The 127,401-nt window shown below is 50.1% G+C and overlaps 8 protein-coding genes and 1 long non-coding RNA gene across 22 annotated transcripts in view; 3 read left to right on the top strand and 6 right to left on the bottom strand.

Annotated features, from left to right (window-relative positions):
• Positions 1 to 8,771: 8,771 nt before the first annotated feature.
• LOC101173033 (small integral membrane protein 11A) lies at positions 8,772 to 9,622 on the bottom strand. Its single transcript, XM_011493151.2, has 2 exons — positions 9,499 to 9,622; positions 8,772 to 9,145 (listed from the first exon to the last, which is right to left on the bottom strand). Exons 1-2 carry the CDS (start codon positions 9,592 to 9,594, stop codon positions 8,969 to 8,971), a joined length of 273 nt encoding a protein of 90 aa, XP_011491453.1. The 5' UTR covers positions 9,595 to 9,622; the 3' UTR covers positions 8,772 to 8,968.
• Positions 9,623 to 11,361: 1,739 nt separating this feature from the next.
• On the bottom strand, positions 11,362 to 14,957 carry gpr180 (G protein-coupled receptor 180). 5 transcript variants are annotated; one of them, XR_002288883.2, is made up of 10 exons: positions 14,746 to 14,957; positions 14,237 to 14,380; positions 14,078 to 14,172; positions 13,896 to 14,001; positions 12,812 to 12,992; positions 12,608 to 12,661; positions 12,359 to 12,530; positions 12,085 to 12,282; positions 11,775 to 11,979; positions 11,362 to 11,693 (listed from the first exon to the last, which is right to left on the bottom strand). XR_002288883.2 is itself a non-coding variant. In XM_020700246.2 (10 exons), the coding sequence occupies exons 1-10, from the start codon at positions 14,882 to 14,884 to the stop codon at positions 11,538 to 11,540; spliced, it is 1,260 nt and encodes a 419-aa protein (XP_020555905.1). In that variant the 5' UTR covers positions 14,885 to 14,956; the 3' UTR covers positions 11,362 to 11,537. The 5 variants fall into 5 exon arrangements, 4 of the variants coding, with proteins under 4 accessions (XP_020555905.1, XP_020555904.1, XP_004084862.1 ...); XM_020700246.2 differs by having other exon boundaries at positions 11,775 to 11,852; positions 12,812 to 12,929; positions 14,746 to 14,956; XM_020700245.2 differs by having other exon boundaries at positions 11,775 to 11,852; positions 14,746 to 14,955.
• A 12,401-nt stretch (positions 14,958 to 27,358) lies between these two features.
• Positions 27,359 to 30,320, top strand: tgds (TDP-glucose 4,6-dehydratase). The gene is made up of 12 exons (XM_023949278.1): positions 27,359 to 27,538; positions 27,847 to 27,913; positions 27,996 to 28,064; positions 28,127 to 28,217; positions 28,292 to 28,440; positions 28,524 to 28,622; positions 28,697 to 28,756; positions 28,909 to 28,952; positions 29,023 to 29,188; positions 29,253 to 29,308; positions 29,884 to 29,981; positions 30,044 to 30,320. Exons 1-12 carry the CDS (start codon positions 27,489 to 27,491, stop codon positions 30,106 to 30,108), a joined length of 1,014 nt encoding a protein of 337 aa, XP_023805046.1. The 5' UTR covers positions 27,359 to 27,488; the 3' UTR covers positions 30,109 to 30,320.
• A 1,942-nt stretch (positions 30,321 to 32,262) lies between these two features.
• LOC101161371 (ATP-dependent RNA helicase DDX3X) lies at positions 32,263 to 43,091 on the bottom strand. Of its 2 annotated transcripts, XM_023949165.1 has the most exons (20): positions 42,866 to 43,091; positions 41,530 to 41,581; positions 40,935 to 40,982; positions 40,661 to 40,714; positions 40,401 to 40,580; positions 37,067 to 37,187; positions 36,886 to 36,999; positions 36,631 to 36,730; positions 36,430 to 36,565; positions 36,268 to 36,365; positions 36,097 to 36,195; positions 35,865 to 36,025; positions 35,655 to 35,799; positions 35,441 to 35,585; positions 34,559 to 34,609; positions 34,169 to 34,350; positions 33,985 to 34,102; positions 33,752 to 33,905; positions 33,549 to 33,673; positions 32,263 to 33,469 (listed from the first exon to the last, which is right to left on the bottom strand). In XM_023949165.1, exons 1-20 carry the CDS (start codon positions 42,908 to 42,910, stop codon positions 33,390 to 33,392), a joined length of 2,208 nt encoding a protein of 735 aa, XP_023804933.1. In that variant the 5' UTR covers positions 42,911 to 43,091; the 3' UTR covers positions 32,263 to 33,389. The 2 variants fall into 2 exon arrangements, with proteins under 2 accessions (XP_023804933.1, XP_023804938.1); XM_023949170.1 differs by lacking the exon at positions 34,559 to 34,609.
• Positions 41,588 to 46,146, top strand: LOC110014175. The gene is made up of 2 exons (XR_002289294.1): positions 41,588 to 42,791; positions 45,232 to 46,146. It is a non-coding gene; the product is annotated as an uncharacterized LOC110014175 (long non-coding RNA).
• A 4,868-nt stretch (positions 46,147 to 51,014) lies between these two features.
• ptgfrn (prostaglandin F2 receptor inhibitor) lies at positions 51,015 to 75,719 on the bottom strand. The gene is made up of 15 exons (XM_023949153.1): positions 75,467 to 75,719; positions 73,706 to 73,818; positions 73,217 to 73,472; positions 69,792 to 70,196; positions 67,989 to 68,369; positions 63,845 to 63,985; positions 63,603 to 63,763; positions 63,384 to 63,504; positions 62,954 to 63,173; positions 62,657 to 62,844; positions 62,232 to 62,339; positions 52,762 to 52,948; positions 52,572 to 52,690; positions 52,447 to 52,497; positions 51,015 to 52,178 (listed from the first exon to the last, which is right to left on the bottom strand). The coding sequence occupies exons 1-15, from the start codon at positions 75,516 to 75,518 to the stop codon at positions 52,063 to 52,065; spliced, it is 2,619 nt and encodes an 872-aa protein (XP_023804921.1). The 5' UTR covers positions 75,519 to 75,719; the 3' UTR covers positions 51,015 to 52,062.
• Positions 75,720 to 85,528: 9,809 nt separating this feature from the next.
• LOC105358711 (hepatocyte cell adhesion molecule) lies at positions 85,529 to 94,317 on the bottom strand. Of its 3 annotated transcripts, none has more exons than XM_023949240.1 (8): positions 94,029 to 94,317; positions 92,110 to 92,391; positions 91,950 to 92,023; positions 91,630 to 91,798; positions 91,452 to 91,514; positions 91,297 to 91,374; positions 87,930 to 88,147; positions 85,529 to 87,855 (listed from the first exon to the last, which is right to left on the bottom strand). In XM_023949240.1, exons 1-8 carry the CDS (start codon positions 94,282 to 94,284, stop codon positions 87,766 to 87,768), a joined length of 1,230 nt encoding a protein of 409 aa, XP_023805008.1. In that variant the 5' UTR covers positions 94,285 to 94,317; the 3' UTR covers positions 85,529 to 87,765. The 3 variants fall into 3 exon arrangements, with proteins under 3 accessions (XP_023805008.1, XP_023804997.1, XP_023805011.1); XM_023949229.1 differs by having other exon boundaries at positions 91,452 to 91,508; positions 91,606 to 91,798; positions 94,029 to 94,316; XM_023949243.1 differs by having other exon boundaries at positions 91,452 to 91,508; positions 94,029 to 94,314.
• Positions 94,318 to 104,681: 10,364 nt separating this feature from the next.
• pln (phospholamban) lies at positions 104,682 to 109,888 on the top strand. The gene is made up of 2 exons (XM_023949383.1): positions 104,682 to 104,794; positions 109,150 to 109,888. The coding sequence occupies exon 2, from the start codon at positions 109,218 to 109,220 to the stop codon at positions 109,377 to 109,379; it is 162 nt and encodes a 53-aa protein (XP_023805151.1). The 5' UTR covers positions 104,682 to 104,794; positions 109,150 to 109,217; the 3' UTR covers positions 109,380 to 109,888.
• Positions 109,889 to 113,275: 3,387 nt separating this feature from the next.
• LOC105357787 (protein FAM184A) overlaps positions 113,276 to 127,401 on the bottom strand; it is a 20,212-nt gene continuing 6,086 nt past the window's right edge. For 3 of the 7 annotated variants that reach the window (XM_023949105.1, XM_023949115.1, XM_023949126.1), the window contains 14 exons: positions 127,327 to 127,401; positions 127,093 to 127,254; positions 126,688 to 126,809; positions 124,940 to 125,090; positions 118,588 to 118,702; positions 118,403 to 118,500; positions 117,819 to 117,972; positions 116,125 to 116,264; positions 115,856 to 116,040; positions 115,621 to 115,767; positions 115,414 to 115,531; positions 115,206 to 115,310; positions 114,270 to 114,456; positions 113,276 to 113,620 (listed from right to left, as the gene is read on the bottom strand). The exon at positions 127,327 to 127,401 is cut by the window's right edge and continues 48 nt beyond it. In XM_023949105.1, coding sequence (XP_023804873.1) covers positions 113,583 to 113,620; positions 114,270 to 114,456; positions 115,206 to 115,310; positions 115,414 to 115,531; positions 115,621 to 115,767; positions 115,856 to 116,040; positions 116,125 to 116,264; positions 117,819 to 117,972; positions 118,403 to 118,500; positions 118,588 to 118,702; positions 124,940 to 125,090; positions 126,688 to 126,809; positions 127,093 to 127,254; positions 127,327 to 127,401 — 1,797 coding nt within the window. In that variant the 3' untranslated portion in view covers positions 113,276 to 113,582. The remainder of the gene's footprint in view (positions 113,621 to 114,269; positions 114,457 to 115,205; positions 115,311 to 115,413; positions 115,532 to 115,620; positions 115,768 to 115,855; positions 116,041 to 116,124; positions 116,265 to 117,818; positions 117,973 to 118,402; positions 118,501 to 118,587; positions 118,703 to 124,939; positions 125,091 to 126,687; positions 126,810 to 127,092; positions 127,255 to 127,326) is intronic. The other 4 variants (XM_023949114.1, XM_023949116.1, XM_023949118.1 and 1 more) reach the window with 3 other exon arrangements.

The following is a 127,401-nucleotide window of genomic DNA, read 5'->3' as shown; positions in this document are numbered from 1 at the left end:
GGAGTTGCATGTGGTGAGGCCTAAGGAGTGTGCACGTGGTGAGGCCTGTAGGAGTGTGCGTGGTGAGGCCTAAAGAGTGTGCACGTGGTGAGGTAGGAGTGTGCACGTGGTGAGGCCTGTAGGAGTGTGCACGTGGTGAGGCCTACAGAGTGTGCACGTGGTAGGCCTGTAGGAATGTGCACTGGTGAGCCTGTAGGAGTGTGCACTGTGTGAGGCCTGTAGGAGTGTGCATTGGTGAGGCCTAAGGAGTGTGCACGTGGTGAGGCCTAGGAGTGTGCATGTGGTGAGGCCTAAGGAGTGTGCACGTGGTGAGGCCTAAAGGAGTGTGCACTGGTAGGCCTGTAGGGTGGCAGTGGTGAGGCCCTAAGGAGTGTGCACGTGGGAGGCCTGTAGGAGTGTGCACGTGGTGAGCCTAGGAGTGTGCAGTGGTAGGCCTAGGAGTGTGCAGTGGTGAGGCCTGTAGGAGTGTGCACGTGGTGAGGCCTGTAGGAGTGTGCATGTGGTGAGGCCTAAGGAGTGTGCATGTGGTGAGGCCTACAGGAGTGTGCACGTGGTGAGGCCTGTAGGAGTGTGCATGTGGTGAGGCCTAAGGAGTGTGCACGTGGTGAGCCAGGAGTGTGCAGTGTGAGGCCTGTGAGTGGCAGTGGTGAGGCCTACAGGAGTGTGCACGTGGTAAGGCCTGTAGGAGTGTGGCACGTGGTGAGGCCTGTAGGAGTGTGCACGTGGTGAGGCCTGTAGGAGTGTGCACGTGGTGAGGCCTGTAGGAGTGTGCACGTGGTGTGTGGCCCTGTAGGAGTGTGCACGTGGTGAGGCCTACAGGAGTGTGCACGTGGTGAGGCCTGTAGGAGTGTGCACGTGGTGAGGCCTGTAGGAGTGTGCACGTGGTGAGGCCTGTAGGAGTGTCATGTGGTGAGGCCTAAGGAGTGTGCACGTGGTGAGGCCTGTAGGAGTGTGCATGTGGTGAGGCCTAAAGGGAGTGTGCACGTGGTGAGGCCTACAGGAGTTGTGCACGTGGGTGAGGCCTGTAGGAGTGTGCACGTGGTGAGCCTACAGGAGTGTGCACGTGGTAGGCCTGTAGGAGTGTGCACGTGGTGAGGCCTGTAGGAGTGTGCACGTGGTGAGGCCTGTAGGAGTGTGCACGTGGTGGGCCAGGAGTGTGCACGTGGTGAGGCCTGTAGGAGTGTGCACGTGGTGAGGCCTGTAGGAGTGTGCACGTGGTAGGCCTGTAGGAGTGTGCACGTGGTGAGGCCTACAGGAGTGTGCACGTGGTGAGGCCTGTAGGAGTGTGCACGTGGTGAGGCCTGTAGGATGTGCACGTGGTGAGGCCTGTAGAGTGTGCACAGTGGTGAGGCCTGTAGGAGTGTGCACGTGGTGAGGCCTACAGGATGTGTGCACGTGGTGAGGCCTGTAGGAGTGTGCAGTGGTGAGGCCTGTAGGAGTGTGCACGTGGTGAGGCCTAGGAGTTGTGCACGTGGTGAGGCCTACAGGATTGTGCACGTGGTGAGGCCTGTAGGAGTGTGCACGTGTGAGGCCTGTAGGAGTGTGCAGTGGTGAGGCCTGAGGGAGTGGTGGCAATGTGGTGAGGCCTAAAGGAGTGTGCACGTGGTGAGGCCTAAAGGAGTGTGCACGTGGTGAGGCCTGTAGGAGTGTGCATGTGGTGAGGCCTTGTGCACGTGGTGAGGCCTACAGGAGTGTGCACGTGGTGAGGCCTGTAGGAGTGTGCATGTGGTGAGGGCCTGTAGGAGTGTGCAGTGGTGAGGCCTACAGGAGTGTGCATGTGGTGAGGCCTAGGAGTGTGCACGTGGTGAGGCCTAAGGAGTGTGCACGTGGTGAGGCCTGTAGGAGTGTGCATGTGGTGAGGCCTAAAGGAGTGTGCACGTGGTGAGGCCTACAGGAGTGTGCACGTGGTGAGGCCTGTAAGGAGTGTGCACGTGGTGAGGCCTACAGGAGTGTGCACGTGGTAAGGCCTGTAGGAGTGTGCACGTGGTGAGGCCTGTAGGAGTGTGCACGTGGTGAGGCCTGTAGGAGTGTGCACGTGGTGAGGCCTGTAGGAGTGTGCACGTGGTGTGGCCTGTAGGAGTGTGCACGTGGTGAGGCCTACAGGAGTGTGCACGTGGTGAGGCCTGTAGGAGTGTGCACGTGGTGAGGCCTGTAGGAGTGTGCACGTGGTGAGGCCTGTAGGAGTGTGCACGTGGTGAGGCCTGTAGGAGTGTGCACGTGGTGAGGCCTGTAGGAGTGTGCACGGAGTGTGAGTGTGAGGCCTGTAGGAGTGTGCACGTGGTGAGGCCTGTAGGAGTGTGCACGTGGTGAGGCCTGTAGGAGTGTGCACGTGGTGAGGCCTGTAGGAGTGTGCATGTGGTGAGGCCTGTAGGAGTGTGCACGTGGTGAGGCCTGTAGGAGTGTGCACGTGGTGAGGCCTGTAGGAGTGTGCACGTGGTGAGGCCTGTAGGAGTGTGCACGTGGTGAGGCCTGTAGGAGTGTGCACGTGGTGAGGCCTGTAGGAGTGTGCACGTGGTGAGGCCTGTAGGAGTGTGCACGTGGTGAGGCCTGTAGGAGTGTGCACGTGGTGAGGCCTTAGGAGTGTGCACGTGGTGAGGCCTGTAGGAGTGTGCACGTGGTGAGGCCTGTAGGAGTGTGCACGTGGTGAGGCCTGTAGGAGTGTGCACGTGGTGAGGCCTGTAGGAGTGTGCACGTGGTGAGGCTAGGAGTGTGCACGTGGTGAGGCCTGTAGGAGTGTGCACGTGGTGAGGCCTGTAGGAGTGTGCACGTGGTGAGGCCTGTAGGAGTGTGCATGTGGTGAGGCCTACAGGAGTGTGCATGTGGTGAGGCCTAAAGGAGTGTGCACGTGGTGAGGCCTGTAGGAGTGTGCATGTGGTGAGGCCTAAAGGAGTGTGCACGTGGTGAAGCCTACAGGAGTGTGCACGTGGTGAGGCCTGTAGGAGTGTGCATGTGGTGAGGCCTGTAGGAGTGTGCACGTGGTGAGGCCTGTAGGAGTGTGCACGTGGTGAGGCCTGTAGGAGTGTGCATGTGGTGAGGCCTAAGGAGTGTGCACGTGGTGAGGCCTGTAGGAGTGTGCATGTGGTGAGGCCTAAAGGAGTGTGCACGTGGTGAAGCCTACAGGAGTGTGCACGTGGTGAGGCCTGTAGGAGTGTGCATGTGGTGAGGCCTGTAGGAGTGTGCATGTGGTGAGGCCTACAGGAGTGTGCACGTGGTGAGGCCTGTAGGAGTGTGCATGTGGTGAGGCCTAAGGAGTGTGCACGTGGTGAGGCCTGTAAGGAGTGTGCACGTGGTGAGGCCTGTAGGAGTGTGCACGTGGTGAGGCCTACAGGAGTGTGCACGTGGTAAGGCCTGTAGGAGTGTGCACGTGGTGAGGCCTGTAGGAGTGTGCACGTGGTGAGGCCTGTAGGAGTGTGCACGTGGTGAGGCCTGTAGGAGTGTGCACGTGGTGAGGCCTACAGGATTGTGCACGTGGTGAGGCCTGTAGGAGTGTGCACGTGGTGAGGCCTGTAGGAGTGTGCACGTGGTGAGGCCTGTAGGAGTGTGCACGTGGTGAGGCCTACAGGAGTGTGCATGTGGTGAGGCCTAAGGAGTGTGCACGTGGTGAGGCCTGTAGGAGTGTGCACGTGGTGAGGCCTGTAGGAGTGTGCACGTGGTGAGGCCTGTAGGAGTGTGCACGTGGTGAGGCCTACAGGATTGTGCACGTGGTGAGGCCTGTAGGAGTGTGCACGTGGTGAGGCCTGTAGGAGTGTGCACGTGGTGAGGCCTGTAGGAGTGTGCATGTGGTGAGGCCTAAAGGAGTGTGCACGTGGTGAGGCCTGTAGGAGTGTGCACGTGGTGAGGCCTGTAGGAGTGTGCACGTGGTGAGGCCTACAGGAGTGTGCACGTGGTGAGGCCTGTAGGAGTGTGCACGTGGTGAGGCCTACAGGAGTGTGCACGTGGTGAGGCCTGTAGGAGTGTGCACGTGGTGAGGCCTGTAGGAGTGTGCACGTGGTGAGGCCTGTAGGAGTGTGCACGTGGTGAGGCCTGTAGGAGTGTGCATGTGGTGAGGCCTACAGGAGTGTGCATGTGGTGAGGCCTACAGGAGTGTGCATGTGGTGAGGCCTAAAGGAGTGTGCACGTGGTGAGGCCTGTAGGAGTGTGCATGTGGTGAGGCCTAAAGGAGTGTGCACGTGGTGAGGCCTGTAGGAGTGTGCACGTGGTGAGGCCTGTAGGAGTGTGCATGTGGTGAGGCCTACAGGAGTGTGCATGTGGTGAGGCCTGTAGGAGTGTGCATGTGGTGAGGCCTAAAGGAGTGTGCACGTGGTGAGGCCTACAGGAGTGTGCACGTGGTGAGGCCTGTAGGAGTGTGCACGTGGTGAGGCCTACAGGAGTGTGCACGTGGTAAGGCCTGTAGGAGTGTGCACGTGGTGAGGCCTGTAGGAGTGTGCACGTGGTGAGGCCTGTAGGAGTGTGCACGTGGTGAGGCCTGTAGGAGTGTGCACGTGGTGTGGCCTGTAGGAGTGTGCACGTGGTGAGGCCTACAGGAGTGTGCACGTGGTGAGGCCTGTAGGAGTGTGCACGTGGTGAGGCCTGTAGGAGTGTGCACGTGGTGAGGCCTGTAGGAGTGTGCATGTGGTGAGGCCTAAAGGAGTGTGCACGTGGTGAGGCCTGTAGGAGTGTGCATGTGGTGAGGCCTAAAGGAGTGTGCACGTGGTGAGGCCTACAGGAGTGTGCACGTGGTGAGGCCTGTAGGAGTGTGCACGTGGTGAGGCCTACAGGAGTGTGCACGTGGTAAGGCCTGTAGGAGTGTGCACGTGGTGAGGCCTGTAGGAGTGTGCACGTGGTGAGGCCTGTAGGAGTGTGCACGTGGTGAGGCCTGTAGGAGTGTGCACGTGGTGTGGCCTGTAGGAGTGTGCACGTGGTGAGGCCTACAGGAGTGTGCACGTGGTGAGGCCTGTAGGAGTGTGCACGTGGTGAGGCCTGTAGGAGTGTGCACGTGGTGAGGCCTGTAGGAGTGTGCACGTGGTGAGGCCTGTAGGAGTGTGCACGTGGTGAGGCCTACAGGATTGTGCACGTGGTGAGGCCTGTAGGAGTGTGCACGTGGTGAGGCCTGTAGGAGTGTGCACGTGGTGAGGCCTGTAGGAGTGTGCACGTGGTGAGGCCTACAGGATTGTGCACGTGGTGAGGCCTGTAGGAGTGTGCACGTGGTGAGGCCTGTAGGAGTGTGCACGTGGTGAGGCCTGTAGGAGTGTGCATGTGGTGAGGCCTACAGGAGTGTGCACGTGGTGAGGCCTGTAGGAGTGTGCATGTGGTGAGGCCTAAAGGAGTGTGCACGTGGTGAGGCCTACAGGAGTGTGCACGTGGTGAGGCCTGTAGGAGTGTGCATGTGGTGAGGCCTGTAGGAGTGTGCATGTGGTGAGGCCTACAGGAGTGTGCATGTGGTGAGGCCTAAAGGAGTGTGCACGTGGTGAGGCCTACAGGAGTGTGCACGTGGTGAGGCCTGTAGGAGTGTGCATGTGGTGAGGCCTAAAGGAGTGTGCACGTGGTGAGGCCTACAGGAGTGTGCACGTGGTGAGGCCTGTAGGAGTGTGCACGTGGTGAGGCCTACAGGAGTGTGCACGTGGTAAGGCCTGTAGGAGTGTGCACGTGGTGAGGCCTGTAGGAGTGTGCACGTGGTGAGGCCTGTAGGAGTGTGCACGTGGTGAGGCCTGTAGGAGTGTGCACGTGGTGTGGCCTGTAGGAGTGTGCACGTGGTGAGGCCTACAGGAGTGTGCACGTGGTGAGGCCTGTAGGAGTGTGCACGTGGTGAGGCCTGTAGGAGTGTGCACGTGGTGAGGCCTGTAGGAGTGTGCACGTGGTGAGGCCTGTAGGAGTGTGCACGTGGTGAGGCCTGTAGGAGTGTGCACGTGGTGAGGCCTGTAGGAGTGTGCACGTGGTGAGGCCTACAGGAGTGTGCACGTGGTGAGGCCTGTAGGAGTGTGCACGTGGTGAGGCCTGTAGGAGTGTGCACGTGGTGAGGCCTGTAGGAGTGTGCACGTGGTGAGGCCTGTAGGAGTGTGCATGTGGTGAGGCCTGTAGGAGTGTGCACGTGGTGAGGCCTGTAGGAGTGTGCACGTGGTGAGGCCTGTAGGAGTGTGCACGTGGTGAGGCCTGTAGGAGTGTGCATGTGGTGAGGCCTGTAGGAGTGTGCACGTGGTGAGGCCTGTAGAAGTGTGCACGTGGTGAGGCCTGTAGGAGTGTGCACGTGGTGAGGCCTGTAGGAGTGTGCACGTGGTGAGGCCTGTAGGAGTGTGCACGTGGTGAGGCCTGTAGGAGTGTGCATGTGGTGAGGCCTGTAGGAGTGTGCACGTGGTGAGGCCTGTAGGAGTGTGCACGTGGTGAGGCCTGTAGGAGTGTGCACGTGGTGAGGCCTGTAGGAGTGTGCACGTGGTGAGGCCTACAGGAGTGTGCACGTGGTGAGGCCTGTAGGAGTGTGCACGTGGTGAGGCCTGTAGGAGTGTGCACGTGGTGAGGCCTGTAGGAGTGTGCACGTGGTGAGGCCTGTAGGAGTGTGCACGTGGTGAGGCCTGTAGGAGTGTGCATGTGGTGAGGCCTGTAGGAGTGTGCACGTGGTGAGGCCTGTAGGAGTGTGCACGTGGTGAGGCCTGTAGGAGTGTGCATGTGGTGAGGCCTGTAGGAGTGTGCACGTGGTGAGGCCTGTAGAAGTGTGCACGTGGTGAGGCCTACAGGAGTGTGCACGTGGTGAGGCCTAAAGGAGTGTGCACGTGGTAAGGCCTGTAGGAGTGTGCCCGTGGTGAGGCCTGTAGGAGTGTGCACGTGGTGAGGCCTGTAGGAGTGTGCACGTGGTGAGGCCTGTAGGAGTGTGCATGTGGTGAGGCCTAAAGGAGTGTGCACGTGGTGAGGCCTGTAGGAGTGTGCACGTGGTGAGGCCTGTAGGAGTGTGCACGTGGTAAGGCCTGTAGGAGTGTGCATGTGGTGAGGCCTGTAGGAGTGTGCACGTGGTGAGGCCTGTAGAAGTGTGCACGTGGTGAGGCCTGTAGGAGTGTGCACGTGGTGAGGCCTGTAGGAGTGTGCACGTGGTGAGGCCTGTAGGAGTGTGCACGTGGTGAGGCCTGTAGGAGTGTGCATGTGGTGAGGCCTGTAGGAGTGTGCACGTGGTGAGGCCTGTAGAAGTGTGCACGTGGTGAGGCCTGTAGGAGTGTGCACGTGGTGAGGCCTGTAGGAGTGTGCACGTGGTGAGGCCTACAGGAGTGTGCACGTGGTGAGGCCTGTAGGAGTGTGCACGTGGTGAGGCCTGTAGGAGTGTGCATGTGGTGAGGCCTGTAGGAGTGTGCACGTGGTGAGGCCTGTAGGAGTGTGCACGTGGTGAGGCCTGTAGGAGTGTGCATGTGGTGAGGCCTGTAGGAGTGTGCACGTGGTGAGGCCTGTAGGAGTGTGCACGTGGTGAGGCCTGTAGGAGTGTGCATGTGGTGAGGCCTGTAGGAGTGTGCACGTGGTGAGGCCTGTAGAAGTGTGCACGTGGTGAGGCCTACAGGAGTGTGCACGTGGTGAGGCCTAAAGGAGTGTGCACGTGGTAAGGCCTGTAGGAGTGTGCCCGTGGTGAGGCCTGTAGGAGTGTGCACGTGGTGAGGCCTGTAGGAGTGTGCATGTGGTGAGGCCTGTAGGAGTGTGCACGTGGTGAGGCCTGTAGAAGTGTGCACGTGGTGAGGCCTACAGGAGTGTGCACGTGGTGAGGCCTAAAGGAGTGTGCACGTGGTAAGGCCTGTAGGAGTGTGCCCGTGGTGAGGCCTGTAGGAGTGTGCACGTGGTGAGGCCTGTAGGAGTGTGCACGTGGTGAGGCCTGTAGGAGTGTGCATGTGGTGAGGCCTAAAGGAGTGTGCACGTGGTGAGGCCTGTAGGAGTGTGCACGTGGTGAGGCCTGTAGGAGTGTGCACGTGGTAAGGCCTGTAGGAGTGTGCACGTGGTGAGGCCTGTAGGAGTGTGCACGTGGTGAGGCCTGTAGGAGTGTGCACGTGGTAAGGCCTGTAGGAGTGTGCACGTGGTGAGGCCTGTAGGAGTGTGCACGTGGTGAGGCCTACAGTATTGTGCACGTGGTGAGGCCTGTAGGAGTGTGCACGTGGTGAGGCCTGTAGGAGTGTGCATGTGGTGAGGCCTAAAGGAGTGTGCATGTGGTGAGGCCTACAGGAGTGTGCACGTGGTGAGGCCTACAGGAGTGTGCACGTGGTGAGGCCTGTAGGAGTGTGCACGTGGTGAGGCCTACAGGAGTGTGCACGTGGTAAGGCCTGTAGGAGTGTGCACGTGGTGAGGCCTGTAGGAGTGTGCACGTGGTGATAAAGTTTTTTCAAACGGCTAACATGCTAACATGCTAACATGCTAACATGCTAACGTGTTCCTTCCAGCAGGAACGTTTCCTCAAACATGAAACCAGAACAAAGAACGTTCCTCTGTACCTTTGAGCCAAGCAGGAAACTCTTCCAACCTCCATCCAGAGCAGAGTCCTTCAGAACCACAGCGCCCCCATGTGAGCGGAGGCTAGAACCACATCTGTCCAGGAACCTGAAGCTGCTGTTGGATCCTGGTCCAGACCTGGAGTTCTGCAGAACTGCTGCAGGTTCACCTGTTCAGAAGGTTCTGCAGATGTTCTGGTGTTCTGCAGATGTTTGCTCAGGTGTTCCAGGTTCTAACCTCTGAAAGGTTCTGCAGATGAACTGAGGTTCTCACAGAACTGGAGCTGCACCGGGACAGGATCCGTGTTCCGTGTTGGTGCTTGGAGATCAATCATGACACAGAGAACCGGTCCAGAACCATTTATTGACACAGATGTTCCACCTCTACAACGGCCCGTCCTGATCCGTCAGGAACGTTCTCCGTCAGAACCCAGCGGTGGGGCTGAGTGTGTTCTCCGTCCAGCAGGACGTTCTCCTGGCTGTGGGAACCCAGACGTTCTGTCAGGAGGTTCTGCTCCTCCTCCCTGACTCCTGCGGGAGCCTCAGTCCTCCTTCAGGCGGCCCGGCGCCTCCTGCAGCCGGCGCTCCTCCGCCCGCTGCCTCCTCAGCGCCTCCTCCGCCCTCCTGCTCTGGTAGATCTTCACCCCGGCGAACCCCAGACACAGCAGGAAGGTCTTCAGGGCCAGGATGTAGAGCAGGAGCGGGACGTTGTCCAGAACCTGCACACAGAACCGGAGAACCCGCAAGGAAAGATCTGGAAGGTCAGGACCCCCTCACCCCCCCACCATGTGTGCCAGCTGTCTGCTGGGGGAGGGGGGAGTGTGTGTGGGGGGGTATTTAGGCTCCAACGTAAAGCTGTTTAAATCTGCTGCTTATGAGGTTCTACTAGAACCAGAACCAGCCTTCAGGTTTGTTTGGGTCTGAGTCAGAACTTAGTCCGTTTAAAGACCAACTAACTGTTCCTGCGTGACGTCACCGTGTCAGCCGACAGCGAGCAGCTAAAGTTCGGTATGAAACAGAAGAACCAGAACACTAGAGGTTCGGTTCTGACCCGAACAGAACCGCCGTTTACCTTCCAGTTGATCATTTTCCTGCTGTCCTGTTCTCCGTCCGTGAACACAACAACGCTCACGTGGAGGCGGGGCCTAACCTGACCGACCAACAGCATGACAGAACGTCACGTGTGCTGCGTTCACGGTCTGCGGGAAACCTGGGTTCTGTTTAGAAAAGAAACGAAAGTTTTGAGAAAATCTGTCAAAGCTTCAATAATTTAGGAAAATTCAGTTAGAATTCAAACTTTAGGAAAAGATCACAAAGAAAGAAAGTTTATTTAATTATTACACTTGACCCTGAATGCATCATTAAACTATAGAAGGAAGATGCGTTCATGGCGTTGCTGGGAGATTTCAACAATTTAAGCAGATAAAGAAAAGCAGGAATAAATAAAAGTAGATAAACAGAAACATCTAGATATGATTTCATGAACAGAAACATTTGAACTCCACACTTTAAGTGAGTTTTTTAATACTTTATTGTTCAAAACATTTAGAACCAGATCACGACAAGAACAACAGTCATAGTGACAATATCGGGGGGGGGGGGGGCATTTCTGTCTCAAAAGACATATAACACATTTCTATACGTAGAAAATGTTCAGAGACAGTTTCATAAATACGTAGGTCTGTTTTGTTTAAACTATTAGAAATGGGACGTAAATATAATTCTAATTCTTTATGAAAATGAAACTTACCAAATATTATAATTAGATTAAAGCCAATTTTATGATAGATTTTATGTTATTTTTTGTTGGCTAAATATGATCTATTTAAATATGATCTATTCAAATGAGTGATTTCTAAACGTCATTCTATCCAAACCTTTTCTAACAGTGATGTCATCATTCCAGCAGGTCACTGACTCCTCAGACAGTTGGTCTCAATCATCGTCTTCTATCTCAGCGTATTGATCAGTGGAATAGATTCTTTGCAGACGATTAGCAGATATTTTTGGTTCAGAATTTCTGATCCAGAGTCAGATCTGCTTCCAATTCATTTTTAAAGACAGAAATCTTCCAGGGATGTTAGAAAACATAAATGTTTCTGAGAGTTCAAAGGTTAATCAAAGTTACGGTGAGTAGAGACGGTTCCTGAAGGTTTTTCTGTTTTCTGATGGGATTTCTTCCAGAATGTTTCATGCAGAACATTACAGCTGCTGATTGACAGAAGGTTCTGCTTCAGTGAGGAACATCAGAAACACGACTTTTCAGTCTGGAACCTTCAAATCCCTTCATCAGTTTACAGGAGGCAACAGAACCAGAACCAGAACCGGGTTGGAGACTGAACCGGACTGTTCCACAGGTTCCCTCAGGTCAGCCTGTCATCATCACCTGGACATCAGTGCACTCAAACTCTCTTCAGGGAGGGTCGGACGCTGCACTCATGGTCCAGAGGGTTTCCTGCAGAGTTCTGATCCTGAGAATCAACAGAATACGTTCTGTTCTGATGGAACTGTTCTGACTGGTTCTGATGGAGGGTCAGGCAGGTTCTGATGGAAGTCAGGGTTCAGTTGGGACCCAGCACTCCTCTGAAGTGGGCGGAGCCTGTTCTGCAGACTCAGCAGAGGCAGAAGGTCTGACATGTTCTGGTCCAAATGTTCCTTCAGCCTGATGAGGTTCTGACACCGAAGCAGTCTGAACCCAAGAACCGGTCTGAAGACACGTCTGCTGTGATGCTCCTCAGAAGATCCTCCCCAGGATGGAGTAAAGGATCTTTCAAGAACCTTAAGGTCGTCGTTCAGGTGAAGGTCGTCTGACCTCCAGGTGAAGGTCGTCTGACCTCCAGGTGAGGCTCAGACACGTCAGTCTGCAGCTTCAACCATAAAGATCTGAAGATCAAAGAGGAAAAGACGCTTTCACAATAAGAGTCTGAACATGACCTCATTTTTCCACTTCTTTTATTTTGAAGGGTTCCTGAAATGAGACATTTCCTGTCTGCGTGTTCAGAGACATGCGTGGAGAAATGACCCCCCCACACGGTCTGCAGATCCGTCTGACCTGCAGACGTCCTCTCACATGGATGGGGGCGTGTCCATGGTCTGGTGACTCCACCCCCGTCACTGGCGCCCCCTGCTGCTGGCTGTGGACATGGTGAGGGGCAGAGACACGGAGGACAGCGAGGACACCTCCCAGTACAGAGAGCGGGACAGGAAGAGCTGGTAGAGGATCACCATGGAGATGGAGCGACAGAGGACCACGCCCACAGTCACCACCTGCACAGACAGGTGAAGGGAGGGGCTGAAAGCTCACAATCAGAGGGGGAGGAGGAGCCACAGCTGCTGGGGGGGTCTGACCTTCTGCCTCTGGTGGCGGTTGAAGACCCCCGACAGGAAGACCAGGACGGGCTGGCAGAGGAACCACAGGAAGCAGGCCTGTGGTGGTTTCCATGACGACACATGCAACACAGACAGGTGTGTGAGGGGCGGAGCTTAGAGGGAAGTGATGACATCATCCAATGTTCCCACACTCTGATGTTGAACGCTGCTGCAGGTCAGTTTTCTGTGAGGGAGGGGCCATGTGTCAGAGGGGATGCGGTCAGAAGCTGCTCGCCACACATGCAGGCGGGGTTAGCTCCGCCCTCAGGGGAGTGTGGGGGGGGGTTACCCTGGAGAAGCTCAGGTAGAAGTCCCTCTTCAGCGCGCTCCTCTCTGTGGAGATGATCCAGAACAGGACGGACGCCAGCAGGACGGCCAGCCCCACCCTCAGCACCACCAGCAGGACAGACGCCCAGCTCTGCTGGGCGTGGCTACCGTGGTGCTCCGGCTCCGCCTCCGAGAGCTGCTCCCACAGCAGCAGAACTCCCTTCAGAACAGAGAGGAACCTCGTCTCAACGTCCTGCAGCTCCCAGGTCGGGTCAAAGGTCAGAACTCCTGCTCACCTGGGCAATGACTCCACCCACAGAGAAAGCCGCAGAAGCTGGAGACCACTCCCACTGCAGCGGTCTGGACTGGGCCTTCCTGACCCGGGTCAGAGTCCAGCCCCCACAAAGACTGAGCAGGAGGAAGAGGACGGCCCCCTGAGACAGCATGTCCCAGACTGCAGAGGAGACGCTACACACCTGAGTCACCTGTTGACCCTCACAGGTAAATCCGTTCATGAATGTGACATCATAGTTCTGGACCTTCACCTACAGTCAGCCAGGTGGCCCATCAGAGGGAAACCCGACCCGTCTGTAGAGAACCTGAACAGAACCAGAGGAACCAGACTTACTGTGAGGTTCTGCAACGGTTCTAACATGAAACCTCAGATCCTGGAGGAACGTTCTCAGGTTTCATGGTGGAATCCAATGGAAGCTTTGACTCCTCCCCCTCTAAGGGGCTCAGCTTCTTACCTGCACAGGTGGATGTACTTCCAGAGGGCGGAGCCTCCCTGTAGGGCCAGTGCGGCGGTCAGCAGCTTGAGGGCGGTGTGCATGGGGCCCCTCTTCCTCAGAGCCCGCTGCAGGGGCCCTGTGTAGATGCAGCAGGACAGGAAGTAGGCCAGCAGCAGGAAGGAGAAGAAGGAGTGAAGACCTGAGGGGGCGGAGACACGGGGAGAGGGAAGAGACACGGGGAGAGGGAGGAGACACGGGGAGGGGGAGGAGACACGGGGAGAGGGAGGAGACACGGGGAGAGGGATGAGACACGGGGAGGGGGCGGAGACACGGGGAGGAGACACGGGGAGGGGGAGGAGACACGGGGAGAGGGAGGAGACACGGGGAGGGGGAGGAGACACGGGGAGAGGGAGGAGACACGGGGAGGGCGAGGAGACACGGTGAGGGGGCGGAGACATGGGGAGGGGGCGGAGACACGGAGAGGGGGCGGAGACACGGGGAGGGGGCGGAGACACGGGGAGGGGGAGGAGACACGGGGAGGGGGAGGAGACACGGGGAGAGGGAGGAGACACGGGGAGGGGGAGGAGACACGGGGAGAAGGAGGAGACACGGGGAGGGGGAGGAGACACGGGGAGGGGGAGGAGACACGGGGAGGGCGAGGAGACACGGTGAGGGGGCGGAGACATGGGGAGGGGGCGGAGACACGGAGAGAGGGCGGAGACACGGGGAGGGGGAGGAGACACGGGGAGGGCGAGGAGACACGGTGAGGGGGCGGAGACATGGGGAGGGGGCGGAGACACGGAGAGGGGGCGGAGACACGGAGAGGGGGATGAGACACGGGGAGGGGGCGGAGACACGGGGAGGGGGAGGAGACACGGACAGGGGAGGAGACACGGGGAGGGGGCGGAGACACGGGGAGGGGTAGGAGACACGGGGAGGGGTAGGAGACACGGGGAGGGGTAGGAGACACGGAGAGGGGGCGGAGACATGGGGAAGGGGAGGAGACACGGGGAGGGGGAGGAGACACGGGGAGGGGGAGGAGACACGGCCAGGTGAAGGAGCGCCTCCTGCTGCTGGGACTAAAGCAGAGAGAGGTTCTGACCCGACTCCTCGGCGCTGAAGTGGTCCAGAGGGTTCCCTGCAGAGTCCGGGTTCAGGAGCAGGACGGTGAAGGTGAGGTCAGGGTCCCCAGAACCATCAGGGTCCTCCTGGTGGGACATCAGAGACACAAAGCTGGCTCAGGTCCGGAGCAGCAGGACTCGGTTCAGGTGTTGTCCAGCCCACCTGACAGGTGTGTCTGTCAGCATACAGGAGCGTCCAGGATGTGGGCGGGGCCTGACGGGGGATGCTCTGGTTGTGTTCCGCTCGGCTGAGAGAGACTGTGGACAGAAACTAAGATGAAGTCGTTTGGACCCGGCGGTCCGGACCGGCACTCAGACTCACCTGTCATCTGGGCTTTTCTGAGCTTGTCGGTGCAGCTCAGGCTGTGCAGGTCCAAACCCGGGTCCTGGAACAGGAGCAGCCGGGCCTGCCTCTGTGCCGCCAGGGCGGGGTCATCCAGCCGGCACACCAACAGACCGCCGTCTCCTAGGAGACCAGAAGGTCCGAGAAGGTATAAAGTCTAGACCAGAACCAGGCCTGCAGGACCTGCAGGACCCTCGATCAGAACCCTCGTCCAGCTCGAAGGTCTACTACTGGAACAGGCCCCCTTCAGATTATGACTACAATACCCACAATGCCTAGAACCGTCCAGCAAAGGTGTCCCTGTTTTGGAGGCGGAGTCCCCCATGTGGTCACCAGGCGGACATCGTTTTAGTTTCTCATCAAATGTTTTATTTGTATTTATCAATAGAATCATTTCTAATGTTTACATTTTGGGTTAAAACCCTCTGAGCAGCGGAAGAGCCGATCTGCGCATGCTCCGGGGCTCCGCTACAAGCAGCATCACTCACCCCGGAACACGAACGCCGTGATGAACTGGCCGTTTTCCCGCCACGCCGCTTCGCTCCGGAAAGTTCCCGCCACGGTTTTCCCGGAAGTCCCCAGACAGAACAGCAGCGGCGCGAGGAACCCCGCGAGGAGCCGCGACATTCCCGCCGCTGCAGATGAAAGCCGTTACCGCATCGGTTCAATGAGCCACGCAGGCGGACTCCGAAGGCTGCGTCGATGTGACGTCACAAGCTGGGATCAAACAGGAAGTTTTCAAAGTAAAAGCACAAAGGGGAAGATAAAAATCTGCGTTCTTCAGTTTTTTCCTAGATTGTCTGAAAAAAGAAATGTTTTCAATCCCAGTAAACATGAAGTGAAATATTTAGGAATTTAATTAATTAAAGACGAAAAAGAAAGAGAAAGAAAAAACAAGATGGAAAAAATGACCAACTGGAGAATTCATTAAATCAATGGTTAATCAGAGATTTAACCATTTTTGGAGGAAACTTGTTTCCAAATCAGAAGGAATTTCAAAATTAATACATCAATGCCAGTCTCTCTACATTAACCCAGAGAATGTCAAAAAAATGACGCATTAAAAAATTACAGCTTTTTCTAAAAAGCAGTAATTTGATCTCAGGTTCTGCTTTGGTTCTAGACTCCACTGGTTCTACTGAGCGCTGAAGCTCCACTGTCTTCCAGCTGCTCCCTCTAGGGGGCGCCACACTGATCCATCCGCATGTTTGCATGGTCTCCTACAGGTGTGGGCTTCTTCAGCTTCACAGGCTGATTGGTTTTTGGGATGTGACTGTGAGGTTTTGGTTCTGTGATGGACAGCTGAGCCGCCTTCAACCAGCAGTGTGTGGGATAGGCTCCAGCAACTCTGTGACTCCAAACAACACGGTTACAGAATAATACATTACAATTATGATGGCATATTATTACTGTCATGTTTTCTTTAACTAATCCTAGAGTTTCCATGTGTGAATTATTCTTCACTGACTGTAATGTTGCCACATCCTTGTGTTAACTGTACATAACTCCTTCTCTATATGTTGTTACATTTATTTATGTTCTTGGTTTGCTGAACTATTGCATTATTTAACCTGTGTACATCAATATCTTCTGCATTACATCACTATAATCCTCTTTATTTACAGTGTTATTTAGTCACAAACCTTTATTTATGCAATTATTAACTTTTTTATCCAACAAATAAAGTTTAAGCTAATCTGGTAGAAACTTATTTAACAAAAGCTAATTCATTTGAATTAAAGTTGTCAACTTTCGCTGATGCTTTTATTATGAAAGAACAGCCGGATACAGAACTTTATTTTTATTTTTATTGAACTTCAAACAAACATAGACACATAGCTACAGCACAAATAAATAAAAAAGTATAAAATACAATAATAAAAAATAAAAATATAACATTAAGATTGTAGTTACAATACTAGGGATTTTCATACAACATGTAATCTTCAATGAAAATACACAGTTTTATTGCATTTTATGTTTTTATTCATTTCAGAGATTTAAAATCTAAACTGATCTCAAATGTATTGAATAATGGTTTGATTTTTAAAATCTGCTCTTATGAATGAAAAATGTCCCAGATATTAATAAAGTATTGAATGTCACATCACATACATTATAACCAGAAACTCTCCAAATAATATGATGTGTTTTTGTGATTGAATACAAACTTTGAGGATCACCAAGAAATAAAATCCTCCCAAAAACTGTAAACATATATAAACACAAAGAACAGATGATCAAGTGTTTCTATATTTATGTCACAGACAGAACAGTCATAGTTCATTGCATTGATAGACTGTATTTATTATTTTAAATGGATTTCTTTGGACAGAATTTCAAATGTTTGCCCGGCAAGACGGCGATGAAAGCAAACGTCCGGTAAGCGTCCTGCGCAACATAACCTTGAAAATGTTACTTTAAGACGGACTATTCATAAAACCGACTCTCCGCTGGATGTCAAGATAAAATAAAGAAACTTTATGAACCAGCTGGAGATGGCCTTATGACTATACGAGCATGGCTAAACCCAATGCTAAAGCTACAGCTAATGCCAGAGCTAAAATGCTTTTTCCACATGACTACTGCACACCTGAGGACATGGAAACAAATGCAAAGGGGACAAAAAACAGCGTGGCATCACCTTTGAAGCCAGCTGTGCCACAAAAAGGCTAAGACCAGATGAAAGCTGCTCTCTCAGACCAGGAGAAGCCTCAAACGCCGCAATCTTGGCTGCAATTGAAAGCCTCAAAGGCATGATGATGGACTTTAAGTCGGAGCTGCAGCAAAACACTCTGACTATATCCGCTATCGCCAAAGCCGTGGAGTTTAACTCTGCTGAAATCAAAGAATGTAAAGACAGAAATAAAAAGTTGGAAGAAGAAGTGAAACGTCTGAAAGAGAAAAATGTGGAGTTGGAGCAGAGAACATCAGAGATGGAAAAGAAAACGTTGGAATCGGAAAGATACAAGAGAAGATGGAACTTGAGACTAAATGGTGTTAAAGAAGAGAAAGGGGAAGACACTCGAGGAATTGTGGCAGATCTCATCACAAAGATCGCACCACCCTGGACAGAGAAAGTGGACCACATTCTGGACACGGTACACCGGCTGGGCCCAACTGATGTCAACCGCCCTCGTCAAATCATCATTCAGTTCACAGGAAGGAGATACAGAGACGAGCTGTGGCGAATGACTAAACACCATCCAGTCTGTCGAGACCTCAACATCCGCTTTGCAGGAGACCTCATCAAAGAAGACAGAGAGGCAAGGAAAGCTGTGTGGCCCAAAGTTGAGCAGGCGAGAAGGAATGGTTGTAAGACAATGTTTGGTGGTCCTTATGCTTTCATTAATGGTCAGAGAGTCACACCATGACTTTAGTAATTTATTTAGTTAAGATGGTTATTGTAAATTCAAGGTTTTGTTGCTTAAAAGTTTTTGTTCAGTAATACTTTCAGCCTTATTTAGGTCTGTTAAGTTTGCCTTTTTGTTACATGTTGCACCTTAAAACAGGTATTTCTTTACTTTCTTTAAATGCCAGAGGTCTAAGAGATCTAACAAAGAGAAAAAGCTTTTTTTTATTTTGTAAAGGGAAACATGTTTATTTTGTTTTTTTTACAAGAAACCCACTCTACAAATGAAGATAAATCATTTTGGTCTCAGCAATGGGGGGGGGGCCAGGTTTTTCTCTGTCATGGCAGTCCCAGGTCAGCAGGGGTCGCTGTACTTGTCAAAAACTTCCAAAGCAAGATTGTGTCATATAGCAGATGAACACGGTCGGTGTTACCAAGATGGCGGAATAAGCGGTTACTTTTTTGGGGCTCCGACGCTTCACCTGAAATAACAACTCTTTCCATGTGAGACGTTCAACCAAAGCTAAAATACCAGCAAAGAACTCTCAAACCCATTCAGCCTGAAAGAGGTTTGTTTACCACTGTTGTCGTTGTAATTTTCAAACTTTGACGTGCAGAAATGGCTAACACTAGCAAAGACCATGAGTAGCATCTAGTGGCCTCAGGACAGACGTGCAGCAATGGAGAAGCTGAATGGATGGAGGAACAGGAAGACGAGAGTCAACAGACACCACACACCGGTAAAAAGCCCAAACCCTAAAAAGATTCAAAAGAATGCTCCACAAGAACGCAAGGAGGAAATATCCAACAGTGTCCTCTTTAACGCCATTCAAACCCTGACAACCAAGTTTGACACTCAAAGGGAAGATCTGAAAGGATATGAGTTTCAACTACAAGAGATCACAGATGCAGTTAAACAAGTTAAAGAGTCTGTTGATGCAAATACAGCTGCTGTTAAAAGCGTTGTGGAAGATGTGAACCGCCTCAAACTGCAGATGGTGTCTCTGCAAAAAGAAAATGCTTCTCTCCGTGAAATGTGTCTGGAACATGCAAGATATAAAAGAAGATGGTCTTTGCGACTTATTGGCCTTCCTGAGAAAGAAGGGGAAATCACACGAGATGAAACCCTCAAGATCCTTTCCAAAGTGATGTCAAAGGTCAACGTTGAGGAACTACGACACTCAGTGGACACAGTGCATCGGCTGGGACAGAAAGGAAAAAATAACCAACCAAGACAGATTATCATCCAGTTTGGAATGAGAGTTGTTCCAGACCAAGTCTGGAGAATGTCAAAAAAGATCTAAATGTTCGCTTCAAAGAAGACTTTTGCAAAGAAGACAGAGAGACTCTTCAGCGTCTTTGGCCGAGAGTGGAGGAGGCGAGGAAGAGAGGACTCAAGGCCTTTTTAAAGGACGGCTACGCGGTCATCGATGGTCATCAGGGGCCTCATTTCTAAAACTTTGCGTAGGATTTGCGTCAGAAGTGGCGTACGGATGAAACATAGGACGTGCGTACGCAAAGAAATATTCGGAGTTATAAAACCGTGCGCACGCACATCCTATGCATCTTTCCCTTAATAAATCACAACCGATTCTAAATGCAGCGCAGCTTTTGAGGCTTCATGACACGCCCATAGTTGCCCATAAATAGTCCGTGAAACGCCCACAAATGAATATTCATTGATTGCGAAACCATGGCAAACACCGAGAGGAAATGAAAAAAAACGTAACTTCACTCAAAGTGGAGTAGAAGTTATCGTTGGCGAGGTGGAAAAGAGGAGAAAGTGTTGTTTGGAGGGCACAGTGTGGGCATTACTAATGCCAAAAAGGCACGTGAGCGGCAAACGGTGGCAGACGCCGTAAATGCTGCAGCCTCACAACCTCGGACCGTGGCCGAAGTAAAAAAGAAATGGTCGGACATCAAAGTCGAGGCAAAAAAAGGTTTAGCGCTCCATCGCCAGAGTGTGTCTGCCACGGGGGGTGGGGGGTGGGGGAACACCGGAGCTGACCCCTCTTGATGAGAAACTGGCCGCTATTATTGGGGAATCCCTATTAAGTCCCCCTTATCGGCGTCCTCCTCCGCCTCAGTCACATGACTGAGACGGAGGAGACGCCGACGCGCCAGGGTCAGGGTGACACAGGTAAGAGAAATAATTCAAATGAATGCAGTCAAGTCACATGTATGCAGGCTACACAATTACAGATTATTAATATAGAACAATTTTATTTTAGTTGCTGGGTGTTCCAGCGGGGCCAGTGGTTACGATGCTGCAGCTGAGCAGCCGTCTGGACCCAGCGTCTCCACGGCACGCGGCTCTCAACCCTCCAGCAGTGGACGTGTCCTCACCGATGCAGTCCTTGAAATGCAGAGGGAAGTCAGTAGTTCAATCAGAGAGGTAGCCAAGGAGTTGGGCGAAATCAAGACTGACTGAAATAAACTGCACGATGAGGGAATTCTTAAATAAATAATATTTTCCACACCTCTTTTTCTTTACAAGCGACGCATCACTTCCAAACGCTGGCGCACAGCAGCAGCAAATGGCTCAAATGCGTGGGGAAGGGGTTCAGGGTCGGGGCCAACACAGCAATCAGCGCCAGGGGGTAGAAGCACGTTTTTAAGCTGTGCCACATTGTGTAGCACAGCACATGCCAGCACGATTTGGCACACACTGTCACTTTCACGTGTTTCTTCCATCTGCCGACAGTGTCGCCGTTTCTCATTTCACCCGTTTTTGTGCGTACGCCTGGGTCAGAGCGTGAAGGACCGCACATTTTCCCGTCAAGTTTGCTTTTTATAAATCTCAACTATTGCGTAGAGAGTGGCGTACGCCTTCTTTTGTGCGTATGCAACCTTTAGAAATGAGGCCCCTGGACCTGATGGAATTACAGCTGAGTTCTACAAACACTTTTGGACTGACATCATTCAATGAATGCATCGATGAACAGATGTTGTCACCTACAATGTAAAGACGCATTTTTTCCCTTTTACCCAAACCAGGCAAATATGTGTTATTAATTGATAATTGGAGACCAATCACACTTCTTTGTTGTGAATATAAAATACTAGCACATATCTATGCTAACAGACTGAAATCAGGAATATCTCAGATCATAGACGAATCACAATCAGCATTTATTAAGGGGAGACATATTCACCACCACACTCGCTTAATCTTAGATATATTAGATTACAATCAAATTATTCCTCAGGAAAGTCTTATCCTTTTTTTGGATGTTTTTAAGGCCTTCGACTCATTAGAACACGCCTTTTTGTTTAATGCCTTGAAAACCTTTGGCTTTGAATCAAAATTTTGTAACATAATTAAAATGTTCTACAAAGACATAAGTAGCAACATTTCCATCAACCGAGGTTTCTCAAACAGTTTTCCTGTTAATAGAGGCGTTCGCCAAGGATGTCCAATTAGCCCGCTGTTGTTCATAATTTCAGCGGAATTACTAGCCATCTTTCTTAAATATTCTCCAGATTTTGAGGGTATTAACATTTTCGACAGGGAATTTAAAATTAGTCAATTTGCTGATGACACAGCTTTATTTTTAAAGAATAAAAATATGGTACCTGTTGTTATCAATAAAATACTTTGGTTTTCAAGAGCATCTGGCCTTAATCTTAATAACCCTAAACCTAAAAAAAGTGAAGTGAAATATCTTGGTCTGATAATAACTAAAAACAGTAATGATAGAGAAAGTGTAAATATCACTCCCAGACTAAAAACAATACATTAAATCAATGGTGGGGGCGTGGCCTATCAATATTTGGCTGCATTCTATTATCCAAAGCAGAAGGTTTTTCTAGACTTGTGTATCCCTGCCACTCATTATATACATCCCCAAAAAACATCAAGTTGTCTAATTCTATTCTCTTTAAATTTATTTGGAAAAATAAGACTCACTATATACGAAAATCACAATTGGTCAGAGATTATAAAAATGATAAATTAGATGTTGAATCACAGATTGTAGCGTTTAGAATGAAATGGTTAAAAGGCTGTTTTTCCCAGCCTCATTCTGTGTGGAGTCATGTCCCAAACAAACTCTTCGGTGGGTCAGGGGTCTGAAGTGGGATTATAATCCATCAAAAATACCAATAAAACTATCAAACTTTTACAAGCAAGCCTTAGAATTTGGGAAGATGCTTTTCAACCATAACTTCTCTCCTCACAAAACTGTTTTAAATTCAAATGAATTTTATCTATAAAGCACCTTTCATGTCAAACTGACAGCTCAAGGTGCCTCCATTAAAAAAAACAAAACAAGAATACAATAAAACCAAACCCCACACATGAAATAAAATCATTAAATAAGCCCTTTATAATAAAACACACAAAAACAAGCACAAATAAAGAGAAATGACAGAGCTGAAGAACAGAGAACCCAGAAGGCGCCGTCCGCCCCGTCCTCCTGTTGGTCGGGGGGTCAGCATCTGCAGCACAGGCACAGCTCATCCCCAGCACCCCCCGCCCCAGAGACCCCCAACCCCCAGGTCCAGAGCACCCAACATGGGGGCACCAGGCCCGGCAGCCAAGAGATACCAGAGGACAAGCATGGCCAAAATCTCATGGAGCCCGAACTCTAAGACCCCGGCCAAGGGGGAAAAAACACTCAAACAGTCTAAGATGTAGAAGTAATAAAAAAATGAAGTTAAAATGTATTTTAAAAAAAAAAGGTAAAATATGGAAATATTAATAAAACAAAATAAGATAAGTGAAAAAAAAGTCTAAAATATAAATTAGAATAAGTTAAGATATAAAAAGACTAAAAGACATTAAACAAATAAATATGTGATAAAACAGCATATAAAATATAAGAGTAAAAATACCACATATAAGAGCTAATTAAAAGCTGAGTTAAACAGATGAGTCTTTAGTTTCTTTTTAAAAACCTCCACAGTGGATGAGGCCCTCACATCCTCAGGCTGTTCCACAGACGAGGTCCATAGTGTCTAAACGAGGCCTCACCGTGGATTTCTGACTCCAGGACCATCAGCAGGCCCCCCCCTGAGGATCTAAGGACTCTGGGAGGTTCATGAGCTAAAAGCAAGTCTGATATAAAAGAAGGACCAAGGCCATGGACAGTCTTAAAAACTATTAAAAGAATCTTCAAATGGACCCTGAAGCTGACGGGGAGCCAGAGATTCTAGGATGGTCTGATGTTCTCCCTCCTCCTGGTTCTGTGGAACAACAGATTCATAACTGTAAACACGAAATCCTTGTTTCTGTCTGACTGGTCTGATAATGTTGTGTGTTCATGACTTGATTACTGATGGAAGGCTGTTATCATACTATGAGTTTGTAATTAAATACAAGATGAAGGATTCTAGTAACTGTTCTAACTCAGTCTGTAAAGTATTTCCTCTACTTAATCTCATTCATAACACACTACAATACAATCAAACCACAATTTCCAGAGCTGAACATGAACAATATTCCCCTAAAGGATAAAAAATGCAACAATAAATGAGTAACTCTAACCTTTAAACAAAATATTCTGCAGCTTTAGTATAAACAATAGATGTGACTTAGAAACCACCCAAATGAACAAATCTGTGTCTTTAAACACAAAGTACCCACTTCCACCTAAAATGAAAGAAAGGCATTTTAAAATAATATCTGAGGTTTACCCTGCTGGAGATTTATTACATAAAAGATTCACATTTGAATCTGAAGCAGACATATTCTGTTCATCTGAAACATTAGAACATCTCTTTACAGCTGCAACCAGGTTAAACATTTGGACTGATATTCAGAATTGGCTGTCAGTCAAAGTTTTAAATATTCCCTGTTTTTCCTTATGTGATGTTCTTTTCTATCTGGAAAATCTGGAATTTCTGATGTCATTAATGTTGTTATTATTTTATGCAAACATTTCATTCAGTTATGTAAACGGTAAATACGGTACATTCCCTTTGTTTGGTATTTTCCTGATTATTATAAGTGTCTTAAATGCATTCCAAACAAAAACAAGAAAACTACAGTAATTATCAAAATATATCAAAAGTTTTGTTATTTTGAATTGTTTTTGCCTTTGCCTATTATTTCATTTTATTTCGTTTTTCTATATGTGCATTTATAACGTTTGTTCACCTTAACTTGGTTTGTATATTTATATAAAAAAACAACAACAACAAAGAGGTACACACATTATTAAAAATATTGTTGTTTTTTGTTTAAAAAAAAAATAAAAAATAAATAAACAGCCGTTGACAGTAAAAAACAAAAATGGTTTGAGTACAAAATGCATCAGAGACTAAACCTGATCACGTTCGTTTATTGTATTTCTAAACTACAGTAATTAAGAAATACATTTCTTAAGTAAACAAAGAAACAAAAATGACAAAAAAAAGACAAATTCAAGCAAAAAGAGCCTAAAAAACTGTTTCTAAAGAGAATAATTACCATTATAAATAAACATTAAACTTTATAGTTAATAACAAAGATAAGCAATAATTTGGAAATTCCTAATACATTGAAAGAAACAAAAGAGAAATTTAATTAATTTAATTAAAATGAATGAACAACTTTATAAAGTATATAACTGATATCTAACATAATAAAAAAAAAGTGAAAAAATGAAAGATCTTTGGAATGCAAACATTTTCATCGACAATCTGCAAATATTTGAATTCTGTTTCTTTTTTCTATGTTTTCTTCGCAGATTTTGTTCAATAAAAAATGGGAAAGATTTTAAAAAAAAGAAAAGAATAAAAAGATGAAGACGGTCACTGTCTGATCATCATAGTAGATATTGATAACCAGATTTATCTGCTTTAACAATGAGGTCAATTTATACCTAAAATTCATCAAATTAATAGATTCACCTAAAGCCATAACAATTTATGACATCCTGAGTGATATTCCCAATATTTGAGACAATTTATTTATCTGTTGTTTCCCCCTGATTTGTAACATTATCCAACTCTGAAATTGTTGTTTCCTGGGGCCAGTTGTTCAAAGGTAAACTGATCGGATTTTGGTGATCGGATTGGATCAAATCTTGAAAATTGGTTGTTCAAATGGAAAGAAGGAATCTGAAATCAGATTAGATCACAGAATCCATTCCAATCCTAGTTCTAATCTGGATCAAACCTTCAGTTTGTGTTGTTCTAAACTTGTCAGTAGGATTTGGAGAACTTTGATCCAAAAAAACTGGGTTATCCTGATCCCAACAGGAAGTAGGATTTAAGGTGGATTCCAGGAGGGAAATGTAGAAAACTTTAAAATTGGTCAAATAATACATTTGTTTCATTTAGTATTTATACTTTTATTTATATTTTGCACTTGACTTGTGTAACGGTTGTAACAGTGATGAAGTAGATACAGTAGACATAGGCTACCAGTTAAGCTATTCAGTAAAGTAAAAACAACCAAAGCAGAACTGCAGATCCTCCTAAAAGCAGAGCCTGGAAATGCTGCTCTCTCCTCCTCAGATAAAGAAACTCCCTGAACATTCTTTATTTTGTTAACTATCGGACATTTAGCCATTTTATCTAAGACGTTTTCAAAATATCCACAATGTATTTGTTAATGTATATTTGTTTTATTTTTTGTGACTCAGATGAGGGGTCATAAAAGAAATTATGAATGGAAGTGGATGTTTGTTATTTTGTGTTTTGTCTCAGAATAACAAACTCTCACAGTGACCCCATGTTGGCTCTTCTACCTGGGGGGTATTCCAGGAAGCATGTTTAAACTAGCCTGACTTTAACCCTGAACTCTGGCTGAAATCCACCTAAACTTGTTTACTCTGGGTATGTCGGTTCCAAAAGACCGGATATGAGTTAGAGTAATTACGCTCCACTTGGTAACCCTGGGTTAATGCACATGCACAGCAGGTACATAAAGACATTCTCAATAGATCGCCGATTTCTAGAGTCACCATGGAAACGCGTGGTTAAAAAAAAAACGCTTTACTTCAGTGAGACGGAGTCTGAGATTTTAATGACGGCATACGAAGATTATACGTCCATAAAAAAAGTAACACGGCTGCATCATCAGCAAAAAGAGTTTCTGCTTGGAGAAAAAGAGCAGACAAAGTAAACGCACGAGTTTCTGATCTTGTTTCCATTTTCCTTGTGACGCATATATATATATATATATATATATATATATATATATATATATATATATATATATATATATATATATATATATATATATATATATATAACGTATCCAATTTTGCCAATTCAACTGAATTACTTCTATTGGGAACAAACAATTGAGTTAAATTTATTTAACCTAATTTCTTACGTATATAAAACTCAATAATTGTTTATACAACTCAAATTTACATATTTATCTAACTAAATGTCACATTACTCGAATTCAATTAATCTTTTTTCCATCTTAATTAATTATATTTCTTGAACTCTCAAATGTCTAAGTTTGAGCCGACAGAAATATTCTCATTTTTATAATGATAAAAAAGACGGGGGAAAAAATGCACGGACTGCAAAATCTCAAGTGGGAATTTACCGTTATCATTACATACGTAGTCCGTAGGGGTGCTATATAAACTCATCATCCTCTCCTTCACTCTCACTCATGGTGCAGAGACTTAAGCTCAGTAGGGCAAAATAACTCGGCAAAACATGGTAAAACACAGTAAAACAGCTAAACAACTAAACACATTTGGTCAAGAACCCACACTTAAACCCAAATCCGTCCAGACAGGCAAAGGGAATGATATCCCAGAATCCCTTGCGGTGCCGATCTAACAGCAGCATCAAAGTTACACCTACTTAATTGAATTAATTTGAATTGAAAGTAAAATAAATGTCTGAAAACTACGTGTAATTTTTAAACTGACTTACAAAAAAAAGATTTATCTCAACTTAAACAAATAATTAAGTTAGATCAAAGTAAAAAAATATATTTTTTCAACATCCATATGTGGTCTTATCACCCTCTCACTGTGGCAAAAGTATTATCTGAGCTTCTTCATCCACTAAATCATCTTCAAATGGACACGCCATGCTGCTTCACCTCTCTGTAAACAAACTAAGCTTCAACTAAACCTGCTCCGGACCAGGTTATGTTCAGAGCATGAGTTGCTATGGCAACTTGACCTACCCTGAAACATACCTCCATTTCTGGAACCGAAAACTGAGGTTATCAACTTCCTTAGCTTCAAACTTATCGTGAGAGCTAGCATAACCTGCTTTCTGGAATACCCCCCTGTTCTTCTCATAGCTGGTAGTCCGTGTTGTGATATGTTGTCCCATTTAGAACACAGGAAATCTGGATTTGGTAATCTTGAAAACTGTGGATCTGGATCAGGGTGATCCAGTCCAATGTTGCTTTGAAAAACCGGCATAAAAGTAAGACGGATTACCTGATCCTGCATAGGAAAAAATGTGATTTCTAAATCCGGATCATTTTGATTGAGATTCAGATTAAACTTTTTGAACAACTGGCCCCTTATGTTATACTTTTCTCTAATTTCTCTATGATTATGAATATGGACAGGTTTATGTATCCATACTGATAAGAATTTTCTTTTTTGCTTCCTTTCAAATTGCAGTATTCTTTCTTGTATTCGCCATTTTATGTAAATGTTCTGGGGTTGTTTTGTATTGTGTTAAAAAAAACCCAACTTTAACTGTTTGTTCTGCTTCCGCCTCAGTTTGGTTGATCTGGGTTTCATCCAATCATGTAAATCCTTCCGTATGACGTCACACACATGAGCCAATCCGCGTTTGGCGGGAGGTTCCACACCAGCGCCGCCTCCTTCAACGTGTCCACAACACTGCCGTAAAGCGGCCTGAACTGTCGTTCGACCGGGCAGACTTTTGGATCCGGGAACCGTTTTTCTGCGGTCCATTCCCCGACGGCGGAGCTGCTCAGGCCGTGACTGCAGCGGCATGGGGGCCTTTGAACGGACCGTTCTGGTAACGGGGGGCTCCGGGTTCATGTAAGTTTGTGACGGAGACGCAGACATGCGCAGTGTCAGTGTGTGTGGCGTGAATGATCCTTAGCGGTTCTCACCGGGTCTGCTCTCTGCTGTGTGTTTGGGGGGGGTCCCGTCCGCCCCCCCGCCCCCTTACCTGCAGCTGTCTCTGCAGCGGCTCTCACCGGGTCTGCTCTCTGGTGTGTGTGTGTGTGGGGGGGGGTCCTGTCAGAGGGTTGGGGTGTGTGTGTGTGTGTGGGGGGGGGGGTTTCTGTCAGGGTGTGTGTGTGGGGGGTCCCGTCCGCCCCCCTTACCTGCAGCTGTCTCTGCAGCGGCTCTCACCTGGTCTGCTCTCTGGTGTGTGAACATCCAGACTGGAGGATCATCAACCTGGACCAGGTGAGTCTGAAGGTTCAGAGGTCATCTCCCCCTCAGACCTCCCTCACCCTCTGTAAGTGACCCCCCCCCCCCTGTGTTCCAGCTGGATTCCTGCTGCAGCCCCCGGAGCCTGCGCAGCGTGGAGGACAGGAGGAACTACACCTTTGTCCAGGTGAGTGGCGGTGAGGTGTTGGTGGTTCTGCCGGCGGGTTCTTCAGGGTTCTCCCCCCACAGGGAGACGTGTGCGACCCCTCCCTGCTGGACCGCCTCTTCAGCGCCCACCGCATCGACGTAGTCTTTCACCTGGCGGCCAGAACGCACGTGGGTGAGCGGCGGCTGCAGGGCCCGGTTCTGGAGGAGTTTGTGACCCGTTTCAGCAGCTCTTGTGTCCTCCCTCAGAGGCCTCCTTCCAGAACCCGGCCAGCTTCCAGCGGGTCAACGTGGAGGGAACCAGAACCTTACTGAGGGCCGCCCAGATGGCCCAACACCGGCCACAGCGGTTCCTGTACATCAGCACGGATGAGGTGTACGGAGCCGGCGCCGACCGGGTCAGTGCAGGGAGGGGCCCGGTTCTTCTTGCTGGATGGAGATCCGGTTAAGGGTTTGAGGTTCATCCCTGGTTCCCCTTCAGGCGTTTGATGAGCGCAGTCCGCTGAGGCCCGCCAACCCGTACGCCGTCAGTAAGGCGGCTGCAGAGAACCTGGTCAGGTTCTACTGGGACCGGTACCAGGTAAGCGGGTTGAAGAGTGCAGCTGTGGTTCTGGTCCTGGACCCGGTTCTGATGGTCTGCGTTTGTGCCTCCAGCTGCCCGTCATCATAACCAGGAGCAACAACATCTACGGCCCCCGGCAGCACAGCGAGAAGGTACGGCAGCGAGGGTCGTCATGGTAACCAGCGGCCCTAAAGCTAGAACCCAGAAGTTCCTCTGCTGGTTGGAGCCCCTCCAGGTCCAATCGTTCTGTGATCTGGGTTCTGCAGAACCGAGTCAGCAGGTTCCCTTCCTCTTGTGGTTCCAGGTCATTCCCAGGTTCCTCAGCCTCCTCCAGCAGAACAACAAATGGTGGGTGTTCTCCATCTTGGTTCTGCCGGGTCAGAACGGTTCTCCTTACGGCGTGTTCTCTCTGCCGCAGCACCATTCAGGGAACCGCCCCCAAATCGCGCCACTTCCTGTTTGTGAGCGACGCCATCGCCGCCTTCCTGCTGCTGCTGGAGAAAGGAGCCGTGGGCGAGGTCTACAACGTGGGTTCTAGCTGGGAGGTTCCCATCCTGGGGCTGGCTCAGCAGCTGGTGAAAACGGTGGGTTGCAGGTTCTGCGTCAGCTTCAGGCGTCGGGCTGAGGACTCACTGCTGCCGTCTGCAGGTCAGGAACGTTCCGGACTCTGAGGTGGGCGAGTGGCTGGAGTTTGTGCCGGACAGGTCAGTACAACGGAAGAACCTTCAGAACCCCAGGATGTCCTAGCAGGTCCAAACACAGCTGGAGGGATGTTCTCCCCTCACAGCGTCCAGAACATGGAAGAACGTCGGACCAGGTGTTTGTGAAGCTAACCGCTAAAGCTAACCGCTAAAGCTAGCTGCTAAAGCTAGCTGCTACGCAGCTTCTGGAGGGTTCTAGTCAGGAGGTCCATCCATCACCAGTGTGAGGACCCTCCTGCAGGAGAACCTGCGGCTGGATCCGGCCTAAGAACGTTAGAGACCCCGCCAGAAAAACCTGGATATGACGTTACCACGGCAACAGCATCCACTGTTCCGTCACCACGGCAACGCCATCAGCCATTCAGTTATCAAAGTAGCAGAATCAGCAGCACCGTTACCACGGCAACCAGATAACATGGTCCAAATCAAGCCCTTGTCACACAGAGGTCCTGCTCTGTGTGACGGTACTTTCTTCTCCTGGGGGGCTGTAACTCTTTCCTGTAGGGGGCGCCTCACTGGAAATGAAAATTCTGCATTGGTTCTCTTCAGTGTTGGGGGGTTCTGCTTTGGTTCCACAGGCCTCAGGTGGAGCTCCGGTACCCGATCAGCAGTGAGAAGCTGCGGCGTCTGGGCTGGGGGGCGCAGGTGTCCTGGGCTGAGGGCATCAGGCGGACAGGTGAGGCCATCAGCCAATCAGGAACCTTCCCCAGGAGACGCTGAACCGTCTTTGTCTCACAGTCCAGTGGTACCAGGACAACCCGGACTTCTGGGCAGACCAGCCGACGCAGGCCCCCCCCTCCTGAGGGCGCGGGTCCTCCTGCAGACTGACGTGGAGAACCGGTTCCTGTTGGACCAGAGGATGAAACCGAACCGCCGCCGTTCGTCAGAAACCTTTTCAACATTTGAAATCCAGCTTCACTTCTGTGAAGTCAGCTGCCCCCCCCTCCAGAGTTTACATCATGAACATTTTATTTCTGAAGTTTTAGGCCGTCAATAAAAGTCTGACTCCTCCAAACGGGTTCCAGTAGAATGTTTGGTAGAACCGTTCTGAAGGCGTGAAGAAGGCGGCGGGTTTGAACGTCTCCAAACTTTATTTGTGGTCAGACACACGGCGTGTGGAGCTGTGCGAGCGCGGCCGCTACACTAATACAGGAAGCAGCGGGCAGCCCCCCCTCAAAGGCTCTGGCCAATCAGAAAGCACCGCTGCAGTCACGCTGTGACGGTTAAACGGGGGGATGCTTCATATTATGGTCTGTGGAGGCTTCTCTCTGATTGGCCAGCAGCCTCTGGCGGCGGCGACGCCCACAGAGATGCAAACACAACATTGAAAGACGGCGCTTTAAAGATGACCACAGTGTCCACAACCGGGCCGCCCAGCAGAACCACACCCCCAAACCGGGTCCAGGTCTGGGGGGTTCTGTGGGTTTATACAAACCGGTGTTGGGTGGTTCCGGTTTAGTCCAGACCCTGAATCCAGACCCTGTTGGGTTTTCCTCTCAGACCAGCAGCAGTATCAGTTTTTTAAATCAGACCTAACATGGGGGGGGTGGGGGGTCAGTGGGTGGAGCATCAGAGACCCCCCCCCCCCCCCCCCCTTCACCTGTGGTAAAGGCAGGTTCCCCCCCTGAGAATAGAGCTGCATCTGAACTGGAAACACCCCCGAGGACCTGTATGGTCCTCGGGGGTGGGTTAGGGTTAGGTTAAAAGGTTAAAGGTGGGAGCTCATGTTTGGTCAGCAGGTGAAGTCTGCAGCACTATGAAGCCCCGCCCACTGCAGCAGCTGCCACGCCCCCAGGAAATAGAAATGTGACTGTTGGCAGCGACGCCCCGCGGTTCTGTTTGGACCGGGCCTCAGGAGAACCTGGACTTCTGTGTCAGCGTATAAAAATAAAGATTTCTCCAAAATGTCCCACAGCTCAAGCAGAACCAAACCCAACGGGCCTGGAAGAAACCCAGCACCAGAACCGCCCCCCCTTTCACCTGTCAGGTGTGTTTTCTACATGACTGAGGGTCCCCCTGGTAGCTGTCATCCAGAGGGGGGGGGGGGGGGGGGGGGTCATCTTCATCAGGAGCAGGTGACAAAGATCCAACCCACTACAGACCGCTCCATCAGAGCCGGACCGGGGGGGTTAAGGCATCAAAGGATCTACAGAAACTGGAAAACTAAAGTGCATTCAGAACATTCATTCCACCTTAAATCCTCAGTCACCTTAAGACTCAACTACAAAAACACTGATGACATCACAGTGGGGGGCGGATCCTAACCTCTACCGTTAGCCTTTGAGCAAACTAGCATCATGCCAGAAACCACAAAAACGGGTTTTGAAACATCAGGACGTCTGACAGGAAATGGGACGAACCTCAGCGAGGAAACCCCGCCTCCATCTGGAAACCCCGCCCCATAAGGGACCTCAGCGAAGAACCCTTCCCCCATGACGAACCTCAGCGAAGAAACGCCGCCTCCATGAGGAAACCCCGCCCCCATGAAGAACTTCAGTGAGGAAACCACGCCCCTGATGAATTTGAACGACACAAACCAAACTGCATTTGTGTTCAGCTGTTTTAGTGAACTACCACCAAATTACTGGAGCCCTTCAGTCTGCAAGGCTCCATGGAGGAGGACACGCCTCCTCTGACCCCCACCCAGCAGGAAACTACACGGACAGGGGGGTCCGTGTTCTGCAGGACAGAGCCAAACTATTGGAAGAACCTCACAGTTCCAGCACCTCCTCCTAAGGCAGCTCCTCCCTGCACCTCCTTCACCATCTTCTTCATGGTTCCTCCTTCAGGTTCACACATGACTGGTTCTCCTCTGGAGCTTACAGCACCTCCTCCCTTTGGTCCGTCTGCCCTCTGGCTCCTCCCTCTAGCTCCTCCCACCAGCTCCTCCATGTGGCCAAAGAACAACAGAGGTCTCCCCGCCGTCGTCCATCTCTAAACAGAAGAAACTCACAGCATTGATGTCAGACGTCCTTTTATTCACATCTGAGCTCCTGGACCCCCCCTCCCCCAGCCTGGAGGAGCTGCTGGAGCTCCTCCAGGCTGGGGTGGGGGGGGTGGGTCTGTGTGCTGTGGTTCTGTCTTCTGGATGTTCCACTGTTCCACGCTCATCCCTGTTCCTCCAGATGTTTGAGGTCACAGATACCTGCCCCCCCCAGGAACAGGAACTTCCTGTGATGGGAGGAGCCTCAGGTGGGTGGGCGTGGACTGTCTACACTGTGAACCCTCTAAGCCCCCCCCTGAGAGAGCCGACCCCCCCCCCCCCCCCCCATGCTGCCCAAAACCTGAAAGAGACCGAAGCTGCAGAACCCCCCATAACCCCCCCACTTTGCCGTCAGGACGGTTCCATGAGCCGGACTCTGTAGCAAACATCTGGCCCCCCCCAGAACCACCAGCGTCCAGCAGCACACATAGGGTGGGGGTCCGGAAGAAGCAGAAGAGCCCCTTCATCTGCTAGCAGCTGGGGGGTTGGGGGGGACGACGGCAGGATCCGTCCTGATCCGGTTTGTTCTGAGGGAAATCTTAACCCTGACCCCCCCTGCATGAACAGCTGCTGGGGGGGGCAGCTTTTAGTTTTGCCGGGGTGTGATGTAGTCCCAGCCCGGCTGGTTCTGGGGGGGGCAGACCTGTTGGAACCGGGTCGGTCTGACATCATGGACCCGATTCTTTAGGCACAGAACTCTGGTCCTCTGGGCCTCAGGACCCCCCCACCAGGACCGCTCCAGACCACATCATCAAGGCTGAATGTTCTGTTGAAGGAGGCGGAGCTTAGCCGGCGCTGAAGGATCAGAACCGTTCTGGACCCGACCCACTGCTGGAACTTCAATGGAGACACTAAGAACCAATGAAAAAGCAAAGTCTCTCATGGAGGGGTCTTCACCCCCCCATCCTTCAGGACACCTGAGAGGGGGCGTGGCCTCCCTCAGTCGGAGTCTAGAGTCCCTTCATTGGCCGACGTGAAGAAGGGCGGAGCTTCAACCCACCAGAAGTCTACGGCTAAGAAACAGACATGGGGGGGGTATATATTTGGTCACATGCATGTGGGGGTCTGAAGGGTGGTGGGGGTGAAGACGACACGGGGCGCTTAGCTGCCCCACCAGTCCACTTGAGAGTGGGAGTAGTTGCCCCCGTAGCCGTCGCTGGTGTAGAAGTTCCCAAATCCTCCTGGGAGGAACAGGAAACAGTTCTCAGGAAACCGCTTTTCAAAATAAAAGCCTGCACTACACAGTTCTGTGGGGCTCACCGGTTCCAAACCCGCGGTTTCCCACGTGCACCCCCTGGTTGCGTCCACCACGCCCGCCAAATCCCCCTGCGCCGCCCCCGGCGGTGGTCTGGCGGTAGTCCCGCGCCCCGAAGCCTCCGGCGAACCTGGACACCAGAACACAAAGAGCTGGTGACGGCTGTGGCGCCACGGGGGCCGCCGGGACGCGTGGAGGGGGCGGGCACCTCTTGGAGCGCCCCCTGCTGGTGCTCTTGTGCTGGTGCTCGTACGCCAGGCTCTCCAGCCACGACGGCACCTCCTGTTTGGCCTCCACCAGGATGTCCAGCAGGTCTTTGGTGATGTTCCCGTTCTTGTCGTTGAAGAAGGACGTGGCCAGACCTGCGGGAACACCGGGGGGGCGCACCATCAAAGCTCCGCCTCTTTTGACAGAACCTCGCTGGCGTTCGCTGGCGCTCACCCAGGTTCCCCACGCGGCCGGTGCGCCCAATGCGGTGGACGTACTCCTCGATGTCGCTGGGAAGGTCAAAGTTGATGACGTGCTTGACGTTGGAGATGTCCAGACCGCGTGCCGCCACCTGAGGACAGGACAGTCAGGACCCGCCCGCCGCACCACCCCAGCCCGCCCGCCGCTCCGTGCTCACCGCCGTAGCCACCAGGATGGGACACTTCCCCGACCGGAACTGGCTCAGCGCCTCCTCCCGGTCCCGCTGGGAGCGGTCGCCGTGGATACTGGTGCAGGCGTAGCCCTCCCGGTACAGGAAGTCCTCCAGGGCGTCCGCCCCCTTCTTGGTCTCCACAAACACCAGAGTCAGCGAGTCCTTCCCTGTGGACCAGAGGAGCCGGTCCTGAAGCCGCTTCGGACGGAACCAGAATCTGAACCCCCGGGTCACAGCCGCAGGGGTGAAGCATGCAGACATCCGCTCGCCCCCCTCCCTCCCCCAGGAAGCTGCATGCAGAGATCACACAACACGGACCACACAACCGCCATGCTCGTATGAGCGGGCACAGGAGGGGGCGGAGCCAGAGCTTACCGGGCTTCTCCACGCCGTCTCCACAGCCGTCCTGCACCTCGGTGGGGATGACTTGAGATAAAACGACACCAAACGTTCACATCTGACTGTGTTCCTGACAGAAGGTCACGGGCGCCGTCTCTGTGTGCTGTTACCCACAATGCAAAGCAACGACCCCCCCGGTTCAACGCTCAGACGGCGTTCAAGGCATTCAGATGTTTTCACACCGGTATGCCGTTCACGCGTCAGATTACTGATCGCCGCCGCCTCCCGGCCACGGAGCCGCCGCCTACGGTTTCTGGACATTCAGGTGCCACATCCTGGAAAACGTCCGTTTGTGGTCCAGTTTGAGAGCTAACCCGCTGGAGGTACATAAAACTAAATCTGGAGGCTCTTTCTATCATCGTCTCCATGACAACAACAAACATGGAGCTGAGGCGGCGGCGGCCGCCATGACGGCACCGCTCTCCGTCCGCCAACCGCCCACAGGCCAGCATGGCGAGTGCCGCTGCTCAGGATCCTCTTCCTCTGCTCTCTATCTGTGCAGAGTTTCCGGGTGTCCAGGGTGCTGGAGTTACTGAACGCCGCCGGCCAGGGTCCATCTGGACCACGGGCGCCGTCTTAGCAGACTCAAACGCTCAACAGTAACCAGGACGGCCTCTGGGAACCCGCGGGCCCAGCGGCTGAAGAAAACGGATGGAGGTTCAGGATGAAAATCTGCATCCAGCAGCTGTATTGGATTAATTTTTCTAGCCTTTGCTTGAGTCACGTCCCTAAAGCCGAGTCCCTGATTGGTTGATGCGGCGCGCCCAACCAATACATTTTAAAATGTAGACTTTTACTTTGAAACACTTCCTGTTCCGTCCCTGAGTGGTGGGCGTGGCCAGAGGCCGTCCCGCTCACCTGTGGCACTCAGCAGGTCCAGCAGGAAGGACCTCTTGTCGCTCTCCTCCACCCACACCACCTTCTGGGTGATGTTCTCGGAGGTGGAGCCCACTCTGCCCACCGCCAGGAAGATGTAGTCCTCCAGGAAGTCCCTCGCCAGGATCTGCACAGACCACGTTCACGAGCACGCTCTGTAGGGGAGGAGCCTGACTCTGGGGCGGGGACGGCTCACCTGGATCTCTTTGGGGAAGGTGGCGCTGAACATCAGTGTCTGCCTGATGCCCTTGTGTGGCATGGTGTCTTGCTCCACGATGCGGCGGATCTGAGGTTCGAATCCCATGTCCAGCATGCGGTCCGCCTCGTCCAGGATGAGGTAGCTGTGGGACGGCACCGCTGAAACATCACCGCGACCCCTGAAAGCCCCGCCCCCGCCCCGACTCACTTGCAGTAGTCCAGGCCGATCTTGCCCCGCTCCATCATGTCCACCAGCCGTCCCGGCGTGGCCACCAGCAGGTGGCAGCCCCGCTCCAGGTCCCGGATCTGCTGGCCGATGTCGGCACCTCCGTACACCACGCAGGGCCGCACTCTGGACCGGTAGGAGAACTGGACAGAGCCACAGCGTGTCTGTGAGACGGCCGGACCCGGGGCGGGTTCTGGGCGGCGGCGGCGGTTACCTTCCGGGCCTCGTCGTAGATCTGCAGGGCCAGCTCCCGGGTGGGGGCCAGAACCAGCGCGATGGGGTACTGCTTACGGCGGCCGTACTTCCCATTGTCCTGCGGGGAGGCCAGAGTTGGGCGTCACATGGGAGCTCCGCCTCCTGCTCCTTGAGCCTGGCGTCCGCTCACCGTTCCCGAGGCTTTGGCGGCGTTCAGGGCTTCTCCTGGTCCGTCCGTGTAGATCTGGCTGAGGATGGGCAGAAGGAACGCCGCCGTCTTCCCCGAGCCTGAAACACAGACCATCAGTCTCTGCAGAGGCGTGGCTCCAGAGCCAGTGGGGGGCGGTCCCACCTGTCTGGGCGCACGCCATCAGGTCCCTCTTGGACTTGATGATGGGGATGGCGTATTTCTGGACGGGGGTGGGTCTGGTGTAGCGGGTCAGAGCCACGTTCCCCATGATGATCTCCCCCATGTCTATGTCCTGAAACTGGGGGTGGGGGGGTTACACACACAGACACAGGACCCCCCCATGCTAGAGGTGGGGCAGCTTACGCTCTCGATGTGGTGGGGGCAGTTCTGCCCCGTCGCCTCCACCGGGATGTCGTCGTATTTCTCAAAGTTGATCCCCGTGTTGCTGCCGGAAAACAACTCACTGCACACACACACAAACAGAGCACACACACACACACATACGGAAACACACACAGACGGAAACACAAACACACACACACACACACGCACACACACAGCTGATGAACAGAACCCCTCAGAACCTACTAGGACCGGGTTCTGGAACCACAGACTCACTGTTCCAGACGCTCGTTCCTCTGCGTGGGTTTGGACCAGTCCCCGTCGTCTCTGGACTCCTCCACCCAGCGGCTGTTCCCGGCCCCCCCCGCTCCGAATCCGCTGTGTTCATACCTGGAACGGCACGGCGGCTAAAGCGGCGGCTAAAGCGGCGTGAGCCCTCCGGTGTTCGGCGCCTCACCTTCCTCTGTTGGCGGTCCCGCGGTCGTTGAAGAAGGCGGACTTGCCCCGGTTGTTGCTGAAGCTGCCGTAGGCGTCCTTGGTGGGGGTCCATCCTCCTGCATCTGAAGGCACAGCTGCTGCTGTAAGAACCGCCGGAGAACAGCAGCTAGTGGGTTCTACAAGTCATTCTAGTACACAAAGGTCTGGGTACTCTCACTGTGTACTTTTTGAGGTACAAAGGCAGAGTATTTTGGACTGTGTCCACTTTGAGATTGAATGCAGTGACTGTGGTGCAGAATTCCAGTTAGTCCGTCCTGGTTCTACACGTCCTGCACGTCATCTGACCAGGATTTGTTTACCTCCACTGTGTCTGTTAGTTATTTATACACAAACATATCAGTTGTCATTTGTACTGACATTGGGATGTCATTCGGGCTCTAGATGCAGCCGGATGGTGACAAAGAGAGGCAAGGTTGTCCACACAGAAGGGGTCTCACTCCCAGAAGGAACAATAGCAGACATCGAGGACAGTTACAAGTACCTTGGAATTCCACAGACAAATGGCAACCTGGAGCAGGCAACAAGGCAAGCTGCAACAGCTAAATACCTCCAACGAGTAAGGCAAGTCCTGAGAAGCCAGCTCAATGGCAAAAATAAGACCCGGGCAATAAACAGACCCAAGGTGTGGATCTACCACACAAGACAAGGCCCAAGGTGTGGATCTACCACACCAGACAAGGCCCAAGGTGTGGATCTACCACACATGACAAGGCCCAAGGTGTAGATCTCCCACACATGACAAGGCCCAAGGTGTGGATCTACCACACCAGACAAGACCCAAGGTGTAGATCTACCACACCAGACAAGACCCAAGGTGTAGATCTACCACACCAGACAAGACCCAAGGTGTGGATCTACCACACATGACAAGGCCCAAGGTGTAGATCTCCCACACATGACAAGGCCCAAGGTGTGGATCTACCACACAAGACAAGGCCCAAGGTGTGGATCTACCACACCAGACAAGGCCCAAGGTGTGGATCTACCACACATGACAAGGCCCAAGGTGTGGATCTACCACACCAGACAAGGCCCAAGGTGTGGATCTACCACACATGACAAGGCCCAAGGTGTAGATCTCCCACACATGACAAGGCCCAAGGTGTGGATCTACCACACAAGACAAGGCCCAAGGTGTGGATCTACCACACCAGACAAGGCCCAAGGTGTGGATCTACCACACATGACAAGGCCCAAGGTGTGGATCTACCACACCAGACAAGGCCCAAGGTGTAGATCTCCCACACATGACAAGGCCCAAGGTGTGGATCTACCACACAAGACAAGGCCCAAGGTGTGGATCTACCACACAAGACAAGGCCCAAGGTGTGGATCTACCACACCAGACAAGGCCCAAGGTGTGGATCTACCACACATGACAAGGCCCAAGGTGTAGATCTCCCACACATGACAAGGCCCAAGGTGTGGATCTACCACACCAGACAAGACCCAAGGTGTAGATCTACCACACCAGACAAGACCCAAGGTGTAGATCTACCACACCAGACAAGACCCAAGGTGTGGATCTACCACACATGACAAGGCCCAAGGTGTAGATCTCCCACACATGACAAGGCCCAAGGTGTGGATCTACCACACCAGACAAGACCCAAGGTGTAGATCTACCACACCAGACAAGACCCAAGGTGTAGATCTACCACACCAGACAAGACCCAAGGTGTAGATCTACCACACCAGACAAGACCCAAGGTGTGGATCTACCACACATGACAAGGCCCAAGGTGTAGATCTCCCACACATGACAAGGCCCAAGGTGTGGATCTACCACACATGACAAGGCCCAAGGTGTAGATCTCCCACACATGACAAGGCCCAAGGTGTGGATCTACCACACCAGACAAGACCCAAGGTGTAGATCTACCACACCAGACAAAACCCAAGGTGTAGATCTACCACACCAGACAAGACCCAAGGTGTAGATCTACCACACCAGACAAGACCCAAGGTGTAGATCTACCACACAAGACAAGGCCCAAGGTGTAGAATCTACCACACCAGACAAGACCCAAGGTGTAGATCTACCACACAAGACAAGACCCAAGGTGTAGATCTACCACACCAGACAAGACCCAAGGTGTAGATCTACCACACCAGACAAGACCCAAGGTGTAGATCTACCACACCAGACAAGACCCAAGGTGTAGATCTACCACACCAGACAAGACCCAAGGTGTAGATCTACCACACCAGACAAGACCCAAGGTGTAGATCTACCACACAAGACAAGACCCAAGGTGTAGATCTACCACACCAGACAAGACCCAAGGTGTAGATCTACCACACCAGACAAGACCCAAGGTGTAGATCTACCACACAAGACAAGACCCAAGGTGTAGATCTACCACACCAGACAAGACCCAAAGTGTAGGCTGTGCAAAGAGGCGCCTGAAACAATCCAGCACATAACTGCAGGACGTAAGATGCTGGCAGGTAAAGCATACATGGAGCGCCACAATCAAGTGGCTGGAATAATATACAGGAACATGTGTGCAGAATATGGACTAGAAACCCCAAGTTCAAAATGGGAAACACCTCTGAAGGTGGTAGAGAATGAAAGGGCAAAGATCCTGTGGGACTTCCAGATCTAGACTGATAGGATGGTGATGGAGAACCAACCAGACATTGTAGTGGTGGATAAAGAACAGAGGAAAGCCGTTGTGGTGGATGTGGCAGTGCCAAGCGATGGGAACATCAGGAAGAAGGAACATGAGAAACTGGAGAAATACCAGGGACTCAGAGAAGAACTGGAGAAAGCCTGGAAAGTGAAGGTGACAGTGGTGCCTGTGGTAATTGGAGCACTGGGGGCAGTAACCCCCAAGCTGGAGGAGGGGCTACAACAGATACCTGGAAAGACCTCAGACCTCTCAGTCCAGAAAAGAACAGGAACAGCTGAGATACTGCAGGACCCTCAAGCTCCCAGGCCTCTGGTAGAGGACCCCAGCTTGGAGGAGAAACCACCACTTAGGGGGAGGGGTCGTGGTTTTTACTGATATAAAGGTGGATGTTTTGGAGCTTGTCGTCTCATGCTAAAACAGAGTGGGAACCCCTGATTTCAACCAAATCTCTTCACCTGACGTCCACTGAAGCTGAAAACCATAGAAGTAGAGCAAACCGGTCTCCAAGGCGCCCCGGCCAACGATTGAGGGTTTTTGTTGATGTCAATCATTTCAAACATGTTTAGTTTATTAATGATGGCTAATGTTTCCTGACTTAGAGAGAAAAGGAGATGAGAGGTAAACAAACACTGTTGGTTCAGCCCCCCCCGTACCCACCAAAGCCCATGGGCTGTGCCGGGTTTATGGGGTTGAAGGATCCGCCCCTGTTGCCGCGGTAACCACCCACTCCGCCTCGGCCCCGCTCCATGCGGGGCGGGCCGCGGTTGAAGGCGTTCCCGGCGAGGCGGTTGTCATGGAAACCGTTGACGAAGCCGCCGCGGCCTCCGTCCCACCCGTCTGCCGGAGAGAACAGGTGGAGGTGATCAGAGGAAGAGCCGTGGCTCCGCCCTAACGCCAACGCCGCAGGGGGGACTCACATCCGGCCGCGATGGTGTAGCCGCCCGGTCGTCCCGCCGCAAAGGCGTTCCCTACTGAACACAGACGGAGAACGTCACAGGTTCTGAGCGACCAGAACCGACCCGACAGCTACAGGGGAACACCGGCTGTTCTCCAGGTTCTGAATCAAGGTTCCTGAAAGGTTCTCAACTTAATCTGTTAATCCCACCAGAACAAAACAGAACCCTTGTTCCAGAGAAACCGTCCCGCTCCGGAAACGGGACGGCGTCCCGGCGGCAGAACGCTCTGACTCACCGTTCTTGGACACATCTTTGGTCCGCAGATGTGGAGGAATATATCGTCCTGGAAGACGGAGAACAGAGTCACTGCCTCTGACAGGAGGAATAGATTACAAAAGTAATCCAGATTACTCTCTGCTTCAAAGTCCTCCTCTGAAGAAGATCCTGATTTAGAGTTTCTGTCCTGTTCTAGAGGAAATCTTCTATGAAAGAGAACAAAATCCTAAAAACATTTCATTTCTGCTTCAAACTGTCGTCTCCGTTTCTGTGTCGCTAAACAGAAACTGTGGAGAACAGAGACTGCCAGTCCTGACATTTATGCCCCCCCCCCCCCCTCCTGTCAAGCTCTGCACTCATGTTAGACCTAGCAGAAAGGGGGGGTAAAGGGCGGAGCTCCAACGGCCACGCCCACATGGAGGAGGATTTGGAACCAGAGGTTTCAGAGAAACATGATCTGAAGACGTTTAGGGTTTTGGTGAAAACACCACTGGGAGGGGGTTTCTTTAAATCATCATGGGGGGGTTGAGGCAGGAGCGTCATGACACTTCCATGTTCTGATGGTTCTAGGTGGTGTGGATCTGGAACCCAGAGGAACTTCTCCGGCTGCTTACTGTTAGTACCTCCCCCTTGTCCATCCGGGGCGCTCAGGTCCAGAACGGCGAGCTGCAACACAAAGACAGACGCTTCACGTTCCTGTGGAGCAGCAGAACCGCAGCAGAACCACCACATGTTCTATGGGTTCTTATCATCAGAACCTGAACTCCTGGACTGAACCGGCGCAGTTTTGTTTAAACCCAGAAACCCTGCAGATGTCTGAAAGGGGGCGTGGCCACTCTTTCAGGTGAGTCCACCTGTGCTCAGACGGTTTCCTCCCTCAGAACCGCTGGAAGCAGACGGTTTTGCTGGAGAACCGACTCAGTGTTCTGTGTTTATGAATAAAGGTTTCAATCAATCATTTTTGACAGTCAGGTACAAAGAAAACAAGAAATCCTTTCAGTTCAGCTTTAATGAGGTTAGTTTTCACTCATGGAAACTGTTGATTTATTTACCTTTTAAGGTTCATATTTTTGATGTTTACATGTTTCAGTTTTTATTCCTAAACAAAGATGTGGTTTAAAGGAAAACTTTATTCCTACTCTGTAATTAGAAATAAACACTTTTAAGCTCCTGGATACAGAACATTGAGTCTCACTTCAAACTCTATAAACATTATTTTGTTTTCAATCAGAAGAAGAATAACTGTGGTGTTTATGTCATTTTATAAAATAATTGATTTTATTTTCTAAAGTTGTTCTCGTCTGTTTTTCAGACTTTATTAAACTATTTAAATAAAAAATGTTTGTTGTTTTTCTGGAATCGGAACAGAAACGGTTCCTTTCTGCCGGAAACGCTCCGTAAATGTCGCGGCTCTTTCAGGTGAATTTAGGAGGCGCGCGGACGCGGGCGCGCGCCCCGCTTCGGGTCAGCTCCGGACGGTTCGGCTTCATTAAACAGAACATCGAGTACTTTCTGGATCCGGACTGGTTTCCGCGGTGACGCAGATGAAATTGACTCTGTTTTGTCCCTTCTGCGCTTCCGTAATCGTCGTTTACCGCTACTTTGATGCTGGGATGGAAATCTGCGATGTTTTCTCTTCCATCCTCTCCGCGGGTGCGTTACATATGTTCACCCGGGGAGCCCGCCTGCGCAGGGGGGTCCCCTTTAGCCCCTACTTCCTCCTCAGTTCCGGTTTTAAATCGGTTAGCCCCCCCGCTCAGACACAATCCCGTCGTTTAAACCCCGCAGGACGGACGCCGGGACGGTCCCGCACCCCTCCCGGTCTGGACGCGGACACTGAGCAGACGTTTGGAGCGGACCCGCGAACCCCAGCTCGGTGAGCGGCAGGCTAACTAACGTGCGTCCCCCGGCGGTCTCGCGCGCCAGCCCCCACCTGAGCGGTGGGCTCACCTGCTGCTCCAGCGCGTGGGCGTTTTCGACGGCCACATGACTCATCACTAAGGAGTACGGGGGGAAAATGTTGGCGCCGGGGAAGGACCTCTTTGTGTGCCGGTTTGTTGTTGTTTGTCTCTGCCTCGCGCCGGTCTCCGTGGTGACGTCAGCCTGTTGTTATTTCATTTGGCGGCAGAACGAGGCGGTTCTGGAATCAAGGTGCGTTCGGGGCGGAATTCGGGCTCAAATCCGGAGTTTGGAGCGCGAGGGGAGAGGATAACGGCGGCGGCGGCGGCTGCTGCAGACCCGGCGGAGGCTGAGTGACGCGCTCGCGGAGGAAGCGGCGGAAGCGACATTTCACAATAAAAGCTTTGAGTGGAGCTCACAAAAACAAAAGCGGAGAACAGGAACCAAAAAGAGCTGAAAACTATGGAGTCCTATACTGTTCATAATTAAATAAATAAATATTTAATTCAATAAATAAATATGACGTCATGCAAATACACAATCAACCAATAAATCTCTCATAAATATATAAAAAGATCATGAAATTGTGAAAAACCTGCACACTGATTTTAAATTAGCCATTGTATTATTCAATATATTTCATTTTGCTTTAAAAACATGTTCATTATTTTAAAACAGCATTTTAAAAATATTCATTTTAATCATGTGGAATATATTGTAATTTTTTGTCTTTTTTCAGAACCTCGGATTTCAAAATCAATATTTTCCAAAGTAGCTTTGTTTTTATTTAATGTTGCTGTTTTTCACAATGGCTGATTTATTTCATGAAGAGCTTTTTCAGGAGAATGGGTCTGTCTGTCAATCAAACTAGACAAGGCGGAGACACTTTTGTGATTGGCTATTCCTTTACCCAGACATGAGCAGCAGCACCCTAACTCCCCTGACTACATCGATCGAAGATGCTTCAGCAAACGTGATGGCGCAATGCACACCCCTCAACACTAGGGGGAGTATGCATCTCAACACATCCACAGTGTTACAAGAAATTGGGCAGTTTTGGTTCTAAATTTGCAGATAAAAGTGGCTTTGGGCGAGTGTGCATAATCCAGGTGATTTTGTGGTCGGTTTGGCAATTTTCATCTTCTCATGAACGTATAGTAGTGGTCTAAGTTAGGCTGAGTGGTTGTTGGAGTTCCACTAAGCTTCTATGAACTGGAGTTTCCATGAACGCACCATGCCGCGTGTGGGAGGGGCAACAAGCTAATGTTTTTAGCCTTATAGCCACATGGAGCGGTTGCTTGTGCTTATCTCAGTAACAATGCATGGATGCACAATGAACAGGGAGAGTGTTAAGATGTCAGAAACGTCATCGCAGGAAAGGTTAAACATTTTTCTTGAGAGGGAAAAATAAAACCAGAGGACCTGATTATAATCATTGTCTCATTGAAAATAGAAAAATATCATAAGGTTCAGGAGGCCCGAGCAGGCTTGTCCCGCTTTGCACAGCTGCCTGGTCTCACTCTGTCGATCCTCCTGCGAGCCGACATGTGTCACGATGTGAGCTGTGAGTGAATGGCGTAAGAATGAGGAGTGTGAAAGATGTTGACGACCGGAGCTCCTTTGTGGTTTGGTCCACACAAACCCTCAAACTACAAAAACAGAGTCGTGGATGTTTGTATCTTCTGCAGCAGACAGTTTGTCTCTATTTGATCCTCTAATGTCAGCAAAGCCTCGTGGATATCGCTGAAATATGTCATCTCTCTGACTGGCACACCGCTGAGCGGGTATCGAGGAATATGAGTCGACTTCCATGGATCAGCCAATGAGCGTTTAGATCCCGCCCACTTTCACTGATTGACAGAAAGACCCATTCTGCTGAAAAAGCTCTTCATGAAATAAATACGCCATTGTGAAAAACAGCAACATGAAATAAAAACAAAGCTACTTTGGAAAATATTCGATTTTGAAATATCAGCTTCTGAAAAAAGACAGAATTATAGTAAAATTCAACATGATTAAAAATGAATATTTTAAAATGCTGTTTTAAAATAATGAACATGTTTTTAAAGCAAAATGAAATATATTGAATAATACAATGGCTAATTTAAAATCAGTGTGCTGGTTTTTCACAATTTCATGATCTTTTTATATATTTATGAGAAATGTATTGGTTGATTGTGTATTTGCATAAGTTCATATTTATTTATTGAATTAAATATTTATTTATTTAATTATGAACAGTATAGGACTCCATAGAAAACATGTTCGATCCGCACCGAGATCAGAATATTGAGGATTTCTATTTTCTAAATATGTAAAAATCAAAGACAAACACGATTCTAATGAAAAATATGCTTTAAAAATGAACATTTCTTCTTTCATTTTTAACAGTGTTAGTTTCTGTCTCCTCTCTGCAGCTTTGCTGGTGGATCTGCTGATGTGCAGAGTCTTTCCTCTGAATGCAGCACGGTTCAGTCAGTCAGTGGGGATCGAACCAACGTCTCCATAACTGTGTCCTCATCAGCAGAAACGTACCCCCCATGTTCCAGGACTGGACCCTCTGTTGGAGCATCTTCCTCATCATCAGCAGTTGCTGCTGTCAGTCCTTCATGTTGATGAAGACGCGTCTGAAGCCTTCATCCTCCTCATGGGCCGCAGAACTTAAGGTTCTGCTGCTCGTTTTCTGGAGGATGGGATGTTCTCCATCAAGCAGACATTTACGGTCAGCTTGTTCCCTTCAGTTTTCTGCTGAACCTGGGGTCCGTTTGTTCCACCCCCCACATGGAGACCTGGTTCTGGAGGTGTTCCTGGTTTCCTGTTGGATCTGCTCGCACGTCCATCTTCAGGGACCTGAGCTCCGCTGACGGCCTGCAGAACCTGCTGGTTCTGCCTGCGTTTCTGGTTCTGCCTGCATTTCTCCTCTCCGTCAGCAGATGGCGCCCAAACCCCACGTGTGGTCTTCATCAGGGATGAAGATCTGATTCTCAGCTTCCATTTCTCATACCAAAGCAGATCCGCTGTTTGAGTCCAGAATTCCTGAAGGTTCTGGTGGTTCTCCTTATCTGGACTGGGTTCTCGTCTCAACATTTATGAAAGCATGAAGGAGAAGGTCCTGCAGTGGGGGGTGGGGAGGGGTCCTGTCTGGAGCTGCTGACAGCAGATGGCAGAAGAAGGGAATGATGGGAAAACGCTCATTAGCATCAGGGAGAGTGTGACTGATGATTTCCCCCGAGCTGCAGAACCATGAGATGGTTCTAGGCTCCGTGCACGTGAGCGTGTGCACGTTTGGACTCCTCTTTTGGGGATTAAAGTCAGTTTTTTTTCTCAGGAAACAGTTTGTTCAGATTTCCTCAAACACCTTCATCCTCCTCCTCCTCCTCCGTCTTTCTCAGCTCCATTCCCATAGCTGTGAATTTCCAGTCCTCATGATCCATTTGCATACGTTTGGTTCCTCGTTTGGTTCCTGAAGGACGCCATCCATACGATGGACCGGTTCAGCCTTCAGTGTGCGTTCACTGGTTTGTGGGAGGAGCCTGAAGACGGACTCAGACACTCGTGTGGCGACGCGAGAACGCCAGAGTTTGAGGACGGGTCTGAAAGGTCCAGTTATGTTTACCTGGACGAGTCCAGAACCGGGTGGGACTGTGGTGTTACACACATTGACACACAATGACACATTTACACACATTGACACACAATGACACACACATTTTCACACATTGACACCTACACACATTCACACACACATTCACACATAGACACAAACATTTACATACATTCACACACACTGACACACACATTCACACACTGACACACACATTCACACACACTGACACACACATCTACACACTGACACACACACTGACACACATTCACACACACTGACACATTTACACACACTGACACATTCACACACACATTTACTCACTCACACATTCACACACTGACACACACATTCACACACACTGACACACACATTTACACACAATCACACACACATTTACACACTGACACACACATACACACACTGACACACACATTCACACACACATTTACACACTGACACACACATACACACACTGACACACACATTTACACACAATCACACACACATTTACACACTGACACACACATACACACACTGACACACACATTTACACACAATCACACACACATTCACACACACTGACACACACCATTAACCCACGAGTCACTGAACGTCTGATCTGCTTCCTTTAGAATAAAACCAGCACATATTCTTCAACGTTTTATTAAATGAAAGTTTTTATGCTGGAATCTCTAAAAGCGTCAAAATTCATAACCTTATCAGCTGGAAGAAAATCAGAAGACAAACTTCAAAAAGGAACAAATCGTGATGAAGATGATGATGAAGATGACAGTATTAGTCTGGATTTTCCTGCTGTTCCGTCTGCAGCCTCTTCATCTTCCGGGCTTGTTGGCTTCATTCCTGCAGGTCTCATCCTCCTCTTCGTCGTCAGGAAATGTGCATCAATAAAAATCTTTTACAAATGTTTTCCCTCACAGCAGGTCTGACCCCCCCCCCCTTAAAATAAAGCATGTTTTTAATTATCTAAAGCAGCTTCATGAGAAAGTCACTCAGCAGGAAAATGAATGGAAGTAAAGAAATAAAAGAGAGATAAAAACAAATAAAGAGCTGCTGAGGCTGAAAGCCTTCAGATGAAGATCCAGAGATTTAGTCAAACGCTGCCGACGGATGAGAAAAGAAAACTAGCTGAGAGACTGGAATGTGCTCCGAAATGTCCTCCATGTTCCCGGGCAGAACTCCATCAGCTCACAACTCCTGCCTTTAGTCTTAACCAGTATAACTCAGTAGAAACCAGTTTAACCCAGTAGAAACCAGTTTGACCCAGTAGAAACCAGTTTAACCCAGTAGAAACCAGTTTAACCCCAGTAGAAACCAGTTTAGACCCAGTAGAAACCAGTTTAGACACAGTAGAAACCAGTTTAACCCAGTAGAAACCAGTTTGACCCAGTAGAAACCAGTTTAACCCAGTAGAAACCAGTTTAACCCCAGTAGAAACCAGTTTAGACCCAGTAGAAACCAGTTTAGACACAGTAGAAACCAGTTTTACCCAGTAGAAACCAGTTAAGACCCAGTAGAAACCAGGTAGAAACCAGTTTAGACCCAGTAGAAACCAGTTTTACCCAGTAGAAACCAGTTTAGACCCAGTAGAAACCAGTTTAGACACAGTAGAAACCAGTTTTACCCAGTAGAAACCAGTTTAGACCCAGTAGAAACCAGATTACACCCAGTAGAAACCAGTTTAAACCCAGTAGAAACCAGTTTAGACACAGTAGAAACCAGTTTAGACACAGTAGAAACCAGTTTAGACCCAGTAGAAACCAGTTTAGACACAGTAGAAACCAGTTTAGACACAGTAGAAACCAGTTTAGACCCAGTAGAAACCAGTTTAGACCCAGTAGAAACCAGTTTTACCCAGTAGAAACCAGTTTAACCCCAGTAGAAACCAGTTTAGACCCAGTAGAAACCAGTTTAGACACAGTAGAAACCAGTTTTACCCAGTAGAAACCAGTTAAGACCCAGTAGAAACCAGGTAGAAACCAGTTTAGACCAAGTAGAAACCAGTTTTACCCAGTAGAAACCAGTTTAGACCCAGTAGAAACCAGTTTAGACACAGTAGAAACCAGTTTTACCCAGTAGAAACCAGTTTAGACCCAGTAGAAACCAGATTACACCCAGTAGAAACCAGTTTAAACCCAGTAGAAACCAGTTTAACCCCAGTAGAAACCAGTTTAGACCCAGTAGAAACCAGTTTAGACCCAGTAGAAACCAGTTAGACCCAGTAAAAACCAGATTACACCCAGTAGAAACCAGGTAGAAACCAGTTTAGACCCAGTAGAAACCAGTTTAAACCCAGTAGAAACCAGTTTAGACCCAGTAGAAACCAGTTTAAACCCAGTAGAAACCAGTTTAACCCCAGTAGAAACCAGTTTAGACCCAGTAGAAACCAGTTAGACCCAGTAGAAACCAGATTACACCCAGTAGAAACCAGGTACAAACCAGTTTAGACCCAGTAGAAACCAGTTTAAACCCAGTAGAAACCAGTTTAAACCCAGTAGAAACCAGTTTAAACCCAGTAAAAACCAGTTTAGACCCAGTAGAAACCAGTTTAAACCCAGTAGAAACCAGTTTAAGCCCAGTAGAAACCAGTTTAAGCCCAGTAGAAACCCAGTAGAAACCAGTTTAGACCCAGTAGAAACCAGTTTAAACCCAGTAGAAACCAGTTTAGACCCAATAGAAACCAGTTTAAACCCAGTAGAAACCAGTTTAAGCCCAGTAGAAACCAGTTTAAACCCAGTAGAAACCAGTTTAAACCCAGTAGAAACCAGTTTAAGCCCAGTAGAAACCCAGTAGAAACCAGTTTAGACCCAGTAGAAACCAGTTTAAACCCAGTAGAAACCAGTTTAGACCCAATAGAAACCAGTTTAAACCCAGTAGAAACCAGTTTAAGCCCAGTAGAAACCAGTTTAAACCCAGTAGAAACCAGTTTAGACCCAGTAGAAACCAGTTTAGACTCAGTAAAAACCAGTTTAGATTTCGTATAAACCAGTTTAGACCCAGTAGAAACCAGTTTAGACCCAGTAAAAACCAGTTTAGATTTCGTATAAACCAGTTTAAACCCAGTAGAAACCAGTTTAAGCCCAGTAGAAACCAGTTTAAGCCCAGTAGAAACCCAGTAGAAACCAGTTTAGACCCAGTAGAAACCAGTTTAAACCCAGTAGAAACCAGTTTAGACCCAATAGAAACCAGTTTAAACCCAGTAGAAACCAGTTTAAGCCCAGTAGAAACCAGTTTAAACCCAGTAGAAACCAGTTTAGACCCAGTAGAAACCAGTTTAGACCCAGTAAAAACCAGTTTAGATTTCGTATAAACCAGTTTAGACCCAGTAGAAAACCAGGTTAGAATGTTCTAAACTTTAGGGAACCTGAACAATAACTCTGATGTCTGAAGACATTTAGAAAAGTTTGAATCTATGTGGAAAGTTAGTCTGATTCATTTTCAACCAGAATAAAATATTATAAAGACCCCCCCCCATGAAGGAGGTGAACCCAAATGGATCCCATTTACACTAAAATGTCTGAACTCTGACATTTGAAAACAATCCTCTGCTTTAGGTCATCTGAGGAGTTTAAGTCTGCAGAACCCCCACCCCCCGCATCATCATTCAGGGAGGGGGGCATTTCATCCAACTACAGAGGAAGTGACATCACTTCTTTATGCCTCTTCCTCCCTTGACCCGCCCCCCTCCATCATGGTTCTCTGCCGTCAGTCTGGCGGCGTCCTCAGAACGGCGCCGGAGCGTTTGCTTCTGATTATCCATGACCTTGTTGATAAAGTTTTCTTATCAATGTTTCTGGTGTTTTTCCAGAGCTAGAGGACCAGCAGGACCAGCAGGTCCAGCAGGACCAGCAGGACCAGCAGGTCCAGAAGGACCAGCAGATCCAGCAGGTTCAGGAGGACCAGGTGCTCTGGACCGCAGCGGCGCCAACGGTCCAGTCAGACCCAAACAAAGTTCCTCAGGATCTGTAGAACTTCTAGGATGTTCTGCTAAACCAGCGGCCCGTGTCCCTGCAGGGGGTCATGTGACCCAGAGGTCAGCCAGTCCCAGTTCAAGGTTTCCTCGGTTTCTGAATGGGGGGGTGTGGGGCGGGGCCTGGTGGCAGGGTGGGAGGGGCCTGTGCAGCAGCTGAACAGTCAGTGGAGCTGACGTTTCTCACTGAAGCTGACCCCCCTTTTACCCCCCCTCCGTGTCCAGCTGCCAGTGACAGTCAGGTCAAACTAATAATAAATCAGACCCCCCCCCCTCTGCCCCCCCGCCATGTGTTGACAGTCTCCATGGCGAGGTAACCAAAGGCCACCGCCGCCACATTCCTGCACGCTCACACGTGTGCGTTAACATTTACTCTGGGGGGGGGCGCCGCCTGGACCTTTCCTTCCCAACCCCCCCCACCTTTTTGGATGAGATTCACACAAACTCCATCAGTCTGCAGGTCAAAGGTCACCTTCCTTTCAAAATAAGAGCTTTGAGCAGTAAAGTCATGGATGGGTGGGGGGGGGGCATCCTATGAGGGAGGGGGGTCTGTGAGGACATGGACACATTAACAGACGGGTTCTATGTCCCGACAGAAGCAAACGTTTATTAAATGTTTATAAAATGATTTTATTGAATCTTTGTCTCCATGAATCCAAACATGACCTTAAAATCCGTGAAATGAAGTTTGTTTCCAGGAAACGCCGCCGCCGTTTTCCCAAAGACTTCCTGTATGAATCTGAAATGTTTCTATAAAAAAGCTGCTGACGGACACCAGCAGGACTCTTCCCGCCTTTCCAAACCTGTTTCCTTCACCTTTGCTCCGTTTCTATTCTGGGGAACCGGCAGAACCCGGCCGGAGCGCCGCTCTGCTGACGGACGCCGTCCAGGGAGACGGCGCCTCAAATATAGCCACGCTTTCTGCTGAGTCATCATTTCCATCAGATGTTCTTTCCTCTCCGTGGTCTCCAGAACCGCGGCGCCGCCCGTTAGCTTAGCTGGCGCTAGCATGACGGCTTACATTGAAAAGTGGTGAACAGGAAGTGGAACGGCGTGCTGGATGGACGCTTGGCGCCAAAACATGTAACCACAAACAGAAAGAACACACATGCACACACACAAGAACCACAGCCTGACCGTGTACGGCTGACAGGGCCGTGCACACGCCCACGTGCACACGCCCACGTGCACACATCTCTCAGTTAGAAAATCTCTTAAAATCTATGTTAGAGAACAAACGCCGTTCTCTGTTCCAGTAGGAACGTTCTGGGGGGGCGGCCCCTCCAGTGCTGACTGAATACTTTGGAACAGGATGTTCACCTTCAGCCGACAGGAGGAAAAGTTTTCGCCCCCCGCCAACCCCCCCAGCAGGATTCACAGTCTGGACGCCGGCGCGTGAAGAAAAGCGGCTTTTCTCCAGCAGACATCCGTTTTTCCCAGCTGGCAGTGAAGTCTCCAGCAGACCCCCCCATAGACCCCCCCGACACCCCCACTGCAGAGTCCAGAGCACCCCCCCGAAGCCCCGCCTCACTCCCACCGCCCGTCGGCCGCGACCAGCTGGGTGTCCCAGAAGTCGCTGTTGGGCGTGTGTCTGTGGAGTGGGTGGAGCTTCTTCCTGGCGCCGCGGTGGGACGGTGGTTGGGGGGGTGTATGTCAGTCCTTGTCCGGGAAGAGAATGGGAACGCCGCCGTTCCTGCCGCCACTCCTGCCGCCGTTCCTGCAGCAGCGGGCGAAGAGGAGGCCGAGGAGCACCGAGAGGAGGCCCACCACTGCAGACACAGGGAGGGGGGACGGGGGGGGACGGGGGGGGACGGGGGGGGATGCATCAGAACCTACCGGACCAAAGCGGAGCTGCTTAGAACGAGCCCAGAACCTTTGTCACTGCCCCCCACGCCACAGTAGAACGGAGGAGAACCAGAGCTGCTTCTAACATTTAGAGTGGAGCATCAGATCCGGTTCTCCATGTTCTACGTTCTCAGGAGAACCTCACTAGAACCCAGTGGAACATCCTTCACAGAGACAAGAACAGGAAGTTACCCAGAGAGGCGGCGGCGCCGTACAGGAGCGGGAGCTTCAGGGAGTCCCACACTGCAGGAGAAGAGGAGAGACCCTTAGCAGCGTGTTCTGCACCTGAGGACGCTCACCTGTGGGCGGGGCCTCACCTGCAAACCTGACCGTCAGGAAGAGTCTGCTGGAAGTCAGCTCTCCGGCTTCGGTCCAGGCTCCCGTGGCGGCCGACACGTACCACGGCGTGACGAAGCACTGGTACTCGCCGCTGTCGCTGCAGGAGGGCGGAAAGCGTCAGCTCGGCGGCGTTGGTTGGCTCACCTGTGCGGACGGACGAGCTCTCACCTGGACTGAGTGCCGTGGATGCTCAGCAGGAAGCTGTCGGCGTCTTTGCGCTCCACCGAAACGTCGCTGGAGGAGTTCCGGAGCGCCTTGCTGACGACGCCAAAGCGGCTCATGGAGCCCACCAGGACCGGTGCTCCGCCCCCTCGCAGGCGGCTGAAGTACCACCTGACTTCGTACGCCACACTACCTGAGGGACGCAGACGGCAGAAACAGGATTCAGCAGACCTTCCAGTTACAGAGGAAGCCAGAGAACATCCAAGGAGGAGCAGAGGAGACGCAGGAACAAAGAGCTGGAGAGTCAGGAGGAGGAAGAGGAGGAGGAGGAAGAGGAGAGACAGGCGGTCATTAGTCTGTCAGGGAGAGAAGAACCATTAGGAACCACGAGGAACTCGCAGAGCCCGAGTCATCCTCCTCCTGGAGACAAAACCAGGATGAGGATCAAGAAGAAACCGTTCTGGTCCAGGAAAACCAGAACGACGAAGAACCGTTTGAGTCTTCATCAAGTTAGAACGCTGGTTTATGAGAATCAGGATGAAAACCAGGAAACGACGCGCAGCCTTCCAGTCAGGAGAACACAGAGCATAAACACGCTAGGAACACGCTACAAACAAGGCTTGCCATGACCTCCAGAGTTCCATGAAGGCCGCCAAGAGAACCTCTAGCCAGACACCATAGAGCTGCTGAAGAAAAGTCCAACGTAGCAGATTTACAGGAACACAATAAAAACACATGTGAAGAGGAGGAAGAGGGGGAGGGGGAGGAAGAGGAAGAGGAGGAGGAAGAGGAGGAGGAGGAGGAAGAGGAAGGGGAAGAGGAGGAGGAAGAGGAGGAGGAGGAGGAAGAGGAAGGGGAGGAGGAAGAGGAAGAGGAGGAGGAAGAGGAGGGATGATCCATGAGGAGGACACACAACCTCTTCAGAGAGATGGATAAATGTTTCTGATCAAACATTACCCACAATCCCCCTGTTCATCTCCTCCTCATCCAGATCTCTTCATTTTACTTGGGGGGGGGGGGGGGGGGTACTGTCATTCCCACAGAGATGAAGAGCAGAGCTCTCTACCCAACCAGAAGACAAGGCATGAGACCACACTGGGGTGGGGGGGGGGGGGGGGTGGGGGGGGGTCAGCTGGCTGCTTGCACCCCCCCTGCCCCCCATAGACTGGGGGTAGCTCTGTGATCTCCAATGTGAGGATCTCTGCATGGTGTTCCAGGAGTTCTAGGATGAACATGGTTCTGGAGGTTCTGGTTCTGTTTCTACCTGAACCTGAACTGTTTCCATCGGTGGTTTGAACAAACTTTATTTAAACAGAAATAAACCATAAAAACAGGACGAAAGTCAAAGCAGCTAAAACGAGAAAAGAATCCATAAAACCTTCATCTACGACCCCCCATGAAGAATAACGGCTGCAGATGAAATCATGTTTTTGTTCTTTACCACATAATTGCATTAGAACACCCCCCCCTCCCCACCAGCAGGAGTCCACAGGGGGTTAATGGAGGAGACGGTTCCTTCACCATCAGACATCAATCATTTCAGAGCATCATTACCCCCCACCCCCCACCCTAGAGGAGCACACAGCCCCTCAAGAGATGATACCGCACCCCCCCATCCTAACCAGCAGTGTGACACCCCTCAAGTGTGAGAGCAGCAGTTCACTCAGATCATCAAACAGCATCTGATCTTCTCCCCGAGGGTCTTCAGGCAGCTGTCTGCATCAAGGGGGGGGGGGGGGGGGGGCGCAAAGACACAAACACTTTCAGGAGTAAGATCACCCCCCCCCATCCGCTGTGTTCAGAAAGGTGATAATCAGTGACCTTTGAAGAATTACATCATCCCCCCCCTTTATAGTCTGCCCACTTTCAGGGGAGGAGTCCCTTTGAGACCCCTCCCCCTTTACTGGGTCTGGTTCTGCTTTCCTCTCTATCACCTTAATGACAGCTTGGAGCAGGATTGAACCCACAACCTTCCCTGTAAAGAGCGTCGGCAGCCAGAAGTCATAACTCAGAGGGTCGTGAACCAGAGTGCCGGCAAACAGAGCATCGTGAACCAGAGCATCATGAACCAGAGCGTCGTAAACCAGAGCTTTGTGAACCAGAGCGTCATGAAACAGAGCATCACCTTCCAGCTTGCTTAGAGCAGATTTGAACCTAAAACCTTCCCTGTAAAGAGCGTCAGCAACCAGAGTCTCAAGAACCGCAGCGTTGTGAAGCAGAGCGTTGTGAACCAGAGCATCGGCAAACAGAGCGTCGTAAACCAAAGCGTCGTGAACCAGAGCGTCATAAAACAGAGCTTCAGGAAGCAGAGTGTCGTAACCCAGAGGGTCATGAAGTAGAGCGTTGTAAACCGGGGGGTCAGGAACCGAAGGGTCGTGAACCAGAGCGTCGTAAAACAGTGCGTGATGAACCAATGTCGGCAAACAGAGCATCATAAACCAGAGCGTCGTAAACCGCAGCATCCTGACCCAGAGCGTCGTAAACCGCAGCGTCGTCGAACAGAGCGTCGCAAACCGGAGTCGTAAACAAAAGCATCGTAAAACAGTGCATCATGAACCAGAGCATCGGCAAACAGAGCGTCGTGAACCAGAGTGTCATGAACCAAAACGTCGTAAACCGCAGCGTTGTGAACCAGAGCATCAGCAAACAGAGCATCATAAACCAAAGCATCGTGAAACAGAGCTTTGTGAAGGAGAGTGTCGTAAACCGGAGGGTCGTGAACCAGAGCATCGGCAACCAGAGCGTCGTGAACCAGAGCATCATAAACCGCAGCATCGTTCACCGGAGGATCCTGAACCAGAGCGTTGTGAACCAAAGCATCGGCAATCAGAGCTTCGTGAACCAGAGCATCATAAACCGCAGCGTCATAAGCCAGAGCGTCGTGAACCAGAGCTTCAAAAACCGCATGAAACAGATCGTCGTGAACCAGAGCGTCATAACCCAGAGGGTCTTGAAGTAGAGCGTCGTAAACCGGAGGGTCATGAACCTGAGGGTTGTGAACCAGAGCGTCGTAAAAGAGTGCGTGATGAACCAGATTGTCGGTAAACAGAGCATCGTGAACCAGAGCATCATGAACCAGAGCGTCGTAAACCAGAGCTTTGTGAACCAGAGCGTCGTAAACCGTAGCATCATGAAACAGAGCATCACCTTCCAGCTTGCATAGAGCAGATTTGAACCTAAAACTTTCCCTGTAAAGAGCGTCAGCAACCAGAGTCTCAAAAACCGCAGCGTTGTGAACCAGAGCATCGGCAAACAGAGCGTCGTAACCCAGAGGGTCATGAAGTAGAGCGTCGTAAACCGGGGGGTCAGGAACCGAAGGGTCGTGAACCAGAGCGTCGTAAAACAGTGCGTGATGAACCAGTGTCGGCAAACAGAGCATCATGAACCAGAGCATCATGAACCAGAGCGTCGTAAACCGCAGCATCCTGACCCAGAGCGTCGTAAACCGCAGCGGCGTCGAACAGAGCGTCGCAAACCAGAGTCGTAAACCAAAGCATCGTGAACCAGAGTGTCATAAAACAGAGTTTTGTGAAGTAGAGTGTCGTACACCGGAGGGTCGTGAACCAGAGCATCGGCAACCAGAGCGTCGTGAAATAGAGCGTCGTAAACCGCAGCATCGTTCACCGGAGGATCCTGAACCAGAGCGTCGTGAACCAGAGCATCGGCAAACAGATCGTCGTGAACCAGAGCATCATAAACCGCAGCGTCATAAGCCAAAGCGTCGTGAACCAGAGCATTAAAAAACCGCATGAAACAGATTGTTGTGAACCAGAGAGTCATGAACCTGAGGGTCGTGAACCAGAGCGTCGTAAAAGAGAGCGTCATGAACCAGAGTGTCGGCAAATAGAGTGTCGTAAGCCAGAGCATCGTGAACCAGAGTGTCATGAACCAGAGCATCGGCAACGAGAGAGTCGTGAACCAGAGCGTCTTGAACCAAAAAGTTGTAAACCGCAGAGTTGTGTACCACTGTCGTAAACCAAAGCGTCGTGAACCTGAGTGTCATAAAACAGAGCTTCGTGAAGTAGAGTGTTGTAAACTGGAGGGTCGTGAACCAAAGCGTCATGAACCAGAGCATCTGCACGATATCGTCATAAAACAGAGCTTCGTAAGCCAGAGCACAGTGAACCAGTGCATCAGCAAACAGAGCGCAGTGAACCAAAGCGTTGTGAACCAGAGCGGCGTGAACCAGAGCGTCATGAACCAGAGCATCAGCAACAAGAGCGTCATTAACCAGAGTGTCATGAACCAGAGGGTCATATACCAAAGCGTCGTAAACCCTAGCGTCGTAAGAAAGTGCCACTTGAATCACAGCATCGGGAAACAGAGCGTCATGAACCAAAACGTCGCAAACCGCAGAGTTGTGAACCAAAGCGTCGTGAACCAGAGTGTCATAAAGCAGAGCTTCGTGAAGTAGAGTGTGGTAAACCGGAGGGTCGTGAACCAGAGCGTCATGAACCAGAGTGTCGGCAAAAAGAGCATCGTGAACCAGAGCATCATAAACCAGAGCTTCGTAAACCAGAGCGTCATAAACCGCAGCGTCATAAGCCAGAGCGTCGTGAACCAGAGCTTCAAAAACCGCATGAAACAGATCGTCGTGAACCAGAGCGTCATAACCCAGAGGGTCTTGAAGTAGAGCGTCGTAAACCGGAGGGTCATGAACCTGAGGGTTGTGAACCAGAGCGTCGTAAAAGAGTGCGTGATGAACCAGATTGTCGGTAAACAGAGCATCGTGAACCAGAGCATCATGAACCAGAGCGTCGTAAACCAGAGCTTTGTGAACCAGAGCGTCGTAAACCGTAGCATCATGAAACAGAGCATCACCTTCCAGCTTGCATAGAGCAGATTTGAACCTAAAACTTTCCCTGTAAAGAGCGTCAGCAACCAGAGTCTCAAAAACCGCAGCGTTGTGAACCAGAGCATCGGCAAACAGAGCGTCGTAACCCAGAGGGTCATGAAGTAGAGCGTCGTAAACCGGGGGGTCAGGAACCGAAGGGTCGTGAACCGCAGCGTCGTAAGCCAGAGCGTCATCAACCAGAGCGTCGTGAACCAGAGCGACATGAACCAGAGGGTCGGGAACCAGAGCGCCGTGAACCGCAGCGTCGGGGCCAGAGCGTCATGAACCCTAACCCTAACCAAAACCCAAGAATCATAAATCAGAGGGTCCTGAAGTGGAGCTTTGTGATCCAACTGAAGTTCAAAGGAATTTTCAATCTTCTCAGTGAGGAGGTGAAGGAAGGATCCGACTGCAATTCTCATTTTAAATCAGTTACATCAGGATGCTGGGGGGGGGGGGGGGGGGGGGGGGGGGCATGGATAAAAAGAAGGTTGGTTGTTGGGGAGGGGGCAGAGTGGCTGGGGGGGCAGAAAATCAGAGCTCATAAAACTGAAATGGTCGTCTGTGGAAATGAAAAGTCTGATTGGATTTCTGTGAAGGAATCCCTGGAGGACAGTTGGAGTAAAACACACCACAGAGCTGCATGAGTGTGTGTCTGTGTGTGTGTGTTAGCATGCGTGTGTGGGTGTGTGTGTTAGCATGTGTGTGTTCATTAGCATGTGTGCTTCAGCAGAGCTTCCTCTCTCTGTGAGCTTCATGATCCAACTTTCAGCAGACTTCCTGAAGAACTTCTGCAGCTGAACCACAGTATGAGGCCAGAACTGTCTCATAATCCAAAAAAACCAAACAGTCACATTCATGACTGTAATTTTATGCAAATGTGTATTTGGAAATGTAAACTACAGGTTTCACAAACACCCGCTGTGTTTCAACATCCACACTAAATGTGTCTCAAGTGCACAATAAGTGTATCATATGGAAGTGATTCTGTAGCATAATTAAAAATAAAATTCCAAACTAGAAATGCTTTTTCATTTTCAAAATGAAGCTGCATTTTTTGACTCAAAAATAAAATGAAAAAGCAATCCTTCAAATTTTTTTTCATTTTCTACTTCAACACCGCTTATTCTGTCAATTAAAATGATAATTAAAAAGGTATTTGACATTTCGTTTTCAAAAAGTTCTCTGGTAAATGTGTAGCAAAATTCATTTAGAAATGTCTAATTTGACAATTAAAATGGATTAACAGAAATGCTTTTTCATATTCGACATAAAAACTGCTTATTCTGTGACATAATTAGAATGAAAATGCAAAGAGGGGATTGCCTTTTCATTTTCACATCCACCCTGTGAACATTGTCGCATTATTCAGTTAGAAAAAGCAGCGAGGAGGCGGGGCGATGACGTCACTGTTTTCTCCGTGTGTCCGCCTGCTAACAGACGCATGCTAGGAGCAGCTTTGTGTTAGCGGCATAATCATAACAGTAATTAAAGCACATTTAGAAGATCGTCTCCTGCAGCTTTGGGCTGATTTTTCTGTTGGATGACAGCTGGAGTCCCATCAACAGCTGGAGCAGATTTCACCATGCTAACGTTTGGAGGAATCAAACGTTTGCTGGTTGGACGTCATCGCCCCGCCTCCTCGCTGGAAAGGCTTTTTCAAAATGAATAATGCGACAATGTTCACAGGGTGGATGTTAAAATGAAAACGCAATCCCCTCTTAGCATTTTTGTTTTAATTAAGTGACACAGAATAAGCGGTTTTAAGTACAAAATGAAAAAGCATTTTGAAGGATTGATTTTTAGTTTTGAGTCAAAAAATACAGCTTCATTTTGAAAATGAAAAAGCATTTCTGGTTTTGACTTTTATTTGAAATATGCTACACAATCGCTTCCATAGTATCACACATGCATGCTGCTTCTCACAAATGTGCACGCTGTGTTTCACAAAACACAATAAATGTTTCAGAAATGCACAACAGATGCTTGACAAACATGATTTTTAGGTAATATGGGCCATTCGATTGGCTGAAAGCGAACACGCCTGCTTTGCTGATGAGTTTGATTGACAGATTCATTAGCCAATGATGACATTAGTTGACCTGAAATTCACATCAGGGATTTCTCTCACAAATGTGGGGAGTTTCACAAATGGGGGGGGTTGTAAATGCACATCCTGCAATTCACCTTATGCGTTTGTGAAACAACGTGTGCGTTTGTGAAACAACGTGTGCGTTTTTGAAACCTTTAGTGTGCCTTTTTTGAAACAATGTGTGCGTTGGTGAAACCTTTAGTGTGCGTTTGTGAAACAACGTGTGCGTTTGTGAAACCTTTAGTGTGCCTTTTTTGAAACAATGTGTGCGTTGGTGAAACCTTTAGTGTGCGTTGGTGAAACAACGTGTGCGTTTGTGAAACAACGTGTACATTTGTGAAACAACACGTGCGTTTTTGAAACCTTTAGTGTGCGTTTGTGAAACCTTTAGTGTGCGTTTGTGAAACCTTTAGTGTGCCGTTTGTGAACCCTTTAGTGTGCCTTTTGTGAAACAACGTGTGCGTTGGTGAAATGTGTGCGTTTCTGTAACCTATAGTGTGCATTACCAAATTGATAACACACATTTGCATAAAATTACAGTTGTGAACACGTGTGTGTGCATTTCTGGATCATGAGACAGTTCTGTCTTCATAAGAAAGTGAAGGATGGGATTCAAACCCCAACATGCTGGAAGGACGCCGCAGACTCAGACTGAATCTGCCCCTCAGGGGGGTGTTAAGGGGAACCCTACAGAACCAACAGAACCTGCTGCTCTGCCTGGTTTCTAAAGATGTTTCCACCGACCGGAGCCGTCTGTCAATCACAGGACCATGGGTGGAGTTTCAGAGATGTTGGAGCTCGACAGAAGCAGCACCAGAACTCTGAAGTCTGACCCAGACTTGGTTCTGGCGGCGTCGATGATGGAAGCGTCTGAGCATCAGAACACCATCAGCAAGGTCATGGAGAGGGTTCTGGTCCGGGTCAGAGGTGGTGGTCCCCGTCCTCCAGACTCTCTGCTTCATCCCCCCCCCACCCCCCCTTTAAATTCCCTCCTGCTTCTCTGAGGGTGGGAACCAGCTCGGTGCTCTTCGTCTCCTCCTCATCCTCTCCCTTCAGCTCCTCCATTCAGGGCTCTCTCTCTCTCTCTCTCTGGCCTATTCTTCGTCTGCCTCGTTCGGCCTCTGCGGCTGGCTAACGGAGCGTGAGATTGGCTAATTAACGGCTGCCTGGCAGCCGAGCAAAGACAGCCGTGTAATCTGCATTCTGAGGAAGAACGGGGGGGGGGGGCTTCCATTTTCTTTTTTGCTGCAGCCTCCAATCTGATCAGGAAATGAGGCAGATTATTGATAGTTATGGATCACCGATGGGGGAGGGGCTTCAAGTTGGAGCTTCCTCCTGGTGGCTCAGAGGCCACAGGGGCGTGACTCCAGACTGACCCCCCGGGGGAACCTCCGCCTCTGTGCTAGGAGGGCAGAAACATTCACGGGGGGAGCCTATGACCCTCCCCAGCACGCTCCTGAGGAGAGCGGCGGCAGCTAGGCTCCGCCTCCACGTGCACAGCAGCATTCCTGCAGGCAGCCGTGTGTCTGCATGCAGCGGCGCGCTCAGATCACAGGATAAGATTCAGCCCCCCCCATGAACAACAAAGGCTCCAGGATGAAGGAGCTGTCAAACATACAAACCCCGCCCACAAATATTAATATACGTTTCCATGACGACTGAACTAAAGACCCTTTTTTTATTTTAAATAAGAACCTCAAACAGCAAAGAGGGGAAGACTTTTGATTGACAGGCATTATTGCCCCGCCTCTTTGACGACTTAAGGGAATGCGTGGGTTTGATGATGTCATTTCCTGCTGGAATGTAGAGATCAACAGAGAACGAGGCCGGGTCCTCCTGTTACACTGAGACTACTACAGCTTTTGACCTGGATGTGTCCAGATGAAGCAGGTAAATTCTTCCAGGTGTTCCAGGTGTGAACGAACTCTAATGTCCTGAAGCTTCGTCCTGTGACAGACACCCCCCCCCCCCCCCCCCCACAGCAACAAGCAGCCACACAAACAGCTGTGAGTCACGAGGCAGGCCTCACCCCACAGGAGAACAAGCAGCAACAAGAACTTCTCCTTTTTTAATCCCAAAGGTATGAGCTGTTGCTCAACCTGAGCGTGCCGGCACCGCCCCCGGCCCGACACGGCCGGCACCGCCCCGGCCGGCACCGCCCCGACACGGCCGGCACCGCCCCGCCCTGACACTTTGGTGAAACTGGAAGACATCGGGATCCGAAACCGCTCAAAACGTCCTCACTGATCCTCCTTAAAGGAGAACGCCGTTCAAACACCAGAACCACTGGAACCAGATCCGTTCAGTACTGAACCACTAGGGGGCGTCATGGCAAAACACATGAAAAACATGGCCAAGACGCCATAGATTGATCACGTGTCACATGTACAGTCGGTACTTTAAGCCAGACTGTCAGTGTTGCTGGAGTTGTGTACTGATATTTGTGTGTTCTAATGTTCAATGATGTTTCATTGTTACCACATGTCTGTGTGTTGTCGTACTGGCTGCTGTTGTGTACTGGTCTGTGGCGTTTGTGCGTGGTTGTCGTACCGGTTTGTGGGGACGACCCCGACAGCGTCAGCGAACACTCCATCGTGGCGGTCTCCATCGGGAAAACGCTGCTGGAGTTGGAGTGGAGGTTGATGGAAAACGACAGACCTGCGATGGAAGAGGAAGTACAACATGCTTCACTTCCTCAAAAACAGGAAGTACAGAAAATAGGAGAAACAGGAAATAGAACAGGAAGAATAGAAAACGGGAAACGAGACAAATAGGAAGTAGAGCAAACAGGAAACCAGAAAAAACAGGAAATAGAATAGGAAGTAGAGCAAACAGGAAACCAGACAAACAGGAAGTAGAGCAAACAGGAAACCAGAAAAAACAGGAAATAGAATAGGAAGTAAAGCAAACAGGAAACCAGACAAACAGGAAGTAGAGCAAACAGGAAACCAGACAAACAGGAAGTCAGAACGTACCGTTTTCCTGAAAATCTATCCTGACTTTGTTGGACTCGGAGGACACCACTTTGGTCCAGGTCTGGCCCGGCTTCTGTTTTTTAAAGGCTGTGACTTTGCACCAATAGTAGCCTTTGTCGGAGAGCTGCACGCCCGCCAGGCGGAACCGGAATTCCGCTGCTCCAGACTTGGTCAGAACCAGAGCATCTCTGCGTGAAGAGCAGACAGACCATGGATGTACACGTGGTCCATCATGAAACCCAGAGTCTCTGCACACCTGTGCAGCAGATCAGGTAAAAACGGGCTCGGACCGCGTACCTCCTGTTGGGTTCTGTTCCCGGCCCGTGCTGCATCACGTTGTCCGGGTTCAGGGTCATGATGGTTTTGTTGTCCCCTCCAAGGCCGTCCTGCCACTGGATTTCCACAGAGAATCCCGGATCATCCAGGTTCTCGGGGAAAGCCTTACAGCTCATTTCAAACGTGGCCCCGCCCACTGACGCCTCACGAACCGTTTTTGCAGCAACATTCACCACCGGGTCTGGAAACAAAATCCGACATGGTCAACACAACAAAAGGGGGGCGATGCTATTGCTAATCAGGAGCCTCTCGGGTCAAAGGCCATTGGCGACGCCCACTTCTGCACCAGCGCCTATAGGGTGGGCGGAGTTTGCCTGGTGAGCGGAGGTCACAAAGTCCAAAGCTGCAATCAAGCAGGAAACCAGTGCGGTGAAGAAAAAAACCTCCTTACTTTTGCGGACCCATCGGACAGGCAGGGGGGGGCTTTTGTACTCGGAGGTCTGGGTGGCGTCTCCCTGGCTGCTGACGCTCCACGAGGAGACAGTGCAGACGTACTCGCCACTGTCCACGTCCTGTGGAGCAGAAAGTCAGTCAGCCTCCAGCCGTCAGGATGCTGAACGGCAGAGCGGCGTGGCGGCAGAGCGGCGTGGCGGCAGAGCATCCTCATCACCTGCATCTGCAGGAAGCGCAGCTTGAAGGCGTTGGGCTGGACTCGGCTCAGCGCCACGGCCCCGCCCTTCAGACGCTCAGCGTACACCGGTCCTGGGATCAGGTTTCCGTGAGCATCTAAGGACGCCACGGTGTGAGCGGTGGCGGGATTGTTGGCGTCTCCTGTAGAAAATCAGACAAGAATTTGATCAAGCCAGGAAGTTCTTCAGGTTCCTGCTTTCAAAGGAAACAAGTGTGAGGAACCTGGAGCGTGCTCCCATTTCACGGCCAGCCGGCTTTGTGCTGGCAGGTGGGCGATGGCGCTCACGTTGCAGTCCAGCTCTGCGGGGTCGTCCGTGGTGGTGGGGGCCAGAGCGGCTTTGAGGGTCAGAGTGAGGTTTGGCTCTGGGGAGAAAACAGAGAGAGAGACGGTTCAGGAAGACAGCTTTGGACTAAGACATCACCTAGGACAACACCTAGGACATCACCTAGGACGACACCTAGGACATCACCTAGGACATCACCTAGGACATCACCTAGGACATCACCTAGGACAACACCTAGGACATCACCTAGGACAACACCTAGGACATCACCTAGGACATCACCTAGGACATCACCTAGGACATCACCTAGGACATCACCTAGGACGACACCTAGGACATCACCTAGGACATCACCTAGGACGACACCTAGGACGACACCTAGGACATCACCTAGGACATCACCTAGGACAACACCTAGGACAACACCTAGGACATCACCTAGGACATCACCTAGGACAACACCTAGGACATCACCTAGGACATCACCTAGGACAACACCTAGGACATCACCTAGGACATCACCTAGGACATCACCTAGGACATCACCTAGGACATCACCTAGGACCTCACCTAGGACATCACGTAGAACATCACCTAGGACATCACCTAGGACATCACCTAGGACAACACCTAGGACAACACCTAGGACATCACCTAGGACAACACCTAGGACATCACCTAGGACATCACCTAGGACATCACCTAGGACATCACCTAGGACATCACCTAGAACATCACCTAGAACATCACCTAGGACATCACCTAGGACAACACCTAGGACAACACCTAGGACATCACCTAGGACATCACCTAGGACATCACCTAGGACATCACCTAGAACATCACCTAGGACATCACCTAGGACATCACCTAGAACATCACCTAGGACATCACCTAGGACATCACCTAGGACATCACCTAGGACAACACCTAGGACAACACCTAGGACAACACCTAGGACAACACCTAGGACAACACCTAGGACATCACCTAGGACATCACCTAGGACATCACCTAGGACATCACCTAGGACATCACCTAGGACAATACCTAGGACAACACCTAGGACAACACCTAGGACAACACCTAGGACATCACCTAGGACATCACCTAGGACATCACCTAGGACATCACCTAGGACATCACCTAGGACATCACCTAGGACATCACCTAGGACATCACCTAGGACAACACCTAGGACATCACCTAGAACATCACCTAGAACATCTGAGGGTCTTCAGAAACATAAGGAGAACCTGAAGCCTTCAGGTCAGAGAGGATTCCTGATCAAAACTGCTTCTAAGGTCATAGTTCATGGAGCAGAAAGGAATATTTGGCTGGGATGGTAGATCCACCAGATCTACCTCTCTGACCTCTGACCTCCAGCAATGGGAACATGCGTGGCATCAGCAGCAGAGAACACGTCTGCTGAAAGCACGTACAAGAATGCGCTACACGCAGGGTTCCTGAACACGCATCACATGTGCAGTGAGAACGTAGATCTGATGGGGGGGGGGGGTCCCAGCTCCAACCCCCCCTCCCCCCCAGCAAGGATTCACTTTCACAGAGCTCTGATGTTTCACAGCTTTCACATTTCATCCAGAGTGGAGCCAGGATGGAAATAGACCTGAAACCGCACTGAAGCATGACTGTGTGTGTGTGTGTGTGTGTGTGTGTGTGTGTGGGACTGTGTGTGTGTGCGGCAGGTGCTCTCAGCCAGACACACGTTACAGCTTTACACACCAGTAAGCACTCACACTTGTGTTTGGCAAAGGTAGTTTGTGATGTCAGCTGGACATCAAGCACAATCAGTGACTCACACAACGTCACCATCTGTTACAGCACAAACACACACACACACACACCCACACATACACACACACACGATCATCCTTCTCTTTCTGGTCTTAGAAATGAGAAAAAACCAGAATAAATCCTGAAGTCAGACATCAGATCTTCTCGTTTTCCAGATCTGCTGACTCAGCCTTCACAGATGCTGACTCAGCATTTCCCATGCCGTCTGTCTGACCTCCACTGGTGGCGGACCCAGACCCAGACCCAGACCCGGACACAGACCCAGACCCCTGTCCGAGTTCCAGCTGGGTTCTGTTCACTGCTCTGGAGATCCAGCAGCCTGATTTTCAAAGTAAAGCCCTCCAAAGTGAGTCAACACTGTGGGAGGGGGATAAAGTTGCATCTGGGGGCTTTACAGCATTACCCCCCCCCCCCCCCCCCCCCCCCCCATGACATTAAGTGAAAGTGACAACAGGAACAAACTGAATTTGTTGCCGGGGGTGGGAGGAGCTGTTGTTGGTGCTGGGGGGGTTCATAACTTCTCCAACTCCGTCCCTCCATGTAAAGGCAGTGCCTGCAGCAAAGCATCATGGGAGCAGGTCTGGCTGCACATCAGCAAACAGGAAGTGACTGGCTGCTCGGGTCACGGGTGAAGACGTGGTTTGTGGGCAGCAGAAATGTCGCGCTGGTGTCCTCGGTTCCAGCAGATGCAGCATGAACCCCCCCCAGGAAGACCGCCGCAGACACAGAACGGGGCTGCAGCACGCGGCATTTACAAGTCCACCCCCCCTCAGAGGGGCAATGGGGCGTAAACAGAAGGACCGCTCCGCTGTGCCGCCATGCCAACTGACCGCCAAATCTCCAAATGCGACAGAGATCCTGCAGCCCCCACGCCGGCGGCCACAGAGACGAGGGTTTGAAACCGCTCAGAGGGACGTTTGCTCCACAGTCGCCCACTCTCAGCTCATTACTGCTGCTTCCTCTGAATGGGATTAGTAATGTGAGCCAGCGTTTCTGCAGGAACCAAACCCACAACCTCAGGATGTGGAGGACGGACTCTTATTGTGAAGCAGCACAGCAAAGCTGCAGAACAGGAACCGCGTTTATGGAGGGACGTTTATGCCCCCCCCGCCCTGCTGCACAGAACCCTCTGAGTTCCACAGGAAAAGAGGAAATATTATTAACTTTTCTTTGCCTTCAAAAAATAACACTGTTTTCACATTCCTTGTGTCTCATCTCGCTTGAACGCAACAAAAAAACAGTTTTTTTAAAGAAAAAATACTAATTTGAAAACTAAAAAACATGAAAGCAAAGAAAAAGAATCAGAAATCAAATATTTCATATGTTCATTAGCATCGTGGCTCTTGGAGAAAATGTTCCAGCTGAGGTTCCTGGAGAACGGCTCCTGAGAACCAGCCCCTGTTTTCTCCTAAATGGCGCTGACCCGCCCGGATAAGCGGGTCAGCGCCATTTAGCGGTTTGGATGTCAGACCAGCCTGACATCCAAACCCGCTGAGCCAGTTCCTGCAGACACCAAAACAATGGAGGCGGCACGGAGAACCGGCCTGAGACCGCCTCTGCAGCCGGCCCGGTCCACTTCACCCAGCACAGCACAGGCATGCATGTGGAGCGCGCGCACGTATGCATGCATGTGGAGCGCGCGCACGTATGCATGCATGTGGAGCGCGCGCACGTATGCACGTGGAGCGAGAGCACGTACGCATGTTTTTCAACTAGGGCTGCACGATATGAAGAAAACTCGCGATATGCGATATCAGTGATTAATATTGCGATAACGATATAATTTGCAGTATATAAACAATTAGCAAAACAACCAAAAATATTATTCCCATTCCATTACAACAGCTTCAAAATTACACTACAAATGACCCTTGTTAACATAGGAAGCGAACATACAACATAATAGGGCGCCATCCGATTAGTTAACAACGTGAAGGGGTCCATCTGATTGGTCAAATGCAGAAAGGGATTCTTTCAATCCATTAAACACTTCAAGCTGCCATTAGATTGTGTGGCCACATCTAAGGTAACCATTTATTGCAAATTTGCTGTCTTTTGCGATATGCATATTGCACAGCTTGATATTGCGATAACGATAAATTTGCGGTATATTGTGCAGGCCTAATTTCAACTGTTAGGGGCGGGGCTTAAAAACAACCCCATGGAAACACTGAAGCTGGTCTTCAGCCACAGACAAACATCTGTAGTGTGGAGAACCGCCGTGTTCTGGGTCGGTTCAGAGCACTAAGGGTTCTGCTTTCACTCACTGATCTCGGAGACCTTCACGGTCACGGCGTCTGACGTCTTGTCGGCGGTCTGGAGCCACGCCCCTCCCTGCTTCACAAAGGCCCGGGTCCTGCAGGCGTACCGCCCTCCGTCCGCGCCGCTCACCTCCCTCAGCTTCAGCCGGTACTCGCCCGCCCCCGTCCTCTCCAGGCTGAGCCCCGCCCCCTTAGAGGAGTTGGAGCTCACCACGCCGCCGCGCTCCATCCGGATCAGCTCTCTGCCGTCCGCCAGCCAGCCCACCTCCAGGGCCAGAGCGTCCAGCGTATCCGCGGCAACCGAGCACGTCAGGGTCAGGGTGTCGCCGGGGTAGAGGAGCAGGGAGGACGAGGAGGGGGAGGAGGTCTTCACGGTGAGGGACTGGTCTGGACAGGAGAAGACGGAAAAACCAAAATGAGAAGAATGTCACTAAAAAAAACTCAGCAGAGAACCCCCCCCCCCCCCCCATAGGAACAATGCAGCACAGAACCTCTGTTCCATCTGTAAAACATGGTGGGGGGAGTATCATGTATGAAGGTCGACTCAATCAGCTGTGAGGCAGAACCAGCCAATCCCATTTGTTCCTCAGTGGGTCAGAGGTCAGGGCTGTGTCAGAATTCCTTCACTACTTAGTGAATCTACATTTCCAGAATCCAGAACCCTAGAAATTTCCCAGAAGTCTCTGTGAAAAACCATCCATGCTCACTAGATTGGTGAATATAGACCAGAATGCATTGCGTCTGAACTATTTAAATGTATTTTTTAATAAAGCATCAATGTTTTTATCTTCAGAACTGTAGATTCATAAATAATCGTAGCAAAAAGCTCACATCAGCTACGTGAAACTGATGACATCATCCTCGCCGTTTGAAAATAAGGTGATCATGGAGTCTGAATTGGTGTTGGATCTAGGGCACTAGACCCGCTCTACAGGGTTCTAGTAGGTAGGGGTCAGGGCGGGAATTCTGACAGTCTGGTTTTCCAGAGTTAGCATTTTCCAGGTCAGGAGAACATGACTGGCTGTGGCCCCGCCCCTGATGGGAGGAGTCAGAAGGTAAAGAAGGAATCCCTTCAAACCTGATCTGAGTCCTGATGAAGATCCTCAGATCCTCAAATGTTCCCTTTCAGATGCCTCCATGTGGAGAAACCCTATTGCATTATGGGATGGAACAGCAGCTTCAGCAGGAACGTTCTCTCTGGGATGGGGGCTCCAGTGAAATCCTCCCGGGGGGGGGGGCTGCGGCCCACAGCAGCAGTGAAATCAAGTCCGTCTGTCCAGAATCTCAGGCTGATCTGGACTCTAAATTGGTTTCCAGAACCAACAAAAGGCAGCAGGTGGGGGGGGGTTGGGGGGGTCTGTACGGTGTCTGGACGAGGACAAAAGAGACAAAGCCGACTCTGTTTGACTCTCCTCATCCTCTTTACTCAGACTCTTCATCACTCCAACCCCACTGAGGAGGACTCTGCAGCACAGATATCAGATACAGGAACCACGGCAACCAGAGGAGGGGGGGGCTCTGGGGGCCTCAATGCTAGCGGGGGGGGTCAGAGAGCTCCTGAGAGAGCGAGCACAGAAAAGACTTGGAAGAGAGAGAATCTCTTCAGACAGGGATGGGGAACTCTCCCACGCCCCCCCCTCAGTACAAAAGCAGCATATTGGGGGGTGGGGGGTTTAAAGCTAAGACCTACCGACTGGCTCTGCCTGCAGCAACAGAGGACCTCTCAGGTCACCTCTAACCTCCCTAGGAGGCGGAGCTTCAGCTGAGCGTGTGGAACAGTAAAAGTGAGATGAAGAGCGGCCTTCTCACCTGTGGGCGTGACCGTGACCCGCCCCATCTCAGTCACGCTCTGCACGATTTGGACCCACTTCCTGTTCTCGCTGGTCCACTCGGTGCCGGTGCATCCGTACACGCCGCTGTCAGACGCCATCGCTCTGGAGATGACCAGCTGAAAGACGCCGTTCCTGCCAGGAAGGAAGCGTACGCCCCCGTCCAAGAATCTCTGAGCCACGCCCACTCCCACCGTCACTCCCTCCCCAGGACCAAAGGTGAGGAGCTCCTCGGGGGAGGCGGCCTTCTTCACAGACCAGCTGACGGACAGGTAGGTGGAGTGGGTCAGGTCCCGGGTGACGTTGCAGGCCAGGACCAGGTCACTTCCCTCTGGAACCACTGGAGGCGGGGCTTGAGGAGAGACCTTCAGGGACTTGGGGATGACTGACAGGAGAAGAACAGGAAGTGAGGATCTGGTTAAAGACAAACAGACGACAAAAACAATCCTACTGCCTCCTGGTCACATGGTGCTTGGTGTGTGTGTTTCTATGTGTGTGTATTTAGGTGTGTGTGTTTCCATGTTTCTATGTGTGTATTTAGTTGTGTGTGTATCTAGGTGTGTGTGTTTCTATGTGTGTGTATTTAGGTGTGTGTGTTTCTATGTGTGTGTATTTAGGTGTGTGTGTTTCTATGTGTGTGTATTTAGGTGTGTGTGTTTCTATGTGTGTGTATTTAGGTGTGTGTGTTTCCATGTTTCTATGTGTGTATTTAGTTGTGTGTGTATCTAGGTGTGTGTGTGTTTCTATGTGTGTGTATTTAGGTGTGTGTGTTTCTATGTGTGTGTATTTAGGTGTGTGTGTGTATTTAGTTGTGTGTGTTTCTATGTGTGTGTATTTAGGTATTGGTGTTTCCATGTTGGTGTGTGTGTATTTAGTTGTGTGTGTATCTAGGTGTGTGTGTTTCTATGTGTGTGTATTTAGGTGTGTGTGTTTCTATGTGTGTATTTAGGTGTGTGTGTTTCTATGTGTGTATTTAGGTGTGTGTGTTTCTATGTGTGTATTTAGGTGTGTGTGTTTCTATGTGTGTGTATTTAGTTGTGTGTGTTTCTATGTGTGTATTTAGGTGTGTGTGTTTCTATGTGTGTGTATTTAGTTGTGTGTGTATCTAGGTGTGTGTGTTTCTATGTGTGTGTATTTAGTTGTGTGTGTATCTAGGTGTGTGTGTTTCTATGTGTGTGTATTTAGGTGTGTGTGTTTCTATGTGTGTATTTAGGTGTGTGTGTTTCTATGTGTGTATTTAGGTGTGTGTGTTTCTATGTGTGTATTTAGGTGTGTGTGTTTCTATGTGTGTGTATTTAGTTGTGTGTGTTTCTATGTGTGTGTATTTAGGTGTGTGTGTGTATTTAGTTGTGTGTGTTTCTATGTGTGTGTATTTAGGTATTGGTGTTTCCATGTTGGTGTGTGTGTATTTAGTTGTGTGTGTATCTAGGTGTGTGTGTTTCTATGTGTGTGTGTTTCTATGTGTGTGTGTATTTAGGTGTGTGTGTTTCTATGTGTGTGTGTATCCGTGTGGAACGGGCTGGGACGGATTCTGGTGAATGTGTTACACCAGTCGCAGCTCGCCTGGCTCCGCCTCCTCCTGTTCTCCACACTCCTCTTCCTCATTCAGGTCTGAGGAAGAGGAGTGTCAGGGTGTGCGTGGGGGGGGTGTGTGCAGCGGTCAGACTGAGGGGGCGGGGCCTAAATGTGACGCATGTTTGCATAGAGCAGAGGATCTTTGGACGGCTGCAAACAGGAAGTGCTGGAAGATCTGAAATGAGGAAGAGTTTTGTGTAGCCTTCATTGTTCCACAAAACGAAAGTGAGTGAGTTGTGTTTCTGTGGTGCTGCTGCTGACACAGGCTGTAACGTCAGATACAAACACACATGAACTCACACACAGATCACAACTTTAACAAACAAACCTGCAGGAAAGTTTCCAACCATATTAGGCTCAGAAGGTTTGGCCACGCCTTTTAAATGAGGTCATGTGACCTGGACGCTCCAGAGCCTCCGTCCTCTCCTGAAGGTGGACGTTTGAAATGATTTCTAGTTACAGTTCAGAAAAATCACTTTTCTTCAAACTAAATCAACACCATCAATTCCTACGTACGACCGGTTCCTGACTGCAGGTTCTCCGGCGGTTTAATGGCGAGGAAATATTCCACATTCCTGCTCTGAACCCTCACCGAACCATGATTCACAGAAATCCCAGAATTCCTACATTCTCCTGTTTTCATCCACGTCTTTCAAGGATTTTCTGAAGATTTAAAAAATAACAGGTCCCCAACGCAGGACGCCGCCTTTGACCAGAGTTCCTTTGACCTGAACTGAACGCAGGTCTGAATCCTCTTTGGCCGCATTTCCACGGCACGGATCAAGTGACCCAATTCCCATTTTTCCTCTCATGGCACAGATGGGATTTGACATGTGAAGGTGTGATTCAGCATGGGTTCAGATTTCCTCAGATGGGATCCAGACCAGCGTTGGGCCATGTCCCTTAAAGTGGCCGTTGACCATGTTTGCTGTCAACCATCGGGGTGGACTATTTTTAATTTTTATATAATTGCTATTCGTTATTTTATTTCCCAACTAATGACTCATCCGGGATGATCCAGTATAAACTGAGGGAAGTGACTTTAACAAAAAAATAAACAAAATAGAAAGAAGTGTTGTCCTCTCCGACACTTGACTAGTCAGGTGGACCGGCGGAGCGCAGCCTTTCAGCTTTGTGTTTGGGGGGAAGGGGGGGGGGGGTGCTTTGCTATGTGTGGGAGACTTAAGACTGCGATCCGATGTCTGACATGTCTATGTATGAAGCCTCTCAGTGGAACTCATTTCCTCTTCCGGTATTTCAAACCCTACTGCACACGTGTGAATCATTTATTCTGACCTAAAGTGTGACCCCATGTGAACGTTTGTTAGAATCTGAAAACATTTCTGGTTCCATGAACACGGTTGGATTCTAATCCGACCATTGATCCCATCAAGACATTTTGCACCGCGGCTTATGGCGTCCACTCTCAGCGTGGGGGGCGTGGCATCACCATGGTGTCTCTCCATCGGGATGTCAGTCACCCATCACCATGAACGATGGTATCGTCCATCGGCACAACCCTACTTCAGGCCTCATTCACATGTGGAAATGAATCGGACATGAATCGGATGCATTAGCGTGTCCATGTTAGCAGACACATGGGATGTTCTCCAGTAAATGTGAGTCGTCCGTCAGTGACGTCATCTCACCACCGACTGACATCACATGACTTATTAAGGTGCGTTCTAACCACAGATAAATCCGTCCACCCTGATCAAATGTGATCGACTGCTGCTAACCAGGACTCCAACCACCAGGAAGTAGTTCTCAGAAACAGAGGGTTCAGAGGTCATGGTGTTGGCCCCTCCCACCGCTCCGACAGCCTCCTACCTGTCAGGATCACCTGAGCCTCGTAGTTCCCGGAGGTCACTGAGTCTGTGCTGGGCGTCCTGCACCAGTAGGTCCCAGAGTCCTGCGCCGTCACCGCTTTGACCCTCAGCTCCACCACGTTATCCTGCAGCCGCTTTATCGTGATGTCGCCGGACGCCACGCGGCTTCTGAGCGCGGCGTCCGTGAAGTCGCTCTCCATGGTGGAGATGATGTTGATCCGCCGTTTATCCTCTTTGGACATGATCCAGTCGAACTCCTGATGGGGGGAGAGGAGGGATCAACCATCAGTGGAAGCAGCTGCTTTCAGCTCCTCCTCTGACCTTTGACCCCAACACCTTTACCTCTGACAACACCTGGTACAGGTGATCAGCAGAAACACCAAACAGCATTTTGGTTGTTTATGTATGCTGTGATTCAGAAAGTACTGCTAAATCCATGTGGAAATATTGGGGGGCGGGGCTTACAGGTGTGCTGTGATGTCATCCTCACCTGCTCACGAGGTCCATCGTATTGCGTGACATCACACCTGATGGAGACCGGCTCACCTTCCACTCTGACCAACGGACCAGGAGGCACTTTGACGATCCGGGCCTGACTCTGACCTTTGGGGACCAAGAGATCATCATCATCATCATCACCACCACCATCATCATCATCATCATCTTCACAGGTGAACGTAAACAGGAGGAAGAACGTTCACGTTGGGCCAAACTCCCATCACAGAGGACTCATGACTGTAGAGTATTATGGGATGTTCCTCCTGCCTCAGCAGCTTCCACTGACCCGTCCATCTGACTTTGGACCCGTCCTTCATCCTCCTAACAGAGTCCAGGTCTGACGTGTTGAGAAGGTTTGGTCCAACAGGACTCTGGAGCGTCAGACCTGGAGCCAGACCTGGGGCCAGACCTGGAGCCAGACCTGGGGCCAGACCTGGGGCCAGACCTGGAGCCAGACCTGGAGCCAGACCTGGAGCCAGACCTGGGGCCAGACCTGGAGCCAGACCTGGAGCCAGACCTGGAGCCAGACCTGGAGCCAGACCTGGAGCCAGACCTGGTTCGGCTTTAAAAAGACCTGGGTGGTCCTTCAGCAGGCCAGCGGGGATCTGGGTCGGCCTGTTGGGTGGAGGGTTTCTCCTGCAGAAGGTCAAGGCGTAAGTGGCTGACCGTCACGTTCAGGGTTTGATTTCCTCGTGTCAGACGAGACGCTTTGCAGAGCAGCCATCAGACCACAGCCGCCGTCTTTTTTAAAGCGTCTGCGACTCTTTCTGACCACTTCCTGAAGTTAATTCAGTCCAAAGCAGAAGGTCTGGAACCGGAGCGTCCAAAGCCTGGCGTCCAATGGCACTTCTTCAGGTTTATACCCTGACACGATAGAGACTGTTGAGACCGCCTTAGGTTTATACCCTGAAGACACGGAACCTTCATGCTAACCTAGAACGTTCTCCACCAGCTTCTCCTGAGAAGTCCTGTTTGAAGGAGAACATGCAGGGTTCTCAGAGTTCTGTTTCAGTCCAGATCTTTCTGGGTTTAGGAGCAAACGCTCCACCTGAAAACCTGCAGTCGGACTCTGGAGGAACACCTGAGCGGAACCACAAACGGACTCAAACGGATCCAACGGCCTCAGGTGGAGGATCCACAACCTCTAAGAAACTCGAAGGAGGAAACTCCCCAACAGTCACGCAGGTGAGTCCTTTCCATTGATGACGCGCTTCTCACCTGACTGACGGTTAATCCCAGCACAACAGGTACACACCTGTCCAACTATCTCACCTGGAAGCAGAAACTGACCCTGTTTTAGGGAAACTCCTTCCGCCTCCATCGCGAACCCCCCTCACCAAACCCCCTTCCTACCGGTTTTGATCTCTTTAGGAGACGAACGCTCTGAAGAATCGTTTGTGGGAATATTTGAGCTTTTCTAAAGCCGTTCTTTAAATCGGCCTGACTCTGCTGACACGTTTTAGCTTCATATTTCTGATTTTCCCCTGTGAACCGCGGCGCAGACAGGCAGCAGGTGGACGCAGCTAGCCGCTGGGATTTATGACATAAAGTTTAAAAATACGTTTAAAATAGTTTTTGTCATAAATCCTAATGATGCCGAATTCTTTAGCAGACCCGTTAACCCGCACATTTTCATAACTGGACCCTTCAGAGCCCACGGCTAGCGGTCAGGCGGCGATCGTTTCCCGCTGGTCGGAGCGCTAACGGGCTTCCGTACAGCCGGAGCGGAGGAGCTGGAGCAGCCACGACTTACCCACACAGAGGAGAACCGCCAGCAGCGCGAGCGCGCGCACGCGCCTCTCCATGTTCCCGGGCTCTTCCCTGAAGTCTCCCGCTCCGAATCCACACGTTTCCCGCCGCGGCGGAGGAATCCAGGTGAAGTACCGGAGCAGGTGGAGCGGTCCGGGGAAGGGGGGGGCAGACGGAGTCAGAACCGAAACCCGTTACGGAGAGAGAGAACCGAACCGGCTGGAAGACAGAGGCGGAATGGGAGCGGGGGGAGAGAGCGACCGGAAGTTAGGTGTCTGTCTGTGGGAGGGGCGGAGGAAGAGGGGCGGGCCCAGGTGAAGGGGAGAGGACCCGCCCCCAAAACCAAAAAAGGAGGAAAAAACGTTTTTATTGATGGAAAAAGAAACAAAAACGTGAAAAGACAGAAACGAAGGATTTTAATGTTTTAAGACGAATTATTGTTTCTTTGAACCAAAAATGATTGACAGCTCAGTTTCTCTCTGATTTTACTGCACTTTGGAAAACATCATGAATCTGTTTATTGTTTTAAGCACAACAAAATAAACATGTATTTGTTTTTTTAAATAAAACTTTATTGATCTGGAGAGTGAGAACAGAAAGGGGGAGAACTCAGAGCCCTGTGGAGCTCCTGTACTGCAGAACCCCCTCCACCTGTCTGTCCAGGAGGCAGCTGGGGGTCCAGGACGCCGGGTGAAGGTCCTGCCCCATCGTTCCACGCACCAGGTCAGGCCCGATGGAGGGGGAGGAGGAACTGAGAAGATGAAGAACTCCTGGTGGGTTCTAGGTGTACCTGCACCCGAGGCAGCAGGTGGATGGTGGAGCCCGGCAGATCTTCTGGAGAACGTGATCCTGCAGGAACCTCCACACCGCCTGCAGGGTTCCATGAAGCTCACAGCTTTTTCTGGAACGTTCCCTCCTCAAACCGCTGGGTGTGACGGAGTGAAGCTGCAGGTTCCACCTCCGGGATTCTGAGGGGGGACCTGCAGGAACGCCAGAGAACAGCCGGCGCCTGACGGAGCTGCAGACGCTCCAGAACCAGAGACGGACAGGATCAAAGGCTGGAAGGGGGAGGTGCTTTGAGGAACGTTCATTTGAGGAGGACTAAAATAGAAACGCCTCCCACCCCTCAGCTTTCTCTTTGGTTTGATCCGCTGGAGCGTCCTGAAGGGCGCCGTCAAACTCCGCCTCTCTGCTGGCTGTGAAGGTCGACGTGAAAATCTGCCTCAGCAGCAGCGCTGTCAGCTCTCATGTCTGTGTGGACCCCCCCTTGTCTCTGACACGTCCCCGTGGTCCGTGCCAGAGACGAGGGGGGGCAGAGGTCACTGGCTTCTGCAGGGCGCAAATGCAGGAAAAGTCAGGGGAGGAGCTTCAGCCGCAGGGTCAAAGGTCATCCTCATAAAACACCTGAGTGCCTCCCACTGTGAAGCAACACCTGAGCGAAGGCGGCTGGCTCCTGGGTCAGGCGGGGGCTTCCCTGACCAAAGGTGGCGTTCTGCTGCCCCCTCGTGGCGGAAGATGGCGGTCATCTTTGTCTGCAAACAGTCATGTGACCTTTGCTCCTCTGGATTTAAAGTTTACAGATGTCAGCAGGAAAATCTGGAACCCGTCTGCATGTGTTCCACTTTTCAGAGATGGGGGGCTGAAGAACCCCCCCACACACACACACACACACAACCAAAGATCTGAGGGTCAAAGGTCAGAGCGGGAGGGGTTCTTCTTCTGCTGTGGATTCATGAGCAGAAGAACATGTATGATCCAGATCCGTTTGGTCACATGACTTGTGTTTAAAGCTTTATTGTTCCGTCCTGCAGCGGTCCAGGACGGGGGGGGGGGGGGGGGGGGGTTCTTCTTTCTGCACCTGTGAGAAGAAACGTGACCCCCCCCCAAAGAACTCAACTAAATCTGCCATTTAGATAAAAGTGTGACGTCTGAGCAGGGAAACAGGGGCAGAAGAGGCAGTGAGGGGCAGAAGAGGCAGTGAGGGGCATGTAGCAGCCTCTCAGCCTGTGAGGGCGGGGCACAAGTGGGTAGTGGGGGAGGGGTGCAGGTAACACTTGGGGCCGTACCTGCTCCACTGTTAATGATAATTTCTCCCATTAAAAACAACCAAAGACTTGTTTTGCTTAAAATAGAAAACAGTTGAAATGAACGAATTTATAATTAGTTTAAATTTAATATTTCCAAGAAAGTTAAAATTCCCACTATCTGTGACACACCTAGGTGTGAGACATTTGTTCTCTGCATTTGACCCCTCCCCTGGGGGGGCGGTGAGCTGCAGACACAGCTGCACTTTGATGTTTGGTGGTTTGCCCCCCCAATCCACCCCTTTAATGCTGAGTGTCCACCAAGGAGGCATTGGGTTGTGATGTTCTCATGTTCTGTTCTCATGTTCTGTTCTAATGATCTGTTCTCATGTTCTGTTCTCATGTTCTTTTCTAATGATCTGTTCTAATGATCTGTTCTCATGTTCTGTTCTAATGATCTGTTCTCATGTTCTGTTCTAATGATCTGTTCTAATGATCTGTTCTCATGTTCTGTTCTCATGTTCTGTTCTAATGATCTGTTCTCATGTTCTGTTCTAATGATCTGTTCTCATGTTCTGTTCTAATGATCTGTTCTAATGATCTGTTCTAATGATCTGTTCTAATGATCTGTTCTAATGATCTGTTCTAATGATCTGTTCTCATGTTCTGTTCTCATGTTCTGTTCTAATGATCTGTTTTAATGTTTTGTTCTCATGTTGTGTTCTAATGATCTGTTCTAATGATCTGTTCTCATGTTCTGTTCTCATGTTCTTTTCTCATGTTCTGTTCTAATGATCTGTTCTCATGTTCTGTTCTAATGATCTGTTCTCATGTTCTCATGATCTGTTCTAATGATCTGTTCTCATGTTCTCATGATCTGTTCTAATGATCTGTTCTAATGATCTGTTCTCATGTTCTGTTCTAATGATCTGTTCTCATGTTCTGTTCTCATGTTCTTTTCTAATGATCTGTTCTAATGATCTGTTCTCATGTTCTGTTCTCATGTTGTGTTCTAATGATCTGTTCTAATGATCTGTTCTCATGTTCTGTTCTCATGTTCTTTTCTCATGTTCTGTTCTAATGATCTGTTCTAATGATCTGTTCTCATGTTCTCATGTTCTGTTCTAATGATCTGTTCTCATGTTCTGTTCTAATGATCTGTTCTAATGATCTGTTCTCATGTTCTCATGTTCTGTTCTAATGATCTGTTCTCATGTTCTGTTCTCGTGTTCTTTTCTCATGTTCTGTTCTAATGATCTGTTCTCATGATCTGTTCTCATGTTTTGTTCTCATGTTCTGTTCTAATGATCTGTTCTCATGTTCTGTTCTCATGTTCTTTTCTAATGATCTGTTCTAATGATCTGTTCTCATGTTCTGTTCTAATGATCTGTTCTAATGATCTGTTCTAATGATCTGTTCTCATGTTCTGTTCTCATGTTCTGTTCTAATGATCTGTTTTAATGTTTTGTTCTCATGATCTGTTCTAATGATCTGTTCTAATGATCTGTTCTCATGTTCTGTTCTAATGATCTGTTCTCATGTTCTGTTCTCATGTTCTTTTCTAATGATCTGTTCTAATGATCTGTTCTCATGTTCTGTTCTCATGTTGTGTTCTAATGATCTGTTCTAATGATCTGTTCTCATGTTCTCATGTTCTGTTCTAATGATCTGTTTTCATGTTCTGTTCTCGTGTTCTTTTCTCATGTTCTGTTCTAATGATCTGTTCTCATGTTCTGTTCTAATGATCTGTTCTAATGATCTGTTCTCATGTTCTCATGTTCTGTTCTAATGATCTGTTCTCATGTTCTGTTCTCATGTTCTGTTCTAATGATCTGTTCTAATGTTCTGTTCTCATGTTCTGTTCTAATGATCTGTTTTAATGTTTTGTTCTCATGATCTGTTCTCATGTTCTGTTCTCATGTTCTGTTCTCATGTTCTGTTCTAATGATCTGTTCTAATGATCTGTTCTCATGTTCTGTTCTCATGTTCTCATGTTCTGTTCTAATGATCTGTTCTAATGTTCTGTTCTCATGTTCTGTTCTCATGTTCTGTTCTCATGTTCTCATGTTCTGTTCTCATGTTCTGTTCTAATGATCTGTTCTCATGTTCTTTTCTAATGATCTGTTCTAATGATCTGTTCTCATGTTCTTTTCTAATGATCTGTTCTAATGATCTGTTCTCATGTTCTGTTCTCATGTTCTGTTCTAATGATCTGTTCTCATGTTCTGTTCTCATGTTCTTTTCTAATGATCTGTTCTAATGATCTGTTCTCATGTTCTGTTCTAATGATCTGTTCTCATGTTCTGTTCTAATGATCTGTTCTAATGATCTGTTCTCATGTTCTGTTCTCATGTTCTGTTCTAATGATCTGTTCTCATGTTCTGTTCTAATGATCTGTTCTCATGTTCTGTTCTAATGATCTGTTCTAATGATCTGTTCTAATGATCTGTTCTCATGTTCTGTTCTCATGTTCTGTTCTAATGATCTGTTTTAATGTTTTGTTCTCATGTTCTGTTCTCATGTTCTGTTCTAATGATCTGTTCTCATGTTCTGTTCTCATGTTCTTTTCTAATGATCTGTTCTAATGATCTGTTCTCATGTTCTGTTCTAATGATCTGTTCTAATGATCTGTTCTAATGATCTGTTCTAATGATCTGTTCTAATGATCTGTTCTCATGTTCTGTTCTCATGTTCTGTTCTAATGATCTGTTTTAATGTTTTGTTCTCATGTTGTGTTCTAATGATCTGTTCTAATGATCTGTTCTCATGTTCTGTTCTCATGTTCTTTTCTCATGTTCTGTTCTAATGATCTGTTCTAATGATCTGTTCTCATGTTCTGTTCTGATGTTCTCATGTTCTGTTCTAATGATCTGTTCTAATGTTCTGTTCTCATGTTCTGTTCTCATGTTCTGTTCTCATGTTCTCATGTTCTGTTCTCATGTTCTGTTCTAATGATCTGTTCTAATGTTCTGTTCTAATGATCTGTTCTCATGTTCTGTTCTAATGATCTGTTCTAATGATCTGTTCTCATGTTCTAATGATCTGTTCTAATGATCTGTTCTCATGTTCTCATGATCTGTTCTAATGATCTGTTCTCATGTTCTTTTCTCATGTTCTGTTCTAATGATCTGTTCTCATGTTCTGTTCTAATGATCTGTTCTAATGATCTGTTCTCATGTTCTCATGTTCTGTTCTAATGATCTGTTTTCATGTTCTGTTCTCGTGTTCTTTTCTCATGTTCTGTTCTAATGATCTGTTCTCATGTTCTGTTCTAATGATCTGTTCTAATGATCTGTTCTCATGTTCTCATGTTCTGTTCTAATGATCTGTTCTCATGTTCTGTTCTCATGTTCTGTTCTAATGATCTGTTCTAATGTTCTGTTCTCATGTTCTGTTCTAATGATCTGTTTTAATGTTTTGTTCTCATGTTCTGTTCTAATGATCTGTTCTAATGATCTGTTCTCATGTTCTGTTCTCATGTTCTCATGTTCTGTTCTAATGATCTGTTCTAATGTTCTGTTCTCATGTTCTGTTCTCATGTTCTGTTCTCATGTTCTCATGTTCTGTTCTCATGTTCTGTTCTAATGATCTGTTCTAATGTTCTGTTCTAATGATCTGTTCTCATGTTCTGTTCTAATGATCTGTTCTAATGATCTGTTCTCATGTTCTAATGATCTGTTCTAATGATCTGTTCTCATGTTCTCATGATCTGTTCTAATGATCTGTTCTCATGTTCTTTTCTCATGTTCTGTTCTAATGATCTGTTCTCATGTTCTGTTCTAATGATCTGTTCTAATGATCTGTTCTCATGTTCTCATGTTCTGTTCTAATGATCTGTTCTCATGTTCTGTTCTCGTGTTCTTTTCTCATGTTCTGTTCTAATGATCTGTTCTCATGTTCTGTTCTAATGATCTGTTCTAATGATCTGTTCTCATGTTCTCATGTTCTGTTCTAATGATCTGTTCTCATGTTCTGTTCTCATGTTCTGTTCTAATGATCTGTTCTAATGTTCTGTTCTCATGTTCTGTTCTAATGATCTGTTTTAATGTTTTGTTCTCATGATCTGTTCTCATGTTCTGTTCTCATGTTCTGTTCTCATGTTCTGTTCTAATGATCTGTTCTAATGATCTGTTCTCATGTTCTGTTCTAATGATCTGTTCTCATGTTCTGTTCTCATGTTCTTTTCTAATGATCTGTTCTAATGATCTGTTCTCATGTTCTGTTCTCATGTTCTGTTCTAATGATCTGTTCTCATGTTCTGTTCTAATGATCTGTTCTCATGTTCTGTTCTAATGATCTGTTCTAATGATCTGTTCTAATGATCTGTTCTCATGTTCTGTTCTCATGTTCTGTTCTAATGATCTGTTTTAATGTTTTGTTCTCATGTTCTGTTCTCATGTTCTGTTCTAATGATCTGTTCTCATGTTCTGTTCTCATGTTCTTTTCTAATGATCTGTTCTAATGATCTGTTCTCATGTTCTGTTCTAATGATCTGTTCTAATGATCTGTTCTAATGATCTGTTCTAATGATCTGTTCTAATGATCTGTTCTCATGTTCTGTTCTCATGTTCTGTTCTAATGATCTGTTTTAATGTTTTGTTCTCATGTTGTGTTCTAATGATCTGTTCTAATGATCTGTTCTCATGTTCTGTTCTCATGTTCTTTTCTCATGTTCTGTTCTAATGATCTGTTCTCATGTTCTGTTCTAATGATCTGTTCTAATGATCTGTTCTCATGTTCTGTTCTAATGATCTGTTCTCATGTTCTGTTCTAATGATCTGTTCTAATGATCTGTTCTCATGTTCTCATGATCTGTTCTAATGATCTGTTCTCATGTTCTCATGATCTGTTCTAATGATCTGTTCTAATGATCTGTTCTCATGTTCTGTTCTAATGATCTGTTCTCATGTTCTGTTCTCATGTTCTTTTCTAATGATCTGTTCTAATGATCTGTTCTCATGTTCTGTTCTCATGTTGTGTTCTAATGATCTGTTCTAATGATCTGTTCTCATGTTCTGTTCTCATGTTCTTTTCTCATGTTCTGTTCTAATGATCTGTTCTCATGTTCTGTTCTAATGATCTGTTCTAATGATCTGTTCTCATGTTCTGTTCTCATGTTCTTTTCTAATGATCTGTTCTAATGATCTGTTCTCATGTTCTGTTCTAATGATCTGTTCTAATGATCTGTTCTAATGATCTGTTCTCATGTTCTGTTCTCATGTTCTGTTCTAATGATCTGTTTTAATGTTTTGTTCTCATGATCTGTTCTAATGATCTGTTCTAATGATCTGTTCTCATGTTCTGTTCTAATGATCTGTTCTCATGTTCTGTTCTCATGTTCTTTTCTAATGATCTGTTCTAATGATCTGTTCTCATGTTCTGTTCTCATGTTGTGTTCTTATGATCTGTTCTAATGATCTGTTCTCATGTTCTCATGTTCTGTTCTAATGATCTGTTTTCATGTTCTGTTCTCGTGTTCTTTTCTCATGTTCTGTTCTAATGATCTGTTCTCATGTTCTGTTCTAATGATCTGTTCTCATGTTCTCATGTTCTGTTCTCATGTTCTGTTCTAATGATCTGTTCTCATGTTCTGTTCTAATGATCTGTTCTAATGTTCTGTTCTCATGTTCTGTTCTAATTATCTGTTTTAATGTTTTGTTCTCATGATCTGTTCTCATGTTCTGTTCTCATGTTCTGTTCTAATGATCTGTTCTAATGATCTGTTCTCATGTTCTGTTCTCATGTTCTCATGTTCTGTTCTAATGATCTGTTCTAATGTTCTGTTCTCATGTTCTGTTCTCATGTTCTGTTCTCATGTTCTCATGTTCTGTTCTCATGTTCTGTTCTAATGATCTGTTCTAATGTTCTGTTCTAATGATCTGTTCTCATGTTCTGTTCTAATGATCTGTTCTAATGATCTGTTCTCATGTTCTAATGATCTGTTCTAATGATCTGTTCTCATGTTCTCATGATCTGTTCTAATGATCTGTTCTCATGTTCTTTTCTCATGTTCTGTTCTAATGATCTGTTCTCATGTTCTGTTCTAATGATCTGTTCTAATGATCTGTTCTCATGTTCTCATGTTCTGTTCTAATGATCTGTTTTCATGTTCTGTTCTCGTGTTCTTTTCTCATGTTCTGTTCTAATGATCTGTTCTCATGTTCTGTTCTAATGATCTGTTCTAATGATCTGTTCTCATGTTCTCATGTTCTGTTCTAATGATCTGTTCTCATGTTCTGTTCTCATGTTCTGTTCTAATGATCTGTTCTAATGTTCTGTTCTCATGTTCTGTTCTAATGATCTGTTTTAATGTTTTGTTCTCATGTTCTGTTTTAATTATCTGTTCTAATGATCTGTTTTGATGTTCTGTTCTAATGTTCTGTTCTCATGTTCTGTTCTCATGTTCTGTTCTAATAATTTGTTCTAATGATCTGTTCTCATGTTCTCATGTTCTGTTCTGATGTTCTCATGTTCTGTTCTAATGATCTGTTCTCATGTTCTGTTCTCATGTTCTGTTCTAATGATCTGTCCTAATGTTATCTTCTCATGTTCTGTTCTAATGATCTGTTCTAATGTTCTGTTCTAATGATCTGTTCTCATGTTCTCTTCTCATGTTCTGTTCTAATGATCTGTTCTAATGTTCTGTTCTCATGTTCTCTTCTCATGTTCTGTTCTAATGATCTGTTCTCATGTTCTGTTCTCATGTTCTGTTCTAATGATCTGTCCTAATGTTATCTTCTCATGTTCTGTTCTAATGATCTGTTCTAATGTTCTGTTCTAATGATCTGTTCTCATGTTCTCTTCTCATGTTCTGTTCTAATGATCTGTTCTAATGTTCTGTTCTCATATTTTGTTCTCATGATCTGTTCTCATGTTCTGTTCTAATGATCTGTTCTCATGTTCTGTTCTAATGATCTGTTCTCATGTTCTGTTCTGATGTTCTCATGTTCTGTTCTCATGTTTTGTTCTCATGATCTGTTCTGTTCTCATGTTCTGTTCTAATGATCTGTTCTCATGTTCTCTTCTCATGTTCTGTTCAAATGATCTGTTTTAATGTTCTGTTCTCATGTTTTGTTCTCATGATCTGTTCTCATGTTCTGTTCTAATGATCTGTTCTCATGTTTTGTTCTGATGTTCTCATGTTCTGTTCTCATGTTTTGGTCTCATGATCTGTTCTGTTCTCATGTTCTGTTCTAATGATCTGTTCTAATGTTCTGTTCTCATGTTCTGTTCTAATGTTCTGTTCTAATGTTCTGTTCTAATGTTCTGTTCTGATGTACTGTTCTAATGTTCTGTTCTAATGTTCCTTCCTCTCTAAAAGTGGTATTTGGATCCGTCTCTGGGTATTCCTCTATAATCCTGATCTCTGAACACCAGCCCCTCCCAATCCACCAAAACCTCACATTGTGACTTGTGACATCACAAAGGAAGGAACAGCCCCTTCCAGGAAGAGTCTGCGCAGCCAGCCCCGCCCCCAGACACGCCCACTTTCTCCATGGAGCTGCGGGGATCGGCTAAACGTTTTCCTTTTTCTCCATCTTTGTAAAAGTTAGAATTTTGTTTGGTTAGGGTTAACCCTTGTGCTATCTTAGATGACCCCACCCTTACTTTGACGTGTTCTCCCTATCGTGACAAAGGTGGATAAAGGTGGAAAGATTTCATGTAATCCATGGACACCAGTGAAGATCACAAATCATTGAGGAAAAATGGTTCAGACCACTGTCTAGTGGGTCTAGATGACCCAACTCCCAATGTTAAAGTGCCTAGGATAGCACAAGGGTTACAGACACTCAGACACACTGCTGGGGCCGACTCTGGGATGATGTCATGCAATGGGCGGACCCACACAGAGAAAAAGGCGGAGCCTCAGAGATTGAGTCGCCTTACCTCCAGGTTGGATAACGAGCTGCATAAGTAATTCATATTTACTAAGTTCAATGTGTTTGTTAGTGTTCCAAAGGTGAGATGATCACATCAATGGATATAGTTTAGTATAAAGCCTTGAGAACAGCATAGACCCCCCAAAGAGCAGAACATAAACAGTTCTCCAGGTTGGAAACCAAACGTTCCAACATGACCTTTATTTTATTTGACCTTCAAGCAGAACAATAACATTAAAATGATTTAAGAATAACATTAAAACTAAGCAACAGATTATATGAACACCAGGGGGAAAAGTCTCTTTTAAGACTTTGTCCTTTAGTAATTATTATTAATTGTTTGGGATTATAATCCTAATCTGAGAGAAAATGAATGCACTCAGAAAAAACATCCACCAGAAATCCTGTAGTGACGAGGATTATCCTGCAGAAGAGGAGACACCAGAGGGCGCTAGTGAGCACACACACACACACACACACACACACACACACTATGATGAAAAAGGCTGGTGGAGGAAATGATCCATCCACACATTTATTAAGGTCTATAAACTACAAACATTTCCTGTTTGAACGTCTCAAAATTCAGGATGAACTGTAGAAGTTTGATGAAGCATCAGAGAGTTTGTGTCACAAATAAAACCTCTGCAGGGAAACAAAAGACACGAATGAATGAGTTTAAGAGGACCTGAACGCAGCAGAACCCCCTGGATTAGGATTTCAGATTCTAATCTGAGCACCTGAACGCATCAGAACCCCCTGGATTCAGCTTTTTTGATGCAACGATGACGCTGACATCTACGACTGAAATCTAGCAGAGGAACGTTCAGAAGTTTGTCCTTCAAAATAAAACACACTTATATAAATAAAAGCATAAGCAAAAGTGTAGTTTGATTGACAGCTGTTTCCCTTTGATGCGTTGGGTAAAGGTGCAGACGTCTGCGTTCTTCAGGCAGGAACGGTGCAAACGCCTGCTGCAGAACCTCGGAAGGCTGAGATGGTTTTTCTGCTGACAGGAAGTGACACGTAGGTTTGACATTCAGAGAAATATAACTTCCTGTTTACACTGAGGTTAACACTGCACTCTGCCCTTCCTGCAGAGAACGACGGTGTGTGAGGGGTTGGGGCGTTGGAACCTGCAGGGTTCTGCTGCGTTCTAGGCAGATCAGTAGAGGGCAGACAGAGGTTCTGCTGCTGGTTCCTCACTGTGCTTCTGTAGAACCGTCTTTAGAACTCTGTGAACTCCGAGAAGGTCTTTCAGGAGGAACCCGTCCATGTCTCTGCCTTCAGTCTCTGCCTTTTACTCCACTCTGACTTCCTGTTTCGGTGGTCATGTTGGACTGACCTGATGCGGTACCCCCCCCCCCCCGTGGAAACCCTCCCCCCATCAGGGCGCAGTTTGAGCATGAGAGGACAGGAAGACAGCAGCGTCTCTGTCCCATCCTCAACGTTAGTTTGACAGACAGGTTAATTCAGGGGAACAAAAGGGCGGGGCGTCCCTTTCAAAATAAAAGCCTCCAGCATCAACATAAAAGCCCGTGTCACACAGCCGCTGCTTACGTTCTGTACGTTTTCCACGTGTGACATGTCGGCCTTTGGTGATTTATGCTGGACAAACGTCAGTTTCTCAGACGTCCATCGACGGTTCCAGTCGACGGTTCTTCACGTGAATTCGGTTCTTAACTGTTCTACACTTTTGGTGGGTTAGAATTGATGCACTTGATGCACGCGTATTTTGTGTAGTTATTTTACGTAGCTTATGCTCAATTATCAGGTAAATCTGACCCACTTGTTGGTGATTTTAGCGAGATGCAGATGTGTGTCTTTCCAGGACCGTTCCACGTTTGTCTAACAGACGTTTCACGCATGAACCACCGATGTATGACCTTTAGATCACAGCACACAGGTTCATGTTAACATGACGTAATTGACACGTGAATCACTGATGAATCACAGAAAAACGGAACATTAGTCACACGGTTCATGTTCTACGTTGGTTGACGTGTTCTTTGCGTGTTTATTCGTACTTCTTCTGTGGTTTTAAGGTGGTTCATTCATGAAACATCTGTGAACATTTCACCCAAAGACCACAGCTTCTCTCACTTTTTCCACGTATGTTCACGTCTGACCGGTTTTCACCTGTGCTCTAACGTACGCGGCGGCGGCGTGACACGGGCTGCGGGCGGACCCCAGAGCAGTGGCGTTCCCTGGCAGCAGGACGTCTGCAGGTTGAGGCGGTGCAGACGTCCTGGACGGTCATGGGTCCTTTCTAAAAACTGAGGGAAGGAGTTTGATGGTTCTACGCTTCAGGACGGCTGTGCTGCTTTTGCCGCCACAGAAGGAAGCTTGATAGTTTGATGACATCAGCAGAATGAAGGAGAACCCGACAGAACCCGGTCTCAGTGCTGCTGGGTTCTGGGTCCTTTCTTCCTGGGCTGGGGAAGGGGAGGGGGCACCTCACCGTCCTCCTGATTGGCTGCTTTTGGTGCCTGGAAGGAGGAGACACCTGATGAGCATCTCTGACTAACTCCTCCCACTGCCACTGAACCGTGGCTCCTCCTACCTGGGCGGCTCTTCGGGGGGAGGGCTGCGGGTGGCCGTTGGAGGGGTCGGAGGCTTTCTGCCGCTGGTGTCGGGAGCAGTTCTGGCGAGGTCCGGTGTGGCCGGCCGGCTGCTGGCGGTGCTGGTTCTGCTGGCGCTCACGAGGAAGAGGAGGATGCTGCTGATGGTGCTGCTGATGGTGCTCAGCGTTTGTGTAGTTTAGACGGAGCTCCATCTCATCTGTGGAACCCAAGGAGAACGTCTGTGAGGAACCGCAGCTGGACATGATGGACCATCCATAAATCATGCATCCATCCATCATCCATCCATCATTCATCAATCTATTAACCATCCATTTATCCATCCATCCATCATCCATCCATCATCCATCCATCATTCATCAATCTATTAACCATCCATTTATCCATCCATCCATTTATCCATCCATCATCCCTCCATCCATCCATCATCCCTCCATCCATCCATCCATCCATCCATCATCCCTCCATCCATCCATCCATCCATCCAACCATCCATCATCCCTCCATCCATCCATCATCCATCCATCCATCCATCCAACCATCCATCATCCCTCCATCCATCCATCATCCCTCCATCCATCCATCCATCCATCCATCATCCATCCATCATCCATCATCCATCCATCATCCCTCCATCCATCCAACCATCCATCCATCATCCATCCATCCATCATCCATCCATCCATCCATCCATCCAACCATCCATCCGTCATCCATCCATCCATCATCCATCCATCATCCATCCATCATTCATCAATCTATTATCCATCCATTTATCCATCCATCCATCCATCCATCCATCCATCCATCCATCCATCCATCATCCATCCATCATCCATCATCCATCCATCATCCATCCATCCATCCGGCATCCATCCATTCATCCATCATCCCTCCATCCATCCATCCATCATCCCTCCATCCATCATCCATCCATTCATCCATCATCGATTCATCCATCATCCATCCATCCATCCATTCATCCGTCATCCATCCATCATCCATCCATCCATCCATTCATCCATCATCCCTCCATCCATCCATCCATCATCCCTCCATCCATCCAACCATCCACCATCCCTCCATCCATCCATTATCCATCCATCCATCATCCATCCATCATCCATCCATCATCCATCCATCATCCATCCATCCATCCATCCATCCATCCATCCATCCATCATCCATCATCCATCCATCCATCCGTCCATCCATCATCCATCCATTATCCATCATCCATCCATCATCCATCATCCATCCATCCATCCATCATCCATCCATCCATCCATCCATCATCCATCCATCATCCATCATCCATCCATCCACCCATCCATCCATCATCCATCCATCCATCCATTCATCCATCATCGATTCATCCATCATCCATCCATCCATTCATCCATCATCCATCCATCCATCCATCCATCCCTCCATCATCCATCCATCCATCCATCCATCCATCCATCCATCCATCATTCATCATCCATCCATCATCCATCCATCATCCATCATCCATCCATCCATCCATCCATCCAACCATCCATCCATCATCCATCCATCCATCATCCATCCATCATCCATCATCCATCCATCATCCCTCCATCCATCCAACCATCCATACATCATCCATCCATCCATCATCCATCCATCCATCCAACCATCCATCCATCATCCATCCATCCATCCATCATCCATCCATCATCCATCCATCATTCATCAATCTATTATCCATCCATCCATCCATCCATCCATCATCCATCCATCATCCATCATCCATCCATCATCCATCCATCCATCCATCCATCCATCCATCCATCCATTCATCCGTCATCCATCCATCATCCATCCATCCATCCATCCATCATCCATCCATCCATCCATCCATCCATCCATCATCCATCATCCATCCATCCATCCGTCCATCCATCATCCATCATCCATCCATTATCCATCATCCATCCATCATCCATCATCCATCCATCCATCCATCATCCATCATCCATCCATCCATCCATCCATCCATCCATCATCCATCCATCATCCATCATCCATCCATCCATCCATCCATCCATCATCCATCCATCCATCCATTCATCCATCATCGATTCATCCATCATCCATCCATCCATCCATCCATCATCCATCATCCATCCATCCATCCATCCATCCATCCATCCATCCATCCATCATCCATCCATCATCCATCCATCATCCATCCATCCATCCATCCATCCATCCATCCATCCATCATCCATCCATCCATCCGTCCATCCATCATCCATCCATTATCCATCATCCATCCATCATCCATCATCCATCCATCCATCCATCCATCCATCCATCCATCCATCCATCATCCATCCATCATCCATCCATCATCCATCCATCCATCCATCCATCCATCATCCATCATCCATCCATCCATCCATCCATCCATCATCCATCCATCATCCATCATCCATCCATCCATCCATCCATCCATCCATCATCCATCCATCCATCCATTCATCCATCATCGATTCATCCATCATCCATCCATCCATCCATCCATCCCTCCATCATCCATCCATCCATCCATCCATCCATCCATCCATCCATCCATCCATCATTCATCATCCATCCATCATCCATCCATCATCCATCCATCCATCCATCCATCCAACCATCCATCCATCATCCATCATCCATCCATCATCCATCATCCATCCATCATCCCTCCATCCATCCAACCATCCATACATCATCCATCCATCCATCATCCATCCATCCATCCAACCATCCATCCATCATCCATCCATCCATCCATCCATCCATCCATCCATCATCCATCCATCATCCATCCATCATTCATCAATCTATTATCCATCCATTTATCCATCCATCCATCCATCCATCCATCATCCATCCATCATCCATCATCCATCCATCCATCCATCCATCATCCATCATCCATCATCCATCCATCCATCCATCCATCCATCCATCCATCCATCCATTCATCCGTCATCCATCCATCATCCATCCATCCATCCATCCATCCATCCATCATCCATTATCCATCATCCATCCATCCATCCATCCATCCATTCATCCGTCATCCATCCATCATCCATCCATCATCCATCCATCCATCCATTCATCCGTCATCCATCCATCATCCATCCATCCATCCATCCATCCATCCATCATCCATTATCCATCATCCATCCATCCATCCATCCATCCATTCATCCGTCATCCATCCATCATCCATCCATCATCCATCCATCCATCCATCCATCCATCCATCCATCCATCCATCCATTCATTCATCCATCCATCATCCATCCATCTAGGTTGAATGGTTACCCATTATCCGCATGCGGCGTTTCCGTCTGTTGCAGATGCAGCAAACAATGATCCAGATGATCAGCAGTAGAACCACCCCTGAGGGAAACAACCACAGGAACCTTTCTTAGCTGTCTGGAACACATGGAAAGAAGGAGGACTTGAAGCAGACCTACCTGCTCCTCCCCCGACAAAGTACCAGATGTAGTCGAAAAACCAGGAAAATGCAGAGCCTGAAGGTGAGGAAGGAAGTCATTAGAACAGGAAACTGCAGGAGTGTCCACTGCTTCATGTCAAGAGAACTGTGAGGATGACTTTCAGAGGACTGACCCGGTCCAGTTTGGTGGTACTCACTGCAGGGTTCCACAGCTTTACTCGTGACCTCGCTGACTTTGTTAGAAACTTTACAGGAGAACTTTTTGTTTTGAACGTCTACAGCCGTCATGTGGAGAATCCGGTCGATCTTCTTTTCCAGAACCTTGTTGTTCTCCAACCATGTAAACTTCATTTCATCTGCGTTTTTCTGTGGATAAACAGAACAAAGGGAGGGATTGGAGGCTCTGCAGACTAGAACCCTGCAGCATACAGAGGTCACAAGAACCTCTACATGTGTAATGTTCACATCCTCACACAGAACGGTCACAGAACGTCTTTCTGATGATGCTTGTTCTCACCGGATCAGGATTGCAGGTAAACGTGACTTTTCCCTCCTTACAGGTGACATTCACCTCAGCTTTCTTCATAGGTTCTACAGGAGACAGAGAACATCTGAGGCTTTCAGCAGTTTCCTTCCTCTAGTAACTCAGACGTTCCACAGAGAAGGAACCTTCTTACCTCTGACACATAACTGCATGCTCTTCAAAGATACAGTCTTTCCATCACTGTCAAAAACCTCTGGGTTGTAAACTCCTTCATCTTTTTTCCCCACGTTCTTCAGAAGGAGGGATCCGTTCGCAGAAACATCTTCTGCTTTCCCAGTAAGCATTGTGTTGCCTCTTCTTTGAAAGATGATTGTGTTGCCCTTGCTCCACTTCAGCCTATTCAGCAGTTTGTGCTGCAGAGGAACCGTGGCGATTCCACCTACTGCTGCAAACACGTCACAGGATTCTGAAGAACCTTTGATCAGGAAGAGACGACAACAATCAGTAAAAATGACTTTCAGGAACCATTTTGGAACCAAACATTTGAGTTTAGGGCAGCAGAACCAGACGGAACCTTATGGAAGATAGTTGTGTGCTGAAGAGAGCTAATGCTAGCAGGCTAACCCGGTGCGTTCACATGGTTCTCCTTAGGAACGTCTGTCTTCATTCCTTAACTTGTCTTGAGGACCAGGGTTCTCATGAGGACTAGGGTTGTTGAAGAACCAGAGTTCTCTTGTTGGGTCCAAACTAAACTTCAGGTGAGCCTTCACACCTGCAGAACCAGGAGGACCCTCAGAGGAGTCTGGTTCTGGACCAGACAAGTTGTGACCAGAACTTTGGGCCGAGCAGATGCTGTGGTTCTCCTGAGGGGTCAGACCCTGCTCCTTGGTTCCTGTCATGGGGGTCTACCGCGCAGATCAGAGACGTTCCAGCGTGTCTGCACGCCGCTCAGCTTCACCGCTGCGCTTCAGGAAGGAAGTCAGCTCATGAAGCCGCGGCGGATGTGGATTTCTTCCTCCATGACGTGATGTTTGCCGATGACAAACCGATGTTGAGCAACCGTCTGGGTTTGATCTTTGGGTGGGAGGTCCACCCGGTCCAGGTCTTTGTCCTGAAGCTGGTCCTGGGGACAGCGATGAAGATGGAGGAGGGAGACTTTCATGTCCTCCTCCTGACCACAGACTGCCTCACAGCGACGTGCACGCCCACGTGCACAGCTCCACAGCAGAGAGACGGACACTTTTGGTAAAACCTGAACGTTTGATTCATTTTCTAAACAGAACCGAGGAAACCATGGAAACTGTATTTATGGGACTCTGGAGAAGCATCTTCATCTTCATCATCAAACCTCAATGGACCCTTCCCCCTATACCCCCCCGGTGAATGTGCTGGAAGACCCAAACCGCAGACCTCTGCACAAACCATCACAGCAGTTCAAACGTTTTTTCAGCAGACTCCTGGTCAGGAGAAACGGCAGCTGGGCGGGAAAATCCGGAGCTTTGATCGTCTCCCCAGCATTAAAAAAACAAATAAACAAACTGCATCCACTGCTGCAAACATCCTGCTGTTCTCCACGGACAAAAGCTCCCCGCTTTGGCCCGTGGAACGTCCTCTGCAGACGCACTTCTGAATTTCCCCGCCAGTAAACGGATGAAAGCTTTTCTCTAAAATGTGGGGGGGGGGGTCAATGTTTGACCTTCAGACCATTTCATGTAAATAAAGACTAAACTGTGATGTTTGTCAGTGAAAGAGATTTTTTATAACAGATGAGGAGGATTACATAAAAGCCCCCAGCAGTAAAAACACACAAAGGATAATCTGATAGATGTTCTCTGTTCTGAATAAAGACCTTTTTCTTCTCACATCAAATTCTTTTCTTCACAGAAATGATTTCCACTTAAAGAACAGCAGCAGGATTTCTGTTTCCTGGTGTCCAGAACCAGAACTTCCCTCAGGTTCTGTCAGTTTTGTCAGAAACCCCTGAACTTCCTGATTCAAAGTTCCTCCCGGTGGTTTCTGGTTTCTACAGCCTGAAATCCCAAAGCTCTGAGCAGAACAGCAGCAGAACCTCCTGATGGACGAGGAAGAACCCGAGGAGAAAGCTTCACGCACCTGAGAAGGAGCAGAGGAGGCCCAGCAGCACCAGCATGAAGGTGGAGGCAGGAGCCATCTTCATCACCCTCAGCTGCAGAGATGGAGCCGTCGTTATGGAGGTCATTTCCTGTCGAAGCACATCTTTATTGAGAGGCTGCGTGTGACGCCACAGACGGCGGCGTGCGAGGAGAGGAAGTGATCCAGCAGCAGAGGAAGAGGGCGTCTTCATCAAAGACTGCAGCTCCTCCAGAGGAGACATCCACCCAGCTGTCATCTGAGTCACAGCAGGGGGCCAAATGCTGCAGATGGGGGCCAGAGGCAGAATATGGGGGCCAGAGGCTGCTGATGGGGGCCAGAGGCTGCAGAGGGGGGCCAGAGGCTGAATATGGGGGCCAGAGGCTGAATATGGGGGCCAGAGGCTGCTGATGGGGGCCAGACGCTGCTGATGGGGGCCAGACGCTGCTGATGGGGGCCGAAGGCTGCAGATGAGGGCCAGAGGCTGCTGATGGGGCCAAATGCTGCAGATGGGGGCCAGAGGCTGCTGATGGGGGCCAGAGGCTGAATATGGGGGCCAGAGGCTGAATATGGGGGCCAGAGGCTGCTGATGGGGGCCAGAGGCTGCTGATGGGGGTCAGAGGCTGCTGATGGGGGCCAGAGGCTGCAGATGGGGGCCACAGGCTGCTGATGGGGGCCAGAGGCTGCACATGGGGCCAAATGCTGCAGATGGGGGCCAGATGCTGAATATGGGGGCCAAAGGCTGCAGATGGGGGCCAGAGGCTGCTGATGGGGGCCAAACGATGCTGATGGGGGCCGGAGGCTGCAGATGGGGGCCAGAGGCTGCAAATGGGGGCCGGAGGCTGCAGATGGGGGCCGGAGGCTGCAGATGGGGGCCGGAGGCTGCAGATGGGGGCCGGAGGCTGCAGATGGGGGCCAAATGATGCTGATGGGGGCCAGAGGCTGCAGATGGGGGCCGGAGGCTGCAGATGGGGGCCAGAGGCTGCTGATGGGGGCCAGAGGCTGCAGATGGGGGCCGGAGGCTGCAGATGGGGGCCAAACGATGCTGATGGGGGCCAGAGGCTGCAGATGGGGGCCAGAGGCTGCAGATGGGGGCCAAACGATGCTGATGGGGGCCGGAGGCTGCAGATGGGGGCCGGAGGCTGCAGATGGGGGCCGGAGGCTGCAGATGGGGGCCGGAGGCTGCAGATGGGGGCCAAACAATGCTGATGGGGGCCAGAGGCTGCAGATGGGGGCCAGACGCTGCAGATGGGGGCTAGAGGCTGCAGATGGGGGCCAGAGGCTGCTGATGGGGGCCAGACGCTGCAGATGGGGGCCAGAGGCTGCAGATGGGGGCCAGAGGCTGCAGATGGGGGCCAAACGATGCTGATGGGGGCCAGAGGCTGCAGATGGGGGCCGGAGGCTGCAGATGGGGGCCAAACGATGCTGATGGGGGCCAGAGGCTGCAGATGGGGGCCAGAGGCTGCAGATGGGGGCCAAACGATGCTGATGGGGGCCGGAGGCTGCAGATGGGGGCCGGAGGCTGCAGATGGGGGCCGGAGGCTGCAGATGGGGGCCGGAGGCTGCAGATGGGGGCCAAACAATGCTGATGGGGGCCAGAGGCTGCAGATGGGGGCCAGACGCTGCAGATGGGGGCTAGAGGCTGCAGATGGGGGCCAGAGGCTGCTGATGGGGGCCAGACGCTGCAGATGGGGGCCAGAGGCTGCAGATGGGGGCCAGAGGCTGCAGATGGGGGCCAAACGATGCTGATGGGGGCCAGAGGCTGCAGATGGGGGCCGGAGGCTGCAGATGGGGGCCAGAGGCTGCAGATGGGGGCCAGAGGCTGCAGATGGGGGCCGGAGGCTGCAGATGGGGGCCAAACGATGCTGATGGGGGCCAGAGGCTGCAGATGGGGGCCAGAGGCTGCAGATGGGGGCCAAACGATGCTGATGGGGGCCGGAGGCTGCAGATGGGGGCCGGAGGCTTCAGATGGGGGCCGGAGGCTGCAGATGGGGGCCGGAGGCTGCAGATGGGGGCCAAACAATGCTGATGGGGGCCAGAGGCTGCTGATGGGGGCCAGAGGCTGCAGATGGGGGCCAAACGATGCTGATGGGGGCCGGAAGCTGCAGATGGGGGCCGGAGGCTGCAGATGGGGGCCAGAGGCTGCAGATGGGGGCCGGAGGCTGCAGATGGGGGCCGGAGGCTGCAGATGGGGGCCGGAGGCTGCAGATGGGGGCCAAATGATGCTGATGGGGGCCAGAGGCTGCAGATGGGGGCCGGAGGCTGCAGATGGGGGCCAGAGGCTGCTGATGGGGGCCAGAGGCTGCAGATGGGGGCCGGAGGCTGCAGATGGGGGCCAAACGATGCTGATGGGGGCCAGAGGCTGCAGATGGGGGCCAGAGGCTGCAGATGGGGGCCAAACGATGCTGATGGGGGCCGGAGGCTGCAGATGGGGGCCGGAGGCTGCAGATGGGGGCCGGAGGCTGCAGATGGGGGCCGGAGGCTGCAGATGGGGGCCAAACAATGCTGATGGGGGCCAGAGGCTGCAGATGGGGGCCAGACGCTGCAGATGGGGGCTAGAGGCTGCAGATGGGGGCCAGAGGCTGCTGATGGGGGCCAGACGCTGCAGATGGGGGCCAGAGGCTGCAGATGGGGGCCAGAGGCTGCAGATGGGGGCCAAACGATGCTGATGGGGGCCAGAGGCTGCAGATGGGGGCCGGAGGCTGCAGATGGGGGCCAGAGGCTGCAGATGGGGGCCAGAGGCTGCAGATGGGGGCCGGAGGCTGCAGATGGGGGCCAAACGATGCTGATGGGGGCCAGAGGCTGCAGATGGGGGCCAGAGGCTGCAGATGGGGGCCAAACGATGCTGATGGGGGCCAGAGGCTGCAGATGGGGGCCGGAGGCTGCAGATGGGGGCCGGAGGCTGCAGATGGGGGCCGGAGGCTGCAGATGGGGGCCGAAAGCTGCAGATGGGGGCCAAACAATGCTGATGGGGGCCAGAGGCTGCAGATGGGGGCCAGACGCTGCAGATGGGGGCTAGAGGCTGCAGATGGGGGCCAGAGGCTGCTGATGGGGGCCAGACGCTGCAGATGGGGGCCAGAGGCTGCAGATGGGGGCCAGAGGCTGCAGATGGGGGCCAAACGATGCTGATGGGGGCCAGAGGCTGCAGATGGGGGCCGGAGGCTGCAGATGGGGGCCAGAGGCTGCAGATGGGGGCCAGAGGCTGCTGATGGGGGCCAGAGGCTGAATATGGGGGCCAGAGGCTGCTGATGGGGGCCAGAGGCTGAATATGGGGGCCAAATGATGCTGATGGGGGCCGGACGATGCTGATGGGGGCCAGAGGCTGCAGATGGGGGCCGGAGGCTGCAGATGGGGGCCAGAGGCTGCAGATGGGGGCCAGAGGCTGCAGATGGGGGCCGGAGGCTGCAGATGGGGGCCAAATGATGCTGATGGGGGCCAGAGGCTGCAGATGGGGGCCGGAGGCTGCAGATGGGGGCCGGAGGCTGCAGATGGGGGCCAAAGGCTGCAGATGGGGGCCAGAGGCTGCTGATGGGGGCCAGAGGCTGAATATGGGGGCCAGAGGCTGCTGATGGGGGCCAGAGGCTGAATATGGGGGCCAGATGCTGCTGATGGGGGCCGGACGATGCTGATGGGGGCCGGAGGCTGCAGATGGGGGCCAGAGGCTGAATATGGGGGCCAGAGGCTGCTGATGGGGGCCAGAGGCTGCAGATGGGGGCCAAACACTGCAGATGGGTGCGAAATGCTGCAGATGGGGGCCAGACGCTGCAGATGGGGGCCAGAGGCTGCAGATGGGGGCCAGAGGCTGCAGATGGGGGCCAGACGCTGCAGATGGGGGCCAGACGCTGCAGATGGGGGCCAGAGGCTGCAGATGGGGGCCAGACGCTGCAGATGGGGGCCAGATGCTGCAGATGGGGGCCAGAGGCTGCAGATGGGGGCCAGACGCTGCAGATGGGGGCCAGATGCTGCAGATGGGGGCCAGAGGCTGCAGATGGGGGCCGGAGGCTGCAGATGGGGGCCGGAGGCTGCAGATGGGGGCCAAACGATGCTGATGGGGGCCAGAGGCTGCAGATGGGGGCCAGAGGCTGCAGATGGGGGCCAAACGATGCTGATGGGGGCTGGAGGCTGCAGATGGGGGCCGGAGGCTGCAGATGGGGGCCGGAGGCTGCAGATGGGGGCCGGAGGCTGCAGATGGGGGCCAGAGGCTGCAGATGGGGGCCGGAGGCTGCAGATGGGGGCCAAACGATGCTGATGGGGGCCAGAGGCTGCAGATGGGGGCCAGACGCTGCAGATGGGGGCTAGAGGCTGCAGATGGGGGCCAGAGGCTGCTGATGGGGGCCAGACGCTGCAGATGGGGGCCAGAGGCTGCAGATGGGGGCCAGAGGCTGCAGATGGGGGCCAAACGATGCTGATGGGGGCCAGAGGCTGCAGATGGGGGCCGGAGGCTGCAGATGGGGGCCAGAGGCTGCAGATGGGGGCCAGAGGCTGCTGATGGGGGCCAGAGGCTGAATATGGGGGCCAGAGGCTGCTGATGGGGGCCAGAGGCTGAATATGGGGGCCAAATGATGCTGATGGGGGCCGGACGATGCTGATGGGGGCCAGAGGCTGCAGATGGGGGCCGGAGGCTGCAGATGGGGGCCAGAGGCTGCAGATGGGGGCCAGAGGCTGCAGATGGGGGCCGGAGGCTGCAGATGGGGGCCAAATGATGCTGATGGGGGCCAGAGGCTGCAGATGGGGGCCGGAGGCTGCAGATGGGGGCCGGAGGCTGCAGATGGGGGCCAAAGGCTGCAGATGGGGGCCAGAGGCTGCTGATGGGGGCCAGAGGCTGAATATGGGGGCCAGAGGCTGCTGATGGGGGCCAGAGGCTGAATATGGGGGCCAGATGCTGCTGATGGGGGCCGGACGATGCTGATGGGGGCCGGAGGCTGCAGATGGGGGCCAGAGGCTGAATATGGGGGCCAGAGGCTGCTGATGGGGGCCAGAGGCTGCAGATGGGGGCCAAACACTGCAGATGGGTGCGAAATGCTGCAGATGGGGGCCAGACGCTGCAGATGGGGGCCAGAGGCTGCAGATGGGGGCCAGAGGCTGCAGATGGGGGCCAGACGCTGCAGATGGGGGCCAGACGCTGCAGATGGGGGCCAGAGGCTGCAGATGGGGGCCAGACGCTGCAGATGGGGGCCAGATGCTGCAGATGGGGGCCAGAGGCTGCAGATGGGGGCCAGACGCTGCAGATGGGGGCCAGATGCTGCAGATGGGGGCCAGAGGCTGCAGATGGGGGCCGGAGGCTGCAGATGGGGGCCGGAGGCTGCAGATGGGGGCCAAACGATGCTGATGGGGGCCAGAGGCTGCAGATGGGGGCCAGAGGCTGCAGATGGGGGCCAAACGATGCTGATGGGGGCTGGAGGCTGCAGATGGGGGCCGGAGGCTGCAGATGGGGGCCGGAGGCTGCAGATGGGGGCCGGAGGCTGCAGATGGGGGCCAGAGGCTGCAGATGGGGGCCGGAGGCTGCAGATGGGGGCCAAACGATGCTGATGGGGGCCAGAGGCTGCAGATGGGGGCCAGACGCTGCAGATGGGGGCTAGAGGCTGCAGATGGGGGCCAGAGGCTGCTGATGGGGGCCAGACGCTGCAGATGGGGGCCAGAGGCTGCAGATGGGGGCCAGAGGCTGCAGATGGGGGCCAAACGATGCTGATGGGGGCCAGAGGCTGCAGATGGGGGCCGGAGGCTGCAGATGGGGGCCAGAGGCTGCAGATGGGGGCCAGAGGCTGCTGATGGGGGCCAGAGGCTGAATATGGGGGCCAGAGGCTGCTGATGGGGGCCAGAGGCTGAATATGGGGGCCAAATGATGCTGATGGGGGCCGGACGATGCTGATGGGGGCCAGAGGCTGCAGATGGGGGCCGGAGGCTGCAGATGGGGGCAGAGGCTGCAGATGGGGGCCAGAGGCTGCAGATGGGGGCCGGAGGCTGCAGATGGGGGCCAAATGATGCTGATGGGGGCCAGAGGCTGCAGATGGGGGCCGGAGGCTGCAGATGGGGGCCGGAGGCTGCAGATGGGGGCCAGAGGCTGCAGATGGGGGCCAGAGGCTGCTGATGGGGGCCAGAGGCTGCTGATGGGGGCCAGAGGCTGAATATGGGGGCCAGAGGCTGCTGATGGGGGCCAGAGGCTGAATATGGGGGCCAGATGCTGCTGATGGGGGCCGGACGATGCTGATGGGGGCCGGAGGCTGCAGATGGGGGCCAGAGGCTGAATATGGGGGCCAGAGGCTGCTGATGGGGGCCAGAGGCTGCAGATGGGGGCCAAACACTGCAGATGGGGGCGAAATGCTGCAGATGGGGGCCAGACGCTGCAGATGGGGGCCAGAGGCTGCAGATGGGGGCCAGAGGCTGCAGATGGGGGCCAGACGCTGCAGATGGGGGCCAGATGCTGCAGATGGGGGCCAGAGGCTGCAGATGGGGGCCGGAGGCTGCAGATGGGGGCCAAACTCTGAACATTGGGGCCCAACACTTCAGCCCATTCTAGTTCTCCAGGTTTCCTCTCATGACTAAAACATTCTTATAAAAAAGTTTTTTCATTAAACATAAACTTTATTTTATCTTCAGAAAAATAAAATAAATAACAACGACTTAGAGAGGCGGGACCAGAAAAATGTGGAGAACACGTTGCAGAACAGAAACCCGTCAGAGACGCCTGACTAAGCAGAAAGAGACGCCATTTCTTCAGAATCCTTCAGTTCTTGGAGGCAGTTGAGAACTTTCTGCCTCGTCTTGTTTTTTGTCACATTTAACACCCCCCTCCCCCACCCCCGCACCCCCGTCGGACTGAAAGTCGCAGCTTTTCAAAGCGTTTCCTCTGCACATGGAACAGGATGTTGTCAAACCTGAAGCTCCATCTGAGCCGGGGATCCTGCTTTTTCAAATCCACCCTGATGTTATCGTTCATTCACCCCCCCCCCCCCCCCCCCCCAAACACATCTGTTTTCACAAACAAACAAACAAGATTTCAGTAAAGGCTGAAGTCAGTTTTTTCTTTTCTTCACAGATGTGGAACCAGCAAACCACGGCTCCAGCTTCACGTTTGGGTCCATTTTTCCCACAATGCTTTGCTGCTCTCTGCCTGCTAGAATCACCTGGGCGGTTCTGTCCAGAGCAGCAGAACCTGGATGTTGGAGAACGTGAGTCTGCAGATCCGTCTTCACTCAGTGCTGCCCACTGGTGGCTGATCCTGGAACTGCGTGGATGGAAAACAACCAGAACATGAGGGTTAAGTGGAACGGTAGAACATGACATCATGTTCAGGGTTCATCTCACTTACAGGTGTTCATCTCACTCCATGTTGGTGGGGGTGTGAGAAGAAAACATCTGCAGTTACCAGAACAGCGACGTTCTAGTTCTCTGCTTCCCGTTTGTGTCAGAAAACAAAACTGAAACTGGATTCAGACTTTAGACCGCAGGAAACAACAACAACCTTCCTCCGTCTGCAGGACCGTGTGATCAGAACCAACCGCCTAACTCGTTTCCCATCATGCACTGGGATGTAGGATGGGAGCAAACACAGACCTGCTGTGTTCTGTGAAGGTTCTCCATCAGAACATTCAGGTCTTATTTCCAGAACACAAACAGGGATCTGGGTTCTGCAGTCAGCATCAGAACCGCCTGTCAGACGGACCCTGATGGAGAACGTCAGATGCTAGAACCTCACATCATCAGAGGAGGTTCTGAGGCTGCCGTTTCAGGGAAACCCTCATAGGAGAACCCGTCCTACACTGAAAGACGCCTTCAAGAGAGAACCTTGACTTTTCGTGAGAACGGGGGAACGTTCTTCCTCCTCCTGACAGAACCGTGTTCTCATCAAAGCTAAAAACCCCTGGGGGGTACAGTCCCCCCCCCTGCTTTTCTCCTCAGAAACATCTTCTGGTTTCCCATCATGCAGTTCTCCCCTCTCCTGTCAGAGACGATGGTGTCGAACATCCTGGTTCTGGAGCCGGTTCACAGTGACGGTTCCACCTGCTGGTTTCTGCAGAACCAGCAGGGTCTGTTCAGAACCTTTCAGAACAGAATGGTTTCAGAAAGGTTCTGAGAAAACTTGCAGGTTGCCATGACGACGCGTTTCAATCTGCTGCCGGAAACTTTCAGTCAGGATCTGCAGCAGAAGCACTTCCTGTTTGTGTGTGGGCTGCGTGCAGACGCTCCGCAGCGAGAGGATGAGGGTTTGAAACCCGTCTGCTTGCTACGGTTCTACAGAGTCGCAGTGACTTTGAGAGTTATTTAGGATGCCTGACAGGGAGACTTGGAGCCCCTCAGGGATCACAGCTGGGCCCACGGCGCTTTAGGACGGGGGGATCGACCCATTATCGGACGATTATTGTGGTTGGAGAACACGCGGAACAACTTTAGAACCACGATCCCTGCTGGACACTCACTTCACCTGTCCCACTGCTCCTGAAGGCAACCAGCCAATCACATGACAGCACCTTATAAGGCGGGCTGCAGTGAACTTTCATCACAAAGATAAGTCATTTAGTCCTCTCTCACAGAGGAAAGTAATCAGATTACATGCTCCTCAGAGGCTCGTGGAATCAATTCAGGGATCAATCCTAGGCCCACTACTTTTTAATCTGTATAATTAAAATCAGAATGTAATTAGAATGAATTCAAATCACATTCAAGTCAGAGTAAATTCAGATATTACTCTGCATAAGATCAGACTGTAATCGGATTACATTAAAATAAACATTGGATTAAACTCAGAGTTAATTCAGATTCATTTTCATCAGACTAATTCCAACTGAAGTCTGATTCAAATTAAATAATCAGATTAAGTTCAAATTAAAATCAAACAAAAATGACATTTTAGGATCAGATTAAAGTGGAATCAGATTAAAAAACCAGACATTGGACAGTCAGACGTCCAACAGCATCACAGAAATAGCCCCGCCCCCCCAGGTCCGTTCCTTGGATGAACCATTTGACTCCACAGAGGTGCTTTTGTCGGGGGGGGTGCTTTTTATAGACCTTATTGTTTCAGTGGAAAGAATCCCCCCCCCCCCCCCCCCGCTCATCTAAAGGCCGCAGTCTGACAGGCAGCATCTGCAGCGTTCCACCCGGACTGACCGGCAGGAACCTGCTCATGGGGGGAGGGGGGGTAGAAACTTCCAGAAAAAAGACGACGAGAGGACACTTCAAAACCAGCCTGGACTGATGGAGACAGCAGCCTCAGTCTAAGGCACGGAGGTGGAGGAACCATGGTTTGGTCAGGCTGAAGGAGACAGTAAACAAACCCTGGTTCTGGTTCTGGAGATTTCTATCGGCTTCTATTTAGGGTGGAATGACAAAAATGCACAAAAATCCCGGCCCGGCCTGGCCCAGCCTGGCCTGGCCCGGCTCAGCCCGGTGGTATTTTCAGAACGTCCTTGATGTTCCAGAGCCCAGAGTCTCCTGGGAACCCGGCACTGAGGGGGGTTGCTGGAGCCGGGACAGGTGATCAGCTGCAGCTTTTATTTGTGGACGTCAGGTTTCTCACAGATTTAAAGCTTGATCCCTTAAAGCCCCCCCCCCCCCCCCCCCCCCCCCACGGAGGTCCTTTTAAAGTCACATGACCTCCTCCATGTGACCTCCTGCCTCCAGGAGATCCTGACATGGAACCTCCCGTAGATTCCTGAGGAACCAGGAGAACTTGTCTGAACCCCGTCAGGAGGTGGGATAGGCTCCAACAACAGGTTGCTGGAGCCTATCCCACCTCCTGATGGGAGGTGAAGGAGGTGGAGATGCTCTCAGACCGACAGCGTTGGTCCAAGCTTTAGCTGCTGGGGGGGGGGGGTGGGTCTGGGGGGGTCAGAGCGTTTCCTCCACAGTTTTCTTCGGGTCAGAGGAGGGGGGGGTCTGGAGGGGGGGGGGGGGGGGGTCAGAGGAGGTCTCAGCGGCTCGCAGGACCAAATATAGAAACTGTGGCAAGGACACAACCCCCCCGTATTAGGAGAGGGGAGGGCCTACAGCGGATCTGTGCTGCAGCGGCCAACAGCAGCGGGTGGTGGGGGTGGGGCTAAACAAAGCCAGCTGATGCAGATGTTCCTCACGCAGACGCTCGGGTTCTCCGATCAGCTGAGAGACTGAACAAAGATTGTTTCTGAGGAGGGGGGGGGGGGGGAGTCACTCCTGCAGGAATCCGTCTTTATTTTGTCCATGAAGTTTTTTTTTCTCTCCTTTGAATTCTGGGTTTGTTCAGGTCTGATCTGATCAAAACCAACCTCCCCCCCACGCCCCCCCCCTCCCCTCCAGACAAAAAGGGGGGGGGGTCTCTGCCATTTGACCATGTAAGGCTGCAGAGATGGAGGAAGACCACGTTTCTCTGTTTGTCAGATGAAGGAAATCCTTCAGAGCAGTTGGATCCTCAGCTGCTTCGGGGGGGGGGGGGGGGGTGTTCTGGAAAGTTCTATTGGATCCTCAGAACCACAGAAAATATCCCTCAGACGTTTGATTGTCCTCCTGCAGCCAGAGTTCACCAAGTCTGACCTCTGGAGAGGTCAGAGGTCATATAGAAAAACATCAAACTAAAATAAAGCCTGAACTTCAAACCTCATCAGACCTGGATCCTCCCCCCTCCTCCTCCTCATCCTGCTCCTCCTCTTCCTCCCCCCCCCCCTCTGCTCCTCCTCTCCCCCCCCCCCCCCCCTCTGCTCCTCCTCCTCCTCCTCCTGCTGTTCAGGCGGGTGAAGCTGCATTTCTGACATTTCTCTGTCAAACTGCGGACGTCTCCGTCCTCCACTCCGTCTGAGGTAAGAAGCTGCAGATTTCTGAGTCACATGATGCAGATGAAGGTTCTGGAGGTTCTGGAGGAGGTTCTGTCTGAAGATCTCTGATGGATCCAACATTTCATCTGAGGGGGGGTCAACAGTTTTATCCGTGATAATCGTCACATGATCGGGATCCCGTCGGTGGATTAGAGGTCCTGTTCTCCCCGTCTGAAGGGTCCAGATGGAACCTTCAGATCAAGAACGTGGAGGACGGACCGTCAGACGAGGTTCCTGCATGATCTTCGGTTCTCTGTAGTTTATCTGAAGGGACCCCCCCCCCGTGAAATGTGCCGCTGAGCGTCCTAGTTTGGTTAGGAGGTCAGCATCTGCTCATCAATGTTTCATCTTCTGACCATCTCTACGGAAGCCCCGCCCCCTCAGGTTCTTGGTCACACCAGAACACACCTGAGCGGGTTCTACGTTTCCATGGAAACACGCAGATGTGCCGGGATATTTCAGATTCACCTTGAAAAAAAAGCCCCACCCCCTAACAGCAGGGGCATTCAGCTGTTGATGGGCGGGGGGGGGGGGGGGGGGGCAGAACAAAGAGCTGAAGTCATCAGTGCTAAAAATACATCAAAGAACTTTGATGGAAATCAGGAGGGAGAAAGACAACAACAGGAAGAGTAAACAACAACAGGAAGAGTAAACAATAGGGAGAGTAAAGGATAACAAGAAGTGTAAACAACAACAGGAAGAGTAAAGGATAACAGGAAGTGTGAACAACAACAAGAAGAGTAAACAACAACAGGAAGAGTAAAGGATAACAGGAAGTGTAAACAACAACAGGAAGTGTAAAGGATAACAGGAAGTGTAAACAACAACAGGAAGAGTAAAGGATAACAGGAAGAGTAAACAACAACAGGAAGAGTAAAGGATAACAGGAAGAGTAAACAACAACAGGAAGAGTAAAGGATAACAGGAAGTGTAAACAACAACAGGAAGAGTAAACAACAACAGGAAGAGTAAAGGATAACAGGAAGAGTAAACAACAACAGGAAGAGTAAAGGATAACAGGAAGTGTAAACAACAACAGGAAGAGTAAAGGATAACAGGAAGAGTAAACAACAACAGGAAGTGTAAACAACAACAGGAAGAGTAAAGGATAACAGGAAGAGTAAACAACAACAGGAAGAGTAAAGGATAACAGGAAGTGTAAACAACAACAGGAAGAGTAAACAACAACAGGAAGAGTAAAGGATAACAGGAAGAGTAAACAACAACAGGAAGAGTAAAGGATAACAGGAAGTGTAAACAACAACAGGAAGAGTAAACAACAACAGGAAGAGTAAAGGATAACAGGAAGAGTAAACAACAACAGGAAGAGTAAAGGATAACAGGAAGTGTAAACAACAACAGGAAGAGTAAACAACAACAGGAAGAGTAAAGGATAACAGGAAGAGGAAACAACAACAGGAAGTGTAAACAACAACAGGAAGAGTAAAGGATAACAGGAAGAGTAAACAACAACAGGAAGAGTAAAGGACAACAGGAAGAGTAAACAACAACAGGAAGAGTAAAGGACAACAGGAAGAGTAAACAACAACAGGAAGAGTAAAGGATAACAGGAAGTGTAAACAACAACAGGAAGAGTAAAGGATAACAGGAAGTGTAAACAACAACAGGAAGAGTAAAAGATAACAGGAAGTGTTAACAACAACAGGAAGAGTAAACAACAACAGGAAGAGTAAAGGATAACAGGAAGTGTAAACAACAACAGGAAGAGTAAAAGATAACAGGAAGTGTTAACAACAACAGGAAGAGTAAAGGATAACAGGAAGTGTAAACAACAACAGGAAGTGTAAACAACAACAGGAAGAGTAAAGGATAACAGGATGTGTAAACGACAACAGGAAGTGTAAACAACAACAGGAAGAGTAAAGGATATCAGGAAGTGTAAACAACAACAGGAAGTGTAAACAACAACAGGAAGAGTAAAGGATATCAGGAAGTGTAAACAACAACAGGAAGTGTAAACAACAACAGGAAGAGTAAAGGATAACTGGAAGTGTAAACAACAACGACCAGTAAATAAACAGAGTAGATTCTTCGAGTCTCTGCAGGGTAAGAACCTCTCTAGAACCAGCTACAGATGGAAACTGCTCCTCAGGTTCCATCGCCTCCTAACTCCTGGAGCATCACTGGAAACTGCTTGGGGACTGTTGGTGTTAAAAGCTGTAGATCGTGAACGCCGTGAGCGTGGCGAGCTCCCAAAAGTGTCGTTCCACTAGAATCAAACTGAACGATACAATATGAACTTATCAGGAATGTGGGCGTGGCTAAAAAAAACTTCTTCTGAAAACGACAGACATGGTCGTTACCCCCCCAGGAGACCAGAAACTGAAATGGTTGCTATGGAGATGAAGCCAAAAGCTGCCATTTTGAAAAAAAGCTTTTTTTAAATGAATTTGCAGCACTGACCAGGCTGGTTCAGGGGGGGGGGGGGGGCGTGTAGCGGCCACTCAGCTGGTGAGGGTGGGGGAGGGTAGAACCCACGGGTCGTCAAACGCCACTGGTGGCCTTAGTTCTTCTTTGTTTTTACTGTAAACAAACAGCAGCTCAGCTGGAAGTCCAGGCCGACCCAGTAAAGTCCAAACTGGAACCGCAGGTGTGGTTCTGGTTCTGGTCAGGCTGAGCTGGACCAGAGACGCTCAGACACAGTCTAGCACAGCTCTGAGGGTCCCACATCTGAAGGTGGGTCGAGCCGAGCAGAACTCAGAGACGTTCTCAGAGGGACCGAGGTTCTACTGAGACTTCTGCTGAAGGTTCTGAGCGTTTAGAACGTGGAGCCACATGGAGACCAGTGAGGCTCCAGCTTGATGTTCAGAAGCAGCCTGAAGGTCAAACGAGGTCATGAAGAAACTGAGAAGCAGCTTCAGCGGCAGACCTCTACACCCCCCCCCCCCCCCCCCATGCTAGAGAACCATCCAGGAAGTCGTTCCTGTCATCAGACGTCAGAATTCACCGTTCATGTGGCAGACATGGAAGCACATACGATCTTTAAGACTTCTCTGTATGTTTTGTGTCTTGGGTTTATCTTCACCTCTCATCTCATCTCCATGGTGATGCTGCTAAAACTACATTTCCCTTCAGGGATTAAGACAGTTGATCTTGAAGGAGAAATTCACCAAACAGCAGAGAAACGGACGACTGTCCCGACCTTCTGACCCCGATGTCAGGTCCAGTGGCAGCTCCTCCTGTTTCTCCTGCTCCTCCTGTTTCTCCTGCTCCTCCTGTTTCTCCTGCTCCTCCTGCAGCTCCTCCTGCAGCGTCTGCAGCTCCTCCTGCTGCTCCTCCTGCCAGGCGTTCACATAAAACTGTGACTCCTTTTCACAGCAGATAAAACTGTCATCACCTCAGGCTGTTTGTCCTGAGAGGAGCGGCCATGACGGCTGTTTAAGGAGACAGAGAGGAGAGCTCTGCCCTGCTGCAGACACACGTGCACGCTCATGCACACACGTGCACGCTCATGCACACAAGCTGGTGCCTCTCAGACCAAACCAGTTAGTATTTAAACCAAATGATGAAAAGAAGCAGAAAAGATTCAAAATGAAAGCAAACCTGTTGATGGTCTGAGTCCGTGGGGGGAGGGGGGGACAAAGACTCAGACAAACAAACAAACAAACAAACAAACCTGTTGTTTACTGGTTTGTTTTATTTAGATTTATTCAAAAAACCTGAAATATATAAAATAGATGATGATCAAATTCCTGCAGAATTTTTTATTTCTGAACGGAGTTTTCTAGAAAACACAGGAGGGCGACGCGGTGGGGTAGTGGTGCTCACTCTGTCCCCACAGTGAGAAGGTACCGGTTCGATTCCCGGTGGGGTTCTTCTTCGGTGTTTGCATGTTCTGAATGAGGGACAGACTGTCGACCCGTCCAGAGTAAACCCCGCCCTCATCCTTCAACAGCTGGGATAGGCTCCAGCAACCCAGGACCCCGACTGGAACCAAGCGAGGTGGGAATCCAGGGTGGGGTCAGACGGCCTCCAAAGCAGTTCCGGACGAAAAATAAGTTGTCCAATCAGATGATAAAGGGGGCGGAGCTCCAACGGCCACAGGGTTTAACTGCAGGAGGAAAGTCTTCCACCTGTAGAGTTTACACGTGTGTGTGTGTGTGGGGGGGGGGGGGGGGGTGGAGGGGGTGTTCACACATCAACACGCTCAGCTGGCGCCTCTCAGCCGCTCCGCTCTAATCGCTCCATGAGCTGCGATGCTGAAAGGTCACATTCCCCCCCTCAGATACCGTCCTGGGGGGGGCCCCACATGGGGTGGGGGGTCTTTAGCATGTTATTAAGCGAGTCTAACTGAAGGTCTTTCTGCTCCTGATCTACAGAGGAAAACTCTTCGGCAGCTTCTCTCTGATCCTCCCACCTTAACCGCCAAAATCTAAGCGGCCCCCCCATGGAGCGCGTGCAGCACATGACCAAGTCGGCCATCCGCCGGGCGTCCCAGATCGAGGTCAACCCCCAGGCCAAGAGGAACCTGCAGGAGCTGTTTGTGAACTTCACGCTCATCCTCATCTGCCTGCTGCTCATCTACATCATCGTCCTGCTGAGCAGCTGAGGCATGGGCCCCCCCAGGATGGAAGGGGGTGCCCCCCCCAGGGTCGCAGGAGGTGCCCCCCCCATACCCCCCCCCAGGGTCGCAGGAGGTGCCCCCCCCCCCACAAGATTGACCCATCAGGGTCATGTGATCCACTGAACCCCCCCTTTTGCACCTGACGTGATCCTGCAGGTAGCCTGAAAACTCCATCTCCCATGAGCCTCGCTGCTTCCCGAGGTCAAACACGTGACGCCTGCGGTTCTGACATCAGCAGCAAGCAGCCCAAACGTCCCGACCCATTTAGAGATGATGTCTGTGAATCTGGCGCCTCCTAGTGGCTGAACCCCCAAACTGCAGGATGTTTTCTTTTTCTGATTTGTGATAAACGGAGGGAGAGATTTTATCTCCGTGTTCGTCATCAGACCTGCAGCAAATACGCCGCCGCAGAAATGTAGACAGTTTGTCGTGATGTGAAACAGAAGTTTGTGTTTGTTCCACAGAATAAAAGACGTTCCACGTCTAACGGCGTTCTCCTGACTCGCTTCTTCCTGCTGCTGGAGAAACTTTCATCAAATCAGATCCTGTTACCGGGCAGAAAAACGACCTGGAGATATGATTGACATCTGTTTCATTTTATGTGTAAACAAACGTTTCTGTTTTTATTAAGTACGACTTCATTTTTACTCAAGGGGGGGGGGGGTATTTTGTGACCAAACTAGAAGTAAACAAATGAGTAAAGCAGGAGTTTGTATCTGACAATCCAAAGTTTACTGTTCCAGATCACACAACAGAAATGATCCAAATACAAACATGTTCTGAAAGGAGTGCAGGTAGAAAAGACAGTCGGACGTCCCGCTCAGAACCCGCCTGCTTCTGAGCTGAAGGTGAAACCCGGTCCGACCCCAACCCGGCAAGAAACACAGAGTCTGTAAAAACCCGCAAAACGTTGATGTACGGCGTGGTGCCGAACGGAGACGCCGTTCCAGAGAGAGACGCCGTTCCAGACGGAGACGCCAGAACGGAGATGTCGTTCCAGACAGAGACGCCAGAACGGAGACGCCGTTCCAGACGGAGACGCCAGAACGGAGACGCCGTTCCAGACGGAGACGCCGTTCCAGACGGAGACGCCAGAACGGAGATGTCGTTCCAGACAGAGACGCCAGAACGGAGACGCCGTTCCAGACGGAGACGCCAGAACGGAGACGCCGTTCCAGACGGAGACGCCAGAACGGAGACGCCGTTCCAGACGGAGACGCCAGAACGGAGACGCCGTTCCAGACGGAGACGCCAGAACGGAGACGCCGTTCCAGACGGAGACGCCAGAACGGAGACGCCGTTCCAGACGGAGACGCCAGAACGGAGACGCCGTTCCAGACGGAGACGCCAGAACGGAGACGCCGTTCCAGACGGAGACGCCAGAACGGAGACGCCGTTCCAGAGAGAGACGCCGTTCCAGACGGAGACGCCGTTCCAGACGGAGGCGCCAAAACGGAGACGCCATTCCAGACAGAGACGCCAGAACGGAGACGCCGTTCCAGAGAGAGATGGTGAATAACAGATGGCAAAACGCAGACGGTGGAGCGCAAACGGCAAAACGCAGACGGCAGAACGCAGACGGCAAAACAAAAACGGCGGAATCAAAACAGCTGACCGGAGACTTTGGAATGAAGACGCCGAAACGTCAATGCTGGAACAAAGATGGCGGAACGGAGACACTGGAGCGAAGATTCCGGACCCAAGACACCGGAACAGCGAATCCGGAATGGAGACGCCGGAACGGAGACTTCGGAATGAAGACTAAGACTCCGTTCAAGAGAAACAGAGTGACGGACAGATCCACCTTTCCTGATCACTTTGATCCATGCGATCGGAAACGCATTGGAGCCATTGGGTCCTTCAGATCCAAACGTCAGTCCGGATCACAGCGGATCAAAGGGATCAGGAAAAGTTCTTGAACTTTCTCTGGAAGGAACAGTCCTTTGGTTTGTCAAGAACATCGTTTGATGTGATTGTGAGAAAATATCTTCAGAAAAACCCAAATCATCATAAATCCTAAAGATCTGAAAGAAATCTAAACTTCACAGTGTGGAGGATTTAAACCAGCTGTGGTTCAGCGTGTCACCGCTTCGTCTGCACACGGTCGAGCCACGAGGACCGGACTGGAAAATCTCCATCCGGACAGCCGCCAAGACTCGTTTCAGGCACATAAAGAAACGCCGCTGGTCGTGTGACGTCACGGAAACATCTGAGCAGCTGTTCTGCAAAACGAGGAAGAAACGTTTAAATAAAGACGTGAAGCAGAAAGACCAGCGAAAGAAACAAATTCAGATATCTGAAGAACGTTTTCCATATTTGAGAAAAGTTCTGCGGCAGAGGGGCGGAGCCTAATATCAAAGGATGAAGCACAGCAGAGTGGGAGGGGCCTTAAAGATTTCTTTAAGCTTCGCTTTTTCACAAAAAGCGCGGAAGTCATTGCATCCAGAAGTCCCTTCATGACCTGCAGGTACACAGGTGGGCAGACTCCGCCCCCTAGTGAGGACAAAGACCAGAGATGGGCGGAGCCTGGTTTTCTCTTTGTAAACAGTCTGTTGGACGTTTGCAGCCGAGTCCAGGTTATAGACGGACCCGCGTGCAGACCGATAACGCCGTCAACATGAAGACGTTTGTGAAGCCGCGGCGCTGCTCCAGACCGCGGCGAGTTCTGCGACCCGCTGACACCTCAGCTGGTTCTCCGAGGAAGACGAGCGTTCATCGCACTGAAGCCTCTGAGGGCTGATGAAGACCATGCAGTCTGTACAGAACCACGAGAACTCTGAGCACTAAAATGTTGACGTGAGATACGGCAGCGTGTCTGTTTTCTCATGCTCTGTGGTCGGCGCCGCCCCCAGGCGTGACCAGGAAGCCGCCGACACTTCCTGGTCACCCCTCGTCCCAAACGGACCACAGGAAAACAGACGCCTCTTCTAGCATAAATGGTGGAGTATTGAAAGTGCCGGGCGCCGGACTCGGAACGTTCAGAACCCATAAGCCCCGCCACACCCCAGCCCCCGCCAGCTCAGGTGAGTATTTACAGGTGAGGCTGTGGGACAGTCAGCTGAAGCCGCTCCGCTGGACTGCTGCTGTTCTCAGCCAATGGAAGGACACGGATATGAAATAAGAGGCGGAGTCACAGCGCCCCCTGCTGGTAGCAAGCCGCAGTTCAAAGGGGGGAGGGGCGTGGACAGATCCAGTTTTCTGGTTTCAGACTGCGCTTTTGAGGGTGGACCATGACTGTGTCTGAGACCTGGACCCTCACAGTGAGTGGCGATCGGTTTGTGTTTCTTTCTGACAGGAATCGTTAAGGCCCGTACACACCGGGACGAATATTCGCCAGGTGTTATTCGCCAGCGTTTTTCGCCACGATTTTTGTGTTCACACCCAGGCGATTTTCGCTGACGGTGAGCCGAGCGAACATGCAATTTCATTCCCTGACATTAGATGGCGCTTAATGTAAACAGAAATACTCCTGTACACAAGGTGGCGCTGCGCAACTTTACGCTTCCTAAAGTCGCTTTTCACTCAGAAGAAGAGAGCAAGTATTTACGCGCTTGTCAGAATCAAACAAAGAAAACATGAATATTTCAAGCACCAGTAGCTCCGACTGGTGCTTGGTTCAGGGATATTTTAGAATGTCCGTCATTATTTCTTCGCGGCAGTGTAGACGCTACTCGGCGTCTATCTTCTTCGCTGGTATATGTGCTCAGAAAGGCAGTTTTGTGTTTGAGCGCCCCCAAGTTGTGTTTTACTGTAACTTCAGAAGCTCCAGACACGTGTGCAAAAGCGCCATTCTCATTGGTCGAATAGATTTCGACGCGATGCGTCGAAAAAAAAAACGAACCCGAGGCGTTTTTTTTTTTTGACGCTTTGGCGCCTGGCGTTTTTTCGCGGCGGTGTGCACACTCTCATTGGTGCCCTTTGTTTAGTCACGAGGTGTTAAACGTCGGCGAAATTCGTCCCGGTGTGTACGGGCCTTTAGACTTTGGACACCTCAGCTCCTCCTACAACAACCCCCCCCCATCATGGCCATGGTTGGAGCAATGCGGGCGATCAAACAGCGGCGGTCTCCAGCTTCAGCTTCCTGTCCCTCACCTCCGTTTTTGACAGAACTGGGGAACATTTTTTGCATTGAGAAGGAGAAGGACTGAGAGGGAAGCTCCGCCCCCATTCTGCTTTGCCCCGCCTCCCTCAGGTGTGATGGCGCCTCGACGTCGGCTTCAGGAAGGCTGAGGGAGGAAGAAAGACACACCTGTTAAAACGCAGAGGAGGCTGGGGGGGGCACACACATGCAGTGGGGGGGTGAGATGAAGCACCAATGAGAATGAAGGCTTGGATCAAAAGGGGGGGGGCATGGAGGGACACTCTCAGTAGATTCTTCCCACAGCGACACGAGGACCGGATGTTGACGTCCAACCATCCCAGGAGAACCCTGGCTAAGGGGGCGGGGCCAGGACTGGATGTTGATGGGGGAGGGGGTTCTCACAGTGGACAGGAAGTCAGGTTTATGACTACGGATGCAGTTAACCCTTTGATGTGGGCCAACTGCCGCCCCCCCATCAGACAGAATGACGTTCATGTATTACCCCCCTCCCCCCCATAAGGGGCAGATCATCAGTCCCTCCTTTTTCCTGGAACATAAAGAGAGCGACCCTCACCATGGGGGGGCTAGAGTAACATTATTGAGCCTTGATGTGTGTTTCTGAGTATTTATGGGGGGGGGGGCATAAACCATCCATCCTCTCTAAGGACAGTCAGTGAGTTTTGGGTGGAGGGGGGCAGCATCTGTCAGCTGGTTTCACCTCCTTCAGCTTTGAGGAGGAGCATGAGGATGAGGAGGATGAGGAAGATGTCTGAACAGCGGTGGGGTTTTCTTACACTGGGGGAGAGACCTCTGGAGGGGGGAGTGAGGAGACCCAGTTTGGCCTCCTGGTCCTACCTCCTCCACCTCCCGTCCCGCCTCCTCCTGGCCCTCCTGACTCGTGGTTGGGGGGCTGACGAATCGCAGAGCGGAGTGGCTAGGGAAGCTGTTGAGGCGGCGATCTGATTGGCCGCCCTTTTTAGACTACAGACACAGATAGAGAGACATGAGAGCGGCGACCCGCAGCTGAACCGGGTCAGAACTGCAGAACCTCAAACCAGTCATCTTCATCTAACGCCTTCAGCTGTCCGTCACGCCGGCTTTAGGGGGCGTGTTTAAGCTGCTGGCAGATGTTTGTCCCGCCTTCTTGATCGTCTTTACAAATGGGTCAGAGTTCTGGGGAATCCTTCAGCTAAGATGCCTCACCTCATGAAGCCCCGCCCCCTTTTCCCATGGTTCCCTTGTTCTGCCAGTTTCAGAAAGCAGAAGCTTCACTCAGAATGTTCTGATAGAAAAAGGACAGAACTTCAGCTTCAACAGAACCTCCTCCTTCCCTGAAGAACCCACATCTGCTTCTGATTGGACGATGAGAAGACAGTAGGACAGCAGGTCATGTGACCCGGAAACCATGGAAACCGTGAACCCAGCTGAGCCTGTGGGGGGCTCAGTCCTTCCCCAGGTAAGACAGGAGGGGGGAGGTGGGGGTGTGGTTCTCCGTGGGGGGGTGAAGATGGAGATGATAGTTTAGGTGAAGGTGTGGTTCCGTCAGATGTTCTCCAGCTGAGGCTTTGACCTTTGGGGGTCAAACGTTCTCTGCAGAACACAGAACCGGGACTGTCCCGTCAGCTGCTGGGTTCTGGTCTGCAGCTCAAAGCTCTCAGAGAGGAACGTTTCCAGCAGACTCAGAGCACACGGCGGTCCGGCTCTGTGGGGGCGGGGCCTACGGGACTCACCTTGATCAGAGGGTTGATGACGCCGACGTTGGCGCTGGAGTTGAAGACCTTGTTGAAGCTGCTCTCCCTGTTGACCAGCTCCAGCTGGTAGAACTTCTTATCGTCCTGGAAGAAGACGGCCAGAGTCTGGACTCAGAAACATCTGACAGGCCGGCCCCGCCCCCCAGGATGAGGCCCGGATCCCAACAGAACCGGCCCGGTTCCTCACCACCAGCTTCTTGACCAGAGCTTCCCGCTCGCTGACCATCTCTCTGAGCTCGGCGATCAGGTGGAGGTCCTCCGGCCGGCTCTCTCGGTTCCGCATCTTCTCCTCCGTCCCCTCCAGCCTGAAACAGAGCAGACGCGTTTGGGAGGAGCCTGAGCGTGTGGGAGGAGCTTCAGAGGAGGTGGAGCTTCAGAGGAGGTGGCGCCTCACAGTATCTGCAGGGCGGAGATCTTGTCCTTCAGGACCTCCTGGGCCTTGTTGAAGTCGGCCAGCAGGATCTGCGTCTCCCGGTGATGAGCCACGTTCAGCTCCCCCAGGTCCCGCTCGTGTCTCTTAGTGAGGTCCTGCTCGTGGGCCCTGCGGCAGGAACACACAGGAACCCACAGCTCACATTTCAGGCAGGGGTTATGGTCCAGCGGCGTTCCTCTGGGGGGGCAGCTCTGACCTTATCTGGTGGTTGGCCTCGCTGCGGACCCTCAGAACCTCTTTGCCCTTCAGCTCCAGCTCTCTGGTCAGAGTGTCGATGGTCTGGTTCAGGGCGTGGATCTCGTGGTCCAGGTCGGTGATGCGGTTGCTACGGGAACACATCTCCGCCTCCAGGTCGGAGACGCGAACGAGGAGCTCTTGCTCCTGAAAGCGGAGAGAAGATGGCACACTTGACCGGAGAAGAGGACAGCTGGGGGAGTTGGGAGAGCGGACGGCTTCAGCACACACCATCCAAGCTACCTTTTTGTGGTTCTGCTCCCTGACTTTGTCCAGCTCCCGCTTCGCCGCCGCGTTCTCCTTCATGTGGACGTGCTTCAGGTGCTCGATGGCCGCGGCGTGGAGGTGGTTCAGCTCGGCGCGCAGGGAGGCTGCCCGACACAGACGGAACGGGTGAGGAGCACACACGTATACACATCAGGAATTAGACACGTACCAAGAATTAGACAGGACCGTTCCATCAACAGGATTCAGTCTAGACCCCCCCCCCCCCCCCCCCCCCAACATCCATCCACACACAAACACTCCAGGATTCAGGCAGGACCACCCAAAGACAAATGACAATAACACCAGGTGTTAACCAGGGTCATCTAAATACCAGGATTTAGCCAGGACCAAATAAACATCACTTTCAACTGAGGCTCAGATACCAGAATAAGGAACCCTGGAGAACACGGACTGTGACAGACAGGTTCTGCAGGAACAGAAACGTTCTCCTGCAGGAACAGAAACGTTCTCCTGCAGGAACAGAAACGTTCTCCTGCAGTAACAGAAACATTCTCCTGCAGGAACACAAACGTTCTCCTGCAGGAACACAAACGTTCTCCTGCAGGAACACAAACGTTCTCCTGCAGGAACACAAACGTTCTCCTGCAGGAACACAAACGTTCTCCTGCAGTAACACAAACGTTCTCCTGCAGGAACACAAACGTTCTCCTGCAGGAACACAAACGTTCTCCTGCAGTAACAGAAAGGTTCTCCTGCAGAAACAGAGGCGTTCTCCTGCAGTAACACAAACGTTCTCCTGCAGGAACACAAACGTTCTCCTGCAGGAACACAAACGTTCTCCTGCAGGAACAGAAAGGTTCTCCTGCAGGAACAGAAACGTTCTCCTTCACTAACACAAACGTTCTCCTGCAGGAACACAAACGTTCTCCTGCAGGAACACAAACGTTCTCCTGCAGTAACAGAAACATTCTCCTGTAGTAACACAAACGTTCTCCTGCAGGAACACAAACGTTCTCCTGCAGGAAGACAAACGTTCTCCTGCAGGAACACAAACGTTCTCCTGCAGGAACAGAAAGGTACTCCTGCAGAAACAGAGACGTTCTCCTGCAGGAACAGAAACGTTCTCCTGCAGTAACACAAACGTTCTCCTGCAGGAACACAAACGTTCTCCTGCAGTAACAGAGACGTTCTCCTGCAGGAACACAAACGTTCTCCTGCAGAAACAGAGACGTTCTCCTGCAGGAACAGAAACGTTCTCCTGCAGTAACACAAACGTTCTCCTGCAGGAACACAAACGTTCTCCTGCAGTAACAGAAAGGTTCTCCTGCAGGAACAGAAAGGTACTCCTGCAGAAACAGAGACGTTCTCCTGCAGGAACAGAAACGTTCTCCTGCAGGAACACAAACGTTCTCCTGCAGTAACAGAAAGGTTTCCTTCAGGAACAGAAAAGTTCTCCTGCAGGAACAGAAAGGTTCTCCTGCAGGAACAGAAAGGTTTCCTGCAGGAACAGAAACATTCTCCTGCAGGAACAGAAACATTCTCCTGCAGGAACATAAATGTTCTCCTGCAGGAACAGAAAAGTTCTCCTGCAGGAACACAAACGTTCTCCTGCAGTAACAGAAAGGTTTCCTTCAGGAACAGAAAAGTTCTCCTGCAGGAACCTTTTGGAACCAACAGGAACGTGTTCCACCACTCACCCAGCTTGGCTTTTCCTTCGTCCTCCAGCTCGAAGCGCAGAGTCTGCAGTTCTTGTTCTGACTGCTGCCGCAGGATTTCTAGGGTTCTCCTGTGGGCCTCCTTTAGCGCGTGGACCTCCTCCCTCTGCTCCTGCTTCAGACGCTCCTCGAGGGCCTGGCAGAGTGGAGATGAAACAGCAGATGGAGAACCTGAAGGTCTGGAACCTGTGAGGGTGGATCCTGGTTCTCTAGGACGTTCCTCTGAGGAGTGACTCCTCCACAGGGGAACCGAGGTCCATTGACCTTTTCAAACACGGGTTCTGTGTTTTTCTTTGTGTGTTCTGTGTTTTTGGCCTTTAAAATCTCATGGAATGGATCCACAACACAGAACAAACAGAACGTGGATAGAGAACGTTCTGCCGGTTCTTTAGTACTCGAGCTCCCTCTGGATGAGTAAATATTTACGCGCAGAAAAGAACAAGGAACCGCAAAGAGTCATCTTTCATCTTTTCTCATTCCACATTAAAGCCTGAATATTTCCACAGAACCAGAGAACGTGTCAGAACCCGTGGACCCGTGTGACGGTTCTCTCAGACGCTCCTTACTCTGATCTGGTGCTGCCGGGCCTCCTCCATGGTGCTGAGGGCGCAGCAGTGCGCCTCCTGCAGCCGGTGCTCCCTCCTCTGATGCTCCCTCTGCATCTCTGCAGACACAGCAAACGCATCAGAGGCAGCTGTGCTTCCTTCAGGCTTAGCTCCGCCTCTAAATGTCAGGAAACGGCGGCGCTCACCTTTAAGCTGCTGGCTCAGGAGCTCCCTCTCCTGGCTGAACTGAGACTGCAGCTTCTGTAGCGCCGCCTGCGACTGCGAGAGCTGCAGCTCCAGAGACTGTTTCAGCAGGGAGATCTGCGGAGAACATGTGGACGTTCTTCAGCTACGCAGACGTTCTACAGTTAAGGCAGACATTCTTCAGATAAAGCAGATGTTCTTTGGATCCGCAGACGTTCTTCAGTTAAAGCAAACGTTCTTCAGTTAAAGCAAACGTTCTTTAGCAACGCAGACGTTCTTTAGCTGCGCAGGGTCCTTCAGTTAAAACAGACGTTCTTCAGCTACGCAGACGTTCTTCAGCTACGCAGACATTTTTCAATTAGGCAAATGTTCTTCAGTTAAAGCAGACGTTCTTCAGCTACGCATACGTTTTTCATTTGCGCAGACGTTCTTCAGTTAAAGCAGACGTTCTTCAGCTACGCAGACATTTTTCATTTGCGCAGACGTTCTTCAGTTAAACCAGACGTTCTTTAGCTACGCAGACGTTCTTCAGCTACGCAGATGTTTTTCTTTTACGCAGACGTTCTTCAGTTAATGCAGATGTTCTTTAGCTGCGCAGACGTCCTTCAGTTAAGAAAGACGTTCTTTAGCTACGCAGAGTCCTTCAGCTATGCAGACGTTTTTCATTTGCGCAGACGTTCTTCAGTTAAAGCAGACGTTCTTCAGCTACGCAGACATTTTTTATTTGCGCAGACGTTCTTCAGTTAAACCAGACGTTCTTCAGCTACGCAGACGTTCTTCAGCTACGCAGATGTTTTTCTTTTACGCAGACGTTCTTCAGTTAAAGCAGATGTTCTTCAGCTGCGCAGACGTCCTTCAGTTAAAGCAGACGTTCTTTAGCGACGCAAACGTTCTTCAGTTAAAGCAGACGTTCCTTAGCAACGCAGACGTTTTTTAGCTGCGCAGACGTCCTTTAGTTAAGACAGACGTTCTTTAGCTACTCAGACGTCCTTCAGTTAAGACAGACGTTCTTTAGCTACGCAGACGTCCTTCAGTTAAAGCAGACGTTCTTTAGCTACGCAAACGTTCTTCAGTTAAAGCAGACGTTCCTTAGCAACGCAGATGTTTTTTAGCTAAGCAGAGTCCTTCAGCTATGCAGACGTTTTTCATTTACGCAGATGTTCTTCAGTTAAAGCAGACGTTCTTCAGCTACGCATACGTTTTTCATTTGCGCAGACGTTCTTCAGTTAAAGCAGACGTTCTTTAGCTACGCAGACGTTTTTCATTTCCGCAGATGTTCTACAGTTAAAGCAGACGTTCTTCAGCTACGCAGACGTTTTTCATTTGCGCAGACGTTCTTCAGTTAAACCAGACGTTCTTCAGCTACGCAGATGTTTTTTTTTACGCAGATGTTCTTCAGTTAAAGCAGATGTTCTTTAGCTGCGCAGACGTCCCTCAGTTAAAGCAGACGTTCTTTAGCTACGCAAACGTTCTTCAGTTAAAGCAGACGTTCCTTAGCAACGCAGACGTTTTTTAGCTGCGCAGACGTCCTTCAGTTAAGACAGACGTTCTTTAGCTACGCAGACGTCCTTCAGTTAAGACAGACGTTCTTTAGCAACTCAGACGTCCTTCATTTAAAGCAGACGTTCTTTAGCTACGCAAACGTTCTTCAGTTAAAGCAAACGTTCTTTAGCTAAGCAAACGTTCTTAAGTTAAAGCAGACGTTCTTTAGCAACGCAGACGTTTTTTAGCTGCGCAGACGTCCTTAAGTTAAGACAGACGTTCTTTAGCTACGCAGACGTCCTTCAGTTAAAGCAGACGTTCTTTAGCTACGCAAACGTTCTTCAGTTAAAGCAGACGTTCCTTAGCAACGCAGACGTTTTTTTGCTGCGCAGACGTCCTTCAGTTAAGACAGACGTTCTTTAGCTACTCAGACGTCCTTCATTTAAAGCAGACGTTCTTTAGCTACGCAGATGTTTTTCCGTTAAAGCAGGCGTTCTTTAGCTGCGCAGACGTTCTTTAGCTGCGCAGTCGTCCTTCAGTTAAGACAGACGTTCTTTAGCTACGCAGACGTCCTTCAGTTAAAGCAGATGTTCTTTAGCTGCGCAGACGTTCTTTAGCTGCGCAGACGTCCTTCAGTTAAGACAGACGTTCTTTAGCTGCGCAGGCATCCTTCAGTTAAGACAGACGTTCTTTAGCTACGCAGACATCCTTCAGTTAAAGCAGACGTTCTTTAGCTACGCAGACGTCCTTCAGTTAAAGCAGATGTTCTTTAGCTGCGCAGACGTTCTTTAGCTGCGCAGTCGTCCTTCAGTTAAGACAGACGTTCTTTAGCTACGCAGACGTCCTTCAGTTAAAGCAGATGTTCTTTAGCTGCGCAGACGTTCTTTAGCTGCGCAGACGTCCTTCAGTTAAGACAGACGTTCTTTAGCTGCGCAGGCATCCTTCAGTTAAGACAGACGTTCTTTAGCTACGCAGACATCCTTCAGTTAAAGCAGACGTTCTTTAGCTACGCAGATGTTCTTCAGTTAAAGCAGACGTTCTTTAGTTAAGGCAGACGTTCTTCAGCTACGCAGACGTTTTTCATTTGCGCAGACGTTCTTCAGTTAAAGCAATTGTTCTTTAGCTACGTAGACGTTCTTTAGTAAAGGCAGCGGTTTTCAGCTACGCAGACGTTTTTCATTTACGCAGACGTTCTTCAGCTAAAGCAGACGTTCTTCAGCAACGCAGACGTTCTTTCGCTGCGCAGACGTCCTTCAGTTAAGACAGACGTTCTTTAGCTACGCAAATGTTCTTCAGTTAAAGCAGACGTTCTTTAGCAACGCAGACGTTCTTTAGCAGCGCAGAGGTCCTTCAGTTAAGACAGACGTTCTTTAGCTACGCAGACGTCTTTCATTTAAAGCAGACGTTCTTTAGCAACGCAGACGTTCTTTATCTGCGCAGACGTCCTTCAGTTAAGACAGACGTTCTTTAGCTACGCAGACATCCTTCAGTTAAAGCAGACGTTCTTTAGCTACGCAAACGTTTTTCAGTTAAAGCAGACGTTCTTCAGCTACGCAGACATTTTTCATTTGCGTAGACGTTTTTCAGTTAAAGCAGATGTTCCTAAGCTACGCAGACGTTTTTCATTCACGCAGACGTTCTTCAGCTAAAGCAGACGTTTTTCAGCAACGCAGACGTTTTTCATTTACGCAAACGTTCTTCAGTTAAAGCAGACGTTCTTAAGCTACGCAAACGTTCTTCAGTTAAAGCAGACGTTCTTTAGCAACGCAGACGTTCTTTAGCTACGCAGATGTTCTTCAGTTAAAGCAGACGTTCTTTAGTTAAGGCAGACGTTCTTCAGCTACGCAGACGTTTTTCATTTGCGCAGACGTTCTTCAGTTAAAGCAATTGTTCTTTAGCTACGTAGACGTTTTTTAGTAAAGGCAGCGGTTTTCAGCTACGCAGACGTTTTTCATTTACGCAGACGTTCTTCAGCTAAAGCAGACGTTCTTCAGCAACGCAGACGTTCTTTTGCTGCGCAGACGTCCTTCAGTTAAGACAGACGTTCTTTAGCTACGCAAATGTTCTTCAGTTAAAGCAGACGTTCTTTAGCAACGCAAACGTTCTTTAGCAGCGCAGAGGTCCTTCAGTTAAGACAGACGTTCTTTAGCTACGCAGACGTCCTTCAGTTAAAGCAGACGTTCTTTAGCAACGCAGACGTTCTTTAGCTAGGCAGACGTCCTTAAGTTAAAGCAGACATTCTTTAGCTACGCAGACGTCCTTCATTTAAAGCAGACGTTCTTTAGCTACGCAGACGTCCTTCAGTTAAAGCAGACGTTCTTTAGCTACGCAGACGTCCTTCAGTTAAAGTAGACGTTCTGTAGCTGCGCAGACGTCCTTCAGTTAAGGCAGATGTTCTTTAGCTACGCAAATGTTCTTCAGTAAAAGCAGACGTTCTTTAGCAACGCAGACGTTCTTTAGCAGCGCCGAGGTCCTTCAGTTAAGACAGACGTTCTTTAGCTACGCAGACGTCCTTCAGTTAAAGCAGACGTTCTTTAGCAACGCAGACGTTCTTTAGCTAGGCAGACGTCTTTCAGTTAAGACAGACGTTCTTTAGCTACGCAAATGTTCTTCAGTTAAAGCAGACGTTCTTTAGCAACGCAGACGTCCTTCATTTAAAGCAGACGTTCTTTAGCTACGCAGACGTCCTTCAGTTAAAGCAGACGTTCTTTAGATTCGCAGACGTCCTTCAGTTAAAGTAGACGTTCTGTAGCTGCGCAGACGTCCTTCAGTTAAGGCAGATGTTCTTTAGCTACGCAAACGTCCTTCAGTTAAAGCAGACGTTCTTTAGCTACGCAAACGTTATTCAGTTAAAGCAGACGTTCTTTAGCAACGCAGACGTTCTTTAGCTGCGCAGAGGGCCTTTAGTTAAGACAGACGTTCTTTAGCTACGCAGACGTCCTTCATTTAAAGCAAACGTTCTTTAGCTACGCAAACGTTATTCAGTTAAAGCAGACGTTCTTTAGCAACGCAGACATTCTTTAGCTGCGCAGAGGTCCTTCAGTTAAGACAGACGTTCTTTAGCTACGCAGACGTCCTTCAGTTAAAGCAGACTTTCCTTAGCTACGCAAACGTTTTTCAGTTAAAGCAGACGTTCTTTAGCAGCGCAGACGTTCTTTAGCTGCGCAGACGTCCTTCAGTTAAGACAGACGTTCTTTAGTTGCGCAGGCTTCCTTCAGTTAAGACAGACGTTCTTTAGCTATGCAGACGTCCTTCAGTTAAAGCAGACGTTCTTTAGCAACGCAGACGTTCTTTAGCTAGGCAGATGTCTTTCAGTTAAGACAGACGTTCTTTAGCTACGCAGACGTTCTTCAGTTAAAGCAGACATTCTTTAGCTACGCAGACGTCCTTCAGTTAAAGCAGACGTTCTTTAGCCACGCAGACGTCCTTCAGTTAAGGCAGACGTTCTTTAGCTACGCAAACGTCCTTCAGTTAAAGCAGACGTTCTTTAGCTACGCAGACGTCTTTCAGTTAAGGCAGATGTTCTTTAGCTACGCAAACGTCCTTCAGTTAAAGCAGACGTTCTTTAGCTACGCAAACGTTATTCAGTTAAAGCAGACGTTCTTTAGCAACGCAGACGTTCTTTAGCTGCGCAGAGGGCCTTCAGTTAAGACAGACGTTCTTTAGCTACGCAGACGTCCTTCATTTAAAGCAAACGTTCTTTAGCTACGCAAACATTATTCAGTTAAAGCAGACGTTCTTTAGCAACGCAGACATTCTTTAGCTGCGCAGAGGTCCTTCAGTTAAGACAGACGTTCTTTAGCTACGCAGATGTCCTTCAGTTAAAGCAGACGTTCTTTAGCAACGCAGACGTCCTTCAGTTAAGACAGACGTTCTTTAGCTACGCAGACATCCTTCATTTAAAGCAGATGTTCTTTAGCAACGCAGACGTTCTGTAGCTGCGCAGACGTCCTTCAGTTAAGACAGACGTTCTTTAGCTACGCAGACGTCCTTAAGTTAAAGCAGACGTTCTTTAGCTACGCAGACATCCTTCATTTAAAGCAGATGTTCTTTAGCAACGCAGACGTTCTTTAGATGCGCAGAGGTCTTTCAGTTAAGACAGACGTTCTTTAGCTACGCAGACGTCCTTCAGTTAAAGCAGACGTTCTTTAGCAACGCAGACGTTCTTTAGCTGCACAGACGTCTTTCAGTTAAGACAGACGTTCTTTAGCTACGCAGACACCCTTAAGTTAAAGCAGACGTTCTTTAACTACGCAGACGTCCTTCAGTTAAAGCAGACGTTCTTTAGCTACGCAGACGTCCTTCAGTTAAGGCAGATGTTCTTTAGCTACGCAGACGTTTTTCATTTACGCAGATGTTCTTCACAAACATAAACAATCTTTGAATCTCTTTGTTTTTCAAACGATTTTAATTATATTTTTCACTTATTTCCCTTATTTTTTTAACAAAGAACGCTAAAGAACGGCAGAAAACATCAGCTGACTGTTGCCATGACAAAGCATGACTCAGCAATTTCCCCTCCAGCCTGCAGACTTGGACACCTGAAGGGACTCGGGTGTTTCTGCGTGTGGATCTGTAAAAGAGCTTCGGTTCTGCAGAGAAGCTGCTTTTGACGCAGACGAGTGAAAGTGGGTCAGCCCCCCCCCCCCCCCCCCCCCCATTATTCATACTCTGGGTCTTTGTTTCTGCTGCAGCTCCATCAAAGGAGCTCAGAGGAGCTCAGCACCTCCATGAATATTCACAGCATCGCTTTCTTCTAGGAAACGCTCTGCAGCTCACAGATGAAGCTCAGACCTCCAGGAGTCCTGAGCTTCATGGCACCTCCTGCTTCAGCTCAGGACTCCTCCCATCCGGAGCCTCCTGCAGAATCACCTGTTCCAGCAGGTCCTCCACCTTCCTCTGCCAGCTCTCTCTGGCCGCCATCATCTCGATCTCCTTCTGCTGGGACAGCTGCGTCAGAGCCGCCTGCTTGTCGGCCTCGTACTCCTCTGTCAGCTCCTCCTTCAGCAGCCGCACCTCCTCTCTGCAGACACACAAGGAGGGGTTAACAGCAGCTGGAGGAGGCGTGAACCGTGTGGGAACTAAAGACTGTCATGTCTGCAGAGGTCCAGAGACGTTCTTCAGATTAGGGGTGTGCCAACAAATCGATATGCCGATATATCGCGACATTTAGTACCGCGATCGATTATCGATACGTCTTCACCAAGTATCGACCTTTTATTTACGTTTAAAAACCCTGTAAAATGTTATATTAACCATCCTTTGGTAAGACAATTCCTCGGAGGGTCGATAGGGGGCGCTCGTTGCGAGATTGGCTGTTGCGGGCGGACGAAGAAGCACACACATTCAAACAAAGATGGCGGAGCAGAAAAACAATGAGAAGCTAGAGCAGAAAGTTAAAAGACGCGCCGGCAGCATTGAAGCTGCATCAGCCGGAGTTTTGTGAGAAAGCTGTGACTGCTGCCGGCCTGAAGCCGACACAGCCCGGCGCGGATACCTTTATCCAGACGAAGCTACCGCCGTCTTCTGCGAGACAGACAGAGCGCCGGCAATAAACGGAAAACGGTCCCTGAAGCGCGGTGGAGAACGAGGGATTTGGGTTTTATAAATGCAGTAGAGCCACGCTTTGACATTCCCCCTGGGAAATACTGAAAAAAGGATCCCTGTACTGTACGTCCAGACCAGAGCTACGGCTGAGATGGAAACGGAAGAAAGAGGGGCATCCCTCCCCTTAGACCCCCCCTCTCCTCTAAAGGTGGACGAGCGGCGTCTTCACGCTAAAAGCCTGTGGTTCTCCAGAAAAACATGAACATATAAACATACATCACATGCAGCTTTACCCCAAAGTGTTGTTCACAAAGATGTTTCCTTTTGGATACACTTTAAGTTCTTCATGTATTTTATTCCTGGTCTTTTATTTTGAAAGCAGTTTATGTCTTAAATAACTTAAAGGAAGGTTTCTAGCTACTTGATTTTAGTTTTCTGGGAGAATTTTATTTCTGTTTCCACCACATTTGCACTAAATGGTGTCATTTATTTTTAACAAAGACATTATAATTTGTTCACAGAATTAATATCTGTTTTACAGCTATTTCCTTTAAATCAAGCAATGACTATGGGTTTGTTTTTCAAAAGTTAATACCAATGTGTCTGGCAGCTACTTGACTTATTCATTTTTATCCTGTTTACAGCAATTCTGTACTAAATAATGGCTGCTGTTCATGTTCACTATTGTTTAAACTGAATTTTAGCGACATTTCCAAATGAAAATTGTCATTGTTTGTCAAAGACAGAGTATTACTGATTTCAGCAATGTTACACAAAAGTCTGTGATTCATTACACCAAATAGGACACTAGTTGTTCATTATCATGGTGTTTAAAAATAAATGGGGAAATATTTTCCTAAAAACAGTTTTTCAAGTTATTCTTTCTTAAAGTTTGATATAGATTAGTTGTTAGAGACGATATATATAGATTATCGCATTATCGGCATATCGTGATGGTATCGTTATCGTGAGCTAAGTATCGTATCGTATCGTGAGGTACCCAGTGACTCCCAGCCCTACTTCAGATGGTTCTGATCTCCAAACCTCAGAGGAGGACGCTCGTCTTCTCTTACCGCAGAGCGTCTCTCCATTTCTGGTCCAGGTCGTCCGCCATCTTGTCCATCTTCTGCTTCTCCTCGGTCCGGATGGACATGACTCTGGCCTCGTGCTGCTGCTTCTGGGTCTCGATCTCCTCCTGAGAACATCAAAGGCCAGCTTAGAACCCGGTTCTATGAGGTCCCTCATCGGGACGTTGAAACGGACTTGAATCTGCTCAGAGGAGAGTTTCCTGAATAGATCATTTCCCTGATGGATCTCCTCAGACCCCGACCCGGTCTCTCCTCAGATCCAGACCCGGTCTCACCTCAGACTCAGACCCGGTCTCACCTCAAACCCCGACCCGGTCTCACCTCAAACCCCGACCCGGTCTCTCCTCAGACCCAGACCCGGTCTCACCTCAGACCCAGACCCGGTCTCACCTGGAGGTCGGTCAGCAGGTTGCTGGTCTCCCGGACGCGGGCCCTGGTGGCGTCCAGCTCGGTTCTCAGCTTCTCCTGCGTCTCCTTCAGGCAGCTGATCTGCGTCTGCGCTGAGCTGAGGTTCTGCTCCTTCTCCCTCACCAGCTCCTGGAGGTGGGACACCTGAGGAGACAAAGAGGCGGTTCTCAGAGGTCTGGGGGTGGGCGGGGCCGAGCGTCAGCGGTGGTTTCAGACCTCCTGATTGGCCATGTTGACTTTGGCTGAGAGCTCCTCCTTCAGGTTGTCCAGCTGCTGCTGGAGGCGGTCCCT

This window comes from Oryzias latipes, chromosome 2 (genome assembly GCF_002234675.1).
Source record: "Oryzias latipes chromosome 2, ASM223467v1".
NCBI classification, from domain to species: domain Eukaryota; kingdom Metazoa; phylum Chordata; class Actinopteri; order Beloniformes; family Adrianichthyidae; genus Oryzias; species Oryzias latipes.
Note: the sequence above shows the minus strand (reverse complement) of the source record. Positions and strands in the feature narration are given on the sequence as shown.

Bases quoted from the DNA above. Each gene is read 5' to 3' on its own strand.
- LOC101173033 (XM_011493151.2), bottom strand. From the start codon at position 9,594: ATGCTGTTGGTCGGTCAGGTTAGGCCCCGCCTCCACGTGAGCGTTGTT. The intron at 9,146-9,498 runs GTAAACGGCGGT...TTCTGTGTGCAG, and splicing joins GGAAAATGATCAACTGGAAG to GTTCTGGACAACGTCCCGCT.
- gpr180 (XM_020700245.2), bottom strand. From the start codon at position 14,884: ATGTCGCGGCTCCTCGCGGGGTTCCTCGCGCCGCTGCTGTTCTGTCTG. The intron at 14,381-14,745 runs GTGAGTGATGCT...CTGGTCTCCTAG, and splicing joins CACGGCGTTCGTGTTCCGGG to GAGACGGCGGTCTGTTGGTG. The intron at 12,283-12,358 runs GTGAGCAGGAGT...TCTGTTCTGAAG, and splicing joins TGGGTGGAGTCATTGCCCAG to GGAGTTCTGCTGCTGTGGGA.
- ptgfrn (XM_023949153.1), bottom strand. From the start codon at position 75,518: ATGGAGAGGCGCGTGCGCGCGCTCGCGCTGCTGGCGGTTCTCCTCTGT. The intron at 68,370-69,791 runs GTGAGAAGGCCG...TCTCCTGTCCAG, and splicing joins GGTCACGGTCACGCCCACAG to ACCAGTCCCTCACCGTGAAG. The intron at 63,174-63,383 runs GTAAGGAGGTTT...TTTTGTTTCCAG, and splicing joins TGTCCGATGGGTCCGCAAAA to ACCCGGTGGTGAATGTTGCT.
- LOC105358711 (XM_023949229.1), bottom strand. From the start codon at position 94,284: ATGACAGCTGGGTGGATGTCTCCTCTGGAGGAGCTGCAGTCTTTGATG. The intron at 91,375-91,451 runs GTAGGTCTGCTT...TGTTTCCCTCAG, and splicing joins CTTTGTCGGGGGAGGAGCAG to GGGTGGTTCTACTGCTGATC. The intron at 87,856-87,929 runs GTAGGAGGAGCC...TCCTCCTTCCAG, and splicing joins CCCCCCGAAGAGCCGCCCAG to GCACCAAAAGCAGCCAATCA.
- tgds (XM_023949278.1), top strand. From the start codon at position 27,489: ATGGGGGCCTTTGAACGGACCGTTCTGGTAACGGGGGGCTCCGGGTTC. The intron at 27,914-27,995 runs GTGAGTCTGAAG...CCTGTGTTCCAG, and splicing joins GGATCATCAACCTGGACCAG to CTGGATTCCTGCTGCAGCCC. The intron at 29,982-30,043 runs GTGAGGCCATCA...TTTGTCTCACAG, and splicing joins TGAGGGCATCAGGCGGACAG to TCCAGTGGTACCAGGACAAC.
- LOC101161371 (XM_023949165.1), bottom strand. From the start codon at position 42,910: ATGAGTCATGTGGCCGTCGAAAACGCCCACGCGCTGGAGCAGCAG. The intron at 37,188-40,400 runs GTGGGTACGGGG...CGGTTCTTACAG, and splicing joins GGCACAGCCCATGGGCTTTG to CAGCAGCTGTGCCTTCAGAT. The intron at 34,610-35,440 runs GTGAGCGGGACG...TTTTATCTCAAG, and splicing joins GGACCTGCTGAGTGCCACAG to TCATCCCCACCGAGGTGCAG.
- pln (XM_023949383.1), top strand. From the start codon at position 109,218: ATGGAGCGCGTGCAGCACATGACCAAGTCGGCCATCCGCCGGGCGTCC.